The sequence below is a fragment of the Stigmatopora argus genome, chromosome 23 (genome assembly GCF_051989625.1).
Source record: "Stigmatopora argus isolate UIUO_Sarg chromosome 23, RoL_Sarg_1.0, whole genome shotgun sequence".
Taxonomy (NCBI): Eukaryota; Metazoa; Chordata; class Actinopteri; order Syngnathiformes; family Syngnathidae; genus Stigmatopora; species Stigmatopora argus.
Genome location: NC_135409.1, coordinates 2,766,375 through 2,888,830, shown reverse-complemented (window position 1 = coordinate 2,888,830; position 122,456 = coordinate 2,766,375). Strand labels below are relative to the sequence as shown.

The 122,456-nt window shown below is 43.4% G+C and overlaps 5 protein-coding genes across 17 annotated transcripts in view; 4 read left to right on the top strand and 1 right to left on the bottom strand.

The window, feature by feature from the left end:
- Window positions 1-16,420: 16,420 nt before the first annotated feature.
- mtpn (myotrophin) lies at window positions 16,421-21,193 on the top strand. The gene is made up of 4 exons (XM_077594375.1): window positions 16,421-16,740; window positions 17,970-18,083; window positions 18,158-18,241; window positions 19,929-21,193. The coding sequence occupies exons 1-4, from the start codon at window positions 16,672-16,674 to the stop codon at window positions 20,013-20,015; spliced, it is 354 nt and encodes a 117-aa protein (XP_077450501.1). The 5' UTR covers window positions 16,421-16,671; the 3' UTR covers window positions 20,016-21,193.
- A 6,466-nt stretch (window positions 21,194-27,659) lies between these two features.
- sema3c (sema domain, immunoglobulin domain (Ig), short basic domain, secreted, (semaphorin) 3C) lies at window positions 27,660-47,986 on the top strand. Its single transcript, XM_077594057.1, has 19 exons — window positions 27,660-27,908; window positions 28,019-28,121; window positions 34,601-34,738; window positions 41,637-41,797; window positions 41,874-41,936; window positions 42,536-42,655; window positions 42,797-42,887; window positions 43,415-43,534; window positions 43,602-43,744; window positions 43,827-43,941; window positions 44,020-44,089; window positions 44,177-44,321; window positions 44,406-44,628; window positions 45,397-45,485; window positions 45,677-45,718; window positions 45,783-45,940; window positions 46,009-46,076; window positions 46,508-46,638; window positions 46,735-47,986. Exons 3-19 carry the CDS (start codon window positions 34,627-34,629, stop codon window positions 47,113-47,115), a joined length of 2,232 nt encoding a protein of 743 aa, XP_077450183.1. The 5' UTR covers window positions 27,660-27,908; window positions 28,019-28,121; window positions 34,601-34,626; the 3' UTR covers window positions 47,116-47,986.
- Window positions 47,987-49,144: 1,158 nt separating this feature from the next.
- On the bottom strand, window positions 49,145-53,096 carry cd36 (CD36 molecule (CD36 blood group)). 2 transcript variants are annotated; one of them, XM_077593977.1, is made up of 13 exons: window positions 52,864-53,096; window positions 52,509-52,730; window positions 52,227-52,387; window positions 52,019-52,163; window positions 51,060-51,215; window positions 50,836-50,927; window positions 50,713-50,762; window positions 50,574-50,643; window positions 50,315-50,502; window positions 50,128-50,246; window positions 49,925-49,998; window positions 49,802-49,856; window positions 49,145-49,735 (listed from the first exon to the last, which is right to left on the bottom strand). In XM_077593977.1, the coding sequence occupies exons 2-13, from the start codon at window positions 52,629-52,631 to the stop codon at window positions 49,565-49,567; spliced, it is 1,404 nt and encodes a 467-aa protein (XP_077450103.1). In that variant the 5' UTR covers window positions 52,632-52,730; window positions 52,864-53,096; the 3' UTR covers window positions 49,145-49,564. The 2 variants fall into 2 exon arrangements, with proteins under 2 accessions (XP_077450103.1, XP_077450104.1); XM_077593978.1 differs by lacking the exon at window positions 51,060-51,215.
- Window positions 53,097-54,965: 1,869 nt separating this feature from the next.
- On the top strand, window positions 54,966-61,430 carry gnai1 (guanine nucleotide binding protein (G protein), alpha inhibiting activity polypeptide 1). Of its 2 annotated transcripts, none has more exons than XM_077593871.1 (9): window positions 54,966-55,861; window positions 57,602-57,644; window positions 58,014-58,155; window positions 58,265-58,422; window positions 59,025-59,153; window positions 59,304-59,433; window positions 59,501-59,654; window positions 60,399-60,623; window positions 60,956-61,430. In XM_077593871.1, exons 1-8 carry the CDS (start codon window positions 55,744-55,746, stop codon window positions 60,590-60,592), a joined length of 1,068 nt encoding a protein of 355 aa, XP_077449997.1. In that variant the 5' UTR covers window positions 54,966-55,743; the 3' UTR covers window positions 60,593-60,623; window positions 60,956-61,430. The 2 variants fall into 2 exon arrangements, with proteins under 2 accessions (XP_077449997.1, XP_077449999.1); XM_077593873.1 differs by having other exon boundaries at window positions 54,978-55,861; window positions 60,402-60,623.
- Window positions 61,431-71,009: 9,579 nt separating this feature from the next.
- magi2a (membrane associated guanylate kinase, WW and PDZ domain containing 2a) overlaps window positions 71,010-122,456 on the top strand; it is a 56,636-nt gene continuing 5,189 nt past the window's right edge. For 3 of the 11 annotated variants that reach the window (XR_013298336.1, XM_077593874.1, XM_077593883.1), the window contains exons 1-12: window positions 79,924-80,219; window positions 81,220-81,330; window positions 104,338-104,529; window positions 104,965-105,154; window positions 107,629-107,708; window positions 110,499-110,556; window positions 110,772-110,893; window positions 111,426-111,767; window positions 112,099-112,281; window positions 118,520-119,101; window positions 121,330-121,368; window positions 121,443-121,558. Coding sequence is in view for 10 of the 11 variants with exons in the window: in XM_077593874.1 (XP_077450000.1) it covers window positions 104,439-104,529; window positions 104,965-105,154; window positions 107,629-107,708; window positions 110,499-110,556; window positions 110,772-110,893; window positions 111,426-111,767; window positions 112,099-112,281; window positions 118,520-119,101; window positions 121,330-121,368; window positions 121,443-121,558 (1,803 nt within the window). In the remaining variant the exon portion in view is untranslated. Of the gene's footprint in view, window positions 71,159-79,923; window positions 80,220-80,901; window positions 81,153-81,219; window positions 81,331-102,771; window positions 102,954-104,042; window positions 104,193-104,337; window positions 104,530-104,964; window positions 105,155-107,628; window positions 107,709-110,498; window positions 110,557-110,771; window positions 110,894-111,425; window positions 111,768-112,098; window positions 112,282-118,519; window positions 119,102-121,329; window positions 121,369-121,442; window positions 121,559-122,456 lie in introns of those variants that run through there. The other 8 variants (XM_077593881.1, XM_077593880.1, XM_077593876.1 and 5 more) reach the window with 7 other exon arrangements.

The following is a 122,456-nucleotide window of genomic DNA, read 5'->3' as shown; positions in this document are numbered from 1 at the left end:
TTGACTGTTGGCTCCACATCATTTGGCCCAGGGTGTCGCTCCTTTCCAGTTTTACGAGCCGCTTGATGGATGGCGTCCTAGCCGCCGCCGGCGAACTGGGCTGATAAGTAAAAACCAAGCGGAGAGGAGGGTCTGTCTATTTGGCTTTTTTAGGAGGGGGTGGGATTCAAATAAGCCACTCGGGTAGATGAATGACTATTTTTTTTATTTTTGCAAACAGCGACCTGGCCAAAATGTAATAAACACCACAGTGATCACATGTGATTTATTGGCCCAGTTATGAATAACAAAGCAATGTTAGCTCTTTCAGTGACATTGACGCTGATAGACGTCCAATCATGTGTCTCTTTTTTCATCCTGTGGATTTGAATGAGTTTGTTGTTTGAAGACCTCCAATCCATTTGGACGGGGAGGGTACATTCGTCCGATTACACTTTCAACACAAATACCCCAAAATGAACAATTTAGGTTCTAAATTGTTATTCTGAATACAATTATGATTATTAGAAAGCACTACAAAACAAAATCGAAATTTGTTTATAATATGAACGCGCCATTCATTCATTTTCCAAGCCGCTTATTCTTATGAGGGTCGTGTGTGATGTAGAGCAGCGTTGGCGAACACGCGGCTCTCGAGCCACATGTGGCTCCCGACCGAAATTAATGCAGCTCTTTGCTTCTTATCATATTTTGTTCATTTGCTGGCTCTTTGCCTCGTAGTTGATGTGTGAACTATGGCTAAGTTCCATTTGAGTGTGTTGAGGGTGAACACTTACCTAGAGATGAACACATTGTTGTCTCAGAACTATGGGGCCATACTATTACATATAAACCTGTTTAATCGAATTATGGGTATTTACAATTGTAGTAATCGGAAGTCAACCCTAGTTATTAGCACATACATATCACAGTTATATACAGCTGTGGTCAAAAGTTTACATACACTTGGCAGCAAAACAGCCCCACAGCATAATGTATGTAATATTTTGACCACTACTGTATACAATCAGACCTAGTACAACAAAATAGAATGAGATGTTGGCGACACGTCCCAGTACCGCCAGTGCCATTTAGAAACAGCAAGTCATTTTTCTAAAAGCACCGCAAGCTGACCCCCGAGCCGCCGACACGCTCGCTTGACCGATACCGGTGCTTATCATCTTGCAGTTGTTCCCTCACAAAATAGCGCAACCATATTAGGAGCCCGGCCACGTGTTGCTATTTCAAGCTCCAAGTGCCTGCTGGTGTTTGTGTGCGGACCCCCAGAAGTGTCCGCTCAAAGATGGGCTACTCTACTGCTGAGCAAGGAAGAGAAAGCCAAGAGTGGTATTTTATCGGGAAAAGATGTTTTCTTGCTTGGTGCCTCATCTGAAGTGCTTCCCATCTCCTGGGATGCTAACAGTGTGTAGGCGGTAATTAGCGATAAAAATACCGGCGCCTTCATCAGTGGGTTACCGGTTCACGCCACTGAGTTAAAAGACGTAAGCAGTCGTGGCTTCTATCATTTTAGCGTTATTATATGAAAAGGAAAATAATCAGAAAAGCATTGACTAAGCCAGATTTTTTATTTAAAAGCACGTGATTGAACATCTATGGCCGTCAGTGATAGGCAATGTGTGAAAGGGGCAGCCAATGTACTTCACTTCTGTTTTGGAACTATGACGTGAGTGGGATACAAAAACCAGAAGAAAAAAAGCCTACGAGAACAAGACGAGGCTCTCAGAACGCTTGTGTTTATAGAAAAGATGACCCATTGATTTTTTTTTTTCTTGGTGTTGTGCATCTCTGATCTAAAATCGTCCTCACCTCCGGCTCTCCCGCTCGCCCCGATAACTGAGTTTCCCATCACCGCGTTGAACTTTTGGAAAAATGATCGGGCGCACTGGGAGCCCAACTGCGATTTCCTTGGGGGAGTTCAAGTTAAACTAAAATTATTGATTTCTTTTTTTTCTTCTTCTTTTTGGCTCTCAAAGGTTGTTGGTGTGCTTCTATATTATTCCCTCAATGTAACCACTCAATAGAACATGTTGGGATTAAAAAAGCCCCAAAATATATTTGCAAATAATAAATACTCTTTTTTTGCGTGCTTGTAATGGAGACAATAATATATATACATTTTGTTGACATGTAATTGTTGGTACCAGTATAATTGACCATTCTCTTTTCTAGTTTCCATTCTTTTAAATAATTTAATCTGATCGTTTGTATTGCGTATTGTGCTGAGGGCGTCCTAGAAAGTAATTTTTTTCACTATGAGCCAGCTCAGTTCAAACGGATCGGTCGTACATCAACAATGTTTGGAGTGCAATGTTTAAAATAGGCTTCAAACCAACCCTCCTTATTCAGGCTAATTAGGCAATTCAAAGATCTGAGCGAGAGGATCATTTTGGTTCAAACGGCAACGTGTGTTAGCCATTTATCGGCGTACAAAACAAAGCAGCTGTGATCCGTAAGCTCTTTCATGACTTCCCGCCTAAGACAAAACCGCTCTTGCTGTTTATTCAGAATGAACAGGAAACACCACTATTTCCTAAAAACGCCGCCCGAATGAACAGATTCCTCCCACAGCAGATTCAATTATCTGAGAAAATGACTGATATTCCTGTTTTTTGTGTCTACGCAGGAGGAGATGCAGCGAGTTAATGAAATAACAAATGCGCATCCACGTGAAACCAGAAAAAATCCTGTAAGTGTTATTTTTTTGCTACTTTTTCTCCTGCCCATTGTCGTATTGTACTCTACAGAGGTGTACAGTCAAAGTAAGGGTATTTATTTGTATACAGTACGAGTAGTCGGTTATAAATAGTTATAACTTTTGATTATAAAAAGGGGGGAAACGCACACCAACGAAAGGCGACCATAACAATAAACAGAAAATACTCGCACACGGACACACAAAAACACAGGGTTTAAACACACAGACAGGGATTGATGACAATCAGACAGCAGGTGAAACTCATGACACACAAGGAAACACCCAACAAACCGAAAGCCCAACAAAACATGACAGAAAGTTGAATTCCTCTCCATTGAAATGACGTTAGCGTCGTGTTGCACGTAATCAGAATGCTAATTGAAACTTAAGCGTTCATTTGTCAGTGGGGTGGTAATTTGTGCGCTATTAAAGCATATTAGTCAATTCATTTGATAATCCCCTCTGAGGGGCCTTTTAGGGAGGATCTGCTTCATACCTCCGCTCGTATTTCATGCCTTTGTTTTTTTTACAATTCAAAACATTGTCAAACCTTGTTCTGAACTTAACTTTCCAATGGGAGAGAGGCCAAGGTCAATGGCTTCTTTGTCCACCATCAAGCCAAAAGCATTTGGCGTGTAATAGTTTGCGCCTTTCCACCGTTATTTGCTTAATTAACTTTGTTCCCCTTTTAATGAAGGACAGCTTAAGCATGTACACAAGCTTCCGAATGGTAAACAGCCCCCCAGAGACCCTCTGAGCTCCCTGCTCGTGTTAGTTTTTCGCTAATATAGCGGCCGTTTGTTGACGGACAATGTCGTTAAAAGACATTTAAATATGCTCAACCTTAACACTGCAAAAAAAGCAACTGCTTTAGAATTTCCCCATGAAGATTTGGAACCTTTGCCCGAATGTCAATTAAAGCCATATTTAAAAATTGGAATCAAGCTCATTAGGTGACCTCATTAGTGGGAAAGCGCCATTCTCTTGTAAGCCAATGTTATTTTTAATTGCGCAACATGCCAGATGACTTGATTGCCTCGTGGGCTGCCCGACGGGGTTTCATTGCGCGAGAATGGGGTTATTAGATATATAAATCAAGCGAGTAATACCGTTCCCTAAATGACAGAGAGCAGAGGTGTTGCATTTGTAGGCCCTGCATTATTGGGCATTATTATTCAAAACGCAGCGTTCTCACAAGAGAAAAGTTGCTCAGATATATATAAATTGGGGGAATAGCTAAGCCCAAAAGCAGGTCACCCTCAGTTGATCACGCGTCACCGTTTTTTTTTATTTTATTCATTTGCCGGAAAAGAGCCCCTCGTTATCTCCCAGTGCCAATGTGTTACACAGTCGCTGACAATGAGGATGAGCCTCCTTTTATTGAAATCACAATTAATCAAGCCGCCGCAAACAATGCGCCCGCGCTGTAATTCATCACTCTGCCATGTTGAAACATGCCTCCAAATATTTATTGTGCCGGCCGTGTAATTAGACGTGGCTACCGTGGGCACCAAAGCGCTGATGAGTTTGTTAATTACCGCGCCGGACCCGCCTGACAGCCCAGCGCGTTTGCCCGCGCCGGGTGATTAATGGTCCGAACGCAGAGCGCCACATCCGAAACGGTTCACCTGGGACGAAATCGAAGGAATGTGACGACCGAAGAGGGCTTGTTACCTATTTAATGTGGTGTAGAACCGGGTTTTATAGGTGAACCAATGATAAGGAACATTTTTTTTCGGTTAGCAGGGGAAAAAAATGTGGGTGTTCAGTCGGAACCCGTTTCCGAGGTCAGTCGACTGAAGATGTGCTTTGGCGAACCAACCAGCATCCTTTTTCAAAAAGTGAGCCTTTGCGGGATTTGTGCCGCTCGGCTTGTATTAGCCGTCTCGTCGATGGCGGCCCAAGACGTCCAAATATATCTGGAAATTTAACACGGGAACGTTCGTTTGCCGCGCCACGGACAAACGACTGCTCGGGGCGCGTCACTGGTAAAGAAGCGAGCCATCTCTGCATGTAATGAAACCACGACGAGCCGCCTGAAGTGACCCGTCGTCAACCATTTTATTTATGCCCTTCAACGCTGCCTTCTTCTTCTCCGGGAAAACACAAGCGTGACTCCTAATCCGGCCGCAGTGTGAGATTAACTCAACTGCTGGCTGCCTGGAAGCCTCCCTTTTCTTTGTTTGTCTATTTCACGCATGCCCCCTTAGCTTATCTCCCCCGGCGCCAAACGCCGTTCATTTTGTCCAAAAGTCACTGTCACTGCGATTTTGCATTCTTGGAGGCTAAAAGCCTGCCGACATTGAGATAAACACAGCGAGCCTCCGCACAAATGGACACGGACGCCCTATTCAATCAGTTTCAGAGTGCATTTCGAGATTCCTGCATTGCTAACCCACACTTTACCCCAGGCATCCACAAGTCAACTATGTTGATCTCGACAGATGGGCCACACAAAATTCTGACTGGTGACTCGCTTGCACAGTTGATGCAATCACAGTTGCCTCGCGGGCGGCTCGTCGGCTGAGTGGTTAGCACGTCGGCCTCACAGTGGGAGACCTGGGTTCAAATCCAGGTCGGTCCACCTGTGTGGTGTTTGCATGTTCTCCCTGGACCTGTTTGGGTTTTCTCCAGGTACTGTGGTTTCCTCCCACATTCCAAAGACATGCATGGTAGGCTGATTGGACACCCCAAATTGCCCCTAGGTGTGAGCGTGAGTGGTTGTTTGTCTTCTTTTGCCCTGCGATCGGCTGCCCACCGATTCAGGGTGTCCCCCACCTCTGGCCCGAAGTCAGCTGGGATGGGCTCCAGCACCCCCCGAAACCCTTGTGAGGATAAAGCGGTTCAGAAAATTAGATGTGATGAGACAGTTGCCTCGCAATCCTTAGCCAATCCCGCCCTTCTGCGGCACTCTACATGCAACGGCGTTGGTGTTCAAACAGAGATCTAGTTGGCATGAAAAACAAAAACTAAGTTGGACACCCCTGCAGTATGAACTTTCCAGACTACATCTCAGAGAAAACAGGTAGCCCAAGTAATGAAGGTTCCTAGTCGCTTGGAGAGCCATAATCGCTCTCCAGGCTTCTTTTGTATTATTTTTTTTCTAACACAACTTTCCACAATATTCCACCCGGGTCAAGAAGTCACCCGGGGAGGCAGAATGTTGCTCCCCGTGTGTTGTGCTGTGTTCTGCCGGTTATTAAAAAGTTATGGGATTCACCCCAGGTGTCGGCAATGCGTGAGAGTGTTGGACTGTTACAAAGAGCACATCATTTTAATTGCTCTGAAGCCTCCCTGCACCAATTTCTCCCGACTTGCTTATTTGCGTTCAAGTGTATCATAACAACTGTTTCGAGCTCACAAGATACAATAGTTGTTTATCTTGTCTTCGTACATAACATCCCCATGGCGGCAATAGACGTCCGAATGGGATCATCGGCGCCAGCCTTTCCCATCGTTTTTCCCGTATTTTATACGTTTTTTGATCATTTCAAATTGTGTATAACAACTTATGTGCAGGATTTTTTTTAAAGTACGTTTATTGTAAAAGTGATCCCGTTTTACCCATTTCAGCTCTAATCCGGATCGTCGCGGTCAATGGTAGCAGACGAAAACGTCATCGTCGATTGCTAATGTTGTCTTGGGGACCCCGTCCGTCTTTGGAGAAAATTTTAGTTCACATTTAGTTCACATTTAGTTCACAATATTCCATTTCACATTTTTTTGAGTAGTTTTTTGTCGAGTCGCTTGTTGACACATTGTGGCTGCCCCACAAAAAAGCCAATGTAAAAGTACAACAATCGGAGGGAATTCGGGTTATTATACCTGTCAACTTGTACGTTTTTCCCGTATTTTATACATTTTTTGATCATTCCAAATTGTGTACGCCGTATAATAACTTTTGTACGCGATTTTTTAAGTGCTCTTTTTGTAAAACCAATCTTGTTTTACCCATTTTGGCTCTAATCCGGATCGTCGCGGTCACTGGTAGCAGACGAAAACGTCATCGTCAACTCCTAGTATTGTCATGATATGCACACGCGCACCAGTCACTTCCGGCCTTTATATAAATATAGCAAGTCAGCAAGCAATGTACCCAGACAGTCAAGCTGTCAGCGTCATACAGCGACATCTACAGAATCTTGAATTTAGTGCATACTGATTGTGCCCAATCAGTATGCACTAAATTCAAGATATACATCCACTTTTTAGACTTTTAAGTGCGTCCTATGTGAGTAAATATATGCCGCCTTGCATTTGTATGTTTTTTATCGCTTAAAAAGGGAAATTGCAATCAATAATAAGGGGAGCAATTGACCAAGGTTGGACAGGTATGCTCTCCTAGTTCAAAAGGATTGGACGTCTATATCGCCATCAATGGCACCAAATTGGTCTGACTTACATCAGAATGTTTTATGCATTTATTGATTGATCTGAAATGTACTTCATGGCTGAACCTCCGATGAATTGACACTCGCACCTGCTACGTTGCGAGCGCATCGACCGCTAGCAGTGCGGTAAATTAAGGAAGGTAGAAGAATTTAAAGGACGGAATTGAAGAGCCAAATCTATCACCGAAATTAGAGCCAAGCCATCCCTCTTTTCCCCAGTCAGTCAGCTCGTTTTTCAGTCGGCCTCCTCTTGTTCATTAGTCGGCCAGATAGTTGCTTCATTAGCTATCCAGGACCTTTTTCGGAATTTTTTGCACGTTAAACACTTTTCCCTTACGACAATAAAAGCCAGGCGAATTTGCACTTTCATAGGCTTGTCAGGAAACTCAGTGCAACTGTGCTCACCAACCGGTACTGCAACTTTACCTCGTCGCACAACCATAGCTAATAGGTTAACGATTTTGTCATCTTTATTTTTTCCCGTGAAAACTCCCCTGCCAGGCTGTATTTCCGATATCTCGCTGCTCTCCAGCCACCCAAACCGGGCAAACTAGATGTGCCTTTTCGCACGTTTTTACTGGCTATTATCGAGTGATTTGGTCCAACTTTATCTCTAAGCAAAGCGATGATTTATCTCTATCCCGCTTCCAAGATAAATGACCCCCCATTGTAAAAATACAATTGGTGTAATTGGATCATTCTTTGCTGCGGCGCTCCATAACTCCAGTGTTATGTACCCCGATGGCAGGTAATGTTTTTCATTATATGCCAGGCCAGTTATATATATATATAGAAAACATGTGGGAAGGGAGTTTGCCAGCAGCCATTTTACTTGGTAAGTCCCCTGTAGGTAATCCTGGATTGATTGGGAGTCGAGCGAGAGGCCTGGACTAAATTTAGCAGGCAAAGCAACACACACAATGACAAGCACCTTGGGGGGGGAGTTGGGGGTGTGCTGGGAAATACTCACACGAGTAGACAAACAAAAGGCCTCCCGTCGTACCCAAAAAGACAAAACAACAAAAGATTTGACGGCGCTAGCTGCGGCTAATTGGCTCCGGGTGTCATCGCCGAGGGTTCCCTCTTCCCACGGGCTGCCAGACTGACAATGTGGCACTCAACTTTTTTCACAAATCTCCCCTAAAAACTTTCAGGCCAAACTTTTTTATTCCAGACCTGTCAACCTCGGGCAATTGCTTCCCTTTTTAAGCGATAATCAACCGCCCAAACATAACGTGGCACATATTTACTCACATAGGGCACACTTAAAAGCCTAAAATATTTTCCCCAAAGTGGACGTAGTGCCCAATCAGTCGGTGCGCCTTTTGTATGCAATAAATTCAAGATTGTATAGATGTTGCTGTATGACGCTGACAGCTGTCTTGGTACATTGCTTGCTGACGAGCTATATTTATATAGTGAAAAGGCCCGTGCGCATATGATGCTTGAAGCATGACAATATTAGCAGTCGAGGATGACGTTTTTGTCTGCTACCAGTGAAGGAGACGATCCGGATTACAGCCGAAATCGGTAAAACGAGGTTGGTTTTACAAAAAACACACTTAAATATTTTTTTAAAATCCCATACAAAAGTTGTTATATGGTGTACACAATCTGAAATGATCAAAAAATGTATAAAATGGTATTCACGTTAACATGTCGGGTGAACTTTGAAGTCTCTGACTCGCATCCCCTCAAAAAACAAAGCTTATTCCGAGGCTTGCTCATGCAAATGCTGCCAAGATAATTTGTCGGAAGGAGCTGGAAAACACCTGAGCCGAATCATTTTGATCACTTCTGCTCTATAAATGATTTTTTTACATGAAAACGATGTCAATCGTCCTCTTTCGAAGGCTCCTAATCACCCACTCGAAAAGCTGAAGCTTGCTGATCTCTAAGTGAAGGTTGCATGCAATTTGGTCTCGCCGCCTGCCTGACTTTCCCGCTCGCCAAATTTCCAGATTCTGTTTGTGAATGTGACATTGGCTCGTTAGCCGTGATGTGTGCTCAGCCGGAAGAAGGCCATGCCTAATAAGGACGCTCTGTCGGAAAATCTAGCAAACGATTTGGTCAGCAGGAATAAAATGGCGGCTGATTTTCCAAAGAGAAATCTGGCACAAGGTGTCATCATGGGAAAGCGAAGGCCCACCTGGAAACGCCAGCGCTTTTTCCGAGACGGCAATTTAAGTGGAAAGAAAAGGAGCTGGAAACGCTTCTCATCTCAGCCCTACCCGCGGGGTCCGTTAGACTTTGGACCACAGAGGTAATTACAATTATGCAAATGAGACGCTCTGTCACGGCATGGAACAAAAGCAACGTCAGATACCCACACTTCAGTCCACGGGCTTGCTTGTAGAAATCCAAGAACGGGGACACTTTCTGTGTTCTCACCTCGCGTTCTCTCTCTCTCTCTCTTAAGGCTATGAAAAAGTATCCCACTCGTATTGCACATTGTGACCGATCTGGTTCAGACTAGTTCAAGCTGTTCATACTGTCTGAACCGGTTTGCATACCTGTCAACCTCGGCCAATTGCTCCATTTATTCATGATTGCAATTCCCCTTATTAAGCGATAAAAAAACGTGGCACATATTTACTCACATAGGGCACACTTAACAGCCTAAAATATTCTCCAAAGTGGACGGGGTGCCTGCCCAATCAGTATGCACTAAATTCAAGATTCTGTAGATGTCGGTGTATGATGCTGACAGCTTGACTATCTGGGTACATTGCTTGCTGACACGCTATATGGATATAGTGAAAAGGCAGAATGCACGTGCGCATGTCATGCTTAAAGCAAGACAATATTAGCAGTTGACGATGACATTTTCATCTGCTACCAGTGACCGAGACGATCTAGGTTAGAATTGAGATCGGTTGTACTTAAAAAAAATCCCATACAAAAGTTTTCATACGGCGTACACAATTTGAAACGACCAAAAAACATGGAAATTGACAGGTATGGGTTTGTATTATTCATACTGGCGAGGAAAATCTTATAATCCCTACACGTTTTTGCTGTTGTTGTTAGGTGTAGCACTGTACGGTACACTTTCTATTTCTTCTTTGTTAAATTGGAGAACATAACATAGCGTGATAGACCTCTCACGAACCACAACAAGAACACGTTTCAGCCCACCTCGCCTTAATGAAGTGATAATCTGGTGACGTTGTTTTATCAGTACGGAGATGAAAGCAGTGCCATGTGGAAAAAGCCTGTTTGCTTGGACTCAAGCATTCAAAGGGTGCTGGGGGTCTCCCACGGGGGCTGGCTTCCACTGCACACATCTGCTCCCTTACTGCTGCTCTTGTCTGGTAGCATCTGGTTGGTGAAGCACTGCAGGTCACCTTGGTGTAAAACAAAACAATCGGATAATTAAAAAGTGTCATCAAACTAATCGCTTTATTCATCAGAGAAACACAGGGATCTTCTTTTCCCTCATTTCTCAGATGCAGGGGACTTTTCCAAGGTGGATTTAGAGAAAACGGGTCCTTATCAGTGCCTAATAGCAGAATCGTTTAACTCATTAACGAAAGAGCCACTTGATATTCACGTTATAGTTGGGTGGGGGGGAATCAGTTCAAGCGAGTCTTTAATCAGATAGCAGGGAATTGCAGAGATGTTGCGGATAAACCCCTTTCGTGCCGATTGATGGCTTTCCAGGTGGCTATTGAGCGTCTCCATCTCCATCACAGGAAGACCTCAGGTGTTTTCTACGCTTTTTTAATAGTGGAATCCGTCAATCCGAGTGCGCTTTTGCTATACTTTGGAAACACAGCCTGCGTTTTGGAGCAAATAAACTCAAATGTGTTAAAAGAAGTATCTCCTCCCTGCCACCGATGACATTAGGGAAAGCCCCAGAGGCCTCAAATAAACAAAGATAGATGAAAAGCCAGCCCGGGAGGAGAGGATTTGGCCACCCGTGACGGAAAAAAGCGCCAGAGCGCCACAGAGGGATCAGCGTACCCTCCTGATTTGCGCCTAATAAACTTGTCACATCCTATCAGGTATCGCATCTCACACGGGGGGGTTGCGCGAGAGCCCCCACCCAACCTCCCACTGTCAGGCTTGTGAACATCAGAGTGATGGATGAAAGTTCTCCATATGGAATGATGATGGCGGATGATACAGGTGAACTGTCGGCACCTGTTGATTTTTTTTATTTTTTATTGTCTCTATATTTCAAATTGACCGTGCTGAGTCAAACAAATGCAGTTGCGCTGTCACTTGTCGCTAGGTAGAATTGTTGCCTCTCAAAACACTTTTTCTGGGTAGTTAGGCATTTTTGTAGCCATTTGTCTGCACAAAACTTATTCTTATTGACTTTTTGCTGCCAACCCTTCTCACTCTAAATGGATTGGACATTTTTATAAATTTACACATACTCTGTGAATACCACACACATCTTGGCTGGCGGATAAAAAAAATACTTCGATTTCTGATATTACAGTTATTGCAAAAAGAAAGCTTTGAATGTTTGCTTCCGATCTGGCCTCTAGGGCGCATCCTGCTTTTGACACAATTACTAATGGCATATTGTGAGTACGTCAGCTTCTTGAGCGTCCACTTTAAATCGTCTACCTGCCAAAGGAGCAGATTGCATCCTTGAATAATAAACCGTTATCTCCGCATTCCAGGCATCGTTGGAGATTTCAGACATTTTGCACCATGGCACCGCGGCGTGTAAAGCTCTACTGAGTGGAAAATTATTCATAACATGTTTCCTATTGCACCCTGATCCAGTTTCATTTGTATTATATATAGCATTACTTGGCTTTCAGGCCCAAAATCGCTGCATTTTAATAGTTAGGTTGTGAGATGATGCTCATACGCACTACCATGAAAGATGTGAGCTTCTCTTCACAAGATGGGGAGAAATTGAAGACACTAGAGTCAATAAAAATGATAAACTTGTGCTCTTGACTGTACACAAAACTCAATCAAAGCTTTATAATGACGCTTAACATTCTCAAAAATGTCCAAGTAGAATTTGTTGCGCTTATTTACTCAACTAAACTCATGTAAGACTATAACATAAAATGGATAACTAGCGATAGCAAAAATGATTTGCCATGGAAAGCAAATTGGTTCAGCTCTCTATCGTCATCAGTTGCGGTAGATGAGTACATTATCATTGCGGATGTATCTTATAACTTATTTACGGCAAATGCTTGATTAAATGCAAATGTCCTCAAATGAATTGATTGCATAAAATGAGGGCACAATTAAGTCATAACGAGTTATAATGCGACAATATGGCCGACTTAATGAAATCAAGAATGGATCAATTTTTTTCAGTGGCACTACTTTTATACGGCACTTCGTTTTTCCATGCCATTACCACGCACAGTAATTCAATCGGAATTGCATCACCGACTCAACAATTTGACCGCATTACGACTTGATATTATTATTGCATGTAGACTGATTGAATCCCAAAATAAGACATGCATGTGGAATTAGTCGACTAAATTGTATAATTGCGACGTTAGAGCATCAGTTAAAGGCTACGCCGAGCTTTAATCGAATCAAAATTGCGGGCGGGGTAGCCAGAAGATAAGGGCCCCACCCTCTTACTCCCTTTGGAGCTTGTGTAAAAATGGCGTATAGTGTATTAGGGTGACCAGCGTTGCGTAGTGTAGCGTGGCCTCCACCGTCTGCCGCTCGCCTGAGCGCCGCTAATGGATTGAAAAAAGGAAGCGGCGTGCCGTCGCTCCGACGGGAAGAATCACTTTAAGACTTTGCTCAGGCAGAAACTTTGCCACTGCCGTGAATACCCGAATTAAATTACCTGCGGGAGCGCCTACCGTGTCGCTAATGGCCGTGTTTTCTTGCAATTTTTCAACATTTGACTTCTAACAGGAACAAACCCAAAAATCTCGAAGAGAAAATTTACTATTTGAAATACCTATGTTGATTTTTTTTTGAATGGTCCTTGTGGTTGTCACCTGCGGCTTGGCAAAATTCAATGACCACTCACCTGGAATTGTGATATGAAGCATGATTGAATATGTAGCGTTACGGGGTCGTTGCGACTTTATTTACAGTTGAGGGGAGGTGAATAAACGATAGGGCAGAAAAAAGGAAAACCGGACAGATGTAGCATGACAGGGTGCATAAAGATTGCTCATGATGTGCAGTGTGGAACTCGGGATTCAGATTGATAATAATTAGAGTCAACATCTTAAAATTCAATGAGTTATCGTAAATCAATTCGCTTCCCATGCTCACATAAAGTCTATTATTCGTTTGTCTAAAAAGACGCTTGAACAATGTATGATGAAGCCACTGTGGAATAAATTATCTCCCAATCAATTGAGTTATTGATCAACCCGAGCGGCAATTCCCGAGACCATATTATCACAGTCATGCCATCGATTCCGACTATACACGCAAAACGGGTGTCTAAGGAGAGCTTGGATGTGAAATTCCAAAATGGTGGCTTTAATAGTCCCTTTCATGTTGCGGATAGATTGCTGAGTGCTGCTGATCCCGTGTCGTGATAGCGTGCTAGCATCGGTGTCAGGCCCAATAAGTCACAGCGGGGCCCAGCAGACGAACGCCCCTAGCCTTCGTCCAGGCAATGAGGTTGGCCGACAGGAAATGAAGGCGCGCGATGCTATCGCAAAGAGACGCTTGACTTCATTTATTTGTTTTTTTTCTTCTTCTTCTTCTTGAGCTCGAGGTCAAGGTAGTCATAACTATTTCCTACGCCCAAATGTCAAATTTGATCAATAGTCCAAGGATTTTGGTGGACACGTTCATCTGTCAATGTCTCACGCGGCTGCAAATGGACGGGGGACATTTTGGTTTTCTTTCATTGTTAGGGTTATTATTGGTACTATTATAAATTTGCTGGCAATGAAGAATGCTCTGCTTTATTCTATGAATATTAATCATTATATGTATATGTGCTTGCAATGAATAACGCTTTGCTTGCAACCGTGTTAAACAACGGGAAGGTCACTCCCCTTGCACATGGACTTCTCAAAACAATTGTTCACACCGAAACATCGAGTTCCCTTGGGATCCAGAGGACATTCAACAATTGTTTTGAGAAACATCGACCTCACACGGAAGATCGGAGAACTGTGGATTGTTTTGAGAACCATCGGCTTCTGAAGATGGTTCACATCAAAACTCTCTTAGGAAGATTCGGAGGACTGTAAATTGTTATTAGACTCTAAATTGTTTAGAATTCTCTGATGCATGTTGTTAAATCTTATGAATAAATTAGCAAGAGAGACATCGAGTGGGCAGAATGATCTGGGACAGAGACGCGTCAGGATCGATTCTCTCTTGCAAGAACCCAGATATGAGAAAGATGTCTCTTTTGTTACGGCGAGTATTTGGAAAAAAGCATCACTCATGCTTTACTCATTTTGTTATTGACAAACATCTCACTTTCTTTTATATTGCTAATATTTCTACTCCGCATCAATTATAACAAAAATAACAATAGTAGTTATTAATGTAGACCAATCATATTCCGGTTAAGTGTTTTTCTTTGGAAATATATATTTATTCTTATAATTGACACATAAATAATGATTGTAGCATAAATTGATTAAACTGTTTTGCTGTAGCAAAAAAAACTGAATTGTTATGACATCATTCTAACAGCGGCGGGCGGTGCATTTTCTGGTAGCGCCTTCAACGTATCAATCCAACCCTCAAAAAATATTTTATGGCTATAAAACCTCTACTGCAGCTACAGCTGCAACACATAAAAAATAATCAATAAATGAATGCACAAAAATTGGGTAAAATCCACTTCCTAGCAGCATTTCATGATTAAATACAAATACTGGAGCTTTTCAGACATTAAAACCAGGCCAGGGGGTGATTTTCCTGGGAAAAGACAGCGATGAACGTCAATGGCGTACGGGCAAACATTGCCCGAAAATGGGGTAAAATCCAGTCGAAAACAGCATTTATTGATTAAATACAAATACTGGAGCTTTTTAGACATCAGAACCGGGCCCGGAGTATCATTTCCCCGGTAAAAAGACAGCGATGAACGTCGATACATCCATACGTGAAATGACAAAAAATGCACTAAAATACTAAAATTAGGTAAAATCCACTTCCTAGCATCATTTATTGATTGAATACAAATACTGGAGCTTTTGAGACATTACAACCAGGCCAGGGGGGTGATTTTTCCCGGGAAAAGACAGCGATGGACGTCAATGGTGAAACGCCAAAAATTAAACTGGGGTAAAATCCACTTCCTAGCAGCATTTTGTGATTAAATACAAACACTGGAGCTTAAATACGAAACACTGGAGCTTTTCAGATATCAGAACTTGGCCCACAATTGAAATATTATTTAGGAATATGGCCATATTTTACTCACCAAAAATCCTTTTTACACAATATCCATCCTCCTTTCTTTCTTCCTTCTTACCTATCACCATCGAAGCTAATGATGAAAGTCGAGCCTGTCCTGTCATATTTCTGGCATAGTCCGTTTTGAAAATGGCTTTGAATCAAAACAACAATATACTATTTGCTTGTGGAGCTAAGTTAGCACACTGAAAGTGCCGCACACACCATATTTCCGGCTGTAACAGGCTTGCTAGCTTCGGAGTTGACTGCCCTTTCTTAATGATGTCCATTTTTTTTCTGGAAAAGTCAGTCTGGAAAATAGCTTTGTGAGAGAAATCTGCAACAGAATTCATTTGTTTTTGCCACTGTCGGCCATGTGGGTGGAGTTTGCGATCTCTGGCTGCTTTGGCCCGCCTACTAGCCAATCATAGTTTGTGAAAGCAATGACATGTCCCAGCCAGCAAAATGCTAACGCCGATGAAAAATCATTGTGGGGTTGCCAACTCGAAATCTGATTGGTTAAAAGCAACAGTCTAGTTTAATGCAGCAGAGCCCACAAGAACTGATTGTGAATGCTTTGAGGCAGATCTGATCTGGCAACAAATAATGGCTGAAATGTGATTGGTTAAATGCTTCAATATGAAAACACACATCTGGAAGCAGTGCAACCAGGGGGAAAAGCAATGAAAGGAAGCTAACAGACCATTTGGAATAATAAGTATTGATGGACAAAATATAATATGATTCAGATATTTCTTAGGCCAGCAGAGAAGGCCTTGAAGGCCCTGACGGCCCGCCACTGCATTCTAATGATAGTGAAACTATATTATTGTAGCACAGTAATTTTTCTAGCAATACAATAGTTCAGCGATTGGATATACAGTAAAACAGTGTGAGTTCATTACTATTATTATCTTTAGAAGTGATTGCATATGAGCCTATCCGATAGAAAAGAAAAGAAAACGATGATAAATGATGTTTCTGGCGTCGATGTTAAGTTCCGGGTGATGACACAGGAAGTGGTGGCACGAGAAAGGCGGATCCTTTTCTGCTAACTTGCCTTTTACCTCCCACCGATTTATTTTCAGCTCTTTTCAGCTTCCTTCCGTATTTTTGTCACCGTCTAATATAACCCAAAAGCGCGCCCCTCTCATTTTGGGCTATTTTAATAAATCCGGAGTCTTGGTTGGACCATCTTAGCGTGACAACAGGCAGACTTTCCTCCCCCTTTTTTGGGAAACAGCACTTTTTAAGATGGACACAGAATTGATTTGGGCGCTGAAAACCGGCGACATGGATGTAGTCGAAACCACGATGATGACGGTAAGAGGCTGAAGGGGAAGCGGGGGGTGAGCATCCGATACCGGTGGGTTCCCACAACTGAGTCGAATGCTCCTCCGACAAGTGGGCGCCGTCGCGTGCTAACGTTAGCTTCGTTGGCTACCTTCACTAAGTTGATTCGCTGCCCTATCTTGTTTGGGGGGATGCATTTCTCACTCCACGCCATAATGTGCATTATAACAGCCAAATAAAAAGTGGCTTTTGAAACGTAACATTGCCATTTGGCCGTTGTGTTAGCCGGATTTAGCCGCTTAGCTTTTAGCATTGTGACGTGCTTTGGGAGACGTCGCTGACAGGAGCGGATCAGTCGTCATGTTACAGTCATGCATGCTTTGTGCTTGGTTTCTATAAACACGACCCCTGTCGCCAATTTCATTGCATGTTATATTTACGTTTTTTTCTTCATGATTACTCACGCAACTTCTGATTGTAGCTCGTTTAGATCACCCAGCAACCTGTTGTTTCCGTCTTGACCATGCTGATCGCACTCCATCCATCAAAACATGGTCAACTTTATTGGTCAAATTAGATTTGTGTAACATTGCACCGCCTGGGAGAACATATGTCACACCGAGAGCCTGTCACTTAACTTAACATGACCTGAAAAAGTCGGATGTTTACATTTTTTTGGTTCGATTCAAGAGGCAATAGAACGACACGTGAAGTTGACTGTCAACACTTGACTTCTGTTTTTGTTTTTGACAGTATTCCATAAGATTACAGGGAACATTCCTGTTATGCCAAAGTTTTACTACCCTACTTCTGGAATGTGCCTCAGTGACACTCAAAAGATGCCCAAGTGTTGTCTTGGATTAGTGATGGTCGCTTTACCTGTTCTGCGAGGCGATAGCTTGAGCAAATTTTTGTCTCAAATTGTAGTGGGTGACCGTTCTCTTACATAGCAGGAAGCCATTTGTTGCGTGAACCAGTGATATCTGTTGCCCAATGATATCTGAGTCTAATCACTGAGTTGCGGACTAGTGCGTGACTGCGTGTCAAGGGAACGTGCCCCAACATCGCTGGAAGAAACTATATGAACTGACTTATAATGACCTCCCTAAACAGATCGAGTGTTGGCATTTGAGACACCCTCGTAACCAGATCTACACCAGTCCGACTCTTCCACTTAGCTAACAAGTCCTTGCTTTTTTCTGCAGCTACACAATCTGCGTATTCTATTAAAGTTCATGTTTTGTCCCCCTAAATGGCAGAAAGAAGATGTCAACAAAACTCTGTCCAGCGGCAGGAAGCCAATCCACCACGCTTGTGACTTCGGCCAATCAGGTGTGGTGGAGTTCCTCATCTCCAAAGGAGCAGACATCAACGTAAACCCAAGTTTTGTCCATTTAAATTCACCAGATGTATTTTTTTGTCCTCAACTAAATTTGGCTCCTTGCAGGCGCCTGATAAACATGGCTTAACTCCACTGTTAATCGCCAGTTGGGAAGAGCATTGCCACATTGTAAAGGTCCTGCTAGAAAAGGTTGGTTGATATTTACTTAAAATAAGACCCTTTTTTGCCTAACACCAGTAAATATTCTATTTCTATAGGCCTCATCTTTTTTTCTTTCATTTAAAAAAACATTTTGAATCGTAGTCCATTGTTTAAACCAATTGGCAGGCTGAATGATGATACATTTGTTGCCAAAACCTTATCTAACGGACAAAGTATACTGATATCGATACATAGAGAAAATTAGGAAATTTAAGTTAAAAAAAAAAGCAACATACTGTATTTCTCAAACTATACATCACACCTAAATATAAGTCGCACCAGCCTAAGAATGCACAATGAAAGGAGAAAATTATAATATGAAGTGTCATTTTTGGGGAGCAGATTTTCAAATTTACCTGAAACCAAGAACAAAGACTGCATTAAAGCCTAATAGTAAATTATGGAAGAACAGACAAAACAGGAAATGTTACATATTAACATTTTTTGACAATTAACTGTAGCCTAGAAAGCACAACATAAGCCGTTGGTGGTCACAGAAGACAGACAAATAAATAAGGCACAGTGGTACCTCTACATATGAGCACCTCGAGATACGAGGACAATTCCAAGCAAATATTTCGCTCTAGATACGAGAAAGCCAGGTGGCCATGACATGAGAGGCTGTTTATCATTGTAGCGCACTGTCTTTTTTTGCCGGATCTCTTTCGTGTAGAACAGATATCTACGAGCACTGAACGATTTCTTCAGACGAGTTTCTCCTACACATGGACCAGAAAATGCACAACGCGCATGCGCGGGCAAAAAGAGGGCTTTCTGGGTATTGAAGTATACTCGTGCACACAACACCGATAGCCAATGGCACCCTTTCTCAGAATAAAACTTCATAACCCGCAATCAATACGAGGGTAGGCTGAGCTGTTGCATTTCCTGTTATTTCTTCCTTGGTCTGTTAGCTCCCGCGATCGCTCATTCAAGACTACTTCTCAATGGCAAGTGGTCGTGTGTTATCCTATTGTGAGGACATTTGTGTGCATCATTTTCGGAATATTTTGAAGGGAATACAACAGCAAACAGCCCATCGATAGCGGGCGTGAGGGTGGAGGCGTGGCAAACAGCTAACCCGGCTAGAACGAAGGTAAAAAAATGAAAACAAAATTTGAATTCAGTTTTGTGTAACGTTACATTAAACATATGTTTGAGTGTGTCTGTATATATTAATCCAAGTTAATTTAAATTTGTTTGTTCGGTTACGAGTGCGTTGCCTAGGAAAAATGCCACACCACAATGCGTGGGGGGCATAAAGCCAAAATCCCCCCCCCCACCCCCCCCCCCCCCAATTTGTTAGCCATTTTTTGTAGTCTTTCCTGTCACCATGTTGGATCTCATAAAGACCCTGCTGACTCACAGCAGTTTTTGCAGGCACACAAGAGGCCTTTGTGTATTCCCAGGTGCAGTATGGGAGCTGACCCCTGCTAATACCCTCACCGCTGCCCCTTGTTAGCACACACTGCGCTGTTGTTGCCACGCAATCACCCATTTCAAAAGACAATTTAACCCCAATAGGTGACCTAGTCATGAGGTGTTTGCTTGAGAGTGCTGACCACACACACACACTTAGATTCCTATCCCCATTATTATTATTATTTTCTTCCAGATAAACTTTAGCGACTACCACCACATGCACTTAACATGCACTTTCCTGTGTTCTCTGCAGGGCGCCGACAAGGATCAGAGGGGTCCGGACGGCAAGACGGCCTCGGAGGTGACCGAAAACGCCAACATCAAGGAGCTGCTTAAGTGATTGAGGTTTTGGGGGTGGGAGGGGGAGGGGGGGTTGGTCGGTGCCACGTTGAGGCGTCGCGGGGGGACTGAGCGTAACCGGACGAGATGCGGCACAGAACCAGGTGGTCTTCCTCTTCACTGCTTCTCTCTTAGCTCCGGAGCTCTCACCTTACCTGTTTAGTGGTTTTCTTCTTCGCCCAGTTCTTCGGGAAGTGGTTTCTCTCTCTCTATATATATTTTTTATTTTTTTGGTTCATTAGCATTTAATGAGCACACACACTGGTGGGGGTTGCACGCTCATGTCAGAATAATCTTTTTTTTGTTGTTGAGAGGAACAATGTGCTACAGGTTAAGTTTCCAAGTGTAATCTTGAAAAATTCCATTTTTTTCTTGAGTTTTTAAAAGAAAAATACAAACTTGAAAAGCATGAACGTAGAATCTGACCCAATGACACAAAATAACTTTGGTTTAGCATTTTTTCCTCTTAAAAATATGCCTTAATCCTTTCAGAATATAAGAATCTTTCACTTGTTTTTGCTTTTATTCACTCAAAACTGGTTCACTAAAACATAAAATTATTCCTCTTTAAAAAATATATATATATAAGTAGGACCATATTTGGATGTTTTTTGTGAAGTAGCTCCAAGAGTTCTTTGTGGAATTACTGCACTGTACAAATGTCAACTAAGATATATATATATATTTTTTTCCAATGATTTAAAAATTATTGATTGATTTACTGATGCCCCTTCCCCAAAAAGGTTCCTTTTTCTATTACTTGCATATCACATAGTACTTCCTGTGTCCATTGACCAATCACCATGCTGACTAACAACTAAAAGCATTTGAATGTTTTTGGGGGGTTAGAAAGACAGTCACACTAACAGAAAACAAAAAAACTGGGCTAGTTTAGTGAGGCTGTGTTTTTCGAATGTCTGTTTTGAGGCTTAGATAGCCCCCCCCCCCCCCCCCCCCCCCCATGCCCCCTCAAATATTGGCAGTTTTTCTTTTCCCTTCCTTTGGTTTGTTTTGGCTGCATGTCAAGTCTGCTTGGGCACCATTGTCGCTCTCTCTCTCGATGGCTTTCAAATGAATAATTAGTATCATGTTCCAAAAGTAACGAAAACAAAAACACTCTCGTTGACTTTGTTGTGACAAAAAGTCTGTAAAAACAATAAAAATGTTCATAGAGGTTCATTTCACCTGACCCATTTTTCAGCCTGATCATAAAAGAAAGGTGTTTTGTGATATTTTGATGCAGGCAATGACTTCCCCAAGAAAACCAGCTCCCTAGCGAAGTCTCAAAAATTCATGTCAGTTAAGCCCAATAATTCCATAGTTCTCCCACACGTGGTAATTAAAGCGGTTACCACGTATTTGACTCGTGTCGCCAAGTCAACGGTGGACTCTGGCGCTTGTCTGTTTTCCACCCAACCGATTGGGTCGTCTCACAACGGTGATTGACAGATGCTGTAATTAGCGTCCGGGTGCCGACTCCGCATTTTAAGCGCCGCTTGCATTGTGATCAGCCGGCTCAACATGCTGCCTAATGAAGTAGCAAATCTAAATCATTAGCATAATTAATATGGAGTCGCGATTGCCTTTCGGGCATGTTGGCTTCCTCCTTTACTCTGTTCTCAGCTGCATTTCTTGTGCATTAGTTGAGCTTATGAGTGTTCTGCGGCCAATCTGCCATTTCTCTGGCGAAGGACGTCGAAGAGTCGACCGTTTAGCGCCAACAAATGCAATTATTTCTCTTTATTTGATTCCGTGCGGCGTTATTAGCCTCAGTTCCGTGCTAACGTGGATTTGGCAGTCTCCCAGCATCCCTGGCTAAATCTCCCCGAACCCTTCCGTGGAGAAGGTGGAAAAGGCTGTTTTAGTTGGAAATTTAAGCACATTTGATGCCTTTAAAACCTGGAAAGTCAAGACTTTTAGGCAGATGTGGAAATATTGACCAAGGCGGTATTTTTTATTGTTATTTGGTCGTTTATCGAATTTGACGCAGCCAATCAGGCGCAGCGAGGGGCCACGCAACCAGACGGGCGGTATGTCACGGCATTGATCGGGGCGTGAAACGTCTGGCGCTGTCGTGCATCGTGGGTGGGTGTTCTCTCAGATTTACTGTGACGTTTCAGTTTCTGTTTGGAGAAACTTAATGTTGCAACCTTTTAGCTAGTGAGGCATGAGCCCAGCATTTGGACTTGCTCAAATCTGTTGCATTTGTGTGGATCTTCTCATCTAAACTGCAGCTTATTGATCGGTTATCTAAGATAGAAATCTCATCTGCACCTTCAGGGTCATATCTGAACCAAACTGTCCAGGGAAGGTCTTGAACACTACAGGCATCATACTTTGTCTGTCATTTGTGTAGGCCAAAGTCCTCCTAGGCCAAAGCCCTACATGTCCTTTTCCCTGGCAACTGACATCCTCCAGTTTCTGCTCTGATGTTTTCCCCAATTGCTGCCGCGGGGCCCTTGTTTGTATCGGCCCTTTTTTTACCCCCCTTCCTCGTTATTTGCAACGTCAATCCCAAGTTGAGCTTCTCTTGTGGCTTCTTGTACTCGCTCACCTTCATTTCCTCTTGTTACCCGCCATTGCGCCGCCGCTCCTCCAGGCAGACAGGCTAATTCGGTTTGAGTCTATCGGGACAAAAAGATCATGTGCACTCTATTAACCTTTCCAGGGGCCTGTTACAGTACACTTAATGATTATCGCCACAGCGCTCTGCTCGCTTGTTGCCTGCCTTTATCGCCGCCTCGCACGATAATGATTGTTTACGAAACTGAAGGAGAACGGGGGAAATGAGAAATTTGAACATTTTTCATGTAAGCGAGGCGAGCCATTTATTGACGCAGTGACGCCAAATAACAAGTAACGAGTCGATGCTGACACTTTTAAACTGACTTGACTATTAGCTTTTTTGCTAAGTAGCATATGACAAAATAAGCGACTTGGAGGGCTGCCAATTAGAAAAAAACTATGCAGTTGCTGTTAAATATGCAATCTGGTTTCTGTAGTAGGACAATCACCGGCGACGAGCAAAGGTTGGCGCGTATTGATTCAATATGACAGATTTTCTCCCGTTGTTCTAACAAGGCGCATGGCCACAGGTGGCTCGTTTGTCTTCATTAAAAGGTGAATATTGCTCCGTCGATTCATGCGGGGAGTCATATTTTTGCGGGTGCACCGCAGGGACAATTATTCAGGCTAAATGCTCGCTGCAGGTGAGTTATTTCCACGCAAACATTGCAAAGCAAACATCGAGAAGAACTGTAGATGCCCGTTACTACTTTTGGATTCCACCAATCAGCTGCCATCTTTTCCCAGGTGTTCCGCCACCTGTGTTCAGTTTTGAATGATTAGCCACGCTAAGCGGATCCTTCTGTCACGCCAACAACTTCATCACCGACTAATCGTTTCCTTTGGGCGAGTGGGAATTTTTTTTTCGGGAACACCCCTACATTTCCAATCAAGGTTGCAAAGCTAGCGCTTCACAAAATAGTTAATTCAGACCTTCCGCCCCTTTGAATTCCGACTTGCTGACGCGAGTAACCGTGGGCTTATGTCAGTTTTCCTCATCAACCGTTACGTCGGCTAGCCAATAACGAGTCAGTCGGGGGTCTGCTTTGACGTGGATTTAGCGCCGCTGCCCCTGTGGGAATATCAACCCACCCGCTGAGATTTTGGTGTCGTCTGCTTTTAATTGGGGCCGGCTGTCGGCTCGTGCTAATTATGTTGTCCAACAAAGTTTAACCAGCGCAAGTGAAACGCTACAGTCGGCGAGGCTAATCGGGGTCAATATCGCCAAGTCGTTGCGGTCATTGGAAAAAAATGAATCGGATGTACGCGTATTAATTAGTGTTGGTGTTTCCCAACATACACGGAGTAGTAATAATTAGCACTTAGTTTTTCACAGGCAAAATGATCCCGAAACGATTCACAGAGATGGAAAAAAACTGGGACAAAAGCAAGGAGAATCGAAAAAGGTTTTGTGATCGAATGTATTTTGAATTTCGTTCGCTTGCGATCGTCATCTAGAATTTTAATTACTGCCTGGACGAGATGGGAGGCGAAGACGGATGTCATAAGAGATACTTGTCGGGAGGCTTTTAACGAGGGACATGTTCAAATTGGGTTCTTCGTCGCACACCAAAAATGTGCTTGACATACAAATCCAGTCAAATTATATTAGTGAATCTTGCATCTACATTTAGTTTTGTGACAGTCGAATCATCTGGAATTGAAAAAACTAATTTGAACGTCAGTTTTAACTGATATACATTTATCATTTGCCTGAATATCCCACGTAGCTACACGCCTTTGTGCTAATTTGATGGTCATCAACTGGCACTGATTGTGCACACTGGATAATAGAAATGAAGTCAAGCTTAATATTGCGTGAAGACAAATGAAATGGATGATTGGAGCTCATAAGTGCGAGGCTTTCCGGCCGCTTTCATTCGTTTCTTTCAATTCCACCTGACTAGAAGCCCATTCAATGCTGTCACGTGATCTCTGCACCAGTGTCTCAACGCTGCCCCCTGGCCGTCGTTGCCACTGACTTCATAAATAGTCCGAAAATTGGCTATTGATGCATTTTTGCAATCAAACATAACATCACATTTGTGATGTCACATTAAAATATAGTCCGTGCCAGTCAACCTCAGCCGATTAGATTGGATTGGATAACTTTATTCATCCCGTATTCGGGAAATTTCATTGTGACAGTAGCAAGAGGGTGAGAATGCAGATACAGGAAAGGCATAGTTATATTGCTCCTCTTATTATTGATTGCAGTTTCCCTTATTAAGCGATAAAAAACATACAAATGCAACACGGCACATATTTACCACACTTAAAAGTCTAAAATGTTCTCCAAAATGGACAGGGTGCCCAATCAGTATGCACTAAATTCAAGGTTCTGTAGATGTCGCTGTATGACGCTGTCAGCCTGACTATCTGGGTACATTGCTTGGTGACGTGCTATATTTATATAGTGGTACCTTGACATACGATCTTAATCCGTTCCGTCGAGCTTTTCGTAACTCGAGCGAACGTTTCCCATTGAAATGAATTAAAAACAAATAAATTCTTTCCAACCCTCTGAAAAAACACCAAAAACAGGATATTGGATTGGAAAAAATGTTTTATTTCTTCTAATTCGCCATCTATTAACAAAGTAGCACATAACTAGTTGTTTAATAGTAATAAAATGTATTTAATATAACTAAAATTGGGGGGATTTCGCCGACGGGAGAGACTCACAGAGCGGGGTACTTTCCACGACAATGCACTCTAAACCGAACAAACAAATTTAAATTAACTTGGATTAATATATATAGACACACTCAAACATACGTTTAATGTAACTTTACACAAAACTGAATTCTAATTTTGTTTTAATCTTTTTTTTTTTTTTACCTTCGTTCTGGCCGCGTTAGTTGTTTGCCACGCCTCCACCCTCACGTTCGCTATCGATGGGCTGTTTGCTGTTGTATTCCCTTCAAAATATTCCGAAAATGATGCACACATGTCCTCACAATAGGACAGGGGTCGGGAACCTTTTTGACGAAGAGAGCCACAAACAATTCATATTTTCCAATGTTATTCCTTGTGAGCCATACTACCAATTTAAAAGTCAAAATACAGACATGTAAACGAGTGCCTTTTCAATTTTTTTTTTGTAATTTCACCACTTTTAAAGTGGAAAAAAATGAATATTTTTTAAAAGATTCTTATGCTGTTGCTAATCAATGAGAGGATGCATTCCAGAAGAGTCTACTGCAAAAAAATGAAGATGAAAGCAAAAACAGAAGATTAAAGCTAAAAAAATGAAGATTAAAGCAAAAAAAATGAAGATTAAAGCAAAAAAATGAAGATTAAAGCAAAAAAATGAAGATTAAAGCAAAAAAATGAAGATTAAAGCAAAAAAATGAAGATTAAAGCAAAAAAATGAAGATTAAAGCAAAAAATATGAAGATTAAAGCAGTTCTAGATGTAATATCTCAGTTCTGTCAACAGCGATTTCTATATTTTAGCCCACAGGTTAGCAAAGAGCCAGATGCACCCATCAAAAGAGCCACATGTGGCTCCCGAGCCATAGGTTCCCTACCCCTGCAATAGGATAACACACGACCACTTGCCAACGAGAAGTAGTCTTGAATTAGCGATCGCTCCTCCAATGGGAGCTAACATGCTAAGGGGGGGAAACAGGAAATGCAACCTCCTACCCACGTATTGATTGTGGGTAATGAAGCTTTATTCTGAGAAAGGGTGCCATTGGCAATCGGTGTTGTGTGCACGAGTGTACTTCATTACCTTTTTGCCCGCGCATGCGCGTTGTGCGTTTCCTGGTCGAAACTCGTCTGAATAAATCGTTTAGTGCTCGTAGATATCTGTTATACACGCAAGAGATGGGGCAAAAAAAGACAGTGCGCTACAATGATAAACAGCCTCTCATGTCATGGCCACCTGGCTTGGTCGAATCTCGAAATTTTGATCGAATCGCAGGCGAATTATTTGATCGAAATTTTATAAATGTATAAAATACGGGAAAAACGTACAAGTTGACAGGTATAATAGCCCGAATTCCCTCCGGTTGTTGTACTTTTTCCTTGGCTTTTATGTGGGGCAACCACAATGTGTCAACAAGCGACTCGACAAAAAACTACTCGACAAAATGTGAGCTCGCCGCTCAACCTTTGCTTGTAATGTCATGTTCGAGTAGACTCCAGTTTTTCCACTTGTAATCTCCGCTTTTGTGCGTCTCAAAGCTTATGAAAAAAAAAAAAGAATTTCATATCTCGCTGGAAAGAGAATAGGGCGCGTGTCACGCATGCACAAAAACAAAAGCGGTCCAGATCTTATTTACCCGCCGGTCGGCCACTTTTAAAGGCAGATAATATTCCACTGACGTTCTTGTGGGAAATTAAAAAGCGGTAAACAAGAAAGCGCGTATCAACATTTAACCCCTCCTCGATAAGGGCCTCGTCTAAAATCTGCATGACCGGCTTGGCAATGAAAGGGAAAATAAAAAAGTAGCAAGAATCAGAGACTGACATCCCATAAGCAAAAAGAAAAAACAACCCAGCAGAAAGCAAACACTTGCTGCCAGCCACCCACGTCAAAATGGATTGGACAGTGGTTGTCGTCAACGGTATTGAACCATGATGATTCAATGTAGGTCAGGTAGGATTTAATATTTGCAATATGTTGTCATGAAAAGCATTACAGTTCAGACAGGCTTTCAAAGTGGGGCGTATTGTTTCGGTCCGGTCCGGTCCAGATGTTTGAGTGCTTCCAGGTGATACCACGCTGCAGAAAATATGTGACAATAGGAGACGTATACTGACGGTGTTTGGCTGTTCTCGGGCATCGACTTCATCCTCGCTCAGGTGTGTTCATAAATCCTATTTATTAATATTAAGGGGGAAAGTCTTTGGAGTGATTGCTTTGTTTTGTTTTAGTTTTTTATATACTTGAAGAGCTTATTTGTATTTTTCAGAAAGAAGCCTATCGTGTTTTGGGGTTTTGGTATATTGGTACATTTTAAAAACAATGTTAACCCTAGTTTACTTGGACCTTTTAGCACACCGGTTTCAAACCGATTCCAGAAAAGGCCAAGACGGTGCAGGTTTTCTTCCCTACCGAATCAGTGCAGACAGTTAGTCCAATGAGGAGGTTTGCTGGAAGAAGCAGCACCTGACTGCAATCAACTGACTACAGTTGTAAGAGAATAGATTGGGGAAAAGGTGTGTGTTGGAATAAAAATGAGTTGGACGCCTATGTTTTAGAATATAGGGTTTAATGGTTTTCCTCCAGATTTATACCCTTCGAACGTCGCATCCCAAGCGGGTTCCGCATTGGCTCCTTTGTACGTTCCTTGGAGGATGTGGAGCTTTTCTTGGAGGTGAGCGTGCCACGTACTAATTATCTGCAGGAATGTCCTGAAAAGAAGGCTTTTTCAGGCAAAATCAAATTGAAGACTCGCGTTTTAATTCCCGTGCACTTGTCTGATAGATGTGGCTGTCTGCAATGGAGATCCGAGAGCCACTGAACATCCCTGATGTTTAAGGAACTCGCATTTTAAACATGACAACTTAAACCCTCTTCTTTTCTACGTGTAAGTTGATTTAATAATTAATTGCTAGCATTGTACACTGGTAAGTACTAACCGGTGGATCTTAAAAAACACGTATTTGTTATTCTGTAGTGATTGATGTGCCCAAGAGTCAACTTAAAGTTGCAGAAATATCTGTATATTTCTATTTTTGTGGCATGTTGTTTCACTGGATGACTTGCCCAATAACAAAGTTGACGGTCACTGTTTTGAAAGTTGTTGCGTTTGTAGTCGGTTCGTTTGCGTCATCCAAATAATAGCGGGGAGACACTACCCTCATGTGGCTATTTGTGTAAATGTCTTCCAAAAATACATTTATTTATTACTGTGGTTCTCTTTTAGTTAGCCAATCTATTTTCCTTTATTATTCGTCTAAACTATTGTAGTATATGCGTAAAATCTGATTTGATATTGTGAAACCCCCTTATTATCCTGTGTTTGGCTCGATTGTCCACCAGGTGGCAGTCCTTCCCAACGTAGTCAATGGTCAAGTCATTTCTTCATTCGATTATTCTCATTAATTACACCGGGCCATTATTCAAATAAATAGTTTAAAAATACCTTCAAATAGGCCCTAGGATCCTCCACTGACTGTCATAGACGTCCAAGGCTTGTGAAATGGGAGGGTACATTGGCTGCTGGCACTCCCATTTCAAATTAATTGGACGTTTCTTAGTAAAAAAACTAAAATTCACAGAAGACTGATTGGTGGCCTCTCCTCCACAATGGCAGTTAAAGAGTTCATAACTTGACTTGGGAAGGCAAAAATACTAATTACAACCATTAGCTACGTGACGAATTAGGCTCAATATAGCTGTTGGCCACTTAAACCTGAAACCAGTCTTAAATCAGAAGAAAACAAAAGCCAATGTCCGTCCCTGCTTTTTCATCTCCGTGGGTCGGGAAAAATAGCAAAAATATTGCCTTAACCTCTCCCTAAACTTCCCAATAATGGGTGTGGACTGTTGAGGCCGGCTTCCGATAAGATCGCCCGCGTTTGACAGCAGACGCCATCGAGGAGAAAGTATACAATCTTTGACGCCTGTGCCAGGGTGAGATTTTTCTTTCTTCACGCATCATCCCCGGGTGTTTACAATCAGTCGGAGCCATTGTTTAAAGGTCAGAGTTCAGCTTGTGTCAACCCTTCCACATGTCAATCACCAAAAGATAGGTAGGCTGCCACAGGCGAAAAATTGGAGGGATACGGTCAACATAATGGACGCAATAAATGGCTATTTCAAGAAGAGATTTTTATGCACGCTCTACCAGAATTTAGAAGAGACCAAGGAAAGCGTAACATACGCGCGGTGAGTCATCCCTCCTGAATAATACGTCCGACGGTTGGCAAGTAAAAGACTAAACTTGAGTCGCCGGCCAAATGGGTCGATGGACAGGCGGTTGGGTGACTCCAAAATAAATCCAAGATGGAGTGTTTGCCCCGGAGTGGCTAGGACCCTCCTGAGCGTAGGCGTGGTTCTCGCCACTTGATCTGCTACCCCCGCCTCCCCCTCATTGCAAACTGACTACCAGACAGGCTGGGATCCAATGAAGCGTGACGAATGCCTGACTTTCAGCGGGGTTCAAGGGTCAAGGCGTATCCCTTACCCGACCTTGGCATTAGACACAGATGCGTGACCCCCTGACAGGTCGGAGACTTCCCCGCAGAGCCGAATCACTCAATCTCCTCCACCAATGACTCTGTCCCCGAGTTTCACTTGCCAGGTTGCCTTCTGTGAAACATCCACGAAACTGGCTCGTGACCGCCGCGCCCCCGACATACCAAGACCGTCTCAACGCTCGCGCCCTCAACATTGGATGCCTCGTAGAGGTTCACCCACCTGGTTTTGTTCTGCAAAACATCCCCTAGGAGCAAAAACCTTCAAAACCCCACAGCTCATTCCTCCAATTTGTCTGTGTGCAGATGTTCTGACACATTCTGGCTTTCTGTAAGGACACCTTTTGCAAATTAGTCCGTCCCTGAGTTGCAATGCGCCTTGTGTGGACCGTCCCCTAGGCGCCATATACTAATTAGTCCGTCCCTGAGGTTTAACCCAGCAGGTTGCCTTCTGTAAGACAGATCCCAGACCAGAGGCTGAGTTACTCCAAACTTCACCTGTCAAAATGGAAATCTCCAATTCCCACCTCAAATTTGTCACCTTCTTGCCTCCTGTAAGATGCACTCCTTCTCTCCCCGAGGTTCAGCTGCCAGTTTGCCTTGTGTGAAACATTCCCCAGGCTCAGCCCTTACTGACAACTACCCTCAACTCTAGAGTCCTCTGGTTCCCTCCTTGATTTTGTCCAACAGAGAGGTCCACCAGAAGATACTCCAGACCTGTCTCCCTTAGAGTACAACTACCTCAATATTTGTCAAATGATTAAATCTAGTCAGATTATTCAAAAATAAGATAAACTAACCTGTACTTTTTTTGTAATGGTTTGCCTCTGCATGGTTGAAACCGATGACACAATCAATCTAAGAATCTAAACATTGGCCATCGCGCTGATGAAATTAAACTGCTACATCACTTCCGGTAGCGATTTTAGCTTCCTGGTCAATAGCTTAATGGGACTAAAACTGCGTTTTGTGCTGTGGTTTAGTATTATTATTTTGCAGATAAAGCGCAGCGGCTTGTGGCTCAGTGAAGTCCCAGCTAACAAATTCAATAAAGTAGCCCTCGTCATCCTACTGGAATGAATAGTGCTAATTAGATGAGTGTCCCTCTGGAATACAACGAGGTATTCCCTCCCGTTGGAGTCTTCTTCGATTGCATCCAAACTAGTCTTCCCACAGGATTCTGTTTTTTCAAAAAGCCATTAAAATTTGGAATAAAAAGTAGGTGAGCTCAAAAGTATAGGTTGAACTTAATAAACATTGGTTCCCATATATTTCATCTGTCTAAACGAGACCCATCCGAGCAAGATTTGACTTCCAATTACGGTCCTCCGCTGATTAAAATGAACGATGACTGCGCGCGAAAGTAATTCTCCTGTAGAAACAGATGTCTGAGTTGAATACAAACGACACGCTTGGATTAGATTCTCTCAACGTGTGCGGCGTTTGAATGCAAATGAAGTAGAAACGCCACGCACACAAAACAAATATGCGGTGATTCTTCCGCTGCCACAATATGCCGCGCTTGACTTTTGATGGGATTCAAAACGAATGCCAGATGCAGCGCGGGGGGGGCGCGAGCAACCGGGAGCCTCCGCGGCCCCCCGAGATCCGAGTAGCAAACCCCAAAAGCCGAGTATCCGTCACGGAAGGTGGAAAGATCCCACCTGCGAGCTCAACACCACTGTTTTTATTTAGCTCCGGCGGGGGAATTGAAGCATCAATCTTACGCATCTGTAAAGACACTTTAAGCTGACTGCATCCACATCTGTGCCGTTGTAAAAACCAAAAAAAACTGCTGATGACCTTTGTCGTAGTCTGTTTTTGATTACATAGTAAACTTTTTTTCCCCACGTCAAAGCGACATCTTAAGTGAGTTGAGCGCAGTTATTGAAACCACCCGACAAAATTAGGACAAAGACTAACAAAATTCAATAGGAAGAAATATTTCTATGCCATATTGTTATGCATTAAAAAATGTGTATGGTGTCCCGCCTGGATCAAGCTTGAGCCCACTGGACTTAAGATCAAGTTTGTTTTCTTTAGCTTGGCGATGGCTGTGTCTTAGTTGTAAAGTATTTTATAGTTGTGTGGAATTTGTATTGTTTGCAGGATTGAGTCCTGTTAAAAATGGCGCATTTAAGTAGCGGTTGTTTGAGGCATTTGATAGCGTTGATGTGGATTTTCGAGACTCTTGCTATTGCATCCCTTTTCAATGTTTGGGGAAGACTTGCTTCTGTCATCTTTTGTTTGTTTGCCTGGCAAGTTGCCGCTGTCTTTGTTCCAAACAGCTGCGTGGCTCTCATCGTGGTCATCGCTTTTGTTTTCCCTTGAAAGCAGCTGGAAATCGGCTCGATAGGAACATTCCACATCAATGAGGAATGTCAGCCCGCGGAATCCAAATAACCGGCAAACCGGACAATGGCATTGATCCAAAACTGCCAGTAACTCACACCCAAATCCGTCCCCGTGCGACTGGAAGGAGATTCTACGCTGTTAAGGTCCATCTGCTTGTTGGACTGCCATTTCCGAATATTTCTCTATCTGGAGTAAAAGAAGACATAAGCTATTATTCACCTGACTAGTAAGTTTGGATACATTCTAGTAGTAGTTGCAGGGTTAAGATTTTTATATTTGTAGTCCGAAGTTAGTAATATTGCGTCGTAATCCCAGCAATGAAAAATAATCCAATATTGTCAAGTTTTCCTTTTGAATGCTTTTCCAATTTAGAAAAAAAGAGGAAAAACTGTCACATATCCTTATGCGGCAGTTTTTCCTCTTTTTTTTCTAAATTGGAAAAGCATTTGTTCCATTAGGTGGAAAAACATTGAACCAATAATACAAGGGGAAATATTTACAGTTCAATTTGAATACAACAGTTCAACGTTAACACTATCCTTTTAACCCCTGTTTATCACACTTGAAAATACCTCAATCTTTTTAGCATACACTGCAGATCCTGTTTTAAATTATACAATGTTTTAATTTTGCAGACTTTTTTACAGCACAGTGTGCAGATTTTTTCAATGCATGGTGACACAACTCTGATTTTGTATATTGAAACATTTTTTCAATGCACAAAATTTCTTCCACAGAAAAGAAATTGTCCAATAAGATTACAAGGCAATACAGTGAGCGTCCGCTGTTGGGAACGTGTGCTTGCTGTCTTGTTAATGTGGTGTGTGAATTGGTGTGTGTGTTTGTGGGGGGGTTTGCGTAACAAGACACCCGCCCCTCGTTGCCTCGCCGCTCTCTTCGCTCCCCTCGCCGTTCAGTCGGCGCCGCCCGCCACGCAGAAAGCTCAGTCCTCCCAAAATTGACTGTTAACTTCTAACAAAAGGGAAGAAACCGTTTGGCTTCGGGAATCTTCACTTGGATTGCGAGTGGGCGGGGGGTGGGGGGGCATCCTGTGAAAGGTGAGTGTCCTATCTATCGAAGATGATTGCAGATTGAGGATCAGGTGGAAGGCAGGCAGGTTGTCAGGTGTGCTATCGTTGCTTTGGGGGGGCTTATCGACTTTGTTTGAACTTGAGGACCGCTTATCAGGAGTTGGAATGTTCCCAATCCTCCCAATGGGAACATCTGCTGGGAGTGTGTGTGTGTTTGGCCGGGTGGGTGTGGTGCGGGATTGAGCAACCCTTTTAAATGGCCTCGCCGCTATTTTTATGATGCCTGACCGTTTCGGGGAAAGCAAACACGGATATGTTGGGATGGGAGATATTAGGGTGCTGGCCGTGACCGCAGAATTGCCCGATTTTGACACTTTGGGTTTCCGTTTGTGGTCCGGGAAGACACTTTAAAAGCCCCTGCGGGAAATTTCAATGTCCAGCAATTCTCCGCGACGGACGATGAGCATTGTGGGAAGCCTTTTCGGTGATTTGCGTGGATTATATTGCCTGAGATTAAATGAGTATTGCCAATGGCAGAAATGGCAACATTGTTCATTTTGATGGAGGCGTGTCAGTCCCAATAGTTTTTTTTTTTCTCGGTACACAAAGTGCACTAAAAGTTTTATCGCTTTGTTGATGCATGCCACCATCAATGTTTTAGCATGTATGCATAAGACATGAGAGAACAGATCCACCTGCTTGTAGAAACGTTTTTTTTTCAAGGGCGTAAGAGGGTTTGAGGGCGCCGGAGACCCACGGGTGCAACATTTCGCTACCTGCCGCCATCCATAATGGAGTTTTGGACCACGAATGGCAATTGACTTCATTTATTTTTTAAAAAGGCGCTTAAATGCATCACTGATGGGTTCACAGAAAATGTGTTCAATCCCCATTTTGATGAAAGAAGAATTGGAACACATGAAATGTACATTTTGGGGGTTTGTTGTGTATAGGGAAAGCTATTTTGAATGAGTTCTTTTTGGGGTTTTTTTTGCATTCTTGTGCGTAAACAAGGAGGGATGTCCCAGATCCGATTGTGTGATTGAAAATCGGGCCTGATCACGTCCTTTTCAGAGGAATCGTAATCCGGTAAAAAAAAAGATTGGGGTTTTAAAATATTTTAATTTTCAAGTGTTGACTCATTGGCTGTCATTGAAGGCCATAGACATTCAATCCAGTTGATGTCTATGACTGTCAATGGCAGGGTCAACAAAAAAAGAGCATTTAAAATGCTGTTTTTAAAATTAAATTTCTGGTTTCTGCAATACATTTTACAACGAGAATCCAATTTTGTATTATAGCATATGTTCATTAAAAAAATGGTCATGAACACAATTTCATTTTTTTCTAAAGTGCAAAAGTTTAACTTTTTGAATGGAAAAATGACAATAAAACCTAACACAAATGGCCATACGATTAGCACTCAACTATATTTTTATCTTAACGCCTGCAACTAAAAATATATATTTCATGAATTTCAGGCGAGGCCGTCCCATCCTGCTCAGTCATGGGCCAGTCGGCGCCGCCTTTTTTGGCGCTGGCGCTTCTGCTGAGCTTCTCATCAGAGGTCATCTGTGGCCTTCCTCCGCCGCTTCCTCGAGTCTTCCTCTCCTTTGACGGTAAGAAAAAGACTTTTGTCGCCTCGGACGTCTGTCGGGTGGCCCGCCGAGACTCCGATCCCGGCAACGTGCTCCTCGTTAAATTTTAATCTGCTGGGTTTTTGTTTGATTTATTTGTATAATATTTCAATGGAGGGGTTGGACTTTTTTGTGTCATTTTTTGTTCGTGATGAACCAAAACTGATCAGGTGAGTGGAAATCGGGCCCGATCGGTGGAAAAGAGGGGGGGGGGATGTTATTTTTCAGTGTTAAATCATTGGCTTGCCCTCCAATTGGACTGGGGGGCTGGTAGCGATCAACATAGTTGAACCTAGTTGAAATGATTTTGATGTCTTTAACGTTTGTATTGTTAAATTTACATTTTTGCTCGTGGAGCTAATTTTATCTTTAAATTATCTCTGCATCAAAATACAAAACATTTGCATTTGTTTCAGGTCAGGAATGATTTGTTTCAAATCTAGGAATGTAAAAAAAGTACCATTGAGTTTTGTCTTCCCAAAATTGAAAGTGCGATCATTTTGTCCCAAAAAACGGTACACGGTCAATTGGTCGCCGGTCTTTTGGTCGCCCGGACGTTTGGTCGCGGTTTGGTCGCCCAAATGATGACAGAGAGAGGGAGAGTTTAGAGTTTAATACATATCTATTAACACATCGGCTGCTGCCATCTACTGTTAATTTATTAAAAAGAAGACAAAGCAAATTCACAGATGGTGTTTTTATTGAAGCAGTAAAACTTACAAATTCTAGCAACCTTCATTCTCTCTGGGAGAAATAAGAGCACTCATTTAACACATCGGCTGCTGCCATCGACTGTCATAGGCGTCCAATGAACTTTCATTCTCTTGGAGAAATAAGAGCACTCATTTAACACATTGGCTGCTGCCATTGACTGTCATAGGCATCCATTAACACATTATTATTTTATTAAACAAATAAAAGTGGGGATGTTTGGATTAAATGCCCAGACACACCTAAAAGAAATACGCAGCTGTTAATGAGCGGTTAAAAAAGCTCTCGGAGAACTATGGAAACCCGGATCGATTCGCGAACAATGTAGAGTACCTGCAAACCATTGCATACAATTTGTTTTTATTACAAATTGTATGCAATGGCAAAAAATGACAGTCAATGGCAGCGTAGGGGGTTTAATGTGAGTAAAAGCCTTCCTCTTGTACCGCAGTGTGTTAAATGAGTGCTCTTATTTCTCCCAGAGAGAATGAAGGTGGCTAGAATTTGTAAGTTTTACTGCTTCAATAAAAACACCATCTGTGAATTTGCTTCGTCTTCTTTTTAATAAATTGACAGTTTAATAAATTGTCAGTAGAAGGCAGCAGCCGATGTGTTAATAGATATTAAACTCTAAACTCTCCCTCTCTCTGTCATCATTTGGGCGACCAAAAGACCGGCGACCAAACGTCCCGGCGACCAAACGTCCCGGCGACCAAACGTCCCGGCGACCAAACGTCCCGGCGACCAAACGTCCCGGCGACCAAACGTCCCGGCGACCAAACGTCCCGGCGACCAAACGTCCGGGCGACCAAAAGACCGCACACGCCAAAAACAATACCAGGGTTAACCGTTAGTGGCAAGGAATGAGTTTAAGGGTACGTACAAGCACAAACAATTATACAGATGTGGAAGGATCCAATCACATGTTTGGAAATTGGTCCCAATCCCGTCATTTTTAGAAATCGGAATTAGGTGAAATTGTGTGTTTCAGATTTTTTTTTTAAAGGGCTACAAATCAACAAAATCAGTTTTATCGGAAATCTATCAATTATTTTGAAAAATTGACGGGGTATTGGCATATGCTCAAAATCAGGTGGCTCGAACCCGGGTGCCATATTATTATTTTTTCATTATATAATTTCATGTGTTTATTGAGGGTTTTTTTTCCATGCCATTGATTTAAAAAAAATCTGACTCGTGCTAGTCATTTAAATTCACAACAGAAGGATGAAAGAGCCACACGATTGGACGCCTATCGTCAACGGCATTTTAAGGGAAACGAGTCAGCACTTTTGTTCCCCTTCTGTTAATATAATTTACGATTCCACATGGCATGCCAGCTATTTTTTTCGGAATGGCGTCACTACACGTCTTGCCTGCCTTAATGTGGGCGTTCAAAGGAAGCGCTAGCGGGCTACGTTTAGCGGGAGTCGTCCGCCCAGTAGCTCTATCTTTAATGGCATCGGCCTGTGCGTGAAAAAGTGAAGAAAAAAAACAAGCACCAGAATCACTTTTATCCGAGATACGTTGAAACAATTGGCTCTTTTTGAAGAATACGAGATACGCGGCTACCCGAAGCGCGTGTGGTTTCCTTCAAGCGTTTGGTGTTAAACAGACTTGCGGCGAGTCACTCCAGTGCACAAACACGCGATGACTTTAAAAGGCTGAGCAGAAGAGCTGTCATCCAGTTACAGAGCCGTTAGCCTCGGGCGGCCCTCGCGGGGTCGGCCAAAGTTCAGAGGTCGTCAATCCGACGACCCCAACCGCCCTGGAACGGCTTCTGTTTTTCGCGTCGGTGGTTGTTTTTCAATTTGTCTTTTGACCCGATGCCTTTATTCCCATCTAGCCATGCTTTACAACCCAAGCGCGTTCAAATTGGGGGGAGAAGTTTGACGGGGTGGGGGGGAGGTTTATACCCTGAGTGCTAATTGGGGTAGGCCGGAAATACAAACTAGCTGGTTTCGTGTTTCAGTTCCAACCGAGAATCCGAGCTGACGCCTTGGCGGGTCAGCTCGGAACGGCGTTGTCAGTTCTGGACAACATCGGGGGGGCGGGGGTCTCAGGAGTCCTTCCTCGCTTACTGTAAGAGCTCTGGAATCTTCCCTGTGCGAACAACAAGTTGTATACAATGATTCACTTTGCGTTGAGTGCCGTCGGATGAAGTGGCAGGAAATTGCCATTTTGGGAGTGGAGGCGCTCCTTCGCAGTTGTCCGTACCCGTCAAAAAGGGCATTTGTGAATGAAGACGTTTTGTCACGGCCGCGCCGGAGGTCGACGCCGACTTTCTGGGTGGTCTCCTCCACGTCCGCTTGAGAACGTCTCCACGGGGCGGCCGTTTGTCATCTCTCGAGTGGCTGTCACTCGCCAGGATGGAAATGAGCACACATGGGCGATATATATTCCGAAAAATACAGTAGTTGCTTGACGCCAAAATGCGGCAAGAAGAATTTCCTGCCTTCTGCTTAAGCACTACTCAGCGCCTCATCCAGCGCTGAACATTCCTCACGCTCCCGCTTCGTCTTTTATGGACTTCCCGAGTTGGGTCCGAGCCTTTTTGATCGACCCAAAACATGTTTGGAATCCTCCCGTTAAAATTTGTAGCTGATTTTTCGAAGGAACAGCCGCCATAATAAAATTTATTTGACCACGGTACAATAGGCTTCTTCAGCCTATTGAGAGCATTGCTCTTAGGCAATGAATGAATGTCCATCCTCGTTAAATAGTTGATTTGATTTTTCTCTTCGCTCATTATTGGGTCTTATGGCGATATTTATTTGAGTTTGATTCATTTAATAAGGGGACAGCACATATTAATGAACATATTCATGTTAATGAACATATGTAAGATTGTAGCCAAAGGCTAAGTTTTTCATCTTTAGTCCCTTGTGCAGATTGAAGACAAACGGTGAGACATACCCAGGCTTTAAGATTGTATTGAACTGAATGCTTTTATTGTCAATTTTACAAATAAGTAGTATAAGTAGTAGTCAACATGGGTAAGTGGCACAAAGTGGCTAGCAATAACTCTTGATTAGGTCCTAGGTGCAGAGATCAAGTTGAAAATGGCGGGGAAGAAACTCCTTGAGTCTGTTTGTCTTGGCTGTTATGATGCTCTCTGCCCTTCTAAGGCACCGGGATTTGTAGATGCTGGACTGGGTAGGTAGGAGGCAATTGATGATTTTTGGAGTCTGAACGGATATAGCTGAATTTAAAGTCCGGTTTTGACGAACAACCTGCGACAAGACAAAGAGGTTCAGAGACAGGACTTCACGTATGGTAATGTGTGTTGAGTTCCAGGTATGTGCGGCACGGACAGAGAATGTACTTTGGCTGAAAGCACTCTTTTTGAAGGGAACATCTCTCGAGGCAGTGTTGGATTTTTTTTTTGTACAAAATTTTGCAATGGAGGAGGAGTTTTGTGATGGAAGATTTTGTAAATGAAGGTGGCATCTGCATATTTTACAGTATTGTCCCAGTTCAGGCGTTTGTGTTTTTTTTTTATAATCTGACAGCGGTGTTGCGTTTTAGATTTTCTGTCCAATACATTCAGAGCTTGCTTATAAATGGTTTCAATCGGTTTCAGGGTTGTTTTGCAGGCCGATGACCAACTTGTTAGGTAGTAAATCATGTGTGATATGATCATTGTGTCAAAATACAGTTTTGCTGACTCAGGTGTTCGATTGTTTTTAATGAACCTAAAATTGGACAAATTGAATTTAATTCTATTCAGTGTTTTTTCATGTCGTTTAAAGACAAGTTGAGTGTCAGATGCGCATGGCCTACTTCATTTGTTCTCTTTGCACTAAAAAAAAAAAAAAAAAAAAAGAAAATATAAACAAATGGACCCCAAATCGACCCCCATGCACCAACTCTAGACTCGTTTTAATTTACTTCCCGTATAAATCCCGGCACATGGGAAATATTGGGCACGATGAAACGTCAGCCTCCGTGCACAATTTGGCTTGAAAGCATCCTTTCAAAATGCCAAGTATTGGTTTCACTGGCATTCCTTCGCCCTCGCTCCCTCGCCTTTTTCTCCGAGATTTACGGCGTGACGAACGGAGCCCAAAGTCTTTGCGCGCCGTCAGTCTTAAAAAAAGGCCAGGGAAAAGCGAGTCGAGGAGCCCCTCGGAGCGTGTCGGAGATGAAACGCTGACTTGGCAGGATTCTGCCTCCTGCGTGTTTTCAATTAAGATAGCCTTGCTCACAACCTGGCCCGACCGACTCCGCTTCTTTAATGGAAGCATTATATTCGTCTCATCTGTTGGACGTTTATGTGCCGCCGGGCTGTTTTTGGCTAGATGACTTGACTTTTCTTTTCCTTTGAAAGGGGAAAAAGACATGTTCATCTTCCTGAGATGGCCTAAAAGGCGCACTTGCTGTCATTTCAGGGAGAAATTTTGGTCGAACGACTCTTTATAGGCTCTCTTACCCTCTTTTTATGCATTATTTATCCTTTGGACAGTGATAGGGAATTCTTGGGTTGATTTAATACAAAATTACAAAGCTAATTTACTTAGAGAAAAAGTTTTGATGGGTATGACGATTAAGTAGATGAAACATCCAATTTGGAGGGGAAAAAATCGTATCGAAAATTAACATTTATGTCACCATATTGAAATTATAATCAAATTGATTAATTTTGATTCAGTTGTTCTTAACAAGCCTGTGTTTTAGGGCGTGAGTTGCCACCCCGGTGGGATCCACCAATGAATCTACATCGTATGCTACTTGACAATAAGTAACGTTGCAAGATTTTGTGAAGTGTTAGATTTCCAGTTGGAAAGCACTCAGTGTGAACCACTTGAAATCTGGGCGCTAGCAAATAAGGAGCCGTCATCACGGTCGCAGCCACTCCAAAATAAAACAAAAGCTGACTTTTCAGTGGTTGGAAAGGGCATCGGTCGCACACGAAGGCCTCCCGATCGGACGCTTCTCAAGCAACGCGATTGAACAAGTCATGAATATTCACCACGCAGGCATCTGAAGGGCGCTTTATCTCCGGAGCCAACAATCCGGAGAAAGCTTCTGTGGGAATGTTTACTCTCCGTGTGAACAATGGAGGCCTTTAATGCGGCTTTTTTTCCTACTGTACGCCGCCGAATCACTTGCATTGACTTCACTGTAAGGGAATACAGACGCTCCCCTACTTACGAACGAGTTAGGTTCCGAGCGATTGTTCATAAGTTGAATTTTTTTGTAAGTTGATTCAGTGCTATATTTTGTATTATAATTTATGTTTAAGACCTATATAAGTATATTGAAGGTTTATATAAGTGCATTTGTATGTTTAAGGCTTGTATAAGTAACACGCATTGGTTTGTAATAAAAAACATTTTATAAAATGGAGAGAATATGTACAGTACTGTATAGAGAGAGAGAGAGATTTATGTATTAGAAACTGGCCGAAAGAAGCGATCTAACGACGATTGCACAGTTTTCTTCTTTTTTTTCATCATAAATGATGCGGTAGCCCTGTATGGCATCATTCAATTGATTTGCAAACTTTGTGCAACGTTCAATATTTGGGTCCTGCTGCTCGATCTTTCTGTTTATAAATGGTACTGACGGTCGAACGATTCAAGTTGTATGCCCGTGCAACGCTCACCACTCTCACGCGCATCAAGCTTCGTTATTATTGCCACTCGTTTCAAATGAAATGGCTTGCCTCTTCCTTGCACTTCCCTCACTAGAAGCCTTTTTCTTTTCACCAACCATATTGAATAATGGCTGCACGAGATATTTCATGATAAAAATGAAAAAGGTTCTTTGCGAACTGGAGATACGTCACGCACTTACGCAACTTCCGCATTGCAACAAAGTGGGCAGAAGAAGTAGATGCTGGGTGAACTGAGCGCTCACAGCGCCAGGCGTCGGTATTTTCGGGGGAAAGAAGTACTACTCGGAGGCGCAATACAAAATCGAACTTACGAACATTTTTCGACATAAACGCAATTTGCAGACATGTTCGTATGTACCGTTGTTCGTAAGTCGTATGTTCGTAAGTAGGGGAGCGTCTGTATCAATAAATACTCACTTTGTTTGGAGGCCAAATCAAATGACGACCCTAACATTGTCTGGATGTCCCGATATGGATTTTCTTTTTCTTTTTTTTTTTGAAGGTTAAATAAACTAGAAATGCTTTGTTTGTTTTTTGGGTCCACCTCAGAACTGCAGAACGCCGCCTCATTGGAGCATTTGGCGCTGCGGGAGGCGCCCATGGACTACCGCATCCTGCATGTGGATGAGGACCAGGACCGTATGTACGTGGGCTGCAAGGACCACCTACTTTCTGTGGACATCAACAACATCACCCACGCGCCCCTTAAGGTTTTCTGTGGAATTTCTCATCGGGTTCCTTGAGGGGCGGCATTGACAGCATTCGTTTTATGGTCCAATGTCGCAGGTGTTCTGGCCCGCCTCGCCGAGTAAAGTGGACGAATGCCAAATGGCGGGAAAAGACCCCACGGTAATTGTTGCCGACGTGTTCCATTGTACACCGCGCACAAAAATAGATAACGTTGTTGGTCCTCGGCATTGAAAAGAGGGAGCCTCGTCGTCAAATTGTACGATGAGATGCTGCCATCTGTTGGTGTGGAGTTCTTTGGATTTTTGGACATCCGTTTTTGGGTCCCTGGGGACCTCCCACACGTCCATGGGGGCGCTCCCTGTGGAACCGGATATCTGGTCAGGCTTTATATGGCCCCGGAGCGAAACGGTGGAAGGCTCTCCAGACGAATAACGGAGGCAGCACGTGTCGAGGAGGCTTTATTTTCCTGCCCGTGGACTGCAGAGACGCGCTCCCGCAAATATTTGGCGCAGTGTGGAGCGGCTCTGGATCCTGGCTTCGTCTTAATCCTCTCCTTTTCGCGCCGTCTCGTTTTTCAGCCCTCACTTTTTCCATATCCGACCGCCGCCATGGTCAATTTGGCCGCTTGAACTCGGGATTCCTCATCTCGCACGCACCTCCCAATTTCCCGAGACCGGAACAAAAGCATTGACGACGATAGACGTCACATCCATTTGGGATCCAGTTTGACAGGATTTCCTGCTTTTTTCTCTCGGCAGCACGGATGCGGCAACTTTGTCCGGGTGGTGCAACCGTACAACAGAACGCACCTGTTCATGTGCGGCAGCGGCGCCTTCAGCCCCGTGTGCGTCTACGTCAACAGGGGGCGCCGGCCAGAGGTAAACAAAGATGTCCCAACCTTTGCAATGGACCATGTTGCCAATGGCAACTAAACCAGAGGGATTTGGGGACAATTTGATTTGTCATACAGCTTAGTGGCTGATTGTTGTAATATTTTTTTTTTCCTTTTTTTGCAACAGGAACAAATACTTTACATCGACTCGCGGACTGAGTCGGGGAAGGGGAGGTGCTCCTTTAACCCACGGGTCAACACTGTGTCCGTGATGCTAAGTAGGTCAAAATACACAGGCTTGTTTTAAATTTTATTTATTGACCTACTTATTTTCATGTACTAATTTTACTGGTCTATTTTTGGGGTGAATATTTTTTGTTGTTGTACATTTTATAGTAAAAGTAATAGCTCTTAATTTGGTGCATTCTGACTAATATCTTTGTAAATTGAGCCCATTTTTTACATATTTCAAATTTCATTTAAAATCAAGTTACTTAATTGCATTCAGACTTATTTACATGTATTTATTATGAAACATTATTTACTAGTCTATTTTTTTGTTTTTTGCAATTGTTTTTGTACATTTTAAAATAAAAATAATGGCTCTTAGTTCGGTGACATCTGTTTTAACAAATTCGTTGTAAATTTGAGTTTTTATTTTTTTAGTATTTCAAATAATTTCTTTAAAAACAAGTCACTTTTGCATTCAGTTAACCTGTTCGTTTTAATAGTCGTCTCCAACACATTAGAATTTTTTTTTAGATTTGACGTAAAAATATTGAAGTGGACATGTTGTGCTTTTCAGATCAAGAGCTTTTTTCTGGCATGTACATCGACTTTATGGGCACAGATGCGGCCATCTTCCGCAGCCTGACCAGGAGGAACGCCGTGCGCACAGACCAGCACAATTCCAAGTGGCTGAGCGGTGAGCCCTGCGGGACGCCTCCCTTTCAGACAGCGAGTGTTTCTCAATTCCTCCTCGTTGGAACCAGAACCCATCTTCGTGGACGCCCACCTCATCCCAGATGGGACGGATCCCAGCGACGCCAAACTCTACTACTTCTTTCGCGAGCGTCTGACCGACAACAACGGCAACACCAGGAACATCCACAGCATGCTAGCGCGCATCTGTCCGGTTAGCGGCCACTTTGAGACCTCATCGGCGAGCCTCGTCCGTTGCCGAATAAATAAATAACAATGTGATTTTCGCCCCACAGAGCGACATCGGAGGCCAGCGCAGCTTAGTCAACAAGTGGACCACCTTCCTCAAGGCCCGGATGGTCTGCTCCGTTCTGGAGGACGACGGCACCGAGACGCACTTCGATGAGCTTGGTCCGACATAAAAATCGGTCAAAATGCTCACTGTCGAGCGACTCGTATTCTCACTTATTTTGCCTTTCCTTTGAGCAGAGAGCGTCTTTTTGCTGGAAAGCGAGCAACCCAAAGGCCTGCTGGTCTTCGGGGTCTTCACGTCCACAAGGTGGCTAACGCTTAGTTAGTACAACGAACCGTCACGCAGTCAACGGCTCCCAATCGTCAACCGGATCGTTGTGACAACTCTCCGCAGCTCCGTCTTCAGAGGTTCGGCGGTGTGCATGTACAACATGGCCGACATCCTGACCGTCTTCAACGGACCCTTCGCGCACCGCGACGGGCCCAACTTCCAGTGGACGGCTTTCCAGGGGCGCATCCCGTACCCGAGACCCGGAACGGTGAGCCGGTGACCGCTTCTCTTCTCGCTTTAATTGCCATGGCCTGCAAAGAAAGCGGATATTTATTTGGTTGTGGCTCTCCAGTGTCCCGGCGGCGCCTTCACGCCAGACATCCACACCACCAAAGAATTCCCAGACGACGTGGTCAACTTTGTGCGCAACCACCCGGTCATGTTTAACCCCATCTACCCGCTGGGCCGGAGACCCCTAGTGGTGCGCACCGGCGTGGACTACAAGTACACAGCGGTGGCGGTGGACCGCGTGGCTGCCGTCGACGGAAACTATAAAGTCCTCTTCCTCGGAACTGGTAACCATCGACAACGTTGACTCATTTGAATGAACTGTTCCTAAATTCAAGCTTATTAGGCTGAAGGAACTTCCAAGTCGCCATTTGAATTGTGGTGTAGGCTATCATTTTTTGATCCATTTGGCTGTTATTTGTCAACCCTTCGTCTTGGAACATAGTCGCTACGTACCGTAGTCCAATATCTATCGATCCTTAATTAATTAATTCTTTTTTTTTTCAATGCTGATTAATTAATTACAGATTTAATTTTGCTCTACTCTTGGAGTTAGGGTTGTTAAAGAATGAGTTCGCTCAATAGCTGCCATTTACGGCACCAGAAACGTACGCCCTTTCATTACCAGCCCTCCCACTTCAAATGGATTGGACGTCTACTCGTGCAGGGTTCTTTACAAGCCTTAAAAAAGTATTGGATTCAAATCTGTTAAATTAAATAGACTGCAAAATCATTGTGGTTATTACATATCATGGGAATACACAATGATGGACCCTAATACGCACTCCAATCATGATTTTAAAATGACATTTTCAGATATTTTAGGAGTAACAGATTTTTTTTCCGTTAGGTCGGCTGGGAGATTTCCATATTTGTGGCATTCAATTATGTTCTAATGGGTCTTTAAAAGGTATTAGTTAAAAAACCTGATATTTCACTTCAGCAGATTTGAAAGTAAAGAACGCGAAATGCCCTGCATCGATTTGTTTGTCCAAGGCGGATTCTTGTCGAGCGAGCAGCTTGGAGGCGACGTAACCGAGATCTCCTTTTCGCAGACAAAGGAACCGTCCAGAAGGTGATCACCCTTCCCACAAACCGCTCCCTGCATCAAGATCTCATCCTGGAGGAACTAGAAGTTTTTAAGGTCGGATGGATGCCTCTCGCAAATCAAAGACAGGCCGGGTTTGGCTTTCGGATGGAATTTTTTTTTTTCTTTCTTTCTCTCACTCTTTCGAACTTTTGCGGCTGCTTGTTCTACTTTTTAAAAGCACACAGCATGTTTGTTTCCACTTCCTCATTGCCTAATGTTGAAATGATGCGTCTTTTTCCCTTTAGAGCCAAGTGCCGGTCAGCCACTTGAGAATCTCCCCGAAAAAAGTAAGCCTCATCTGCTTTTCCCCGTCACGCGAGAAAGCCTTCCTGACGTTCCCGTCGCCCGTAGCAACAACTGTACGCCAGTTCGGAGCTGGGCGTGTCGCAGGTGTCCCTTCACCGCTGCCGTGCGTATGGCTCGGCCTGCGCCGACTGCTGTCTGGCTCGCGACCCGTACTGCGCCTGGGACGGACTCAGCTGCACGCGCTTCTACCCCAGCGGGAAAAGGTGGCGCGCTCGCCGCCGGAAATGGACGCCTGTCGGCGAAGGATTGATTTTGTTTTTTTTTCTTGCAGGAGGAGCAGAAGGCAAGATGTCATGCACGGAAATCCCTTGACGCAGTGTCGAGGATTCAACCTGAAAGGTAACTTTAATATCGCATTTGCGTCGTATTTGATGCAGACAATTGATAGACGGAATGTACAAAATCAATAATTTATAGAAATTGTGAGAGCGAAGGCGCGCTCTATCAGGAATTGCAAATTGGGTTTTTCCAACAATTACAACTATCAGTGTATTCCAGGATTCCATTTTTATTTCAAATTAAAATGACATTAAAATTATTACAGATTTGTTTTATTTTCATTATTATTAGTGTGTGATATTACAAGTAGCCACCTGATGGTTCACTCGCCTGACTTAAGTGCGGGCAACCACGGGACGATTCCCGCTCGGTGGCGATATGATTGGTTGTCAAATGAGATAAGATCCAGCAACCCTCGCGAACATTACAAGTATTCAGTAGACAGAGAGTCGCAATGTGTGTGTGTTTGAGCATTCAAATGTACGTTACAGCTTACAGAAATGCAGTGGAGATGACGCAGTACGCCGTGCGCAACAACACTACATTCTTGGAGTGCCTGCCCAAGCCGCCTCAGGCGTCCATCAAGTGGCTCATCCACAGAGATGGCGACCGGAGGAAAGAGGTGAGACTCGCCACCGGCTCACACACTTGAATTGAACGTGTTAGCCGCCCTGGAAGGCAGAGTGCGCGAGTTGAGGCTGTCCTGTGTGAACGCCAGGTGAAGCTGAGCGAACGTGTGCTCTCCTCGGAACACGGCCTCCTGATCCGCTGGGCTCAGCCGTCCGACCAGGGCCTCTACTACTGCCTGAGCGCCGAGAATGGCTTCAAGCGCACCGTGGCCAAGATCCACCTGCGGGTGCTGAGTGCCGCCACCGCCACCGCCGAAAGGGGGGGTCTGGCGTCGCCCTTCTCGCCGGCCCAAAGCCTTGCCGTGCAGCAGTTCTGCAAAGAGAGGAAGGAGCGGAAGCAGCTTCTGGAGAGGCGCGAGAGTGCCGCGCCCCTGTCGCCGGGGCCTCTCAGGGGGGACTTGGCCAAACTCAAGCCCCTGCTGGACCGTAGGAAGAGCCGCAACCGGCGAAATCATCTTCCAGAGGAGTAACGGAGCCGATCACGGCTAAACGAACCATGCTGGGACGGCTTTGAAAGCCACCGTGGATGTGCGCTTTTTTTCTGCCTGGCAAAGCGGCATTTTTCACTTTTGCCAAGGAATGAAAATGCCAACTATTTATTTCTGTGATGCATGCTCCTAGAGAAAAAGGTTTCTCAGACTTTTGGGGTTCTTCCCAAAAAACAATCAAACAGAACTAGCATGTGTACTCCAAACACCATTAAAAAAACACTACTGTTCTTATACTATTCTTTTCATTTCTAAATTAAAGGACTGAATCACTGAAAACTCTTCAGCAAAATTTGGGAAATGCTTCCAGTTTTAATTGACATTTTTTCAAAACTCAGTTAAAAATGTTTGTTAAACGTCTGATTGGTCAATAGACGTTTTCAAGCCGGAGATTGTGAAATGTTTTGTTGTTTTTGTCAAATCAAAACTGTCAATGTCAAGAGTCTGTCGCCATCTCGTGGTCAGCAGAGTAAGTACAACCAATATAAATGGTAAGGTAAAGAACGAACCAACTCCAGGATGGCGACACTAGATTGAGAACCAATGAAGCTGCGCCCTTTTGTGTCACAACCCCAAAATGTCCTCTAGCTTGTGAAAAACTCCTGTAGATAAAGAGTATTTGTTATGTAATTTAATGTGAATACACTTTTCTGCAGAAATCAGACACTTAAATGTGCCTTTCTATCTATTGATAGGACTGTTGGCTGGATGAAAATAGCTCATGTGGAAGAGTGCTGGATCACATAGCTCACAGCGGAAAGTGCCCGCTCACCGCGCAAAAGATAATTGGATCGACTCTGGCGTCCTGCAACTTGTCGCTTGTCAGGAAGAAAGAAATAAAACTCTTACTATACATGGTCTTATTTTTTTTTTAAATGCCTTCCTATACACGGTCTTATTTTAACAAAAACACCTTACTATACATGGTCTTTTTTAAAGAAAAAAAGCTTTATACATGGTCTTTTTTTAAAGAAAAAAAGCGTATACGTACATGGTCTTTTTTAAAAGAAAAAATAAGCCTTACTATGCAAGGTATTATTTTAAGAAAAAAGCCTTACTATAAATGGTCTTTTTTTAAAGAAAAAGAGCCTTACTATATATCGTATCGCAAAGCAAAAACCTGCTTTGAGATACGAGCAAAACCTGCTATTAGATACGAGCTCGTATCTCAATGCAAAAACCTGCTTTGAGATACGAGCAAAACCTGCTTTGAGATACGAGAAGAACCTGCTTTGAGATACAAGCTCGTATCTCAAAGCAGATACGAGCTCATATCTCAAAGCAAAAACCTGCTTTGAGATACGAGCAAAACCTGCTTTGAGATACGAGCTCGTATCTCAAAGCAGGTCCCTGCTATATGTATAGTATACATGGTCTTTTTTAAAGAAAAAAAAGCCTTACTATACACGGTCTTATTTAAATAAAAAGCCTTACTTTTCATGGTCTTATTTTAATAGAAAACACCTTACTTTTCATGGTCTTATTTTAATAGAAAACACCTTACTTTTCATGGTCTTATTTTAATAGAAAACACCTTACTTTTCATGGTCTTTTTTTTTTAATTGTCTTATTTTAACAACAAAAATGCCTTACTATACATGGTCTTATTTTAAGAAAAAAGCCTTACTATACACGGTCTTATTTAAATAAAAAGCCTTACTTTTCATGGTCTTATTTTAATAGAAAACACCTTACTTTTCATGGTCTTATTTTAATAGAAAACACCTTACTTTTCATGGTCTTTTTTTTTTTAATTGTCTTATTTTAACAACAAAAATGCCTTACTATACATGGTCTTATTTTAAGAAAAAAGCCTTACTATACATGGTCTTTTTTAAAGAAAAAAAAGCCTTACTATACATGGTCTCATTTTAACAAAAAAGCCTTATTATACATGGTCTTATTTTAAGAAAAAAAAAGCCTTACTATAAATGGTCTTTTTTTAAAGAAAGACTTTGTGGCCGGATGAAAATGTTTAGCTAAGAGTTACCTTTAGTGATCTTTTTTTTTCTCCAGTGTTGATATATAGTATAAAGGTTTTGCATTTGAAAGTGAAACCACTTTTGTGTTGTTTCTGGTCACATCCCAGCGGGGACATAAATCTGCCATTTGACATTTTGCTGAGTCGGCGTTCGTCTCGAAATTCACAAAGGACGAGTCAAAGAAATGCTTTTTTTCCCTCCAGAAAAACCCACCTTCCGGTTATCACTGCGGCATTATAATAACTTGATGTGATTTAGGGTGGGAACAAAAAGTGAAGCTCTACTGGTGCTTTTATTCCATTGAAGCGACAAAAAAAGATAATTCAATCCAATTAGCCCGCCTCAAAATCCCTGATTGACAAGACTTGAGTTAAAGTCGAAGCGCTACAAAAATCACATGACGGATGAAAGGGGAATCATAAATAATAAGTCTATCATAGTGGAAAGCGTCAGACAATCCGTTTGCCCTTGCACCTGACGACGATGTACAAAATCAGGCAGAGAGCGAAGATGAACAGGCCAACACCCAACAGTAGCTTTCGGATCACGTCCAACATCGTGATCGAGTCCACCAACGCCATCTTCAGCATGGTGGCCGACTCGTCGTCCAGTTCGGCCGACTGAAATCGGAAAGTCGTGAGGTTCAAGACGAATTCGAAAACCCTGCGACCGGACGGGCGGCTTACCTCGTTCATCCAGACCAGAGGGAAAATTGTAGAACTGTTAACTTTCTTCAAAACCCTTTGAGCATACACAAAGTTGTGAGTTATCTGTTACCGGCACCGGACTCGAAGACGAGAGGAACTCACGTGATGACTTTAGATGGGCCGTACATCATGTTCACCTGGATTTTCTTGGAAAATCCCAAGGTAATTCCGGTCATCTAGTCGGCAGAAGAAAACCAAATGGCGATTCAGATATTTTAAAATAAAACACAAACGGAAATAAGAGATGGTCAAAGCGGTGTTAAATGGGCTGGGGTCGCTCCCGACCAAACGGGAATAGGTCTTACGGGTTCCACCTGCAGGTAGGTGTCGTGTTCATCCAAAATAGGCTTAAGCCCCTTTACAGATTCCAGCAGGGAAGGACTACCGTGGAGGAAGTGTGGTAAGGAGATATAGATTGGCTGTCCTGCGAACAAAACGAGAGGGCATGACAACTTGGTAGCTGGAACAGACCCACGAAGCATAGCGACTGACCTTTTTGACAGGAACTGATGTCCAGCACGCCCGCCATGCTGCAGTTCTTTGTCGTTTCTAGATCACGGCAGTAGCAGTGGTTGTCCGGGTTCTCCAGTGGCGATGCCAGGGTGGACGCTAGGAGCGTGAATCGATACACCGGGATTCCCTTCAGCTCCAACGACCGCTCGTAGCTGGCGGACACCGACCTGCCGGATGCAAAGTGGGGACCGGCGTGACCTCTAGCGGCCGTCCGGACCCGTACACGGAGAGACGTCACCTGCAGATGTCCGAGGAGAAGAAGTAGAGGGGCTTGGTGGCATCCACGTAGGGCGCAAAGTTGGATCCATCTGGAAAAGGAGGGACCGTACAATCAACGCGGTCCCAAAACTTTTCATTTCACTGCACAAGCTCCTCACCGGTCCCGTTGATCATGTTGCAGTACGTATCGTTCCAGAAGTCCAGGGTCCTTAAAATTTTCATTTATTTTTAAAAACTGGATGGCCAGCAAGTTCCTCCAAAAAAATGTTGTCCACGCTTACCTGGATCTGCGCCACTTGTCGATGGTGCCCACTTTGGTGACGTCGTCCTTGCCGGTGAAGATGTTGTAGGGCCCGTCAAATGTGTAGTTGTACTGACAAGAGTAGATTTTATATTAGCATAATCGCTAGCAGAATATCATACCTGTCGACCACGGCCAATATATGACTAAAGGTTGGGTAAGCGAAAGGGAAAGATGGTTTATTTTTGTGTGTGTGCCACTAACGGGTGAGAAAAGCCCAACTTTGGTTTTCAGCATGGGGTCTCTGTAGCCCCACAGAAGCTCTCTGACGGTGCGCCGTTGGAAGAGGGAGGAGTTGCTGGACTTGATCATTTTCTCCAGAAAGTAATGCATATATTTTGGAACTATTGAATATGATCCCTTGAACACACAGCATAGAGCATAGACAATGTTTAGTTGTTTTTTTATGACCGCTACACAGGGACAACTTTTATGATTTATCTGATTACAGCCACAGATTAAACACTTATCGGGGTTGTCAACCGTCACAATTCATAATGACCAAGTTAGCCAGATGCAGGGATCAGATAAATGTCAGAATCATTGATTGTACATTTGCCATTGCGAGGAAGAACACTTGATTATTTATTATTAAGACGTGACTAGGAAGCTCAAAATAAGGAAGATTGTCTTTGGTGCGGGGCAATTTTTCCTTAGAGGAATTTCAAAACACGAAGTTGCTATCAGAGATAAGCTACGACGTTTGTGTGCCTTGCGGAAAAACACATTCACATACACACAAACATCCAAACTGCTTCTGCTCACATTTTCCTTCAGTGTTTGTGACGCCATGTTTGAGGGCCATCTTTGAAAGGAAATAAATTAAAATGTACGGCAGCTCTGGGTCAGAACAGATACCTAAACGATGAACCTAGTGCCATGACACAGCAATGCTAAATAGTATGTGAAAAATTAGAAAATGTGACACGGCGAGAAATTTTATCTCAGGGTTTGATCGTTAATGCTGTATGGCTGATTCATTAGGTTAGCTCACCCTCAATAAAGTTATTATCGGATATGAGGGCTATTAATTATTATTTATTTGTCTGTTTATTGTTATTTGTGCACTATGTGGTGAAACTTTAAATCTTATTATACCTTTATAATGACAATAAAAGCATTCAATTCTATTCAATTCAATTCAATTCTAACTATTTTCTTACCGCCACCGCCAAGTTCAAGGTGCTGATCACGTCCATTTCCGTTCCCGACGAATACAACGGCTCAAAGACTGCCTCGTTCAAAATGGAGTAGGAAACGGTGTCGTTCGGGTTGAACTTGACAGTCATTTTGGGCAAGTATCTGGTCCTGAAAAAGATGAGTGGATAATATAAATACCACACGGTGCCGGGTCGAGTCATCCAAGTTTACCAATAGCTGTAAGGTCCCTTCTCCACGACGACAGGGGTGGCACCTTCCTCCACCACCTCCCTGGCGTTCTGGACGTCAAAGAACCAGAACTGTCTCAACGTCCCTCCTCCCTGTGTCAACCAGTTCTCGTACGTCGGCGTTCCGTTCTGGATGACGGCTTCCTAGACCCCCGCGCGCACCCCGACAGACGAGACTATTTTTATCCAGACTGAAGCACAGATGGTTGCTAGCATTTTTCCTACTGACAACCAGCTCGAGATTTCTCTGGCGACTCGTGCCTACCTCTAAGACCGATTCTACGATGAGATTGTCCCCCACTGGGAAGAGGATGCCACCCAGCAGGGCCAGCGCCGCCCCGATGGCGATTCCGGCGATCAACCCGCAGCTCCTGTTACAGCAGCCCATCGCTCTCTCTGTGTTTGCGCCGTCTTTCGTATGCGGTGCCTGTCGCCGGCTTCGACTTCAGAGCGTCTAATACGAGGTGCGAGGTGTGCGCCGTCGTCTCTGGAACGGTGAATGGTACTTTTATGCGGTCTCCAAGGGTTTAACGTTCAAGCGGCCGGCGGGTATCAGCACTATCTTATTAGCTGATAAGCGTTCGAAAGGTCGACAAGTAATTTCGAGGCAAGCAACTCACGTGCGGTCTTAAGTCAGCATTCCGTGTGTCTTCGAGAGGTCTTTCAAACCCGTGTTAGTCGCTCGTGTTTGGGCGCTGTTAGTTTTCCATTTCTCAACATTTTTTTTTAAGTATCACAGAGTTAGTCGGCTGTCAGGCAGATGCGGCTCGTTTCAAAGTGCAGCTTGATTAGCTCCACAGCGTGACGTCAAACGGATGGATTTGGACGGCGGGTGGTCTGTGCGTCTGTACCAGAATTTGTCCAATGGACGCGTGCGTTCTTCTTACCACTGGAGGGCAGTGCCAATCACACTTCGACAGACATTGCCTTGTCAAACCAGATGCAGCCTGTGTAAATAAATCTGGGTAGGCTCCAGCAACACGTGGCCCTGACGAAAAGGGGTGGAGGTAGAAAAATATTTATGTGGTGGGACATTTTTCATGATCGTATAATACATTATCGATTCTTTGGACCATTCAAAGATATTCTGCGACGATTCGATTCAAGAGCCTTCCGTCAATTTAATACAAAATATTGAACACCAGCTCCAAAAATACAAACCAGTTTTGAAGTGTGAAACAATTTTGTTGATGAGACATCAGATCTTTTAAAAATAAAACAGCATGATAAAGTTATCATTTTGCATTTTGATCGAGTTAGATTCTATGCCTTCAGTACAATTGAATATATTGATACACATCAATTAATTCTTACAACCCTAGTATAATCCTTAAAAAGGTTTTTGGGGGGGTCTTTTTGGGTACTATTGCCCTAAAGACACACAGTAAAACCGGTTTTAGAAATACAGTGCTTAATCCGTTCCGGGACTGAGCTTGTATGTCGATATTCTTGTAACTCAAACAAACGTTTCCCATAGAAATGAACTAAAAACAAATTATTTCGTTCCAACCCTCTGAAAAAACACCAAAAACAGGACATTGGATTGGAAAAACATTTTTATTTGTTCTAATTCGCCATCTATTAACAAAGTAACAAATAGCTAGTGGTTTAATATTACTAAAATGTGTTTAATACTACTAAAATTATACGGATTTTGCATGGGGGGAGAGAGAGAAACGGACAGGGAGAGAGGGGGGGGGGACTTTTTGCGCGGCAACGCGCTCGTAAAATAACATAAACAAATTTAAATGAACTTGGATTACGATGCAGACACACTCAGAAATAAAATTAATCTAACTTTACACTAAACTTAATTCTAATTTTGTTTTAAATGTTGATACCGTTCTTCTCCCGGGTTGGCTCTATTTGGCCCGCCTCCACCCTGACTTTCACATGCAACCTTGATCTTTGCTTTTGTATTCCCTTCAAAATATTCCCAAAATGATGCACACAAATGTCCTCACAATAGGATAACGCACGACCACTTGCCAACGAAAAGTAGTATATACGCCATTCACACTGAATAATGGGGGAAAAACACTGAAAAAATGCAACGCTCCGCCCAGTGCTCGCAGAAACATTACACGAGGGAGTTGCGACCACAGAGACATTACACGAGGGAGTTGCGGGGAGAGAGACAGTGCCCATGATGTTCTTATGAGCAGCCTCTCGCGTCCGCTGTCTGCTCGTATATCAAATTTTTTCTCGTATCTCAAGATAAATATTTGTTCAAAATTTTACTCGTATCTCAAATTGCTCGTATGTCGGGGCACTCGTATGTCGAGATACCACTGTATGTGTAATCTTCCGCCATACACGACACCTGACTTCAACCAAGCTGTCACAGGGCGACCACCCAAAAAAAAGACCACACGCCCCAATAGCACACATTTGGTTGTGCGCTTCTGTGAACACTAGCAACCTTTGAACACACTGTTGATTGTGCAGACTTTTGCACAGCAGCAGAATTACTTAATCCACAAACAATGACTAATCTACGGATGAGTGAGCAGGCGGGGAGAGGGGTCTTTGGGGTTGGGTGGTCTACAACGGTCGCTGCCACCAGGCTTTATTTCCCACGGCAATATCATTGTGGAGAACAGTTTAAGGAATTCTCTGATGATTTGCTTGAATTTGGTCATTTATTCATAGTGGAACTATTAGGGTTATTAACTCGCTAGCTGCCATTGATGGTGATTGAAGAACCAGAGTTACTTTAAAAGTCCAGTTTTAGATTGTTCGCACTACAACACTAAAACTAAGGAACATCAACACTCGTTTTAGTTTATTTTTAATCAAATTTGACTGGCCGATCGCTGCTAGATCCCCAGTCAAATTGGAATGGACGTCTATCGCCGCCAGTGCCAATCATTCCCATTTAAATCAATTTGACGCCCGTCTCTGTCAATGGCGGTTGTTTATTCGTCAAGACATTGACTGGCCGCTGCCGTTTTCCGTTATATTGACGAATTCTTGTGAAAATACGGGTCTTAATTTAATACTTTAGACGCCAACTAAGCCATTTACGAACAACATTTCCCCGTTCATGGAAGTACGATTGCTTGTGAGAGGAATAATTCGTATTTGTGACACGAATTAATAAATAGTGTGACGGCAATGTTGCTTTATTGTGAAGATTAAACTAGGAAATGGGTTGTGTTAACTCGATCATTTGCCAGTCCAGTTGTTGCTCCTCCTCCTTCACTCATTTCAACTACTGCCGCTGCAACGAATGGAGCTGAGCTCCAGCGGGAGACGTGAGAGGCACCACTGACCATTTTCTACTCCGGCCAGCTCGCGCCCATCTCGGATACAAATCGGCCCACACCTCGGCGCTACGGACGCTACTCGTTCTGGCTATAAGAGTCGATTGGCCGTCTCCAAGGCATCGATTTCTTCTTTTTATCCCCTCTTGTTCTTGAAAAGGGCGTGCGTGAGTCAACGAGGGGAACATTAACCATTTAATGTGGTTTTAGTGAAGACGTTCTAGCCGGTCGAGGATGGGTTGCACCCTGAGCACGGAGGACAGGGCGGCGGTGGAGCGGAGCAAAATGATCGACAGGAACCTGAGGGACGATGGCGAGAAGGCGGCCCGGGAGGTCAAGCTGCTGCTGCTGGGTAAGAGGCGATTCGAAACAGGGTGCTGTGGGCGGAGGTCTTCCCTGGTGGTGGTGGTCGACGCCCAGCTTCAACGTCCGCGTCCATTGCCCCCTTTTTAATGTTTTTTTTTTAGTTCCTAACCTCCAACTTCCACTACGAACTTTCATCCTTGAATTTTAAATTTTACATTTCAATTTAAAATCCCTCGCAAAACCCACTATATTTACTTTTTCTGTATTTTTTTAAATAAAACTTCACCCTCCAAACTAATTTGTTTGAGCACCTTTTAACTCATTCACTTCCATTGACGTCGATAATTATCCTTTTGGGAAAATCTGGTCAAACCGTCTATGTGGCTTTTAAATGCCTTCATAATTGTCAGTTTAGTTTGCCAACTTAGCAGATAAAAAAATGATAGCTATGAAAATAATAGTGCCATTCCCTTGACAGAGGTCTAGATTTTGCCAAATTTCTGCAACAAACAATTCTTGGAAGTGACACTCAACAAATTAAAAGGAACATAATCTCATTGTGTTATGGCAAAATGCAGTTTGTCCTCATTATTTGCACACAGGGCAACTCTGTTATGCTTGTAAACAGAGACCTGAGGTGAGGAACTTTTCCACACTTGGGCAAATGTTGACATACACACTTGCAGTATGTGGGTTACCAGGACATTTCGATTCAGGGTCAGATGGCTGCCATGGATGGCAACGGACGTCTTATCGCAGTCAAACACTGATCCTTCGCTGCCATTTTATTGCAGACATTGATATTTTGGCGCATTCCTCCACTTGCCTCGGCGTGTCAAGTCGAGTTTGCGGACGAGGCAGACAAATTTTGCCAAGCTAACTCCAGCGGGACTCTTCCAGTTACTGCTTGTTTGACAAGTACAGCATTAAAAATGTTAAAAGGGCCCGTAGTTGCGTGTTTTGCTCAATGTATTTACCTATCACCGAGGCTAAAACCGAAACTTGGTGCTCATTTGGTGGTTTTGTAAAGTACTTGCAGTACTTGATGGTAACCAGCAAAGGCGCTGTTTTTTTTTTCAATTAAAAAGTTTTTTATCCGAAGAAGGAATGTTTACAAAAATGCATTTGACATATTAGGAGGGTATTATTTTACAATGGATTTAAAGTCGGTTAGTAAATTTCTGGGGAAAAAAACATTTAATTCAAGGCATAATATTCACGAAAAATTAAAAAGCAAGTCTCATTGTTCAAACAAAAATAGCAAGATCACATAAGAAAAACAAAACCTGAAAATGTAAAATGTCATCGCATGATGAATATAGTCCAATACAAGTACAGTATTATGATAAAAGGCTTGGCTACAATATTACAATAGATTGCATTAAATCCTTTTACAGAAACGACCCCAAGCAAAATGGAATTTTATGAAATGGTATATTCCAGTTTGCAGTTATAGCAAAAAAAGGCCAGGCTCTTCTGAATTTATATGGTGACATAAAGTAATTATCGAGGAATTACACAACACATCGAGATGGCCGCTTTGTTTATCTGAAAGTACGCGTTACATTGCCATTTCCTTCTTTGTTTTGACGCTAAGAGCTAATCGACACAGTGTTTTGTTTTGGGCTTTTTTTTCTGAGCCTCCTCAAAACCTCCCAAACATCAGCTGAGCCGCTCCGCTTTTTCATGGCCCTTGCAAATAGATAGCCAAAGCGAGACGGCTGGAGTTTGTTGAATTATTGAAGGTGTAATAAAGCGGCGCGTGTCATGTGTCCCTCTCGCGCAGGTGCCGGAGAGTCGGGCAAGAGCACCATCGTCAAGCAGATGAAGTGAGTCCCATTTCTTTTGCACCGGCATGCAAACGTTACACACTCTGTTGTGTTAAATATTTCCAAAGTTAGCTTGAGAACTAGATCTTTTCTCAGAGCTGTTGACAAGTCTAATCAAAAGGAATAAATGAGTTTAAATGATGTACACTAACCTTGACACCTGTGATTTCGCTTCATTTGAAATATAGTTAAACATTTTTGATTGGCGATGAAAATCAAATAAAATATCTTCAGCATGATCTCTTTTCTCAATGGCGAGTACAATATGGTTTTCTGTCAATTGCCATTGGAGGGCACGACTATCGCTAATAGTGATGGCCACTGTCATTATGGGGATTTTTTTTTTTTATTGTTGTTTTTTTGTGTCAGAATCATCCACGAGGCGGGCTACTCGGAAGAAGAGTGCAAGCAGTACAAGGCGGTGGTGTACAGCAACACCATCCAGTCCATCATCGCCATTATCCGAGCCATGGGTCGCCTCAAGATCGACTTTGGCAACGCCGCCCGCGCCGTAAGTCTGTCCTTTTTACCGTCAGCCACAATGGACCATTCCCACTTTCCTGTCCTGTCCCATCCTGACCATTCCCACTCTCCCATCCTGCCCCGTCCCGTCCCGGCAGGACGACGCGCGACAGCTTTTCGTGCTGGCAGGCTCGGCCGAAGAGGGCTTCATGACGGCAGAACTGGCCGGCGTCATCAAGCGCCTGTGGCGGGACGCCGGCGTTCAGGCTTGCTTCGGACGCTCCCGCGAGTACCAGCTCAATGACTCAGCCGCTTAGTGAGTCACCAAATACAGTATCGGTCAGTGAGTTGGTGGGAGGGCATTGGCACTTATTTTCTTTGTACCGTATTATCCGGACTATAAGTCACAGTTTTTTTTGTAATAGTTTGGCTGGGGGTGCAACTTATGTGTGAAAATCTTCACATATTTTTATTTTATTTCATTTGTTAGTTTTAGACTGAACCGCATTAATGCATTCTAGACCTGTGTTGATCATTTCAACCTTGGCGGTGGGTGGACTTTTTGTTTATCATCTCAGGGGTCGCCACGGCGAACCGGTAGAATCGCCTGTAACTTATAAAAACGACTGAAAAGGGCTTGCACAAAAATTTCACTTACTATTTTGGTCAAAAATTCTATTCAGCCTGTTGTTGCCGCTATTCTTGTTCTTTAGATGACGTCTGTTATTTGATTTGGATTTTATGAAATCAAATTTGACTTATATATATTTTTTCCCTTTTCATTGTGCATGTTTTCCCTCATGCGAACTATATTTTGAACAATACAGTACTCTCCGATTGCGTCATTATAGTAGCGTGTGGGCAACTGTACTCTATCGGCGTCGGTCCAACGCTAATTTTAACGTGGATTCCTGACAGCTACCTGAACGATCTGGAGCGTATCTCGCAGGGCGCGTACGTCCCCACGCAGCAGGACGTTTTGAGGACCCGCGTGAAGACCACCGGCATCGTGGAGACGCACTTCACCTTCAAGGACCTCCATTTCAAGTGAGCGCGTCGGATCCGCCCCCACCCGTGACTCACCGGCCCGCAAAATTCCCCTTCTGTCAAACCCGTCGGTCACGAATCGTCGGCGGACGCGGACGGGAAGTGGTGACGTCTCCGCAGATTGTCAAAACAAACGCTCCTTGCCAACAGGATGTTCGACGTGGGCGGTCAGCGCTCGGAGCGCAAAAAGTGGATCCACTGCTTCGAGGGCGTGACCGCCATCATCTTCTGCGTGGCGCTCAGCGACTACGACCTGGTGCTGGCCGAAGACGAGGAGATGGTGCGTTCGCCATTCCCCCCGGCTGCGCGTTCAACGGCGCTCAACGGGTGAATTTTCTGCCCCTTAGAACCGAATGCACGAGAGCATGAAGCTCTTTGACAGCATCTGCAACAACAAGTGGTTCGCCGACACGTCCATCATCCTCTTCCTCAACAAGAAAGACTTGTTTGAGGAGAAGATCAAGAAGAGCCCGCTCACCATCTGCTACCCGGAGTATGCAGGTATGGCAAAACTTGCTTTAAAAAAAAACAGTCATGTCCCTGAGCCAATCACAACGCTTAGAGGAGGGGTGGCGAACAAGTTAGACACAAAGAGCCACAATTTTAAACTGTGAGAGTCAAAGAACCACAGCACGCAGTGAGCTGTCAAAACAACATACCTGTCAACCTCGGCCAATTGCTCCCCTTATTAATGATTGCAATTTCCCTTATTAAGCAATAAAAAACGTACAAATGCAACATATTTGCTCACATAGGGCGGACTTCAAAGTCTAAAATTTTCTCCAAAGTGGACGGGGTGCCCAATCAGTATGCATTAAATTCAAGATTCTGTAGATGTTGCTGTATGACGCTGACAGCTTGACTGTCTGGGTACATTGCTTGCTGACACGCTATATTTATATTGTCAAAAGGCGGACCTGTGAAAGGAATGCACGTGCGCATATCATGCTTAAAGCATGACAATGTTAGCAGTCGACGATGACATTTTCGCCTGCGGATTAGAGCCGAAATAGGTAAAACGAGATCGGTTTTAGAAAAAAAACGGACTAAAAAATCCCGTACAAAAGTTGTTATACGGCGTACACAATTTGAAATCATCAAAAAACGTATAAGTTGACACCATATAAAACCATATTCACCTTACAAAACCACTTTGGGAGCAACATTTGATAAGGGAGATTATTTTACAGAACACTAGTAGTTGATTTGTAAAACAAAGACACATTTTGATGTTAAACGTGGCAGCAGGTTCCAACACGTATGAGGAAGCGGCAGCCTACATCCAGTGTCAGTTTGAAGACTTGCACAGGCGCAAGCAAACCCACGAGGTCTATACGCACTTCACGTGCGCCACCGACACCAAAAACGTGCAGTTCGTCTTCGACGCCGTCACCGACGTCATCATCAAGAACAACCTCAAAGACTGCGGACTCTTCTGACAGGCCGAGCTGGAATGGCCTCGTTTTCAGGGTGAGCGGGCGCCGAACCACGCCTACCCATTATGCTAATTAGATTGCACCATGCTAAATTTAGCACCATTTCGTGGTTGGTTTTTGTTTCAAATTTACTTGACTTTGACAGTATTTTTGGTAGAATTATACATTTGTAAAACAACAGAATTGCAGTGGCTGGGAAGTGGAAAAAATGAAATTACCACCCAAAAATATACATATAAACTAGTGCTGTCAAGCAATTCAAAATTGTTTTCATCAAGTGAATCGCATGTTTCTCTACGTAATTTGCATTATTATGAAATGCTTTTTTTGAAGTGTTTTTTATTGGGGTTTTTTTGTCATCCTCAGACCGCATTCTGGAACGTTGGCGGAAAAGGAAAACGGCGTTCCCAGATGCCCTCGAATTGTACAGTAATATCACTTTTAACATTTTTGTTTATGTTATTGTCTCGGGGCATTTTGTCAAATGTTTGTACTTTCAAAATGGTGGAATTTTACTTTTTTGGGGGGTGGGTTAGGGGCGAGCAGTTTATTCGACTGGCCCCTTTGCCTAGCCCCTCACATTTTTACATTTAAATCCGGTGTTCTGCTTTTTAACTGTTAAAAGGAAAAAATGAATCTGTCTCTATTGGCGGCGTAGCACATGTTCTTGTATAGTTTAATTTTTTTTGCGAGGATCGGGAGTGCGGACATTTTGTTTTTTCCCCACGACCCGCTAACACATAAGATGACGGCACTTCTGTCGCTTTAGCGTGTGTGGCTTGAACCTTTGTAAACTCATCTCCTTTATTTTTTGACAATAAAAAATTGAAAACATGGACAAGCCAAATGGAAATACTATATACGTATATATTTCTGTTTCCGGTGAAGGCTGAGTGTTTCCCGCAGGTAGCTTTCAGGTAAACGTGAACTCAGGCTTGCGTGGACATGTACGACAATGACGCTTTTTATTTCAGAGACAAAACCAAAGTCTTATCAGTATGAGCAGTAGAAAGCAGGCCCGCATTCTTTCCAAGGGAGTCGCTTTTATCTTGTCATTTTATTTTTAATTTGACCTCTGACTCAAGAGGTGTGACCTTGAACCTTTTCCCGACTCAAGTTCAACCTCACCCGACGTCAAATTTACGTGGTGTGGTCGTTTGTCTCACATTTACAGATTGTCTGTGATGTCATGGCAACAGAGAGTCAAAAGAGGCGGGACAATTAGAGAGCGAAGCCGACAGATATTCCCACATAGCCGAGTTGTTAAAAATAGCCGTAAAGATTTTTTTTAGGCGCTACGTGTCAGGAATTTTTCACGTCACAGCTGCCATTTAAAGCCACTGATCCCATTTTTTTGTTTGTTTTTAACACATTGAGTTCCATTGATGATGATAGATTACCAATCTACTTGGACTGGGAGGGAAGGCAGCAGTCAAAATGGATTGGACGTTTGTCGCCGTCAATGGCATTGAAACGTGATCAATCATTGCCAGCCATCGCAATTAAAGTAACGTTGGCGCCATCTAGCGGACAATAGTAACATTGTTTAGTCTAACACGGTGACGTCATTCTAACCACTTGATCGCCTTTTAATTGTTTCGTTGTTGCTTTGACTCACGACGACGCGCTGATGACGTACTTTGGACGAGCGTTGCCATAGAAACCACAACCTATTTCTCGCGCATGCCATTGCTTGAACGTTTTTTTCGCAAACGGAATTTTAAGTGCTCACTTCACTATTCACGTTGAATATATTTTGTAAAAATAGTTCTGGTGACATTTAGTATTATATGAACGCTTAAAGAAAATATAGATTTGAAAACGACCACTAATTAAGGCCACGCCAAACGTATCAATTATTCATACAAATGACTCAAAGAAATACATACCTTAGCAAATACGTATTACCTACATAAAAATGTGACGTCACTTTTAGTTGATTACATCTTTTGGCCAGCAGACGGCGACAAAACTGCATCTTCTGAAAGATTATTTTTCTTTTTCTTAATTCATAATGAAAATGCTGTCATTAGGTTTTTAATTTATCTGATTTTCAAAATAAAACGTCTTGGGTCATCATTTTAAAGAAAAAAAAACAATGCAATAATTGTCTTCATAACGTAAAGGCTGTGAATGCGTTTTTCTTTTAGCCAGTTTTATAAATCAAATGTTTCTTGGAATAATTAAAAAAAACATTTTAAGCATTAATTGTCCATTTTAACAATCCTATGTCTAAAATGGTGACTGCAGGGTGTACTTCCCCTGTCTTCAGGTCCTCATTTGCTTTGATTACAAAGCAGAAATATTAAGATGAAAAAATAAACAACCTGTTTATTTGTTGCTAAATGGAAAGTGATGCAGATTTATGGCAGCGTCAAGTGGCGGGGGGGATGCGACACCGCCAACTTAATCAGCTTGAAATATCATAACGTGTCAGCGGTGCCGGAGAAACAAGGGCGTGTCCCAGCAATGATTTTCCTCTTTTACGAGCTTTTGTGACAAACGACGCCATGATGAGGAGGAAAATGAAATGTCGGCGTCTCGGAGGGCTTGTCGCTAGGTCCGTCCTTCAACGTCGCCTCGCCATTAGGATGCGATCATCGACCAACTTGCCAAACAAATTGCGACTCCTGCACATTTTAATGAAGGTCAATCCATTTGGCATCTCTTCAGCTCATCTTTAACTCATTGACTGACAACCTAGTAGTGCTACTTGTGCTCATGTAGTACTACACAATTTATACAATAATAATATTAATAATCCGTGTGGGGGAGTCCTGAGAAATAACGTGCTGATGTTGTGCCATATGTACCTATACCAGATTCCGTTTCCAACCGCTAATTGCCCCACTCAAGATGGCCACCAGCTACGGATATTGCTCAACAAAAAGGAGCACCAACCGTGTCGTGTGGCGTTCAATCATCATTTCAGTGAGTTGATCACTCGTAGACGTCCAATCCATCTAAAGTGGGAGGGTGGCAGCTTCCTAGCAATGTCGACGACAACCAATGGGGTAAAAACTAACATTTGTTCTTCCTCTGGCCAAGATGGACCCTCCCATCAATTAGTTAATTAATTGTAGACGTCCCCTGAATGGCATGTCTGGGGGGGTCCTGAGTGAATTAGCAGGCAAAGATGCTTTCAGACGCTTTCAGAGATTCCAAGAACAGACTACTGCCATAGTATATTTGTTTCCATGGCGACGCCAAGCACTCACGACCACTTAAAAACAATGACCAAGGGCAGGACTGATGAAACTCCATCAAACCGGACCTTGGAAGCTCAAGTGGGAAGACAAGTAGGTCTTCTTCTGAATGGAAAGTGAACACAGAGCAGTCAACTTCAGAAAAATTCCCTCCAAAATTCTTTGTCGCCCTCATTTTTTTTGGTTGGTCTCTTCTAATCTTTTACTGTGTTTTGAAAGAATGCTCTATTTATTCCAACTAATCATTCAAGGAAAAGTATGATAATGGCGCTATGTGGAAAAACGACTTCACGGTGATGTATCTTTGCAATAAATTGGGAACGGCTGCGATCAATCTTCCAAGTAAGTGACTCCCCCAAAAATGATTGGCTTTTCTGGTTTGAAACTGTTAAATAATCAAATTTGAAGGTTCATTTGAATTTTTGTAACATTTTGTGCCATTCTGAGATGATGACTCATCTCCAGATAGGAAAATATTCCTTATACCGGAATATTCCACCTGAAAAGAGGGAAAAAGCTCACGTGACTGAGAAAACAATAACAATTTATACCTCCTCTCCTTTTTTAACAATTGTCTAATGCAGACTAGTACAGACGCTCCCCTACTTACGAACATTCAACTTACGAACAACGGTACATACGAACATGTCTGCAAATTGCGTTTAAGTCCAAAAATGTTCGCAAGTCCAATTTTGTATTTCGCGCCTTTTTCGGAGTAGTACTTCTTTCCGCCGCTAATACCGACGCCTGGCGCTGTGAGAGCTCAGCTCACCCAGCATCTATCTTCTTCTTCGTTGCAATGCGGAAGTGCGTGAATGTATCTCCAGTGTGCAAAGAACCTTTTTCATTTGTATCATTAAATATCTCATGCATCCAATATTGAATATGGTTGGTAAAAAGCTAAAGGCTTCTATTGAGGGAGTTGCAAGGAAGAGGCAAGCCATTTCATTTGAAACGAGTGGCAATAATAACGAAGCTTGATGCGCGTGAGAGTGGTGAGCGTTTCACGGGCATTGAATCGTTCGACCGTCAGTACCATTTATAAACAGAAAGATCGAGCAGCAGGACCCAAATATTGAACGTTGCACAAAGTTTGCAAATCAATTGAATGGTGCCATACAGTGCTACCGCATCATTTATGATGAAAAAAAGAAGAAAACTGCAATCGTCATTAGGTCGCTTCTTTTGGCCAGTTTCTAATACATAAATCTCTCTCTCTCTCTCTCTACAGTACTGTACATATTCTCTCCATTTTATTAAATGTTTTTTTTTTCAGTACAAACCAATGCGTGTTACTTATACAAGCCTTAAACATACAAATGCACTTATATAAACCTTCAATATACTTATATCGGCCTTAAACATAAATTATAATACAAAATATAGCACTGAATCAACTTACAAACAAATTCAACTTATGAACAATCGCTCGGAACCAATTGCGTTCGTTAAGGCTTTTTTTCTTAAAAAATGACGTAGTATTGTAAGGCTTTTTTTCTTAAAAAAAACGACATAGTATTGTAAGGCTTTTTTCGTAAAAAAACGACATAGTATAGTAAGGCTTTTTTCTTAAAAAACAACATAGTATAGGCTTTTTTCTTTAAAGCCGACATAGTCTAGTAAGGCTTATTTTCTTTAAAAACGACACAGTATAGTAAGGCTTTTTTGTCTTTAAAAACGACATAGTATAGTAAGGCTTTTTATTTACAAAAAAAGACCATGTATAGTAAGGCTTTTTTCTTAAAAAATGACCATGTATAGTAAGGCTTTTTTGTTTAAAAAAGACCATGTATAGTAAGGCTTTTTTTCTTAAAAAATGACATAGTATAGTAAGGCTTTTTTTCCTAAAAAAACGACATAGTATAGTATGGCTTTTTTCCCCTAAAAAAACGACATAGTATAGCATGGCTTTTTTTTCTTGAAAAACGACATAGTAGAGGAAGGCTTTTTCCCTAAAAAACGACATAGTATAGTATGGCTTTTCCCCCTAAAAAAACGACATAGTATAGTATGGCTTTTTTCCTTTAAAAAACGACATAGTATAGTATGGCTTTTTTTCTTAAAAAACGACATAGTATAGTAAGGCTTTTTTTCTTAAAAAACGACATAGTATAGTATGGCTTTTTTTCTTTAAAAAATGACATAGCAAGTAAGGCTAAGAGAGTCGGAGAATAAATCTGACTTCTGATTCTTCACCTTCTAGTTGTTGCTGTGGTCCACTGGCAAAATCATTGGGTCAGAACATGAGGCGGGAATCAGGAGTGAGTTCAATTCCACTTGTTGCAATTCTCAAATTTTTTATTGAGGTAATGAAAAGGATAAATATAACTTCCAACTTTACTGTGGTGCAGTGGCAAAGACAATGGGTCAGAACTTCAGGTGGACTCCAGTTCAAATCTGAAGTGAGTTTGATTCCACTCTTTGCAATTCTCAAATAGTTTATTGAGGTAATGAAAAGGATAGATATAACTTCCAATCACATCATTTCAGAAGACACTGTGGTCCAGTGGCAAGAACAATGGGTTGAGATTGAAGTTGGACACAAGTTCAAATCTGGAGTGAGTTCAAATCCACTCTTTGCAAATCTCAAATTGTTTATTGAGGTGATGAAAATGATAAATATAACTTCCAATCATCTCATTTCAGAAGTCACTGTGGTCCAGTGGCAAAGACAATGGGTCAGACAGACCTCAAGTTAGTGGATTTGACTGCCATGTGGGAAATGGGGTTTGAATCCCGCTCTCGTTTGACTAATCACTACACTAGTAGTTCAGTAAATGGGTAATCCTTTTTTCATTCAAATAAAGACTTAGTCATTTTTTTTCAGCAAAACAATATTTCCGGTCAGCCTTCGGCTGACCGGAAGACAGTTGGGAGGGGGGGGGTTCCTGGTGGTGTTCGACAGTCAGCCTTCGGCTGACTGCCGACACCATACAGTTGTTGACTGGCGACACCGGGACGTGAACCCTCGACACCCATGTCGCAGGCAGGTGACTGACCCACTACACCACAAGGCGGCCCGCCTATACATGATTGGGAGTTATATTTATCCTTTTCATTACCTAAATAAACAATTTGAGAATTGCAGAGTGGAATTGAACTCATTCCTGATTTGAACTTGAGTCCACCTGAAGTTGTGACCCATTGTCTTTGCCACTGGACCACAGTGACTTCTGAAATGATGTGATTGGAAGTTATATCTATCCTTTTCATTACCTAAATAAACAATTTGAGTATTGCAAAGAGTGGAATTGAACTAATTCCTGATTTGAACTTGAGTCCACCTGAAGTTCTGACCCATTGTCTTTGCCACTGGACCACAGTGACTTCTGAAATGATGTGATTGGAAGTTATATCTATCCTTTTCATTACCTCAATAAACAATTTGAGAATTGCAAAGAGTGGAATTGAACTCAAGTCCACCTGAAGTTCTGACCAATTGTCTTTGCCACTGGACCACAGTGACTTCTGAAATGATGTGATTGGAAGTTATATCTATCCTTTTCATCACCTCAATAAACAATTTGAGAATTGCAAAGAGTGGAATTGAACTCAAGTCCACCTGAAGTTCTGACCCATTGTCTTTGCCACTGGACCACAGTGACTTCTGAAATGTTGTGATTGGAAGTTATATCTATCCTTTACATTACCTCACTAACAATTTGAGAATTGCAAAGAGTGGAATAGAACTCGAGTCCACCTGAAGTTCTGACCCATTGTCTTTGCCACTGGACCACAGTGACTTCTGAAATGATGTGATTGGAAGTTATATCTATCCTTTTCATTACCTCAATAAACAATTTGAGAATGGCAAAGAGTGGAATTGAACTCATTCCTGATTTGAAGTTGAGTCCACCTGAAGCTCTGACCCATTGTCTTTGCCACTGGACCACAGTGACTTCTGAAATGATGTGATTGGAAGTTATATCTATCCTTTTCATTACCTCAATAAACAATTTGAGAATTGCAAAGAGTGGAATTGAACTCAAGTCCACCTGAAGTTCTGATCCATTGTCTTTGCCAGTGGACCACAGTGACTTCTGAAATGATGTGATTGGAAGTTATATCTATCCTTTTCATTACCTCAATAAACAATTTGAGAATTGCAAAGAGTGGAATTGAACTCGAGTCCACCTGAAGTTCTGACCCATTGTCTTTGCCACTGGACCACAGTGACTTCTGAAAGTTCCAGTTTCTAATACATAAATCTCTCTCTCTCTCTCTCTCTCTCTCCAGTACTGTACATATTCTCTCCATTTTATTAAATGTTTTTTTTTTCAGTACAAACCAATGCGTGTTACTTATACAAGCCTTAAACATACAAATGCACTTATATAAACCTTCAATATACTTATATCAGCCTTAAACATAAATTATAATACAAAATATAGCACTGAATCAACTTACAAACAAATTCAACTTATGAACAATCGCTCGGAACCAATTGCGTTCGTAAGTAGGGGAGCGTCTGTACTGTCAATGGCATTATTTATTTCTTATTTTACCATTTTAAGTAAAAACAGAAAAGGCGAATATGTTGCTATATCTCATTTTATTTTTTAAAATTAAAATCATTTATTTGAAAAAGGGGCAAACCATAAATATTCTGTTATTTAAGAAAAATTATATATGTGTATATATATGTATATATACATCTGTATATAAGTAAATCTATGTGTATATATATGTATGTGTGTATATATGTATATGTGTGTATATATGTAAATATATGTGTATATATATATATATATATATATATATGTGTGTATATATGTATGTGTGTGTGTGTGTGTACTGGTAATTAAAAAATCAGTCATCAATCATTTTTAAATGTAGTTTAGATTTGGGGGTGTGCAAAAGGTGCATTGATTAAACTAATTGGACGTGGCGTCGAGGGAAAAAGGCGCGGTTTTACGTTCGTCATAATGCCCGTTGTTTAGTATTCTCTTTGTCCCCGAAACTTCAGCAAGAAAAACTTTGGGGTCTCTCTTTTGACTGATTATTTCTCCCGTGGCCTTGCACTAAAGTTCCCCATGCAAACGAATGATCCATTCCCAAGCGCCCCCCATCCCCCCACCCTCCCCCCCCTAAGATCAGCGGATTCATCAAGAGAGCGCAGCGGGCCTCCAAATCATTAATAAGCGCCGTACAGCAAAAGTCACCTTATTCAGCATCTTTGTGCATTTTCTCGCCGGATGAAACGATGGCATCGATACCGGCGCCACGCGTCAATACGAAAGCCTCGTTCATCCACTGACATTAAAGGAGAAAAAGCCAGTGTCGCTTTTGGGCTTTTTGACATTCCTCCTCGCTTTTCCCTCGTCCGCTTCAATCAATTAAGAAGTTCCCGCTCTGTCCAAACCAAGAGAAAGAGACAAAAGGCAGCTTGTAAACAAGAAAATGTTGGCGAGCGCTGGCGGAATGCAAAATTTGCGCTGATGCCACCGGGGAAGCAAAACAGTGCATTTTTATTCACGGCGGCGTGGCTTTACACAGATTTGCTTGTCTGCTGGGCAAAATGCACGCTTTAGGGCTCAAATAGGACAAAAGAATTGTGCGGAAACGGCGACGTGGAACTTAGGTCAGGCCATTGTGTACCACAAGTCAACACAAGGTCATTCCTAAAAGCCACTTTATGACAATAGCATTGACATATCTGGCCATCATTGGAATCACCTAATGCAGTGGCGCTCACACTTTTTTGCTCCAAGATCTACCGTATTTTCTTGCATATACGCCGTACTTGTAACTAAAAAAATTACGACCGAATCAAGGGTACGGCTTATATGCGCACAAATTAGACTTGACATGCACGAAACTGCAAGGTAACAAAGACAAAACACCATAATGCAAGACAATGCAGCCTATACGGTCATTTATTTCACAATAGAGTAAAGATAAACAGTTAAAACGCTAAACAAAATTTATTTTGACATCTATGAATGAAATTCTTTGGATTCATACAGTATCTCAGAAATACCACGTGCGATGATTTTTCTTAAGATTTTCCCTTCAAAGTAACACATTTGTACTCCCTATTGAAACCATGGATATGGAGGTGAAAATTGTGAATCGGGGGCGTCTTATACGGGAGAAATTGTAAAATTCAATCATTTTAAGGCGCCTTTAAGGGTGCGGCTTATAGGCGGAGGCGGCAATTATGTAATGATGATAGAAATGGACAATGTTATTGTCGTGCAATCTACCAACAGTTCCTTGGTACCTCTGACCTAACCTTAATCCACTTCCTTCTATCTGTGACCCTAACCACTCTAACTCGTGACATAGCATTTTCTATTTTATTTTTAGTTATTTTTTGATGGCTTTATATATAAATCATCAAATTTACTAAAACCTAAACTAAATGAGTAACTACTAAGACAAATGCAGCTGCCAAATACTACGAATCTTCCACAGTATACGACATCAGTTTTTACCAAACTACTAAATATGAATTTTGTATCAAAAGTACGAAAATAAAAGAATCAAGCATTTTTTTCAGCAATTTAAATGAAAGGTATAGTCATAAGTATAGTTTGTAATGTTTTCGTTAACTTAGCAGAAGTTTGAAATGCAACGTCAGGTTCTAAATAGGTTTTGCCTTTTGCACGTTGTCTTGTTTTGAAAGTTCAGTAGCTTGATCACGACAAGTGTGCATTCTTATCAATTGTTTCAAGCAGTGTACATAGACGTGTGTTAGTTCAAACCAAAACGTGAGTAAAAAGTTGATTTGATGTTTGTGTTTTTGATTTCTTTGCAAGAATTAACTATTGAAAAAGAAAACTCTTTGAAAAGCATTAGAAAATTAGATCAAATTGTGCTTTATTTTTGTACGTTTCACTGGTAAATGCCACAAGGAAAAAGGGTCACAAAAACTAAAAATGATCTATACCCAATACAAAATATGATTTTTGACGTTTGGCTAGAAGTTTGTTCATTCGCCGCCTCGTTCAAATGGATTTGACACCTCCTCCAAACAAACGCATTGCAATGGACATCCCTCGTAGTCAATGGCAACGAAAAATGTGATCTTTTAATGCGAGCCCTCATCAATTTCCGTCCAGTTGATGAAAATTCAAGAAGAAAGTCCAAAGTTGAATTGTTTTAGTGCAGGAAGTGATTCCAGCTTCTTTGTGAATTATGTATGCAGATGAGACGGGATGAAAAACGACAGGAAATTTGGAGCCGAGCTGCTCTGGATTTAAAGCGATAGGCCGCGATGGCTTCATCTGAGACCAACGCGTTCGCCAACGCCCACGTCACGCCGCGCCCGGCCGAACAGCGGGAATTCACGCGGCGCTCCTCACGTAATGGCACCCAGGAGATGGCCCCGGGACCGCTTCTGCATTGGGATCTCCATGCGGTTAGCTATCTCCATTTATTTCCATAATGTGTCAGCCAGGCCGGCGTGTGCACTCGCTGTGATGATGAAGCCCGAGGGGGAACTCGCGAGTGATTAGGGGCCGGCTCTCGTCGCCTCTTGACTTTACGAGTAGTACAAGTGCCTTCGGAGGATGGCGTATTTACAATTCAAGCGCTTTCGAAGATTGTCTGTGGGCTGTTTCTGCGGTCTCCAGGCCAAAAATTCGAAAAGCCGAAGACCAGAAGTTAGTGCAAGCCAACAAAAAATGCAATTCATTTAGTCCCGTATTTGCAGGCGTAGTAATGGTAATGAATGAAGAAACATCGTACACGAAATAGTAGTTTGATGTCAACAATTTCAGTTGTCGTTAGGATATGTGGGACCAAAACCGCCTTGAGCGATCTTACACCTTGTTCCTACTAGCACAACCCTTTGCAAAACTTTGCGGGGGGAAAGCTAACATTTTTTAAATGTAATACCGCTACTAGCTTAAAATGCCTTTAAATCTTCATTGTAACAAGAGTGTAGAGCTACAACAATGAATCGATTAGATTATTTGTACAATCACAGAGACGATATAATGGTTTGTTTTGAAAGTGTCGTATTAGGTCTTATTGGTGTGGGAGGATGCACTGCCCTCTGCTGGCACCAGTGAATATCACATAACTCGTTTATTATCGAATTTTTATTGATGTCTAACGAGATGCTTACGTTTTGGTTTTTTAAGTGTGCGTTATGAACGTTAAATTTGACGCGGTGAGCCTAGTGTCCATTTGTTATTATTTGGGGATTATCTCCGTAATCGCCCAAGCAAAGCCTCTGACTCTGTAAACACAGACGTTCACTCGGAGGGCATTGGCTTTCATTTCAGAGCCGTTCCAGCGTTCGTGCCAGAGAGCTACTTTTAGCTTTCTTAATTATTCAAAGAGCAGAAAGAGGCTTCTTTACAGGATAACACACTTCACTCAAGGAAAACTCAAAGGCAGGGAAAGAACACCGATAGATGTCAAATCTATTTGGACTGGCAGACACCAAGTTAGTTTGCGTCATGATTTGAAAAAATTGCCTAAAATTGTCGCCAACCCAAAAAAAATCTTGTTAGTTGTTGTTGTTTGGAACTTTTTTCTTGTTGTAGTAATACAAAATTGCCTGTCAACCTGTGGTCATAAACCAGTATCAAATGCCCAAAAATTCGAATAGAATTTTTATGAGAAAACATTCAGAAAATCATTCTTGATTTTTAATGTAAGAAGAATAGTAAGTAGTAAAAAAAATAGCAATTTAAAATCAGACAAAATCAATGAAACACTTAAGGTAACAACAATACTCAAAACAATAATAATAATAATATACTGTTAATAACAAAATGTACTCAGCACGTCCAAAAATATCCCTTAAAACATTCAGATTTGATTAAAAAAATCCTTAAATCATTGGCCCCCATTGATAGCATTAAACGCCCAATCCATTTGCACTGGGTGGGGGCGATTAAAAAAACATTCAATTTCCCTCTCCCAGTCCAAATGAACGTCAAACGCTATCAATGGCAGCCAAGATTTTGCGTCTAAATTGTAAGTCAAAGCTACTAATAGTGTTGTATACATAATGGTTCCCATGGGACAGATACGTAAATCCCAGTTGTCGCTGTGAGCAAAGCCTCACACATGTCCTGTTTTAAAAGTAAATGGCACGTATAGTAAATCCAATATAAAATGAGTGCACTGGAAAAGGACTGACGGCCATAAAAGTGAGTTATTTTGCCACGGTGGCGTCTCCGAAGGCCCCCCGCGCACCCTCTGAGTCCAACCTGTCGGCTCCAATTACCCGAAGCGAATGTTGCCCGCCGCTTGTGCGACATCTGTATTCTAATTGTTCGCCTGTAGTCGTAGCCGCCATCCCTGCGTTTGGGAGTCAACGGCTCAATTAGTCAACAAGTGTGTCTTTTATATTCACACAGTTCACACAGATTGTTTGTTATCCTTTTCCTAGCTAAAGTTGGCTGTTGACCAAAATCCCTAACCCACTGGTTTCTCCCCAGGTTTGCATGCGTTTTCTCCGGGTACTCCGGTTTCCCCAAAAACACGCATGCTAGGCTAATTGGATGCGAAAGTGTCCCTAGGTATGCAAATGGTCTCCTTCTGCCCTGCGATTGGCTGGCCACTGATTCAGGGTGTAACCCGGCTGGTGCCCATAGTTGGCTGGGATCGGCTCCAGCACCCCCCGCCAAAGTAAGTGAATGAATGAACCTAATCTTTGTGACCGGTAAAAGTAAAAATGAACCTTTTGCTGTCTGTGTTAGCCAGTGAAAAATGACAAAAATGGATTTAGATCGACATAGCAAAATTTATGAACACTTGCTTACAGCCCTCCTGGTCAAAATGGATTGGTCTTCGAGCGCCATCGACTGCAACCGATAAGTTAAAGAACAAAAACACTTCAAATGGATTTGACACCTAACTTGCCTAACTTAACTGCCACCATTTGAACTTCTAACAAGCTCTCTTTCCATTTGCGGGCTGGCTTTCTCCCATTACACGAGGCTGCACCTGCATGCAAAAATAGCTCCTACCTGAAAATGGAGCACGGTAGCAAAGAGCGATTGTTTCTGTGTCCGGATCTGCAAAAAAGCTCTCAGCGCCGCTTGTAGGTTCGATTAATACCGTGCGCAACGTCGCAGAAGGCTCTCAGAAAAGGTTTCAGGTCAGGGTTACAAGTTGAAAGTCTAGTTTCTCCCGCACTCGTAGCCTCCTTGACAAGTCGAAGCAATGATAGCCGTGTGTTGATTGCAAACACGTTGGATCTTTGCATAATGAGCTCGCCGACTCAATTAGCGTCTCTTGCTAATGAAAACAATGTGGCGAGATAAGAAGTGTCACCAGTGAAAGCTCATTTCAGAGGAGTCGACAGTCCGACTTTCTCAGCAAGCGCCGACGTGACAAAGGCCAGTTACAACAAGGACAGCGCATCAATATTGATTCCATCTGCATATAAATAACACGGTTTATCGGCCAGCTCGAGTATTTGACAACCGTAATGGCTTCCGTTCTCCTGGGTGGAGGTCCCGCAGGATGCTAGAATGCATTTATTTAACACACACAAAACAAAGCCGGGATTAAGGATGTTTTGTCTAAAACAAGGGTGTCAAACTTGGTTGCCGGGCCACATTCATCAAATAAAAAAATAAAATACAATCAAAATCCTTTATTGTCATCATACACAGCTGCGTATAACAAAATTGGTGGTGCTACTCCACAAAGTGCGTTTTCCCAGTAAAAAAACATAAATAAGTAATATAAAGATATAAAGAGTCACATCCTGGCAAGGTAAATTCTAAAACATTGTACAATCTAAGATATTGCACATTGTTATTGCACACCCCGAAGTTATTGCACAGAAGGGATTGTGTGTCGTGCTAACGCAAATTCAGAGTCCTGATGGCTGTGGGAAAAAAAACTGTCCTTAAGTCTATTTGTCCGTGCTTTGTGAGACCTGTAGCATCTGCCAGAGGGCAGCAGCTGGAACAGGTTGTGACCAGGGTGGTATGGGTCCCTGACAATCTTCCCGGCTCTCCTGAGGTAGCGAGGGCTGGCAATGTCTTCCAGTGAGGGCAGAGAGCAGCCGATGATCTTCTGGGCAGTGTTGATCACTCTCTGCATGGCCTTTTTGTCTGCTGCCGTGCTTCCAGCGTACCACACTGTAATGCAGTATGCCAGGATGCTCTCCACAGTGGCTCTATAGAAGGTTACCAGAAGCTTAGTGTCCAAGTTGTTCCTCCTGAGTACCCTCAGGAAATGGAATCGTTTCTGGGCCTTCTTCACCACTGCCGTGGTGTTGGTAGACCAGGAGAGCTTGTCCGTGACGTGGACCCCCAGGAATTTGAAGGACTGAACCCTGTCTACGCATACTCCATTTATGAGGAGTGGGGCCAGATCTGTGCTGCGTTTGCGAAAGTCCAGGATTATTTCTTTAGTTTTTGTGGTGTTTAGTGTGAGATTGTTCACCAAACACCACAAAGACAGTTTGTTGACCTCATCTCTGTAGGCAGAGATGATGCCAACTAGATCTCATGTAGGCCGGACGCGTTAAGTTGTGGCCCAAAAAATTAACTTACTTGCCACCGTTGACGGCTTTAGACGTCCAATCCATGTTGACTGGGAGAGACGACTGAAGAAGTGTTCATTCTCCCCTCCCAGTCAACATGGATTGGACGTCTAGCACGATTAGATTTGAGTAGATAACTTTATTCATCCCGTATTCGGGGAATTTCATTGTCACAGTAGCAAGAGGGTGAGAATACAGACACACAAAAAGACATTTAGACATAAATAAAAACATAATAAATAAGTTAATAAAGAAATAAATAAGTGGTATATATATATATATATATATATATATATATATATATATATATATATATATATATATATATATATATACATATATACATACACGTGCATACATACACATAGATGTACATGTATACATACGGTTGGTCTTAACATTCAGCCATTTCTTTTGTCGATCACTAGCACTGAAAGATGAACTACAAACAACAACCCCGTGGGCCAGATTGGACCCCCTAGTGGGCAACATCCGGCCCACTGGCCGCACCCCTGGTTCCAACAAGTATTCATTTTCTTAGCAGATTGGATTATTGCAACTGCGTATTTACAGGTGTTAACAAAAAAATCAATCAGGATGGTGTGACTAAACCAAAATAGGCAGTATGAGTTGTATTGATTCCTATTTTAATTGTTTTTGTTTCTTGCTGATTTTAATGTGATGGATAGCACATTGACTTGCCGATTCCAATTTTTCTGCCCAAAATCCTGTCTGAATAGAAAAAAAAATGTCAATAGTTGCTGTTAAAGAAGTATGTTATATCTTTTTGGACCAACCAACTGAATTTGGAGAATTCTCCATGGTAGACTAGCTGGAAATGACAGGTGTAATCGCGCACGTTTGGCTTCATTTGTAAGTCGACGGTGCGGACGGCCCCGTCGATCAACGTTTACGTTAGCTCTGACAGTGATGCTGATGGACCGTGTGATGCACGAGTCAACTCGGGGGCGAGCGAGTGAGACGGTGGCGTCTTGAATTCATTTTTGGGGCGGGAGAGCTGGGCAAGGAAGTTTGAATTTAGGGCTGTTTGTTTTTGTAATCCAGCTTTAGTTAGTTTTACAAGAACTCTTAGTTTGGGGAATTGTTTAGTTCTCGTGACTGAACTCCAAGCATTTGTCCCGGCCCGAAGCACGGAGCAATTAGCCTCTTCTCACCAGCGGGAAAAAAAAATAAAAAATCAATGTGACGCTCTGCACAGTCATTAGTGGCAAAAGAGAGCAGCCCTGTGTGGATGTTGATTTTCTAGACTGTAGTGTCGAAAATCAGTTCTCTCCTCCCCCAAAAAATGAGAGAGATTGATATATCAGGTACGTCCACCAGTTTATCACAAGTAGACATCCCATCCATTTAAACTGAGAGTGTGGCGACCAATCAGTTCAAAAGCATCAGACTTCCAGGATCGTCAATGGCACCCAATGAGTCGGTGTTTATATTTCTATACATTCAGAAAAGGCCATTTATTGACGAAAAACGAAGTTTGGTATCAGTAAATGGGGTTATCCTGATTTTCAAAATCTAAATAATTCAGAGTATATAGAAGATTCGCATTCATTGTCAAGCAAATGGAATCGGCTGAAACTCCCAAACTGGTCTATTTGTGACATTTCTCATTCCAGCCCAGATAGCGAGCGACTAATCATTCACTGCAGGCGCCAACGTGGCTTCCCGTGGAGTGACCGCTCTCGAGACTATTTCAAAAGTCGCTGGTCTATCCTGCCGTTGGAGACTTTGCGGCGTTCGTGAGCCAGACTGCCAAGTGCGATTTGGCACCGGAGCGTCCGATTGGCCGAGCGTGGCGCTCGTTTTGACACTCGCGAGCGTAATGGTACATCTCCTTAAACGCTAGACCGGGTCATTTGAGACTGGAATGTTAGTGACGGGTCACTCCTGCCGCCATTGGTTCCAACAATTGTGAAATCTAAAACGTTAACTGCTGTCACGGCACGCGTTGAAGCGTCACGGTCGATTTGTCGTGGCATTTAGCCTCCTTGAACAAATCAACTGTTTAACGCGTTAGGCCACAGCTCCTTTTTAGTGACGAGGCGGCTAGCTAGCGCTACATTTGGGACCCTTAGGTCACTGAGAGCTCAACAGAGTTCAACAAAATCGTGCATCACTCGCTTGAGCGTAGTTGTCAAATTCCATTAAACGGTAGTCTATTCTCAACATGTTTTTCTTTGATTATTACTTGAGGAACGTCTGTTTCTTTGTACCAGCACGTCTGCTGTGACAGGAGTATTACGGTCGCCACGGCAACCGCATTGCGACGCGCCCCGCGCTCGCCCTTCGTCGTTCCCCGCTCGCTCGCCGTGTCCTCAAACGTTGGCAAGCAGGCACTTTGACAGTGGGAGGTAAATCCTCCTTGTGAGTGAGGGGAATTTTAGCACTGGGCTAACCCTAGGTGACAATTCGCACTCAGTTCTCCGAGTATCCAATTAACCACAGCACGCTGTTTAATGCAAACAGTTTGAAAGGGGCCCGGGCCAGATAGGGATTAAAGTCCACGTGTCAATTTGCTGCTATGCAACACCTTATCTTAGGTAGGAGGGTGACAAACCGCCGCGCTTCTGTTCGGCAATCTTTCCAAAATTGTGTAATCTGGGGCCGATGAAACAACTTTGCGCAAAATACAATGGTTCGCACGTTTCCGATGCCGCCGTTTTTCGAACAAAAAGGGGCTTAACGCATTCTTGTATTTGGAAGTTTTGCAGTATAAGAAGAAAGTAAAAAAAACATATTTTTGCTTAGGATGAAACCTAAGACTTTCTTGCTGTGAGGCAGCAAATGTGGTCAAGAGCTACGTTGTTAAATCAGCCTTGGACGAGATGCTGTTGGATGGTGATAAATTCATGGCATGTAAATTGGGAGATACATAAGCAAGGATCCCCGTTTTGAGGATTATGTTTCACGTCCACTTACTCTAACAAGCCAAAGGGGAGTTGTAACAGAAATATGTCAGACGGAGAAATCAGATGACAAAGCCTTTGTGTGGCAGCGTTTTCAAGCTCTTTGACCACGATCGATGGTGTCGATAGTGAAGAAGTTTGGGTGTCGATGCAGTGTGAAGCCATTTGGCCATGTGTTGACCGTACTCTAAAGACTTTAGGAACAGGGCCAAACTAAAAAGGCAGAAGTCACCATTGAAAGTCTGGCCTTTCGGAATTGGGGAAGTTGGATCAAGTCCAAAGAAGGAGACGTGACTTTTCCTCAAAGTGCCAGGCAGGTCTGTAGTTTGACCTTTGTGAAGATAAGACACCTGAACAAAGTATTGGTTGTTCTTCTTTGGGCAACTCAACTTTTTTTCCCTCGTGGCCACCCTGTGGCGCTCCTAAAAAAGAATGGCTAGCACCGCTTCATGCGACCGTTTCTACAAAAACCACATCTTCACTTGTAAACATCCCAACCACAAGCAAAGACGTTTTAGAACTAGTCCCATCCATCCAACTTTGTAAGCATCCTCACTAGTTAGCAGCTTTATTCCCCTTCCGAGAAAGCAGCTGCTCGCATGTTTTTCACTCTTCACAGGCTGTTTTCTTTCTGGGTTTGCCTCCCAGGGGGTGGAGGCTAGTTCGCCCGGCGCCACCTGCCGAGCGCAGAAGAGGGTTCGCTCAGGGTTTTGATGCCAGCGGCGGCATGGCTGTTCATAGCTCCTTCCATGTTTGGAATGCCTTATCTGCAAGTCATGCCCTGCAGAGTTTCAGCGTCGCCTCTCGGTATTCCAATGGAAGTTAAAGCATTGGGTATTGTTGAAGTCCCCAAAATTGTCGGTACGGCAACACATTTTTAATGAAACCGGCTTCCGCCAATGTGACCGACTGAATGGTCTTTGACAGTTCAAGTGTTGTATTGATTTATCCTCAAGCTACTTTTGATTGCTTAATAATATGACTACGTGGAAACAAAGCAATCGGATTGGTTTGAAATTGTGCATATATTTTCTGCCAGACAGCAAACACGACATTTGAGACATGGTTTTGCTTGTATCTACTCTAGTAGTAGCCCAAAGTCTAAATCACATGACAGAGGGATTGGAAAAAAATGGATGAAAGTCTCGGTTTCTCCACATATCAGCCAATCACTTTCCCTTATTAATGATTGCAATTCCCCTTAAGTGATATTAAATGGTACAAATGCAAGGCGGCACATATTTACTCACATAGGACGAATTTAAAAGTCTAAAATTTCCCCCAAAATGGACGAGGTGCCCAATCAGTCGGTGCGCCTTTTGTATGCACTAAATTCAAGATTCTGTAGATGTCGCTGTATGACGCTGACAGCTTGACTGTCAGGGTACATTGCTTGCTGACGCCCTATATAGTGAAAAGACGGACGTGTGAAATGGGAATGCGCGTGCATTAGCAGTTGACGATGACGTTTTTGTCTGCTACCAGTGACCAAATCACCGGATTAGAGCCGAAATGGGTAAAATGAGATTTTTTTTATTTATAAAAAACGTACTTTAACAAAAAAAATCCCATACATAAATTGTTAGAGGGCGTACACAATTTATATATATATATAAGTTGACAGGTATGTACTTTTGCTGTTAAAGTTGACGTGACAGGCAAAAAAACTGATGTAGTACCCTGGCTGGGTGAAAGGGGGAGCTTCTGCCTCTGCGATTTGGGACCAGACGTCTCTCCCAGTGTGATGGTCTAGCACCGCCGGAGCATCATCAGCATCCGCTCTCCCTCACTTCCTTTTTTCGTCGCTTCCCGTCACTCTTTTTTCCTCCTTTTTGTGGAGTGCCCGAACACACGGACTGAGGCGGTGTGCGGAGGGGGGGCATCTGGCCGGCCGCGGCTCGATTGCAGCGAGCACAGATTGGATCGGACGACCGGCGAATCGCGGCGGGAGAAATCCGCCGTCGCCTTCCCGCCACTGGAGATAATTGGATCGGGAAACCTGTGGCGAGAAGGACGCCGACCACGGAAGAGAGGTGCCGTCCTTTCAAGTGTGTCGTGTTATTGCCCGTGCGATTTTTTTTTTTTTTTTTTTTGTAACCTGCGGATGGTTTTCTCACGCAAGTACACATTGTCTGGCGGCGTGCCGTACAGCGCCTTTGACCGAGACGCAGATGCGCTCTTTAATTCGTGTCTCCTTCATTAGGATGCCGCAAATTAGTTCAGCTCTGACGGACGAGTGCTCGTTTGCGTGTCTCAATCATTACCTCCTTGATATCCCTGGAAACTTCCAGACTGGGTTACCTTGAATAATTAAAAAAACAACAACATCTATTTACGAGGGGGTTTGACAGTCTCGCGGGGCAAAACCTTGCCAAAGGTTTGACGTACGGGCTCGGAGACTCGTCTTGCGGAATCCCTAAAGTCACGTCAGTCACGCCAACCGCCCTCACCCCCTTTCCGTCGTTTTAAATGTGATTATACGGATGCGTGGCAGAGAAGATGGATGGCGTATTTGTCAGGGGAACCCAAGAAGGGGTCAAGTTGATGCTTGTTTTAGCTCTGTACTCCCCCCGCCTATCTTTTTCTCCCTTTGGATTTGCCCCGAGCGTCCATCTCGCTAATCCCCTACCTTCATTCCTCTGTTTCCTGCTGCTTTGACTTTATTTTTCCTACATGCTGAGCCAGCGAGATGAATGAGTTACTCCTGAAAACCCATTCATGGAACTTGCGATCGTGTGGCCAGTGATTTACACGCCAACGTTTTGCTGCACCTTCTCCAATTAATGCCTCTGCCAATCTGATTGATGCCAGGTTTTGGAGTATCAAGCATCTATAGGATTCTGCCGTGGAGAAATTTCAGTTTGAGGGTTTGTCCAAAATCGCTGCATCCAAAACAGAGGAGCTGATGATTAATTGACTCTGATTTAGGATCACATGTCGAACCTCTCAACAGTTTTTGGCATTTTGTATGAAAACTACTTTTTTTTAAATCTCCACCAAGTTTGGTACTAGTGTCGTTCTGTGTTCCTGCAGGTGGTGTGATCGACAAGGACCTGCGCCCCTATCTGACTCAACCTGCATTTCCAGAAAGACTCGGTGGACCAGGATCTGCAGCAAGTCATCCGGGACAAGCTCTACCTTCCTGTGAGTTCCTGCGTTCTTTTTCCTCTTGTCCACTTGAGGTTTTTCTTCCCCGAGCGTACTCTGTTTTTCGCATCACGTCCGTTTTCTTTGCAAACAATCTTGCAGCATATGCTGTAAGGTCAAGCGTGCATTATTTAAGACGCCCTCAAGCTCTGTTTGAGATCTTCCTCTTGGTTTCTCCCCCAACGAGCCCAAAATACCTTGACTAGCGTCGACTGCAGCTTCTTTCGCTATCGTGATCGTTTCAAGTGGCGTGGAGGTCATCGATTATCTGTCGGGGGGGAGGCTTGATTTAGAAGTGAGATCCGACTCTTGAATCTCAAGCGTCGACCTGGCGCTAAGTTGCTGCATTGCCAGAGGAGACAATTTAGTGGTGGAAATGAAGGGTTTGGAAGAATGGCCTCAGGGTTGATGTAGACTTTTTTTAGACCGCCTTCCTCGTTTAGATTGTGTCTTTTCCTATATTCTCGTTACCTCCGCGCGGGGGGCTTCGATAGTTGAGGCTTATCTGCATCGGCGACGAGAGTCGTGTCATTGAATCCAAGTCCCTGGTGGTACACCTTTAATGTAGCGCTAGCAAATTGGTGCCAATCGCGCTACGCAACACGGAACGTCACGTTCTCCTGGAAAAGTGTTGCGCACCAAAATGGATGGCTTCACGAGAGGCGTATTTGCAGTAAAACGATGGAGGCATTTTTAGCTCCACTTAAGGACATCGTTTTGCAAATGCAGGAACAAGGGGGTTTGGTCGGAAACGCTTCTTTGATACGCCAAGCTTGACGGAGGTAATTGGACATTTTTCTGTCCTCAACGTGGTGGTGAATGTCAAGTTACAGATAGAAGCTGGGTTATTATATCGTGACGGTCCGAGAGACGTCGTCCGATGTACGCCGACTGTGAAGGTCTTCCGTCAACCGAACGTTGCGCGTCACATAAATTGGGATCTCCGATGCTATGTTGTCACTCTTTGTCTAATCTCAACGGCGCTGGGGGAAATGAAAAGAGGATTCGAAAATAGCGGATTTGAGGTTTAGCCCTCCCCTTCCTTTGCATGTCGTCCACTAGTTTTGCTATTGGAGATTAATAACATGCAACAAAGCTAGGAAATCATACTTATTGCCAAGCGCGGGGCTTAGCGCAGAAAGCAGTCCAAATGTTTGCTGTGGGCAGAGTCGGCCGTCGCCCACGTTTTGTGTCTTTCTGGGGCGACTTGATTTCTCCGAGTTGCGATGAAAAGATAATATTGTCTGCAAACGCTTGATGAGTCGCGTGAGATAAACCCCCAGGCTTGTAAGATAATATTACGCCGACCATCGCGGCTATTCAAACGTAAAGCGTTGAGCAGAAAGTAGAGACGTTTTCTTTTTTTCTTCTTTTTTTACTATTTGACAGGTAAGTCCACGCTTCACATACTAATGGAGCGACTTGGGCTAAGTGAGGGGCTGTGAAAAGGGGGGGCGGAAAGCCGATGGCTGGCGCTTTAGACAAATTGCCTGGTTGAAATCCAAGGTCAGAGCGCTAATAGCCTGGGCCCGTGCGAAATCGGGCCCATCGTCTGGTAATCCACGCAGATTTGATGTAAGCGATAGACGGTGAGTGGCGAGAGGATTGAACAAGTGTGCCAAGACCGATAGTGGCGTCAGGCGCTTGAATTATTGGCGACGGGAGAATTGGGGGGATTTTATTGCCGACGTTTGTCGATTGAAACATTTGGAATCGGCTCTTCCGTCTGTGGTGTCAAAACAAATCAGAGAAAGCTTGAATGTCAAGCGAATTGAAATGATTCTCTCCAGGTATTTGCCCGCTCTTCTTCTTTCCTTTTTATTTCCGTTCTTTGTCCTCCCGCCGGCGGAAAATTAGCACAATAATATGTGACCTTTTTGGACAGTGTCGAGTGTTGAATAATAACACTGACGGGTCAGGAGCAGGGGAACGGAATGGGTTGCGCGCTATTGGCTAATGGCACGCCATTTGGGCGAGGCGCTAGACGTCCCATCCGTTTTGACTGGGAGGGGCGAAGGAACAAATGTTTGCCTTTTTTGTGACGACTCTGTAGCGCAAAAAATACTGACTACTTTTGTTTGTATGTTTTTTTTTATATAAAAAAAATACAAAATTCAGTAAGAAAATGTCATAATTCTACCTGGTTATTTCAAATCCTTGATTTTTATTTTTTAACAATGCAGTTACAATTTACCATGAAAATTACTGATTTTTTTAATGCAAAAAATTCATTCATCATGCATTAATCACGACTTACCGTAGCGCAAAAATTACTGACTGCTTTTGTCTGTTTTTTAATGTAAAACAAAATTTGAAATTCAACAAGGAAATGTCATAATTTTACTTGGTTACTTCAAATCATTGATTTAGATTTTTTAATAATGTAGTTCAAATTTACCATGAAAATTGCAGATTTTTTAAATGCCAAAAATTCATTAATCACGACTTACCGTAGAGCAAAAATTACTGACTGCTTTTGTCTGGGGTTTTTTGTGTGTAAAAAAAAGAATCAAAATTCAACAAGGAAATTTCATAATTTTACTTGGTTACTTCAAATCCTTGATTTTGATTTTTTAATATTGCAGTTCAAAATTAAGCATGAAAATTGCTGAATTTTTCACATAAAAAAAGATTTTGATGACTGAACGTTAGCAAACTGAAATGATCGCTGTCAATCCTTCCAGTCAAAATGGATTGGACGTCCAGCACCATCAACGGAAGCCGTAATATTGAGTTGCCGCTTCCGCTAATCTCGAATTTGCATCATTTTAGCCAATTGAACCAATTCAGAAGCTTGTCCCGACACTTTCATCCAGCGACTCTTACAGGTGAAAATGGGAGTTAATGGAGGGTTTGATTCTCTCTGCGTGTTTTCTTTTTGATTGGAGTCTTTGCAGCACCAAGGCTGTTCCATAATGAGATGGAGCATATGTTCCATCTGTCCACGAGCGTATTTATTGGTTCGATCAGCGTCGAGTCGAGCGGAGGAATACGAGAAACAAGCGCTTTCCTTTTCTCGAAACATCACCCGACCGACCGCAACAGTTTTTTTGCTTGGACTCGGACCGCCAGATGTCTAATCAAGTCATTAGCGTGGTAATAAAGCGACTAGCAGTTAACTCTCCCTCGGATAGTGGTTTTGGAACCCTGGCTAAGTTGGAGGTTTTCCTCGACTAATATTTATGAGAGCAACAACGGGTTATATGGATGGCAAAGATGCCTTTAATCAGATGCTCAATTTCTGTCATGCATTTAATCTGTCCCCTTTCTCTTCTCGCTCATTGGAGTCACGGCGCTGGTTTCCATGGCAACCCTTTCCTCTCCCCGCCTGCGTCAAAGGCTCGCTGCTAAAACTTGCCTCTTTTTCTTCTACTTCTTCTTCTTCTTCTTCTTTTTCTTCTTCTTCTGCGTTCGGTTTTACCCGTCAGTCCGAAACCTGGACACTTTCAGACCGGGACGGGTGAAACATCGAGTTCGGTTTCAACTCGATTTCATGTGGGCCAGACCATTCTAGATATAATATTTAGATTCTTTTTTTTTATCTGATAAGAAGAACTGGATCAAAAGCCCTAAATATTCAATTTTTAATCGATATAAAACAACATTTATTTAAAGGAAAGAATCTTTTAATCATTTTCAAAAGGAAAGAAAATATTTTTTTAATTATGTTCAATATTAAAGTGGAAAACAGCAAATATTTTTATAGATTTATTTTTAGATTTTACAAAGTGCTTTTTGAACTAAAAACACAAGATGGATTTTAAAAATGCAATTATTGATTTATAAAGGGGAAAATCAGAAAATATAATATACTTATTTAATCTTTATTTTAATTTGATCCTAAAACAGAAAGTCAGCACCCATGATTTACTTTCTCGAGCCGCACAAAATTATGCGGCGGGCCAGATTTGGCCCCCGGGCCACCACTTTGACAAATGCGATCTAAATCTTCAGGAAGGATAATCTGTCATTTTATTTATTAAAAGTAACAGGTGATGGATGCCTGATCTGTTTAGTCGACCTGATCTTTGATTGAGTGCATTTTCTCAAGTGGGACATGTTAACGGAGCTTGGTTCCTCGGTGCCTTTTTTTTCCCGTGTCGTGACACTATAATTTACATCTCGCAACAATGCATCCATCAAGAGGACTTCTCAGAGAAGCTCAATTGACTGAAATTTCTGACTCAACTGATACCAAGCTAGATCTTTGGCATGGAAGTCAAGTGAGAGCAGATTTTATTCAAATTTGAGATACAAATTTGTCCTTTTTTAATCTAACGTTGCCAAATTCGTGTCGCGAGGCTGCCAAAACGTCGTTAAAATGTACAAACCGACAAACACTGTGAATTTTTTTTTACATTGACAATACGTTAGCTTTTGCATGCTACCACTTACAACACGTAACTATTTATTATTATTTCATGAATTTGATCATCAACTACCAATCACCGCGACTGACCTGTCATACTCTAATCAAGGGGTAGGGAACCTGTGGCTCGGGAGCCATATCTGGCTCTTTCCATGGGTGCATATGGCTCTCCACTAACCTGTGATATAAAATATGGAAATTACTGGTGAGATAGCTGAGTCCTAAACCCACTAATAGGAATGTCACGTCACGTTGACACTACCTCTACCACCACTTTAATCATAATTTTGTTTGATGATATCATTGATACTGATTTATTAGCAACAGCATAACAATGTTGTCAAAAGAATTCAGAGACTTTTTGAACTTTAAAAGTGGGGAAATGACAAAAAACATCACATATTTTCATATATTTTTACCTATCAATTCCGTAAATGGCTCTCAAGAAATAACATTGGAAAATATGAATTGTTTATGGCTCTCTCTGTCAAAAAGGTTCCCGACCCCTGCTCTAATCTTTCCCGCCCTCCTCTCTAATAGCACTACATGAGTTAAGGTTACAGGAAACACAAAATACATTGAAAACATTTTTTAAACGCTATTTTAATCAACTTCCATATGTTTCATTTGGGACATGCGGCCAATTGTTATAGCCATGTACATATTCATAGAAGTTATATAGCAGTTCCCAGGTGTTTCTGGAAAATGTCCGCCCTACTGGTGGCTTGGGTGTGCGCAGAGGACAAAAAGGGACGCTTGATTTGGTCTGCCTTTAATATTCATGGCCAGGGACTGCACTCTTTTTCCCAAAAGGGCGTTTTTATTCTGGCCAGCAGTCCCTCCTTCTGAAGTCTGCACCAAGACACACACACACACACTCTTCTATATTTATATGCTCCCGATTAATAGGGATATTATTAGTCATAGGGAGCATGGTAATTACACAAGCTGTCATGTAAACACCTTAATTGTGTTTCTCGGCCATATCTCACTTATAATTGGGGGAAGCGTTGCACGTTTAGCATCCGTTCATTCATTTTGTCCATTGGGAAACTGCTTTTCTGTTTCTTGTCATCCATATGCCATAATGATCGATTTTTTTCCCCCTAATGTGTAGCATGCATGTAGCGTTTTGAATTTAGAGTGCGCGTTCTGGTTGATACGAGTGAAATATCGTATTTTCTCGAAGATAAGCCATATTTGTAACTCAAAAAAGATGATGACTGAATCAAGGGTACGGCTTATATGTGTACAATTTAGACTTGACATGCACAAAACTGCAAGGTGACAAAGACGAAACGCCATAACGCAAGACAATGGGGCCGACACGGTCATTTATTTCAAAATAGATAAAGGATTAACGCTAAACAAAATTTATGAATGAAAAAACTCACTTACTTGTGCCTGCCATTGCTCGCTCAGGGCGCCGCCATCTTGGTGCCAATCGCGCCACGCAACACTAGGGGATGACAAATTAGACCGCTACAGACACACTTCCTGGTTGTACTGCTCATGTGACTTCCTTTTTGAATTTGTCCACGTGCAGGCTTTTGATAAAATTGTGAATCGGGGGCCGTCTTATTCGCGAGAAATCATAACTTTCAACGATTATAAGGCATTTTTTAGAGTATGGCTAATATATGCAGGCGGTGAATATGCGAGAAAATACGGTAATACTTTTAGGAACGCTTTGCAATGACACAGCCCTTCTATCGACTGACTTTGACGGCATCGGAGGCTGCCAAACTTCCTTTTCAAATACATCTGCTCGCGATAAACTGCTTTTAATTCACAGCAGAACCATTTTCTATTCCTATTCCAATCTTGACCGCAGCTAATTTCCACAGCAAACAATCACCGTCTCTAAGCTATTTGTTTTTACGCTTCCGAATTTATTTTTCTCCTCTGCCGAATTTGGCGGGGGCTGCCTCGAGTGTTGTCGGCGCCTGAAAGTCCCAAAAAAACTCCCCGCCGTTTTGGACTGATTTGCAGCAGCCTACCCGCGGAACATCCAAGCAATTATTTATCTAGCGAGATTGAAATCTTTGTATGTGCGCTGCGCTCTACTTCTCCGAGGAGTGCACCTCACGCAGACTCGCCGTCAGACCGGCGAGTGTGTTTGACCGAACCGCTAATGAAATATTCCATCAGAGTTTTGGATGCGCGGCAGCTGGCGGAGTGACACCGTGTCACGTAGTGCGTGGCGATAACGGCAGTCGTCGGCGCCGCTTGGCGGGAGGCCGACTGTGGCGAGCGACGAGGAGGATCCCAATGCAGATTTTCCAGGCATTTCAGGTGAAAAGCTTTGAAAATGTGAACATTGGCGGCCTCCTTTTACCCATTCGTCAGCGGCCACCCTAGCCATTTGTCACCATGGCGATCCGTTGCGTAACACTTGGCCTCTCTTTACATGTTTTATCATCTGTAATATCCTGCCTGCATATCTGGCAGCTCTCTGGTTTGTGTTGCCCCTCACGGGGCTGATTAAACTTTCATCCCGTCTTCAAAGACGACGACGTTGGGGTGGCGGGAGTCGTATAGCCAGCTTTTGTGACTCGACAGAAAGAAAATATGAATTTCAAACCAACAAAAAAAGATTGGGAGTTTCTCTTATTTGCTTAATCTAGTGGAAACTAGAAAACTAGTGCAAAATAGAGGGGGAGTCGATTGGATTCCCAACATTAAAATTGTCATGACGCCACAGTTTTTTTTTTAAACCTGATTTGATGCCATTAGTATTTGAATTTAGCAGCAATACAGTGTGCCAGTCAAAATGGAATAATCATCTTCAATGAAAAATTGGAGTTAGCCTACTGTTCCTTTGGCTCTAACATGGATGACAAGCACGAGTGTACTCCGGCACACTACAGGCTGAAGGCACGTGGCTTCTTCTAGCTAATTTGTAAGATAGCAGCCACTCATGCATCAATAAATCAGCCCTGACATGAAAAAAAATAGAACAATCGGGCTCTGAACATCGATGGAGGACCACTGTATCTCAATTTGTGAATACTCCGTGCCAGCCCTTCCAGCAAAATTCAATTGGACTTTTATCGCAGTCAATTAACTACAGGCAATGACTTAATTCCTGTTTTAGTTTCGGACCAACTGGGTTTAAACCAAGGGAGTCTAAACCATTCCACAAAGGTGTGTGCAGTGGCTGCAGGTTTTTGTTCCAACCGATCCAGCACAGAGACTTTAACCAATGAGGTTTCGTCTGAAACCTTGCACACCGGATGGCAATCAAGTGATTCCACTTTTAAGACACCAGATTGGTGAAAATAGTTCGGTTGGAACAATTCCAATTGTCAACAAGTACAGATATATATTCCTAATGAGAGCTGCTTATCTATATAAATGTTAGTGTTGGCACCATGGTGCATTGTTGGGTTTCTTCCAAGATCAGCCGCACCAAACCAGATTAGCTCAAACCTGTAATCTCCGCACACCGTTTGACGGGATCTGCGGGGACCTGACGGTAGCCAATCACCAGTCAATTATCCTGATGAATGGGATTATCGTTAGCGCCTCCCCTGACGAATCTTCAAGCGGAAGCCACTGCAATAGCCGCGGCAAAGTAAATGCTAGTCACTATTTGTGTGGTGAAGAAAGCTTTTGTTTCCAACCCACCAGCTTTAAAATGATCAATACGTTCTTGCAGGCTTTTTTTTCCCTCGAGCTGTGTGATTTTGCCGCACCTAAGAGCCCATCAAAGCGGATTTGGTGCGCTTCGGCGCTAGAACACGTCGCCGTCCTTGTGTGCTAGAGCCCAAATATTAGCAAATTTTTCAACAAAAGTGCCAGAGTTGAGAAATAGCTCATCTCATCTCATTTTCTGAAGTGCTCTATCCTCATTAGGGTCACGGGGGGTGCTGGAGCCTGTCCCAGTTGACTTCGGTCCAGAGGCGGGGGACACCCTGAATCGGTAGCCAGCCAATCGCAGGGCTCAAGGAGACAAACAACCAATTCACGCTCACACTCATACCTAGGGGAAATTTAGAGTGTCCAATCAGCCTACCATGCATGTCTTTGGAATGTGGGAGGAAACCGGAGTCCCCGGAGGAAACCCACGCAGAGAACATGCAAACTCCACAAAGATGGACATGACCTGGATTTGAACCCAGGTCCCCCACGGTGAGGCCAACGCACTAACCACCCAACGCCGGGCCGCCCCTGAAAAATAACTTCTTCCCCCCATAAATAAGAGTAGAAGCCCGACAACTCGTAAGTCAAGTGAGCGCCCGAGTCCCAAAGATTTTGGCCCGTGGCGACGTCAGGTAGCGTTAGAGTGCGGAGTAAGCGCGCCTGAATCCAGACCGTGTTGTGTACGCTGTAAGCGTGTGTTTAACTGCGGGGCACATTTATTATTGATGTTTACAAGAGCGCTGGACAGCTCGGGTAGACGTGCCGTTTTCTGTCTTGAAATGATCGGCCAAAACGCGGTCTCACGCTTGGTCCATCTCGCCGCGTGACCCATCCCGGTTCATTCGGGTTCTAGGGGCTTTGGACGTTTTACTCGGCATAATCGGCCGGCTCCAAGGAAAGGAGTAAAATGCCCGAAGCTGGAAAACGTAGAGGGCCTGATTAGGTTGAAATAAATGAAGCCCAAAATAAAATTCCCCTTGAATACGATACATAGGAAAGTCATTTATTTGTTTGTAAGCTTTCTGTGCCATTGAGCGAACGCTGCCAACCTTCCAGTCCAAACGGTTGGGACGTGTACCCCTACAAATAAAACAAATTTGAATGACTGCTCATTATTAATTGACTATCAAGAAAGCTGCCAATTCGTTATTCGATTAATTTGGCCAGCCAAGTTGGCAGATAACCCTCTAAATCAGGGGTCTCGAACTCAATTTACCTGGGGGCCGCTAGAGGCCGAGTCTGGGTGAGACTGGGCCGCATCAGGATTTCCACAAGAAAAGCACTGATAAAACATTCCAACGTTATCAAATATCTTTATTTTTTAACAAAAAATAATGAATTAAATAAATTAACTTAGAGATGAATAAAAAATCAATCAATCAGTAATACAAAACCAAATAATACTAATGAGCATACAGTAGATATACACTGGCTGGCTAAGTAGAGAAAATGAATTATTTTTATTCCGTTTCAAATGTCTGTATTAACAGCTCTTTAACCTTTAACTTTCTGAACTTGAATGGAACATTGAACATGAAATATTCTGAACACGGCTTCTCTTGCCTACTCCTTGCTGCTAGAGACCTGGCAGCGCTTCTTCTCACACAGTCACATTTGGCTTGAGGGAGGAAGCAGTGGAGACCCTCAGTAGAGCTTGAAGATGCTCATCAGTAAGTCTGGACCTGTACTTGGACTTATTGAAGTTCAAGGTGGAGAAGAGCTTCTCACACAAGTATGTGCTCCCAAAAAGGCACATGGTCCGCTTGAACCTTCGGGAAAGTTCAGGGAAGCTGGGGGTCAACTCTCTCAAAAATTGCCCAAGCTTGTCTGCTTCTCCACTCACCTCCCTGAACTTGGCTTTGAGTGCAGAGTTGCACTGCAGGTCAATGAGCTCCATTTGAAGCTCAGGAGGGGCATCTTGCACATCAAAGGAGAAGGGGTCCGCAAAAATTTGAAATGTGGCTTTGTGTGTCTTGAAGTCTGCAAATCTGTGATCAAATTCCTCCTGTAGCTTCGAAATGGCCTCAACATACTTCTCACCACTGAATGGTGTGCCTGCATCCACGAGAGCCTTGCATGCTGGGAAATGGCAAAGGTTTGTCTGAGAGAGCTGGGCTTTCCATAACACAAGTTTAGTGCAGAATGCTCTCACGTTGTCATAGGCAGCACTGACAAGTTGCCCCTGGCCTTGTAGCTTCTTGTTCAGTACATTAAGCTCATGTGTGATATCAACAAGAAAAGCCAAGTCCATGAGCCATTTGGGATCACTTAGCACAGGATCAATCAACTCACAAACGGCGTACCTAGCTTTGACTGCTGCATTACTGTCTTTGGTAGCCTTCTTGAAGAGATCCTGTTGCCTCAGAAGACGTGTTTTAAGACTGGCAACCTGGTTGGCTCTCTCATCTCTCTGGTATTTTTCGTACTCCTCAGCATGTCTCGTAGTACAATTACGTTTCAAATTGTATTCCTTGTGCACCGCAACTTTTTCAGTGTAAATGAGACACGTCGGGGTGCCCCTGTGTTCAACAAAGAAATATTGCACTCCCCACTTTTCTTGAAACTGTCTGTGCTCATCACCGACGTTTCTCTTCACGGCAGGCTTTGAAAGAGACATCTCTGGGGCTCTGTAATATGTTTTTCCACTTGGAATGAGTCTCGGGTTGATCTTTCACATTCAGTCGCGCGGGTTTGTGGCGCATGTGCACTTTCGCTCTCCGTTTCAATCGCGGAGATGGCTACAGACACTGACACAGGCTGGATCACGGATCATAGCGCCTCATTCAGTTCTATGCTGAGAGCAGCGGAGGAGTGTGTGCGCCGAGCGGAGTGATCGGCCTCACGGCTTCTCCTCCGCCCAGCTGATTGGAGGAATGAATGAGTGAGTGAGCGAGGCACTGGACAGCCCGGCTGATGTCCCGCCCTCCAGAGCCGTATACCTCACCGTGATTGGTTCATTCAGCTCCGAACCAAAGTTCCCTCTAATTTTTTGTTGGTCTGAGCAGAAAGACAACCTCCCTGAGCGCACTGAGTACCAGTGTGAGCGACATCATCGGTACTCGGATGATTCGCCTAAAGACGTTTCGCCGACGGACGTTTGACAGACGGGCAGGTCGCCGAATGGACGTTCCACCGAACGTTCATTCGGCCCGAACGGAGGTTTCGCCGAAACGGGATTCGAACGCTCGCCCCGCCGGATTGTGTGTGTACAAGTTTTTCAACCTCGGCCCGCGGGCCATATACGGCCCGTTAGGATTTTTAATCCGGCCCGCCGCCGGTGTTGTCCAAATTATAGTAAAAATCAATGTTTGTCTACCATCAATGGCAGTCCGGGAATAAGCACTCTTGGGCAGGCAGATGTAGCAGAACCGAGCCGTAAAATGACAGCAATCGGGTCAAATCCATCCTAAAACAGCATTTAATGATTAAATACAAATACTGGATGATATCGCGATGGAGGCAAATAAACGTCTATAGACGTCCATTCGCCAAACGGCTCAAAATGCTCTCAAATTCGGTCAAATCCAGCTGAAAACAGCGTTTAATGATTAAATACAAATACTAGTATTTGTATTTAATCATTAAACTAACAAATACTAGTACGACCTGTCCGTCTGTCAAACGTCCGTCGGCGAAACGTCTTTAGGCGAATCATCGGGTCACGACATCATCATTGCTCGCTATCGGCACACCAGTATCACACCTGCCACAAGCAGGTGCATGTCAATGTTCCCTCTAATTTTTCATGTAAAACATGCTGTAAAACAAGAAAAACATGAGTGGGCAGAGCTACTGCCACTGGCTGCCACTTAAACGGCGCCATCATGGGGAAAGGGGTAAAAAAAAAAAAAAAAAAAAATTAAAAAAAAAAAAAATCGATCTTTCATATTAAGACGGGGGCCGCAAATTATCGTCCCGAGGGCCGCAGTTGGCCCGCGGGCCGCATGTTTGAGACCCCTGCTCTAAATGAAACGGTAACATTGGCGTGGCCCCGACAAAAAGTGACTTTGACACCCCTTGCCCTTACAATATTGCAATCTATGTATCTGGCAGCAAAAAAAATCCATCTCCACTTCCCATTTGGAATGCAAACTAGCATTAACATCCCACTACGGCGATTTTTACAACAAAACAAGCATACTGGCAAAAAAAAGCAGATTAAAATCCAAGATTGTCTCTTCCGCACCTCCGTCCGAAGCCTATTTATAGCCGGGTGACTTTTCCAAGCAAATAGGTCAAGGCTGTTGGTGAGATCCGCCTGATCACGTTGCACTTGCTTCCTCATGACTCCTCTGCCGTCTGAAGCCAAGCCGGACTATTTGTCCCGTTTCTCTTTTTAACTGGTCATTCCCGAAAAAAAAAAGTTGGAATCCAAGGTCCGCAAATCCGCCACTCCACGCGTAATGTCCGTCATTAAATCCTCCCTTTCGCCCCCAGCTGTCGAAATGGCAAATAAAGCGGTATCCTAAAATGGCCCGGCGGCGGCCTACGTCCTTAATGGTGATCTTTGAAACGCCGAACGCTGGCTTACGTGGGGCGACTGACAAAGATTTGGCCCTTTTGCGCACATTCTTCACGTTCACCCACGTTCCAATGCTTTCGGAATAAATCACCCAGCCTCCACTTTGACTCCAATGCACTAGAGCAGAGTCAAATAAAGCAATTACAATCAGAACAACCTTTTGCTAGCCTCATCGATCACTGCCCACCCCCACAAGACCCAAAATGCGGGAGTTTGCCATGCGGAAAAAAGTATCAGATGGATGCTTGTTTTGTGAGTTTCCTCAAAGTTTTTGGCGAGCTCGCCCTCCGTCCACACGCCTGGAGCAAGCCGGCGAATACGGCGTTGTTGACGTTCCTGACTGGCGCGATGGGGGGGTTCATTTGAATGCCACACTCATAAATGTTGACATTTTCAGACAAATAATGGCGTGAAGTCGGGAAACGGCTTTTTGGCCCCGGCGTGAGGCGCTGCCTTTCAAAGCCGAGCGCCCAGAATGGCGTGCTCGTAAAAGCCGCATATTAAAGCAATTACTACTTTAGGTTCAGGCCAATCGACTCATTGACTGCCAGGCCAGTTCCCAGTTGCGACAGCATCTTGGCTTGTTTCACACCACAGGCCAAATCGCATTCCAAATCGGCAAAAAAAAGATAAATCAGGTTTTTATATTTCCTGTGTCGCTTTCTTTTGTATTATGTGATATTATAACTTTTATTTTAGCTAATTGCCTGCCACTGGCGTTACTAAATATCCATTTTGACTGGGTTAACTTGGATCTCATTTTATCACATTGGATTGGAGCTAGGTTCTGTTTATTTATGTAAAAATGTGAAATTCTACAAAGTTTTCTACATTGATATCAACATGTCAGGGGTGACCCTAACCCCTGAGCTAATGGGCAAGCACAGAGGTGCAACAGAATGTAGGCGTACAAAAGCTTCTTGTGCGGGCCGAGCCCTATTCAACGTAATATTCCTGAATTGCAGTGGGCTTAAAAAACTGGGCCGCAGTTTGGACACCCCCCGTACAAAAGCTTTTCACGCCGTTAAACAAAAGACAGCCAGCTCCGGTAGCACAAAAATCCTCAAAGTCGTCACCAAAATATGACAAGTGAGAGCCCGCTTTCTGTGATTGCACTACGTTAGGAATTTGTGAAAAATCCAAATTGGCCATCAACCCAAAGAAAGAGTAGCTGGTGGATGCATTTCGTGGAAAAAGCCACCTTTGCGGGCGAGTCAGCCCAGAAGCGTGCTTCTCTGTGTGTAAAGTAGCAAATGCGCATTCATCTGCCCGTCATTGATCCTGCCGTGTCCTTGTCCGACACCCGGGCCCAATCGGCTTTAACGTCGCCGCCGTCTTTTGCTGTTGGCGCCCAAAGGCGATTTTCTCACTGTTGACAAAAGTGACATGTGGCGCGAAAATGGCAGGCCCTCGCTCCCCGCCGCGGCCGGCCCGCCCACATTAGTATTCGACGGCGGTAGCTTCCTGACACTGTGTTCCTTCACGCCTCTCCCGGAGGATTTCCAACTCACCCCTCTCGCTGGATCTGGCGTCCTCGTCTCCCTCCCCCCCTAATTTCATCAACGGGTCATGTTGATTTTGCGTCACCGTGGCGACGGTCCTGATGTCATTCGCCTCTGTCCTCGTTGCGATCTCGACTATTTAGCTCGGGGGTGTCAAACTCGGTTTGGTCGGCGGACCACGTTTATACCTACGAGATCTCATGTCCACCATTTTATTTTTGGCCCAAAAAGCAGGCGATGAGTTAATTTTGCGTATTTCCCACCTCCATTTTAGGGTACACGCAAGTCAGTTACGGTTAATTTTGAATCATTTCCTATTGATTTTGAGGGACTTTCTGGGACGCTTCTTGTTCGTTGGTCGCGTTCTGCTGATTTTTGGGTACTTCTAGGTTAGCTCCTGTTTGTTTTGGGGAGTTTTAAGGTTCCTTATTAACTCATTGGCTGGCGTTTGCCATTTTGATACCAGGGGGCGAATTAATGAATGTGAATTGAGCAAAGTGTGTTAATGCACGCACTTGATCGCACAATTTACTGGTTTTGCGGCACCCTTTCAAAAAATTGAAAGCCTTCCAAGTACTGTATGAAGGAGCCACAAAGAGGGCCGGATCGGACCCCTTCTGGACCAAGGGCTGCAATTTTGATGTGTCTGATTTAGCTTGTTTCCGACAATAACCAGCCAAAAAAAAGTGTAGACAAAGAATGTATGACTTGATACTAGCAAGATTCACTTTGTTTATTTAATTAGTTAATTCCTAGGGGATGTCCGATCCGCTTGAAGTGCAGGGAGTGGCAGCCAATGAGTTGCCTTTGAGCAAAAGCTAAAGTCTTGTCAGAAAGTTAAAGGAAAAGCTGCAGCCAAAGATGTGATTTTTTTCCCAGTCAGGGGGCGTTAGGGAGAAGTGGATTCAGTTGTCAAGAGACATAATCGAGGCCAATGGCGAGGCTACGGCGAGCGGCGATGAAGCTCGACATGCATTTTCGCAGAGCATGAACCGCTTGACATTTGGAAGGACCTTTTCTCTCCCCGGCTGCCCAGAGAGGAATTGGAGCAAGGCCGGAGGGCGAGAGGACTAAACACTCTCGTCCGGGCTGCAATCAGAGCGTGTCGCAGGAACGGAGGAGACGCGGCCATCGCCGATTTTTCGACAACGTTTACCCAAAGTGGATTTCGTAACGAGCGTTCTCTGAGGGCTTCCGAGCGGGTTCAGTCAGCAACTCCTTTCCTATTTCTTTTCCATTATCTCGTTACGCTCGCTCACTCTCCGTTAGGCTGATGGAAAGATTGCGATAGTGCCTTGTGAAACCTCCATGGAGGTTTTTTTTCCTTGTTTTTTTTTATCCTTTTGTACAAAACGACAGCTTGGCAAAGTGATTGAAAATGAGACGGAGCTGGATGGTAAATAAAGTCAAAGGAATAAGCATTGACATGCATTAGGAAGATATTTTTCCTAACTTTTGGCCGCGTTAAACATACATTTTCCGATGCATGTGTAGTTGGACAGGAAACTCTCTCTGCCAGTAATATTGTCGAATTTGCTATTAGGGCGTTTCTAGCAAGCGACTGGAAGTTGTCTTTCTCAAAGACACTTCAACTCGTTGACTTCTTCACACCCCTCGGGGGCATCTAGACCAGTTGGACGTTTGGCTTCCGCTGCTCCACTGTCGATTTGACACGCGACACTTGGCAGAGCGGCCGGACCTTGGCGAGGACGGCGGGCCACGTGTCACGCTGGCGGGATTGCGAAAACATCGCAGATGAATCACTCAAAAAGCACACGGAGGGGTGAGACGACACCATTGGAGGTGGCCCACTTCGGATGCCGGGAGGCCGGCAAGATAAATTTGCTTTGAGCTGCGGTTGCCATTTAATGAATCGATCTGTTTGATAGCGTTAAATAAATATTTTCATGGGGTAAATCCTCCAAAATCCAGTTCTGGTGCCCCCTTAACATTTGAAACGTTACTGATAGTCATGTAGAATATGAATAGAAATGTGTTTTTTGTTCAGGGTGACTACTTTGCAATGCTATTTCTAGTCAGGTAGCCTGTACAGTATTTCCAATCATGTAGCAGCTGTCCTTCTTTGGATGTTTTTTTCGCAGCCAGCCTTCCGCTTTAAACCGATCGGTTTTACTACTAGTGATAAACATTGAGCAAGATTGATGGAAATGCTGCGTGACACAAAGTAGACGGAGAACAATTGTCACGCCGCGTGCTGCCTTTCATTGGTCTCCAGGCGTCGCATAAACGCTTCGCCAGAGAGCCCGGCGGTCCAAACAAAGCCTTGAAATATTCCGCCACTCAAACAGACCGCCTCACTCGAACACTAAAAGCGGGAAAGAGGAGATATTTCGCTATGAAGTGTAAATAAGCATTGTAAATACATGAAAAAGTCCTTGATGTTCCTTAGGCGCTAGCTAATCTGTCTTAACTTGACGTTGAGGGCGGGCATTTCTACCAATTTGAAAATGCTGTGACCGTTGGATTTAAGTCACCGTTGTCCTGCTTTTGACGTCTTAACGCCTCAATTATTTACAAGCGCCAGAAAATGATGCTTTGCTTTTATGCGATGGGACTCCTTTATTTTTTTTCTTTCAAGTAACGAGCAAAATACCCAGTGAGTGAACTGCAGAAATTTAAAAAAAACGACTATCCAATCTGACCTGAAAAAGTGAGAAAAGGTCAGAACGTACATGGGAAATAAGACACAAAATTATTCCTGTCAATATACCACTTTATTTAGTTTTTAACGTTGTCCAAATTAGTTCATCACTACTAGACCAATCCCAGCTAATATGTTAAAACATCATGAAAAGTTCCAGAAAATATTTTAACCATTTGTTCCCGATAAAAAATAATAATAATAATGCTAAATTTGATTGAATAAATGATTGGCTTAGCCCATTTTTGCGCTCAGTTGCTCAATTTGTGAATGATTACATGCAATACCAGCCTTTACATAGTTATCATTATGTGAGCCAAAAAAACCCATTCTTGGTCTCAGTAGCTTAATTTGTGAATGGTCACTACCAACTCTCCCAATCAAATACTCTTGTTGCACACCTTTTCCCATCTATGGCTGCATATAGGTTCAAAATGACAAGAAAAGAGTTGGCCCATTTTTGCTCTCAGAAGCTCAATTCGACATAAAAACCATCATACAAAGACATACCTGTCAACCTCGGCCAATTGCTCCCCTTATTAATGATTGCAATTCCCCTTATTGAGCGATTTTTAAAAAAACGAACAAATGCAACATGTTTGCTCACTTAAAAGTCGAAAACGTTCTCCAAAGTGGACGTGCCCAATCAGTATGCACTAAATTATACTTACTGGGTATAGAGACTTTCAATTCAAGTGAATTCCATCCCACCAGCAAAGAAAATGACACCCATTGTCCCTCGGTAAAATATTTACAGGCGAACATCTTGGAGGGACCGAAAACGTTAAGACAACGGCTGATTACTTTTCTGTCCAGTGGGCCGAAAGCCAGTCATCAGTTGACGGGGACTTTGGGCTCTAATTAAAATACCCCCCCTTCACAATCCCAAAGTCCCTGAGTCCCATCGGCAATAACGGCGGCAAAACAGCGCAATCCTCGCAGGTCGACGCGCCATCCGGTAGTGCGTTTGGACGCCTCTCTAACCGGAGTCGGCGTGGACGGCTCACGGGCGGCGGCGACCTTTGGCAAGGTTTAAAAAAGCATTAGCGGGCAGCAGGTAGCGAGCGGGTCGGCATGGCTATTTGATGGGACGGGACGGTAAATGTCTTGATGGGCCATTTTGGATGCTCCGTTGAGCCGCAATTACCGTGAAGAAAGAAAGTGGGGAAAATGGCCCCCGGGGGGCGGATAAAGTCACATTAGCGAATTAGCTAATCTGTCCCAAGCACGAGTAGGGACCACCACATCTGGAGTTCTTTGGCCAAGCGCAGCAGTTAACCTCCGAATGTTCCTCTTGCCGGCAGCTTGTTGGGATTCAGCGGCTCGGACAGATTAAAAACATTAGCTCGTATCGCGGCGTGCAAGGACTCTCCAAAAACTGAATTTGATACGCCAGGACACAATTTGAGTCAAGCGAAAATCCAAGGGAAAACAGAACAAGACCACAACTCATTAGCATTTTGCCTATACCCTAAAAATATCAATTTGAAATCTATTTTCAGATCTGTTTTTTTTTTCCTGAGTCGTACGCGACAATCACGATGGTAGTGTATGTAACATCGGATACCCCAGATAAAAGCCAACAAGTGAAACAACTCCCTGACTCAAATGTCATTACGTGTTTAAAATGCTTTCCGCTCGGCCGCGCCATTGTGGAAATTGAATTTAGCCGTCAATACGCTCACCAAGGTCGTTAAATTACCAGCTTGTTATCGCGCCGGATGCTCAGGTTACGTTATTCTACATAATTCTTCCGAAGGTCGCCACTCCGGTCCCACCTAACCTCACTCCATTCCATTCCGACTAGCATTAATCTCGGTGCTTATGTAATGTCACATCCACTTAGTTGCTTTTATTGGATCCAAGACAGAAAGTGAAGTGACGGGTTCTACCCACGTGCTCAGGTCAGAAACGAAATGTTGCTCAAGATGCGTTAAAGTGAGAATTCTGTCTCAGTTTGACTTTGGTATTTTGAAAACCCAAATTACATAAATATCCCGCCTTCAGATCGTGCAACCGTGGACTCTAGAATAGTCAAACTGTACGAAATACGAAGATTTATTGATTATTTTCAAATAAAAAAAAATTAGGAAAGAAGCAAGAGAGCAACTTCTTTTTTCAAGTGCGTTCGAATCCAGACGGTAATGACTTGTGCCGTATCACTCGCCCAGACGTTAATATTCCTCGGATTATCTCCATCACAACCCTCGCCCAACATGCAGGACATGTAATTTTGCATCTTCAAAACATTTTCTAACAGGGGTTTATTTCCCTTTTGCTTTTCGTCAGTTTTTTTTTTTGCCTGGCGTTGACGGATGCGGCGCTCTGAGGGTCCGTGATAAGTGGCTTCGCTTAGCTTCTCGCTGGGTCGGCACGAGATAGGTGAACACTAAGCTGAGCTGCGAGGCTACATGGTTATCTCCGAACGCACACACACTCCGAGTTAATGTTCCTCTTTGGGACTCCTGTTGGTGTGTACTCTTGCATGGATTTGAATGTATACTTGGTTTAAATAGAAGAAGCAGTGCAGTGACGCCTACAATGAACCGACTCTCTACCAAAATAATGTGCTAGCAATTTTGATGTAAGTGCTGGGTAGGAAATTGTCGTTTTTTTTGGTGCAAAACGGATATTTGTAGCCAAAACAGTAAAGTTCGCAATGCTAAAATGGGACTCGTAACAAGGGGGCAAACAGAGTTATGCTAATGAAAGGAGTTCTACAAGGGCTCTTGCTTAGAGCCCCATTTGGTTTGAAGCTAGCATGTTTGTTTACCAATATCAAGGGCGCTGAATGATTTTAACTCTTTCATCAACTGAACCTGACTTCCTATCGCTTCTTCTTCCGATATCGGCAATTTCAGAACGCCGACCTTCTGCGTCGTTCGCTCCCCGATCATTAGCGCTGACGCGAGACACCAGATGAGGGCACCGTTCTGTCAGGTTCCGCCCACCTTTGCGACCAAATCCGTAGATGCAAATCCAATGTATAATCAAGTGTATTTAATGAAGCCGCGGACAGATGGTCGCACGGGTGATTTTGCGCCACCTTATGTTTTATGCTCGACATCATAACCCGACGGGAATTTGGAGCGGAGAGCATTGCGGCGTGTGACTGTGACCTTCTTCCCTTGTCACTTTTTGAGGGCGAACTGATCCGTCTTCATGACGAGGCCCGTCACAGATCTACTTTCAGGAGTAAACAAATGTACTTTTTTTTTTTGGTAGCTACGAAGAGTCACCTCCAATCCGTCATGTCCACGGCATCCGAAGTGTGACATTCCCACCCTCTCTCTTCCGGCCCGTGTTGTTAAGCCGATTATGATTCCACTGTCATTCTTGTGATGGAGGGCCTGTAGACATATTCATTTGATTGGTTCTTTCTAATCATCACCACAAGTGCTAGAAATTAATGGCTGTGGAAATCCTCACATTTTGCTCATCTGGCTGCACTTTGGGAATTGGTCCTCCCTCCTTCTATTTTAGGAAATCAACGGATTATGGGATAAAGGTTTCATGAAAAGAATTCTATTCAAAGTACAGTATAATTCATCAACTTACTGCGTACAGTTTTCGTGGGTGATGTAGGCCAGACATGGCCGTGATAATCGAAAAATCGCGAAGTAGGGCCTATTATAACTTTTTTTTCCTTCAGTGCTCAGTCTCAGTAGCAAAAGTGGCTTACGCTTACAAGTTACAGCGTGGATTTTCACATTTTTAGGAACTTTAGAAAAAAATAAAAATAATTAATAGTGGAAAAAAATTGCAAATTAGTGAATTCGCGATAAGTGAAGACGCGATAACCGAGGGATTACTGTATTACTTTTGTCTATCAACTATCTTTGTTATCATTGACCCAACGCCTTTGGCTATCAAGTAACCCTTTAAAAGAATCCCATTAAAGGAAGCCAAATGCTGCCAGTAGCATTTCGCTAAGCGTTGTTTTCTTTTTCATACGCCTTCCCAAACTTTGGCTCATATATTCATGGAGGGCCGGGTGGGAGGGGCCTGTGAACGAGCCTCGTAATTGGATATTGACTTAATGACCACTTTTTTATGTTTATGGAGGACGCCACGTTCTTGCGTCTGCATTCCATAGATTGTTGAAGGGGAACAATTATAGGTTGTCACTGTCAAGTATGACCGATGTTTGCGTAAGAAAAAAATCAAGCTAAATCGAGACTAAAAATAAAGGAAGGAAAATTGTTTTGGTTTCCAAATATGCTATCAACTATATATTTGTTTGCAGTGACGATGATAGACGCCTGCCAGCCGATAGGTTGGACGTATATTGCAGTGAATTATAAGACCGGTTTTCAAATATTTTGAGGGTTTTAGTCTTGTCCCTGTCTGGTCTCCCGGATGTTTTGCTTTCAATGAGTTCCAGTCTTGCTTATGGCTCTTTCTTGATCTGGACTCCCTAAAGTCTTAGTCAGTTCTAGTCTGGGTCGCTCTTTTTTCAGTCTCGGAGAGTTCTGTTCTTGAGACGATTCGCCGGCGTGTTGTGATTACCGGCGACTTCTCAACCACGAGTTGAAATCTGAAGAAAGCTCAACGCTTCAACCCGACATTTAACCACAGAGGCCAACAGAGTGTCATTGTGCGCTAATGTAGCGTCGCAGGCAGGATTAGGCTGACGCAGCGGCACGTTCCTGTCCTGCCGTGGACCCCGGCAGAGCCCCCTCCCGCCCCTTTTCCTCCCGGCCCTCTTCTAAAACCAAACAGATGACATCAACCGTCCGCAGTCTCAGCCGTTCTCTCGCCCAGTCGGATCCTCTTTAAACGACGGCGGTCATCCCTGAATCATGGAAAGTCGCTCAACAAAGCGCGTCCCATTTTGGATGGCGGGGGTGCGATGAAAGGAGCCTTTCAAATCTTCCCAAGGACAAGGACACCGGCGTCGAAAAGATGACACAGGCCTAGGTCAGTTCTCATTGTGCGGCGCGATCCCGGCAACCGACTTCCAGCCGCGGACGGCTGTTACGTACCGGTTGCGTGGAAGTTTTGGAGAACAAAAAAAAGTTTGGTTTGTCACGCAAAGGGGATCCGACACGTTAATGTGAGCCGACAAGCCGCGAGAAACGGTAGCACGCCGAGAACAAAACAGCCAAGAGGCTTTTATCAAGCGGAAACATGAATAAAACGGCTTTTAATGACATGACTGGTTCGGACTAATGAGCGCAGCCAAATATTACACTCATGTTGGCGCTGTTTCCTGTAGCTGGATGCCGATCGCAGTCATTTTAAATGTAAACATTTTCGACTTTGGTTGAGATTATGCTAAATTAGCTGAATTATGTTTAAGGAAAACAAGCAAAATCAAGAAAACTAGAATTGAAGAAACATTTTAAGAACTATAATTAATTTTCACCCTCTTGCCATTGTTTAAACCTTTTTGGATCTTCTGGTCACGTCACAGTAAGTTTGTCTTAGCTCTTTCGCCAGTTACTTTACATTTCCCCAGTTTTGGACTGAAGGTTTTTTTTTTTAAATAAATTTGTTTATGGAAGAATAATCTCGTGCACGCCTATTCCCCACCCTGCACCACGCCTCCCCAGTTAGCATGACTGTCAGTTAGTAACAGCGCAGTTGAGGACTTGCATCATATTTCATTTGATCTGGGAAGATCGGAGTAACAAAACCAACCCGAAACATCGTCAGTCAATTTCCGATTTTTTCTCTCAGATTTCTTCACGTGTCGCGCGTCTGACTACGTTCCGACGGGGTTGAACTTTTCATCACGAGTTTGCCAAAATGATTCTTCCGCTCAGCGGATTTTTCTCCCCCATTTCCAAGAGCCGTGATATACATTCACATTTGATGAATATCCTCGCTTGGAACCATTGGAGAAATCGTCCAATAAGCGCGGCGGCCGGTAAAGTGCAAAGAAAGCAGCTTTGGGGCCCGTTGAGCGCCGCCTCGGTGGACGCGTTTGTCCGCCTGTTAATCCGTAACGCTAATGCCAGGGCATTAGGGCTGCCCCTCACTTCCTAATTGGCTAATGGCAGGATTACTCGCAGTACAATGGACCCCGCTGACACTTTTTGGACACTCAAAACCGAGGCTTTAAAGCGCTGGGAGAATCCGGAGAAGCAAAATGGAAGCGCTTCTTGTTCCCACTTTTGTTCCGCATAGCTCAAAAACAATCCGTCACAAATTACGGTGACTATTGTTTTCCTCTCTCGACGTCTGTTTTAAGTGATTTTCTGATTTTGTCTCATTGTCGATAACTTAAACCTCACAAAGGTAAAAAAAAAATAGTGAAATTCTAAATTTGTTAATTTAGACGCACACATCTTGTTTGCAGAATACTGTCAAACCTCCCGTTGATCCGTCGCTAAATGTAACGGATCGGTCGCCAAAGCCAGCTCGGAGGCCAAACGCAAGTGCAACAAGTCGTTCGGCAAGATGGAAAAAGCCAGCGTGGAGCCCCCCGAAGAGGAGGAGGAAGAGAAGCCTGCCGTCGTCGTCAACGGCAACGGCATCGCCCTTACGCCAGGTTAGGTTTGATGTATTTTATTCTGGAATATCACATGAGGGTCATAAAAAAGCCATTGAGAGTTTTTCGGGAGGTTGAAATTTTGCACAGTGATTTAAATTGAGAACTAGTGTAAAAAGAACCACTTTCGGGGGTCTTTCTGTTTTTCTTGGACTAATCTGATTTCCAAAACGGAACCCGCTTGATGTAATTGGGGATTAGAGGAGTCCAATTTTGTCGGGATAATCTGCCCGCAATCTTCCCGGCAACCTGTACAGGTTTGTCAATCAAAACTTAGTGTTGCGCCGAAAAGCATGTTTTTCCGACTGCACTAGCCAAGATGGCCGCTAGCTTTCAGCGCCAGCCAATGAGGCCTCCCATCAATTTTTTTTTTAGCTTTAATATGATAAAGCGTATTTTCTATAAGTCTCACTTTTTGGGGGGGGGATTCCACAGAATCGAGCGAATATGACGAGAAGAGCGCGGCGGGCGACGGCACACCCCAGCGGGGAGACGGCGAGGTGGACCCAGGCCGCTCCCCGAAAATGGCCATGGCGCCCAAGTTGGGGGAGGGCGACGAGCTGGGACCGCTACCCGACAACTGGGAGATGGCGTACACGGAAAAGGGAGAAGTCTACTTCATTGAGTAAGTCACACATTGACCACTCTTTTTTTCACTCTTTATGGAAATAGTGTCTAATATTATATATTATTACATATATTACAGTGGCGGGCCGTCAGGGCCTTCAAGGCCTTCTCTGCTGGCCTAAGAAATATCTGAATCATATATTATATTTTGTCCATCAATACTTATTATTCCAAATGGTCTGTTAGCTTCCTTTCGTTGCTTTTCCCCCTGGTTGCACTGCTTCCAGATGTGTGTTTTCATATTGAAGCATTTAACCAATCACATTTCAGCCATTATTTGTTGCCAGATCAGATCTGCCTCAAAGCCTGCACAATCAGTTCTTGCGGGCTCTGCTGCATTAAACTAGACTGTTGCTTTTAACCAATCAGATTTCGAGTTGGCAACCCCGCAATGCTTTTTCGCAGGCATTGCCATTTTGCTGGGTTGGGGATACGTCATTGCTTTCACCAACTATTATTGGCTAGCTATAGAGTAGGTGGGCCAAAGCCAGAGTGAGGCAGCCAGACTAGCAAACTCCACCCACAATGGCCGACGCAGGAAAACAAATGGATTTGGTTGCAGATTTGCTCACAAAGCTATTTTCCAGACTGACTTTTCCAGAAAAAAATGGACATCATTAAGAAAGGGCGGTCAACTCCAAAGCTAGCAAGCCTGTTACAGCCGGGAAAAGGGTGTGTTGGCCACTTTCAGTGCGCTAACTACAAAGAGCTACCAAACTGTATTTGGAGCTAGCTGCACAAGCAAATATATTATTGTGTTAATCTAAAGCCATTTTCATGACGGACTATGCCGGAAATATGACAGGACAGGCTCGACTTTCATCATTAGCTTCGATGGCGATAGAAAAGAAGGAAAAAAGAAAGGAGGATGGATATTGTGTACAGTTGAAAATGATTTTTGGTGAGTAAAATATGGCTATATTCCTAAATAATATTTCAATTGTGGGCCTGGTTCTGATATCTGAAAAGCTCCAGTGTTTGTATTTAATCACTAAATGCTGCTAGGAAGTGGCTTTTACCCCATTTTACCCCAGTTTAATTTTTGCTGTTTCACCATTGATTGACGTCCATCGCTGTCTTTTCCCGGGGAAATCACCCCCTGGCCTGGTTGTAATGTCTCAAAAGCTCCAGTATTTGTATTCAATCAATAAATGCTGCTAGGAAGTGGATTTTACCTCATTTTAGTGCATTTTTTGCCGTTTCACGTATGGACGTATATGGACGTATCGACGTTCATCGCTGTTTTTTTACCGGTGAAATGATACTACGGGCCCGGTTCTGATGTCTAAAAAGCTCCAGTATTTGTATTTAATCAATAAATGCTGTTATCCGTTGGATTTTACCCCATTTTCGGGCAATGTTTGCCTGTACGCCATTGACGTTCATCGCTGTCTTTTACCGGGAAAATCACCCCCCTGGCCTGGTTTTAATGTCTGAAAAGCTCCAGTATTTGTATTTAATCATGAAATGTTGCTAGGAAGTGGATTTTACCCCATTTTTGTTCATTGATTTATTGATTATTTTTATGTGTCTCAGCTGCAGCTGCAGTAGAGGTTTTATAGCCATAAAATAGTTTTTGAGGGTTGGATTGATACGTTGAAGGCGCTACGAGAAAATGCACGGACCGCCACTGATATATTATATTACACAACTGAAAGGAATTAACACCAGGCATAACAAAAAAAAATGTCAGGTGGTTTGTCCCACTTGCCTGTGAAAGGAAGGGCATAATTATTACGTTATTATATTTTCACCCAAATGTATGATATACTATAGAAACTCTTATTTAAAAAAATAGAGTATTCATGATTTTGATGTTTGTTATTTACTATTAAATAATCGTATTGTCCGTTTTGGAAATATTTTGGAATGCACTTTTGTTTGTTTTCTTGTTTTGGGGTTTAAAAGTAATTTTCATTTGTTTAAATCATTATTTTGGATGATATGTTTACAACTAATTATCATAATTCAATGATTTTTTTTTCGGGGGTGCGGTATTTTGTATATTTAAAAAAGGGATCATATTTAATTTGTAATTATAATTAATCTGTATTTTTATTTTTTTCTTTGGAATATTTGAAATACTCTGTACATGTACTTGCATTTTTGTTTAACCAGTCACCACTTTTTTATTTATTATCCATTTAAATCCATTGAGCAAGATTCCCTTATTTTTCCAGCCTTTTTCTGACAACTCATCTCATTATCGACTAATGACCGTTTTTTGCCTGCTTATGATTTATTTTCTAAGCATTTTGGTTCCTTTCCAAGTTGTCCCACCACATGCGCATTGTGCTATAACGAGAGCCGCCAGCGAATTAAAAGTATCGACGGCTATTTTTCTTTCTTCTCTTCACCTAAGCGTCCCATCCACTCAATTAAGACTCGCCAACCTTTCTCTCTCTCTTTTTTTTTCTTCCCCTCGCTTGCTCACCCATGTCTCATAATCGATCCATTTATTTTTTTGCGCAGCCACAACACCAAGACCACGTCATGGTTGGACCCCAGGCTGGCCAAGAAGGCCAAACCGCCCGAAGAGTGCAAGGAAGACGGTCAGTTCCTTCCGCTCGCACGCATTTACAGCAAATGGCCGTTCCGTAGAATTCTTTATCCTCGCATAGAATCGGGACGCCCACACGTCCCTCCCTTACAGATTACCTTTTGTCACGTTGTGTCCAAGAGCGCAGCAATAGAGTTTCTCCGCTGCTAATTTTATCAAAGCGGTACGGTCAAATGGTTCAGTTTACACAACGTTAACATCACCTGCCATCGACGGTTGTAGACGTCTAATCCGTTCGGACTGGACTGTTGTTTATCCTTCATATGTTGTTAAATCTTTGACATTTTTTTCACATTTAGTTTAAGGTTTTTTTGCAATCGATTGGACGTCTATCACCGTCGATGGCACTGAAATATGACAATGCAGCAAAATGCAATAGTTTGTCTTTTGTTGTTGTTGTTGTTTAAATCAACTTGAAAAAATGCTATTTTTTCTTTGAAAACTTGGACGTTGTTTTGCTAATATCACAATTTTAGCACAACTTTGGTCACTTTCCGTTTTGTTGTTATTTCCCTTTAAAGAAAAAAAATCATTTTCTTCGAATCTTGCTATTTATGCCCAGCAGAAAATCCAACCGTACGACTTTAAAGCGCTTTTTTCCTGTTGCCTCAACGTTCCCGCGCGCTCCACATCACAGCAGCCATGTTGTTTCATAAGTGTCTTGATATTTGGGCCTGCTTTCAGCGTGGAGACGCTTCTTCATCTTCTTTCCTGTTTGTCGGCATGTTGTTGGCTTTTCTTCCAAGCCAGCTCAAAAGGTTGTTGTTTTTTTTAAATTCTCGCTCCCCCGCCGTGCGTAAAAAACGCCTCTCACAAACGGCGTGTTCCGTCCTAAACGCCTACAGGAAGGCTAAATGGAGGAAAGTTTTGCAGCTGTGCTTCAGTACCCTGACGGAGATAGACGTCCGATTCCATTTGAAATGGGTCAAAGGTAACAAAGTTGGACGCCTTGCTGCAATGGCTCATTTTTCGGCGCCGTTTACGTTCGATCGCCGCCAGGCATCTCCGGTCAAATTGGATTGGACGTTTAACGCTGTCCAGGGTGCTGAATAAACACACAAAACAAGTGCTATTGTGCCTAAGTGGGCAAATTCAAAGCATCTTCATATTTCTGACCTCTGTGACCTTAAACTATTTTCACATTTCAAATTTGACTTAATTAGGCGAATGAAGTTCTCGCAAAATTCTTTTTCTGACCGCGTAACCCTAAAATTGAATCCTTATTCAATGTCTGTTTTTCCCCCCTCAATTTCACGCCTTGTGATTTATTTCGAAATATTCTTGCTTCACAATTAAAATGATCAGAGAATACCATCAATTTCTCACACAGCCACTTTCCACTTTTAACAAGTTTGCAAATTCCGTCTCTGATTGGCTGTTCATCAAAGACACATTGACAGGAAGTCCGGTGACTCTTGCGCTCCCGTCATTCCGATCTAGCGTCCTCAGGTGCGCGTGGATGTTCTGGAAATACACCCTTCAATCATATATGACAAGACCACTCACACCCCGCGCCCACAACAGCGCTCAAGGTGAAGGAGGCCACCCGATAATAACTCACCTGTCATTATGTGGGTAGCGTGCCAACATATTTCTTCGCTTATCTTTTAATCTAGCATGACTATTTACTATTGGCGTGGAATCCTAAGTCTTTTACAGTTTCTCAAAGATGACCCGGCCGGACGCCCACGAAAGAAACAACCCGCTTGTTTACGCGCTCCGGTCGCCGATCAATGAGAAGGTCGAGGCGGGTCGGCACCGAGGCGTTTCTGCTGAGATCCTCGCGAGGCGTAAATGGCTTCTTTCCCCTGCGGTCGCCGCTATTTATCACTGGCAACGCACTGGGAAATGAATCCGCAGCTGGGTCGCTGTCAATGGCGGCGAAGGAGCTGATCGGCTCGCTGGAGTTGAATGCACGAAATGCATTCAACTCCAGCGAGTCAATCGGCTGTTGTTTGATCGATCGACACTGTTCCATGAGCAAAATGACCAGAGTTTGGTGACATTTTGACCAAAAAAGTACCATTTCAAAATATGTTTAATCCTACAAGTTTCATCCAATTCTCATTATGCTACATACATAAGGGTGAAATATATAAAATACTTTCTCATTCATTTTTAATGGCCTTAACTCCCTGTTTATTCTCAATGGTACAAAAACTATTGATTTTCAACCTTGGCCTGCAAAAATCTTAGATTTTTGACCAAAGACTTTCCATTGACAACTTGGATTCACCCCAACATTTGTTTGCCCAATTTCATGAAAATATTTTAGGAAATTAGGTCTCACAAAGTGTTTAGCCATTGGCTACCCCAAAATGTTGGCTAAATCCATTAGGAAGTGACCCCGGTTGTGAATCTGTTTTCAAAATGTTTGTAATGTAATCTGCTCAAATGACAATTTCCCAAGTTTTTAAAGCAACTCTGATTCTCCTGTTAGCGTAGCACAACAAAAAGAAGAGCTCCACTTTTGCCTTTGATAGTTTTTCACGTGTAGGAGGAGGACAGTGTGCGTGTGTGTGTGTGTGTGTGTGTGTCTGTGTCTGTGTGTGTGTAAACTAGGCCAAGGAATATTACGTAAGCACACAATAACAACCATATAGAAACATAGAGCGTAAATCTAATTTCCTTTAAACTATTTGAGGTTTTGTTCAATTGATTTGTGAACAAATGAAAATACATATTTGGAATTCAACTCGTTTCAATCAAGCTACTCTTTTTTGGCTTTTTGTTTGATGTCCATTACCCTTTCCCCTCGGACAATTTTTTGATGTGTTTGCAGAGCTGCCGTACGGCTGGGAGAAAATCGATGACCCCATTTACGGCAGCTACTACGTGGAGTAAGTTCCCTTTTTTTGTGTGCTCCTAATACATATTTCAAGACCAAAATAAAATGTATTTTATCTCTTTCCCGCCCCGCGCCAAAGCGCTTCTGCGGCTGCCTTGCGTAACATGGCGGCGGGCCACTTAATTAATCATCAGAGTCGGAGACGAGCTCGCCGCAGTGCCTCGTCGGGGTGAACGAGTGAAATGATTTTTTTTTTTGTATTTGCAGCCACATAAACAGGAGGACCCAGTTTGAGAATCCGGTTTTGGAGGCCAAGAGGAGACTCCAGCAAGAGCAGCAGATGCAAAGTCAGGGGCTCTCCTCGCTGCCGCTTCCCGCCATCTACAGAGGTAATCGGTCGCCGCCGTCCCGTGCTTATTCATTCGTCAAAATATGGATTTTTTGCAGCAGCAGCAGCAGTAAACCCTCTTAAGGGACCCTCGCCCGCAGGCCTCTTTGTGAACAGCAGCAATATAGTCAAAAGCGTTAAATGTAGCCTCCAAAGAACGCCACGTATCCGTCCATAGCCCCGGGATTAATTTCTGCATATCTATAGTTGGCGAAATGTTCCAATATTTGGGCCAACATTTTGCAAAAGTTGCAAAAAATACTCTTAGGGGCTCTCCACATCCATGTTTCTTTGTAAAAAGCACTGTTTACATGTAGCAAAACCAAACTAATGGGACAGAATTCTGTACATCTTGCAAAATGTCCCAATATTTCCGGCCATATTTTCTTTTAGTTTCCGTTCAACTCCTTCACTGGCATTGACAGCCGTAGACGTCCAATCCATTTGGACGGGGAGAGGCGCGATCGCTGCCGACACCACCCCCCAGTTTAAATGGGATGGGAAAGCCAATGAGTTAATACCGTTCTTTGCAGAGGATAAAGAACACATTCCTCTAAATATTAGCGCCAATGGCCACAGTTCCCCGACTGAACCAGCAATAATGGGATGGCATTCTCCATCCTCTCCCCTCCAAGATGGCGGACCCTCCGCTACCCTGCCCAGGCCGTCTTTCGCCTACGCCGGCCCATCGCCGGAGCGTTGCCACAGCCTGGACGACCTCTCGTGGCGCTCGCCGATGGCGGCGCGGCGCCCGGCGTCGCCTTCGGCCTCCGCCGACGTCTCCCCGTTGCGTCACGTGCTGATGCGGCGCTTGAAAATGAGCCCCCGTCACCGCCACGCGCAGCGTAGTCCCTCATCTTTGTGCCGATTCGTCAGTAAGTAGGTTGACGGCAACTTCCTGTCAAGTGCGCTTGTGACTTGAAGCCAACTGTCCCGCCGGCTTCCCCTTCCCCAACTCATCCCAGAAACTTCTACCCTCAGCGGAACTCTTCCCTGACTGACGCCATCCACGGCACCCCTTCCCCAGCCGTGTGCGACGCCGTATACTTTTGGGGGAAAACGAGCTAGCCACACCCGCATTTGTCCCACGACCCGCATCCCTGCCAGTATTCCGACTTGTTGGACCCGCTCTTACCCCAACTGGAATGGAAACCCGCCAAATCCCTTTCGGGGTTGTTAACCGCTTCTTCTGTTCCTTCCCCGCAGAAAAGCCGCCATTCACTCGCGACCCCACGCAGCTGAAAGGCAGCTTCCTGTCCACGGCACTCCACAAGAGCAACATGGGCTTCGGCTTCACCATCATCGGCGGGGACGAGCCTGACGAGTTCCTGCAGGTAAAGAGCATCATACCCAACGGACCGGCTGCCGCGGACGCCAAGATGGCTACAGGTAAGACATGGACAAAAGTATTAGGCTGGGAAACCGTACTCCTATAGGTGGGCCGCGTCAATATTTTGGCCCAATTTCAAACAGTATTTTGTGTTCAAACATTTTGGGACAAACCACTATGCTTCCTGTAGGCCTGGACTATCCCAATATATTGCACATATTTGAAACAACACCCCACAAACAAAGTATTGGGACAGACCACTCTACCGCCTATGGGTGGATTGTCCCGATATTTTTGCCCCAACTTTAAATAAAATCCCACAAATAAAATTATCGAGTATACGTTCGGTTGGCAGACTCTTCCAATATTTTTGCCTCATTAAAAAAATAATTACAGACGCTCCCCTACTTACGAACATTCGAGTTACGAACAACGGTACATACGAACATGTCTGCAAATTGCGTTTATGTCGAAAAATGTTCGTAAGTTCGATTTTGTATTGCGCGCCTTTTTCCAAGTAGTGCTTCTTTCCGCCGCTAATACCGACGCCTGGCGCTGTGATAGCTCAGCTCACCTAGCATCCACCTTCCTCTGCCCAGTTCGTTGCAATGCGGAAGTGCGTGAACGTATCTCCAGTGCGCAAAGAACCTTTTTCATTTGTATCATTAAATATCTCGTGCATCCATTATTGAATATGGTTGGTGAAAAGCGAAATGCTTCTATTGAGGGAGGTGCAAGGAAGAGGCAAGCCATTTCATTTGAAGTGAGTGGCAATAATAACGAAGCTTGATGCACGTGAGAGTGGTGAGCGTTGCACGTATATGTACAACTTGAATCGTTCAACCGTCAGTACCATTTATAAACATAAAGATCGAGCAGCAGGACCCAAATATTGAACGTTGCACAAAGTTTGCAAATCAATTGAATGATGCCATACAGTGCTACCGCATCATTTATGATGAAAAAAAGAAAACTGCAATCGTCATTAGATAGCTTCTTTCGGCCAGTTTCTAGTAAATCTCTCTCTCTCTAATGTATGTATACAGTACTGTATGTATTCTCTCCATTTTATTATTATTTTTTCAGTACAAACCAGTGTGTGTTACTTATACAAGCCTTAGACATACAAATGCACGTATATAAACCTTCAATATACTTATATAGGCCTTAAACATACATTATAATACAAAATATAGCACTGAGCAACTTACGAACAAATTCAACTTATGAACAATCGCTCGGAACCTAACTCGTTCATAAGTAGGGGAGCGTCTGTAATTAAAAAAAACTCCCCAAACCAAAATATTGGGACATTCCACTATACCGCCTATGGGTGGACTGTCCCGATATTTTTGCCCCAAATTTAAATAAAATCCCACAAATAAAAGTATTGAGTATACTTTCTGTTGGTAGACTCTTCCAATATTTTTGCCTCATTAAAAAAAAAAAAATTAATTAAAAACTCCCCAAACAAAACTATTTGGACATTCCACTATACCGCCTATCGATGGACTGTCCCAATATTTTTGCCCCAAATATAAATAAAATCCCACAAATAAAAGTATTCAGTATACGTTCTGTATTGGTAGACTCTTCCAATATTTTTGCCTCATTAAAAAAAAACTCCCCAAAGAAAACTATTGGAACATTCCACTATACTTTCGGTAGTTGGACTGTCCCAATATTTTTCCACCAATTTGAAACAACACCCCAAAACAAAACTATTGGAACAGACCACTTTACCACGTGTATGTGCACTGTCCCGATATTTTTCCCCATTATGAAAGAACACTCCACGAACTAAAATATTCGGACACGCCCACTATACCTTGTTCCCAATTCTCCCATTAGTCACAACTCGATTCCCATTCCGCAGCGTGACTATCTTTCGTGCAGCCATTCCCCAACTTTTTAAGCCATCCCACAAAATTAGCGCTCCCCTCACTCCCGCTCGCACACGCCCGTTAAAAACATGTCCAAACAGAGCCTCCCGCGCACACCCATCTTCAATCCAGCCTCCCAGACGCGGCGTCCTACTTCTTGTAGCCCACGCAAGACACAAAAGTGCTGCCGCGGAGGTGTGAAATTCCCGCTAACGTTATTTGGGCGGATTTGTCCGCCTCCCATCTGAAAGCGCCACAATGACACGTGGGAACGCCAGGGAATTTTCTGTCGTCAGAAAACACAAGCTTACTCCGTCGACGAGCCGTCACCTCCGTTGACATCCCCGGCCGGCGTAAAACTGATTTTTAACGGCTGTTTTTACGAGTCGGAGTTGGCCGTCCGCTGAAGGTCGCCGAGGAAAGCGCACGCTTTGTGTTTTAATCAATGCGGAGGACAACGACACAGGCAGACGTTATTTCTCTGAATTAAGCGCACAAATTGAGAGATTGACGATGCACGTCCGACCGTGTGACTCTTTTCCTCTTTCTGCTGTGAATAAGAATGAGCTTATCACTATTAGACGTGCGCTGAACGTTTGTTCATTAGCTGACAGCCCTCCCAGTTCAAATGGATGGGATGGCTATAGGCGTCGGTGGCCGACGGGGGGGGGGGGCTATGGGGTGTTGAACTATACAGTGGTACCTCGAGATACGAGCTTAATCCGTTCCGGGACTGAGCTCGTATGACAAGATTCTCGTAACTGGAGGTAAAGTTTCCCATTGAAATGAATGGGAAACAAATTAATTCGTTCCAACTCTCTGAAAAAAACACCAAAAACAGGATATTGGATTGAATTTTTTTTTTCATTTCTTATAATTCGCCATATATTGACAAAGTAATAAATAACGAGTGGTTTAATAGAAATAAAGTGTTTAATCTAACTAAAATTGGGCGGATTTCGCCGAGGGGAGAGAGAGACGCACAAAAGGGGCGGGGGGCTTCGGTTTGTTTTCCACACGACGCACTCGTAAACAGAACAAACACTCCACCCTCACGTTCGCTATCCATGGGCTGTTTGCTGTCGTACTATTCCCTTGAAAATATTCCGAAAATGATGCACACAAATGTCCTCACAATCGGAGAACGCACGACCACTTGCCAACGAGCAGCAGTCTTATCAGCGATCGCCCCGCTGCTCATGGGAGCTTCGGGGGCGCTGGCTAGCGGCTCCTTTTAGCTTGTAGCATCTGTGTTCGCATCCCCTCGAACGGCGCCTATGATAGAGTTGCTACCGGGGATGCTGTAGCGAGCCAGTGCCCCCGATGTTCTTATGAGCAGCCAACGAGCAGAGTCTTTTATCAGCGATCGCCCCGTTGCTTATGGGAGCTTCGGAGGCGCTGGCTAGCGGCTCCTTTTAGCTTGTAGCATCTGTGTTCGCATCCCCTCGAACGGCGCCTATGATAGAGTTGCTACCGGGGATGCTTTTGCGAGCACGAGTATACTTCATTACCCAGAAAGCCCTCTTTTCACCGCGCATGCGCGTTGTGCGTTTCCTGGTCTGAATAGCTCATCCGGTGCTCGTAAATATTGTTATACACGAAAGATATGCCAAAAAAAATGCCATGGCAACCTGGCTTGGTCGTATCACGAAATTTTGACCGCATCACGGGCGAATTATTCGAACGAAATTTCCCCCGTAAGACGAGCATTCCGTATGACGAACGGTCGTATGACGAGGTACCACTGTATATATATATACTTTCCACGACAACGCACTCGTAACCGAACAAACAAATTTAAATTAACTTGGATTAATATATAGAGACACACTCAAACATACGTTTAATGTAAACTTACACAAAACTGAATTCTAATTTTGTTTTATATTTTTATACCTTCTCCTGGCCGGGTTAGCTGTTTGCCACGCCTCCACCCTCACGTTCGCTATCGATGGGCTGTTTGCTGTTGTATTGCCTTCAAAATATTCAGAAAATGATGCACACAAATGTCCTCACAATAGGATAACGCATGACCACTTGCCAACAAGAAGTAGTCTTGAATGAGCGATTGCGGGAGCTAACAGCCTAAGGATGGAATAACACTGAAAACATGCAACAGCTAGGCTTACCCACATATTGATTGTGGGTAATGAAGTTTTATTCTGAGAAAGGGTGCCATTGGCTATCAGTGTTGTGTGCACGAGTATACTTCATTACCCAGAAAGCCCTCTTTTTGCCCGCGCATGCGCGCTGTGCGTTTTCTGGTCCATGTGTAGGAGAAACTCGTGTGAAGAAACCGTTCAGTGCTCGTAGATATCTGTTATACACAAAAGAGATGCGGCAAAAAGACTGCGTTACAATGATAAACAGCCTCTCATGCATTGGCCACCTGGCTTTCTCGCATCTCGAAATTTTTCTCGTATCTAGAACTAATTATTCGCTCGAAATTTTCCTCGTATCTCGAGCATCTCGTAGGTAGAGCTGCTCGTATGTAGAGGTACCAGTACATACATACGTACATGCGTACACATACAGTTGTGGTCAAAAGTTTACATACACTTGTGAAGAACATAATGTCATGGCTCTCTTGAGTTTCCAGTTATTTCTACAACTCAGATTTTTCTCTGATAGAGTGATTGGAACAGATACTTCTTTGTCACAAAAAACATTCATGAAGTTTGGTTCTTTTATGACTTTATTATGGGTTAACAGAAAAAGTGATCAAATCTGCTGGGTCAAAAATGTACATACAGCAACACGAATGAGCAATTTTGGTGACTTAGAAAGTTGTGTCAGTTAACTGAGCTTCATAGCATGGCCTCTTAACTACTTGTGAGTGATTATGAGTGACTACAGCTGGTGACTTCTCTGAGGCCATTTAAATAGGGCTCATTGGATGCAAACGCCCACAAACGCTACAATGGGAAAGTCAAAGGAGCTCAGCATGGATCTGAAAAAGCGAATCCTTGACTTGAACAAGTCAGGAAAGTCACTTGGAGCCATTTCAAAGCAGCTGCAGGTCCCAAGAGCAACAGTGCAAACAATTGTTTGTAAGTATAAAGTGCATGGCACTGTTTTGTCACTGCCACGATCAGGAAGAAAACGCAAGCTAGCACCTGCTGCTGAGAGAAAATTGTTCAGGAGGGTGAGAATTCAACCGAGAATCACCAAAAAGCAGATCTGCCAAGAATTAGAAGCTGCTGGAACACAGGTGTCAGTGTCCACAGTCAAGCGTGTTTTGCATCTCCATGGACTGAGAGGCTGCCGTGCAAGAAGGAAGTTCTTGCTCCAAAAGCGGCACCTTAACGCTCGACTGAAGTTTGCTGCTGATCACATGGACAAAGATAAGACCTTCTGGAGGAAAGTTCTGTGGTCAGACGTAACAAAAATCGAGCTGTTTGGCCACAATGCCCAGCAATATGTTTGGAGGAGAAAAGGTGAGGCCTTTAACCCCAAGTACACCATGCCTACCGTCAAGCACGGTGGTGGTAGTATTATGCTGTGGGGCTGTTGAGGTGCCAATGGAACTGGTGCTTTACAGAGAGTAAATGGGATAATGAAGGAGGATTACCTTCAAATTCTTCAAGATAACCTAAAGTCATTAGCCCGAAGATTGGGTCTTGGGTGCAGTTGGGTGTTCCAACAGGACAATGACCCCCAAACACACATCAAAACTGGTACTGGAATGGCTAAATCATGCTAGAATTAAGGTTTTCGAATGGCCTTTCCGAAGTCCTGACTTAAACCCCATTGAGAACTTGTGGACAATGATGAAGAAACAAGTCCATGTCAGAAAGCCATCAAATTTAACTGAAATGCACCAATTCTGTCAAGAGGAGTGGTCAAAGATTCAACCAGAAGCTTGCCAGACGCTTGTGGATGGCTACCAAAAGCGCCTATTTGAAGTGAAAATGGCCAAGGGACATGTTACCAAATATTAGGGCTGCTGTATGTATATTTTTGACCCAGCAGATTTGATCACTTTTTTCTGTTCACCCATAATAAAGTCAGAAAAAAGAACCAAACTTCATGAATGTTTTTTGTGATGAAGTATCTGTTCCAATCACTCTATCAGAGAAAAATCTGAGTTGTAGACACAGAGACAGACACAGAGACAGACACAGAGACAGACACAGAGACAGACACAGAGACAGACACAGAGACAGACACAGAGACAGACACAGAGACAGACACAGAGACAGACACAGAGACAGACACAGAGACAGACACAGAGACAGACACAGAGACAGACACAGAGACAGACACAGAGACAGACACAGAGACAGACACAGAGACAGACACAGAGACAGACACTGATTTATTGCAGTATTTTGGTCAAAGGTTCCCACAAAAATACCCCTCCTCCCTACATGTACAAGAATCCAAAATGACGTTCCCGCTTGTCCCCTTCCAGGAGATGTCATTGTGTACATCAACGACGTGTGCGTGCTGGGCACCACCCACGCCGACGTGGTCAAACTCTTCCAGTCTGTGCCCATCGGGCAGAGCGTGACGCTAGTGCTCTGTCGCGGTTACCCTCTGCCCTACGAGCCCGAAGAAAACAATGGCAACGTCATCACCCCGCTGGGCGTCGTGGAGCATCGCCCCCCGATGCCCAACGGTCGCCCCGGTTACGACAGCTATCTGGACTACGTCGCCCGCACATCCCGCTCGGTCCCGGACGCCCAGCAGTTGCCCGACACTCACTCGGACACCCCGGACAGCGGGTCGGTGGCGTCGCAAGGCGAGTTGCTGACGCTCGCCCTGGTGAAAGGCGGCGACGGCTTCGGCTTCACCATCGCGGACGGCGTGGCCGGACAGCGCGTCAAGCAAATTCTGGAACCTGCCTGCTGCCCGGGGGTCAGCGAGAGCGACCTGATCGTGGAGATCAACAACCAGGCGGTGCTGGGCTGGAGCCACGCCCAAGTGGTGGACCTTCTCAAGGAATGCGCCGTAGGTTCCGAGACGTGTCTGGTGGTGCAGAGACCCGTGCCAGGTAAAAAATAATAATAATTAAATACTCCGCTTTTCAACCGTGTATAAAGTGTCACGTCGTTAGATATTTTAGGAAGAAAAACAATGGCCAATACAAAAAAGTGGACTGACTTTCCGACTGAGAAGCGTCAAATTCTATTACGTCATTCGATGCCACAGAGGGCGTTTGGCGTCCAATCCATAGGACTGGAATTATGAACCTTTTAATCCCATTATACTAGCATTCAGTTCAATTCAATTACCTCAACTAGCTCCCATGGATGGCAATAGAGGACTAATCCATTTGACTAGAACTGGAAATAATATAAATGTGGAGCTGTCACAAAATTACAAAAACGTACACACTTTTGATTCCTATTTGCGCATTGGCTATAGACGACATATCCATTTTGTCTGCTAGCGACCGACCTCCCGGTCGAAATGAATTGGACGCCTCTCATCGTCTATGTGTTTATCCGCACTTTATTAGCTACGCTATTGGTGGACAATTGCAGTGTCATTATTTTCCTTCACTACAACTGAGAACAGATGAACTGCTTTTCCTATTGATACGCAACTTTGGCGCCCCCCTCGACTTGTAAACTTCAAATCCGCACCTCCTTCCGCATCTTTTCCGGCCGTCTGCTCGGCGTCGCGCCGATTCTCGTCTCTTCGTATTGGCGCCCGCGGGCTCGGCTCAGGTCCGCCACGCTGATCATCCTAAAGTGTTATCTTGCGCTTAAACGGTGACATCATGTGACACCGCCTCCGCGCTTCATTAGGCGCACCTGCACAATACGTCGGGACGAATCATCATTACGGATGGGAAGAAAACGTTCCGTCGTCCGCTCGCTCGCTCCGCGCGACCGGCCCAAGACCATCTTTGAAAATACAGTAATATCTTGAGATACGAGCTTAATGCTTATGTCAATGTACTCATATCGCAGATAAATTTTTCCCATGTCAAATAACTAAATACAAATTAATTCATCACCACCCTCTGCAAAAAAAGATAAAAAATAGGATGTTACGATGCAAATACATGTTTTTAATTGTTGTAATTCACCACCCACACTCACAAAGTAACAAATAGCAATCTAGTGGTTATAATCTGCAATAAAATGTGACATTATTATGTACAGTATTGTACAGAGTTCTTACCTTTGAGACCGACGGTAGCGACTAACGGCGGAGGAGAGAGACTCGACACGTTCGGTTCTCAACACATTCGAAAGTAGCTGCTTCCTCCTTGCCTCACAAGTCTATCCCCAGTTCGTTTTTTAAAGTTATTAAACCAGCCACGACTACGCAGCTTTAAAAGTACCACCTGCTGCCGCATCGTATGCTAGCACGTCAAAATTGTCTCGTATCTCAGGGCAAAAATTTGCTGTTAATTTTCCTCGTATCTCAAAGTTCTCGTATGTTGGGACACTCGTATGTCAAGGTATTACTGTTGGCGTAAGTACGCGCAGACGGGCAAGAGGCAATAAATGAGGATTCACCTGCTTAAGACACAACATTTATAGACACGAGGCCATATGCGTCGTAAAAGCCGTCAATAAAGATGATGTTCTTTGCGGATTGTAAAATGTTCCCTTGTAAAATGGCCGACATTTCCCCCCTGCGCTGCAATTTGGCCTGGCGGATGGGGCAAGGTTTTGGAGTTTATTCAAGTGGCTCTATTAGTATTGTAAAAAAAAAAGGGTACACTAGAGGTTATGTAGAAAGGTCCATTTGGAATAAAATGAAATGATGACATACAACTGTCTCGGTAGGAATAAAAATAATATGGCTGCAACACTAGTTTTGTTCATCGTAACTTTTCAGGTAGCGTAATGGCTATCGCTGAATTTCACCTTATGTTGGAACCCAGATTCGAATTTGTGTTTTATTTGCGTATTTGCTGTCGCAGTTCCAAATAGATTTAAAAAAAAATTGCGCTTGTTCATTGGTGAAACACAGTGACTTTGCACTGCAAAATGTCCTCCAATAGCCACTTGATTTTAGCCATTTTGGGTTTTTGTGTTCACTTGATTTCCCTTTAGTGGTGTGTTGTTGCGTGAAACTCATTTTCCTCTCACGCACGCACACCAGCGGTAAACCGGTGACGGGTATACTAGCCGCCGTCAGCGCTTCCTGACTTTTACGGATGTTGACGCTGAGCAGGGCCTTCCTTCCCTGGTGCCTCTTTCTCACAATATTTACCGCTAGTTTATGTTTTATGGAGTACTCTCCCATTTTTTTGTGCAGAACCGGGAGCCCCGAAGACAAGTCTTCTCACCGATTCGGGTAGAGTACCTCCGTCGGGTCCAAACCAACGCCACGACCTCTGGCGACTAATCGCGCCGTTTGTCACCTGGCAGGGTCGGATTACCAGGAGGTGGCGGTGAATCTGCGCAAACAAAAATCCGGCTTCGGCTTCAGAGTCCTGGGCGGGGACGAGGCGGGCCAGTCTGTGAGTCCAGAGACACGCCAGAAGGCTCGTACGGCGAAAGCGTCAAGCGCTCGTTTCCTTTTCAAAACATCATCATCGCGGACGCATTGCGTAAACCAGCGTTCGGTAACCTTCTTGACAGCCATTAGCAATTCCTATTTTTAAATGTAATTCCTTGAGAACCGTAGCCATAATTTAAAAGTAGAAATAAATACTTGCATTTTTGTCATTTAAACACCAAAATCAGGGGTGTCAAACATAAGGCCTATGGGCCGGACGCAGCCCACTGAAAGGCAATTTGTAGCCCATTCATACTGTAAAAACACATTTTTTGTTATTTTATTTTCCTATCCGCAGTTAGATTGGTCCTTTCGACCTGTGCAGTCAAATGGGTTGTCATCAATGAGTTATCAAGGAACCTTAAAATGCCCAAAAATCAACAGAACACAACCGACCAATAGGAAGCAACCTGGAAATTCCCCCCAAATCGCTAGGAACTGATCCATTTTTTCTTCTTCCAAAAAGTCATCTGTAAGTGACCCAAAAATATCCACTTATCAAAAGAGACATACAGTCTTCCCTCGATTATTGCGAATTAACTTCTTCGACATTTTTTTCTGCTATCAATTTTTTTAAATTAATTAATTGTTTTAAAGTTCATAAAAATGTGAAAATCCACGCTGAAACTCATAAGCGGGAGCCACTCTTGCTACGAGGACTCACCTTTAAGGGAAAAAAATTAAAAGATAGTCATAATAGGGGTGACCCTACTTCATGATTTTTCGATTTTCGCGGTCATGTCTGGTCTACATTAACTGCGATATTCGAGGGATTACTTTATACGGCTCGCGAGCCATAAATTCCTGACCCCTGGTGTAACCGAACAAAAAATTGGAACTAGTTTGCTGCTTATTAGCATCAAACATTATACAGCGTTAGCCAG

What these genes read in the sequence shown, in the direction of transcription:
- mtpn (XM_077594375.1), top strand. Translation starts at nt 16,672, where the DNA reads ATGGACACAGAATTGATTTGGGCGCTGAAAACCGGCGACATGGATGTA. An exon ending in TCGAAACCACGATGATGACG is followed by an intron (nt 16,741 to 17,969) that starts GTAAGAGGCTGA and finishes CCTAAATGGCAG; the next exon opens with AAAGAAGATGTCAACAAAAC. An exon ending in TAAAGGTCCTGCTAGAAAAG is followed by an intron (nt 18,242 to 19,928) that starts GTTGGTTGATAT and finishes TGTTCTCTGCAG; the next exon opens with GGCGCCGACAAGGATCAGAG.
- sema3c (XM_077594057.1), top strand. Translation starts at nt 34,627, where the DNA reads ATGGGCCAGTCGGCGCCGCCTTTTTTGGCGCTGGCGCTTCTGCTGAGC. An exon ending in ACAGGGGGCGCCGGCCAGAG is followed by an intron (nt 42,656 to 42,796) that starts GTAAACAAAGAT and finishes TTTTTGCAACAG; the next exon opens with GAACAAATACTTTACATCGA. An exon ending in GGGGTCTTCACGTCCACAAG is followed by an intron (nt 44,090 to 44,176) that starts GTGGCTAACGCT and finishes AACTCTCCGCAG; the next exon opens with CTCCGTCTTCAGAGGTTCGG.
- cd36 (XM_077593977.1), bottom strand. Translation starts at nt 52,631, where the DNA reads ATGGGCTGCTGTAACAGGAGCTGCGGGTTGATCGCCGGAATCGCCATC. An exon ending in TCGTAGAATCGGTCTTAGAG is followed by an intron (nt 52,388 to 52,508) that starts GTAGGCACGAGT and finishes GCGGGGGTCTAG; the next exon opens with GAAGCCGTCATCCAGAACGG. An exon ending in GGCCCATCTAAAGTCATCAC is followed by an intron (nt 49,857 to 49,924) that starts GTGAGTTCCTCT and finishes GTATGCTCAAAG; the next exon opens with GGTTTTGAAGAAAGTTAACA.
- gnai1 (XM_077593871.1), top strand. Translation starts at nt 55,744, where the DNA reads ATGGGTTGCACCCTGAGCACGGAGGACAGGGCGGCGGTGGAGCGGAGC. An exon ending in GGTCAAGCTGCTGCTGCTGG is followed by an intron (nt 55,862 to 57,601) that starts GTAAGAGGCGAT and finishes CCTCTCGCGCAG; the next exon opens with GTGCCGGAGAGTCGGGCAAG. An exon ending in CTCAATGACTCAGCCGCTTA is followed by an intron (nt 58,423 to 59,024) that starts GTGAGTCACCAA and finishes GATTCCTGACAG; the next exon opens with CTACCTGAACGATCTGGAGC.